General features: G+C 41.8%; 2 protein-coding genes and 1 pseudogene across 5 annotated transcripts; 1 reads left to right on the top strand and 2 right to left on the bottom strand.

The window, feature by feature from the left end:
* Window positions 1-29,984: 29,984 nt before the first annotated feature.
* LOC147445416 (dihydroorotate dehydrogenase) lies at window positions 29,985-33,662 on the top strand. Of its 4 annotated transcripts, XR_015189773.1 has the most exons (5): window positions 30,001-30,218; window positions 30,307-30,378; window positions 30,462-30,637; window positions 32,956-33,089; window positions 33,213-33,662. XR_015189773.1 is itself a non-coding variant. In XM_086524922.1 (4 exons), coding segments are annotated over exons 1-4 (375 nt in total). In that variant the 5' UTR covers window positions 30,001-30,092; the 3' UTR covers window positions 30,801-31,215. The 4 variants fall into 4 exon arrangements, 3 of the variants coding, with proteins under 3 accessions (XP_086381049.1, XP_086381048.1, XP_086381047.1); XM_086524922.1 differs by lacking the exons at window positions 32,956-33,089; window positions 33,213-33,662 and adding an exon at window positions 30,800-31,215; XM_086524921.1 differs by lacking the exons at window positions 32,956-33,089; window positions 33,213-33,662 and having other exon boundaries at window positions 30,007-30,218; window positions 30,462-31,215.
* Window positions 33,663-68,351: 34,689 nt separating this feature from the next.
* On the bottom strand, window positions 68,352-118,285 carry LOC147445415 (protein CNGC15b-like). Its single transcript, XM_086524920.1, has 8 exons — window positions 118,084-118,285; window positions 117,830-117,989; window positions 94,840-95,386; window positions 94,557-94,757; window positions 93,276-93,565; window positions 69,963-70,074; window positions 69,435-69,671; window positions 68,352-69,183 (listed from the first exon to the last, which is right to left on the bottom strand). Exons 2-8 carry the CDS (start codon window positions 117,883-117,885, stop codon window positions 68,479-68,481), a joined length of 2,148 nt encoding a protein of 715 aa, XP_086381046.1. The 5' UTR covers window positions 117,886-117,989; window positions 118,084-118,285; the 3' UTR covers window positions 68,352-68,478.
* A 22,638-nt stretch (window positions 118,286-140,923) lies between these two features.
* Window positions 140,924-144,179, bottom strand: part of LOC147445414 (uncharacterized) — a 3,321-nt pseudogene continuing 65 nt past the window's right edge.

The raw sequence follows: 144,179 nt of genomic DNA, 5'->3' as shown, positions 1-144,179 counted from the left end.
GTCTTGTATAGAGATAGAGAAAAATCTAAAGAAAGTGCCAGATGATAGAGTATATTGTGAAGAGAAATAGATAGAGATCCACAAGTAGAAGTGTTAGATACATAGAGTTAGGGTGGAAAATAATGAGTGGTATAAGAAAATAATAGACATAGTGAGGGAGATAGATAGAGAGAAACTAAAGGATGGTTGAAGTAGAAGGAGGATAGTTAATGAGTGTCAGATTGAGATAAAATTTAGGGAGATTGAGGTTAATAGAGTCGAAAGGAGGGAGATAAGTTAATATATATGTGGGGCTAGACTAACTTGTATGTATAGAGGAGGTATTGATACCAATATGGTCTCTGATTTCCACATCTAATTTTTGTTATGATAGATTGAGCTTCCCAATCTTTGTTTGAGTAACTCAAATGCCTATAAATATATGCTAAGGGGAAAGTTTGGACGTTCACATAAATCCATTTGCATCTGCTAGATTTGTTGAGCAATGGCTTCATCCTCGTCAAGCAAGGTGAGTTTGTTTTTGAATAATGTTGAGGATGTCCCATTGTTGCTTGATTGCCCATCAAGATATTTGTTGGTGAATCCTGGGGACTATGGGGGTTGTGATGAGAGTAAAATTTTTGCTATCATTTCAACTCCGAATGGTGACATTTAGAAAGAGGTGAAAGATGGTGTACAAGTAGGTCAACAATTTCAATTTGTGTTAGATTCAACCTTGTCTTCAAAGTTTTCGTTGGTCACGCACGACAGTATAAGAATGACATCAACATCAAAGGTGACAATAGTTGAGTTGTATGACAGCTCCATTGAAGAACAAGGTGAAAGGTCTGCCAAAATTTCATCCGATAAGACTAAAGATTCCTTGTATGCCTGTAATGAAGGCATGACACGCAAATTAAGAGAGGAAGATAGCAAAAAAAAGAAGAAAAAAGGACAGATTTTGAGCACGTGGAAAAAACACAGAGTACATTAGAGTATATTGAATTAAATAGCCACAAGTACCTCAAGTTAAGCCAAATGATCTTTAGATGTTCAATTAAGAAGCGTGTTGATGAACTTCCTCAAATATACAATGGGGATTGCGTTTATGACCTCGACGCCATGCCAGATGGCTGTCCCAAAATGTTGGGGATAGATTAGAAGTATGATGGTCATTGTTGAGTTAAGCTTGTCCATTCTAGAATGAGGTATCCAGCTTTGATCAAGAGAAGTAAATGTGGTGGACACCTCATTTGTAAGAATGTCTCGTGCTTGATAAATGCAATGAACGGGTTGCCAAATGAGACTTCTTGGATGGGGAAATTGCTAACATCAATTGCTTTGGTAGGTATGTTTAGCTCAGAGAATGGAACACTGTGTTGCTTTCATTGTGGTAATTGTCCAATTCTACTTCGGGAGTGTCCATGTACTGTCTATTACATATAGCTGATTACAACTGGACCCGGTTATTTATCCACCTTGGAAGGCATAATCATCCCGTGGCAAAGGGAGTTTTGCGATCAATGATCAAACAGACTAGAGAGCTTGTGTTACATGTGTTGTCTAGGCATTTGCAATTAAATCTTGCAAAGTAGATGGTTATGGGGGCAGTGGTGCATGAAGATTGGGAGCAACTGAATAGCAATGAGCTCCTCTCTGTACTAGAGGAGATGTAGCCCTTTGATTCATACACAGAGGTATTGAATTGCGGTCTAATATATGTATCAACTTTGCTCCCTCCGTGAGTTCTTATGAGCGTCTTTGTTGTTTGTAACTCAGATTCAAACATTGGATACGAGAAGCTACAACTACACAGATTGGTGTTGGTGCAGAGTCCCAATTGATTCGGTTGAAAAATAGTTGTGGCTACAAGTATTTCCACGATTTTCTTTGTCCAAGACAATCCACATATCATAGCAAAAGATGTCATGTGTTCAAAATGGCAGTCAATGGCCCATGATCCGGTGTCGAGCTTGTAAATAGAATGTGACAAGACAGTAGTGGAGACCTCAAAAAAGCTAGGTTTTCTTTGATCACGTGCATAGAGTGGTAGGGTGGACAACAATGGCAACCCATGTCTACGACCCTGCGTAAGACCTGCTGACTTCTTCTTTTGCTTTTGTGTGTAACAATGGTTAATCAATGCACTTTGTAGGATCCAAGAAATGCAGACAATAGCCATCTGCAAGATGAAAGAAGAAGACACACAGGCGCAAACCATGTTTTAGGAAATGATGAATTTTGTACTTTTGGAAAGCGGGCATCGACTAGTTGATTTTAGAGGATTCATTGGCAGATGAAGCTGGGGAAAATTGAAGAGCTATTCGAACTGTATTCAATGGGGCCCCTGACAATATTATGGAGGGAAGAGAACGTTCTTGTTTGTTTCATTGGTAGAAAAGTTTCATTCACATAATGCAATACGTGCATAAAAATTTTCAGGATGAACACAAGCGTTTGTGTGAACTTTGGTGATGTGCAAGGAGCGAGGAGGAGGCAACAAGTTTGTACACGACTATTCAAGCTTGGTGGGAAACTGGCAAAATATTCGTAACTTGTCGCAGATCGATCCTTGGCTCAGTTGGTGGCACGTGCGTTACCCTCACTAGAGAAAGCACTTTGTTGGGGTAAAACTATGTGGGATGCCATCTTAGTGGCATGTATAATTATTTGCTTCAATGCATTTACATGATTTCTTTATGTTGCAAGAAGGAGATGATTTGTCATACATTCCAACTACAAACCTTGAGAAACAAAGCACGCAAGTTGGCTTGCTGGCGAGGGAAACAAAGAATGTTGAGCTTGTACGATGCATGCATTTTTTATCTATCAAACACATTGTTTCAAAGTGTGAAGATGCTTACTTTTGTCTGTTACCATATACATGTGGTCGTGATGTGTGTGAACACACTTATGATCGTCGAGGCATTTTTTCCCTCTTTAGGAGGTTTTTTCCCCCGTGCATTGTATATATGCCCATTCATTCTAGGGATATCTATCTTTCCATTGCACACTAAGTAATATACTCTCAGTTGTGTGCCTTGAGCTTCCTTCATCTTCTCCAAGCTATGTACATTTCTCTGCAACCCTAATTCCAACAATTGGTATCAGAGCAAGTTTCATCCTCTCGGGCTTAGTCGCCAGTAGCTCCAGCACACATCTACTCACTTTCTTCGATTTTAGTGAGCTGTGGCGAGCATTCGCAGGTCGACATATTTTTTGAGAAAGCTCATAATGCTTAGTCTGCTCAGATTTTTGATTTGGGCTCGTTTCAACCTCCGTTTTCACTACAGGCTACTAGTAATGCACATGCTATTTCGCCATTTTGTGCAAAATTTTTATCAGTGCCGTTTTCTGCATAACAGGTCCATTACAGTCTTCTACGGTCTGTGCTATATAGCACGTGTTGTTCCCGCTTCATTTCTCCTCTATTCGGACAATTTTCACATCAGGGGCAACATTTACCATGGCTGACAACAACACAGACGTGTTCAAGATGTTTGCTGCTGAGGATAGGTTGGGTGGGGACAATTACCCTATGTGGGCTTACATGATGCAACATGTTCTTGTGTCAAAGGGCGTCTGGAATATTGTGCAGGGCATTGATGTACGTCCTGGTTCTAAGGATGTAGGCAATGTTGAGGATGTTGCAGGTCTTGCTGTAAGGATTGCTGTTGTTGGAGTTGTTTTGCCTACATCAACAAAAAGCTCGTTGGGATATAAAGGATGCGCAGGCTCATGCATTGATTGCGTTGTCTGTTAAGCGCACCATTACTCCTCACATTCGTTCAACAAAATCTGCAAAACAGGCTTGGGATATTCTAACTGGTCTTTATGCAAGCCGCAATGAGGCAAAAATTACATTTTTGCGTAAAGACCTGGAGTCAAAGATTATGCATGAGGAAGATGATATGGACACTTTCCTTGCTGGTGTCAAGGATATCAATGAGCAACTTATTTCTGTAGGTGAAGTCATTTCATACAGTTCCCTTGTGCATACAAGAATTAAAGCCTTACCAAATTCTTACTAGACTTTTGCTAGTCCTTTGGAGACTTATGACCCAAGAAAATCTTGAAGTTGTCAAGTTTGATGCATTATGCACATTGTTGTTGCAAGAGTAACTTTCCAGAAAAAACAGGACTAGACAGCGTGCAGTTGAACAGGCTTTTATTGCTGCTCAAAGAAAGGGTGGTAACAACAATGCAGCCACTTCTTATGGTTCTTCTGCGAGTGGAAAATCACCCGTCCCTAATGCTTCTGTTGGTAGCAATTTTTCTGGAAATTTTGGTAATAAGGGCAAAAAGAAAATGCGTTGCCAATACTATAAAGCTACCGATCACTTGATCAAGCAATGTCCTAAGTTAAAGGCCAAAGAGGCCAAGAAGAAAGAGGGTGGTTCCACTGAAAATGTTAGTTCCACTACAAATGTAGCCATTGTCGAGTCTTCTGTCAAAGGAGACTGTGATGCTGATGTTGATGTTGAATGGGCTTTTAGTGCAGAGTGCATTTACAATCCTACTGCCCATGATGCATGCATGTCAGCTGCTGCAGATTCACATGTGTGGTATTTTGACAATGGTGCTACAAAGCACATTACCTCACATTGTGAATTGGTTACCTCTCTCGAGTCTGTCCCTCATGGGAATTCAGTCACTTGTGCCAACAATGCCTCTTATCCGGTTCAAGGAGTTGGAAAGATTGTGCTTATTGCTGCAAATGGCAGTTCCTTCACACTTGTTGATGCACTTTATGTATCTGGGATCAAGAAGAATCTTTTGCCTGTATCTGCACTTGCTATACTTGGACTTGTAGTCAAATTCGTGGATGATAGATGTACAGTTCATGATCTCAGTTTTGGTGATGAAATTGTTACATCTGGCCTTATGTCGTGGGTTGTATAAGCTCACTTTGTATGACAAGTGTGGACAAAATTTTGCAAATGCAGTTGCAGATTCAAGGGCTGTTTCAGATGCAAAACTGTGGCATGCACATTTTAGGCATCTGAATTTTGCCAATTTGCTGCATTTGCAGAAATCTAATATGGTTGCTTCTTTGCCGCCTCTTGAAGCACTTGTCAAACATGTTTGTGAAGGTTGTATTTTGGGTAAAATGCAGCGTTCTAAGTTTCCAAAGGATGGTTTAGTTAGGGCCACATGCAGGTTGCAGCTTGTGCAAATTGATGTTTGTGGGCCCATGCAAACTCTGTCCTTGGGAAATTATCTTTACTTCGTGACTTTCATTGATGATTACTCCAGGCATGCATGGGTATTTTTGCTTAAAGCGAAGTTCGAAGTTTTTATGTGCTTTGGCTATGGCTGAAAATGTCTTAAAATGTACTATGGGCACCCTCCGTTCCCATCGAGGGGGGGAGTATATGTCTCATGAATTTAATGCATTTTTGGCTAGTCGTGGGATAAAACACAAATGTATAGTGCCTTATACACCTCATCAAAATGGTGTTGCTGAGAGGAAAAATAGGTCACTTACCAAAATGGCACGATGTATGGTCAAAAGTCAAGCTTTGCCGCATTCTTTTTGGCTTGAGGCCATCATGTGTACCCCTTATGTACTAAACAACGTCCTACAAAAGCCTTTCAGTCTATTACTCCTTATGAAGCATGGCATGATAGAAAGCCTTCTATTGAGCACATGTGTGTTTTTGGTTGTTTGGCATATGCTTTGGTGCCACAAACACAGCGCAAAAAATTGGATGATAAAGCTGTCAAATGTATTTTTGTTGGTTATAATGCTGAAAGCAAAGGTGACAGGTTGTATCATCCACAAATGAAATGTATTATGGTTTCACGGGATGTTGTGTTTGTGGAAGATCTGTTCAACCGTGTTGTTGTTATGTACTAGAGACAGTAATGTAAGCTCACAAGATATTTATGACAGTTTGTTGCCTCTTTTCAGCGGTGGAAATACGAATGTAAATTCCAATGAGGCAAATGTACAGCCTATGGGGGTTTCTGAAAATGTTACAGATCAGCCTATTACTGATGCAGATGTACATGATGTACTTGATGAGGAAATGATTGAAAATGATCAGGCTAGAGGTATGCCAAAATGGACAGTGCATACTTTGCGTGACAGTAAATTGGATGCACCTTTGTCTACTCGTACTCGTTCAAGTTCTTCTTGTCATGCATCAGATTGTTATGCTTTGGCTGCAAAATTGGATGGCTGCCATGAAATCAAAATATGATGCACTTATAGAAAATGACTGATGGACTTTATGTGATTTGCCTCCTGGCAAAAAGGCCATTGGTACAAAGTGGGTTTACAAGTTGAAATGCAAGTCTGATGGTGAGGTTGATTGCCATAAGGCTCGACTTGTTGCAAAAGGCTATGAGCATTAAAAAATCATAGATTATGAAGAAACTTTTGCTCCCACTTTTCGTACGACTACTGTTCGTTTTCTATGTGCATTGGCAGCTCATTTTGGTTGGGATATAAATCAGTCAGACATTGTTATTGCTTTCTTGAATGGTGATATATTTGAGGAGATTTATGTAATGCAACCTCGCGGTTTTGTCAAGAAACAACAAGAGGACAAAGTGTGTAGATGTAAGAAGGCTTTGTATGGGTTGAAGCAATCTCCTCGTGCTTGGTATGAGAAAGCTGACACTCATTTGGTCAAACAAGGCTTTTGTAATAGTCCAACAGAAAGCACATTGTATGTCAAGCGTGAGGGTGATGTACTTCTCATTGTTGTTCTTTATGTGGATGATTTGCTGATCACTGGTCCCAAGGCACATATTGTTGAATTTAAGGCTGATTTGAATACTACTTTCAAGATGAAAGATTTGGGGCTGTTGCATTATTACTTGGGCATACAGTTTAAGCAGTGTGATGGTGGTATTGCCTTGTGTCAGAAAAGCTACATATAGACATTGCTATGTAAGTTTAGACTTGAGGATTGCAAACCTATTGCCACTCCCATGGAAACCGGTTTGAAGTTAAGTCTACATGATGTTGGTGATCCTGCTAATGTCACTCTTTATCAAACTATTGTTGTTCGCCTCATTTATGTATGCAACACGAGGCCAGATATTCAGTTTGCAGTCTCACAGGTCAGCAGATTTATGCATAGCCGAGGGTCTAAGCATTGGCAGGCTGTCAAGAGGATTTTTCGCTACTTGAAAGGAACTTTACATCTTGGCTTGTTTTATCCCAAGGGCGGATCATTGCCTCTAGACTTACATGCTTTTTTGGACATAGATTGGGCTGGTTGTTTTGACACGTGAGTGTCCACAAGTGGTTTTTGTTTCATGCTTGGCAGTTCATGTATATCATGGTTGAGCAAGAAGCAACCTACTGTGGCCACTTCTAGTTGTCACGCTGAGTATAGGGCAGTCTTCACAGTTACGATTGAGTGTCTATGGCTCAAATGCCTTACTACTAATTTGGGTGTTGGACAGGACACTGCCAACACTATCTACACTGACAGTCAGAGCACATTGGCAATTGCAAGGAACCCAGTTTTTCATGCTCGCACAAAGCACATTGAGGTGCATAACCACTATGTCAGGGAGAGGCTCTCAGTAGGAGAGATCAGCTTGGCTTATGTGCCAACACATGACAACCTTGCATATATTTTCACAAAGGCATTGTCCCGTTTGCATTTGGCCGGATCTGTGTACTTTACTATAGTTGGAGAAAGGACTACTAGAGATGTATGGGATAAGTTGTGTTCTAGTTATGAGAACAAAAGTGCCACTAATAAGGTTTCTTGATGAAGAAGATGTTTGACCTTCGTATGAAGGAAGAGGGCACTATTTCTACTCACATTAATGAGTCCAATATCATTTTCACTCAGTTGACCACTCAGGGTTTGGTCTTCGATGAGGAAATCAATGTATCTTCTTGCTATGCAGTTTACCCTCATCTTTGGATACATTCTATACTGCGATTAGCAACTCAACCCCTGGTACTGGTCTTGTGTACAATGATGTCCTTGGGAGTCTGTTTATCGAGGAGATTCACAAGGACTCTCTCGAAGGCAAGAAGGATGGTGATGTGTATGTTGCTAGTGATAGACATAGGGGGTCGCACTCAAAGTCGTGCCAAAAGCAAAGAACATGGGGGAGAGCTTGATCCTTATGTTTCAAAGGATATGCCCATACCTTTTGAGTAGAGTCATCTATGAATGTCACAAATAGCTGCCCCCCCCTAGAGATTTGGTTGACATAGGACCACAAGCATCTCTATGTACTAAATCTAGAGGTTCAGCTCACTTTTGACCCAATGGTAAATGGACAGACCTAGTTTGTTTGCCATGATACAGTGTTCAAAAACAAGAAAGTCAACATAAGACAAGACAGGTAAGTAGCCAAAACGAGTTAGAGTTCTCATTCCTTTTTGGCTAATATGACCTAGCCAGCAACGCCACAACTCAGTAGACGGCAGCTCGACTATAGATATGTAATCATGACCAACATCTGACACATGCATGGAATACAAGGTACCATGCTTCTGACCTCTGAGTACACAAGAAAGCTAGATGATGGCTTGATGATCATTCTAGTTCTGTATGTTGATGACATGCTTATAGCTGGGAAATCCATTGCGGAGATTGCCAACTTGAAGAAAACACTTAGCAACAATTTTGCAATGAAAGATTTGGGGGATGCTACACACTTTCTTGGCATGCGAATCAAAAGAGATCGCAAACGTCGTATTCTCGAGTTATCTCAGAAAACATACATTCAGAAAGTTTTGCTGCATTTTAATATGTAGGGGGAAAGCATTGAGTACCCCAATGCAGGCATTCTTGAAACTCCGTAAGGACGATGCACCCAAACTGATGCTGAGTAAGCAGAATTGGCTAAGGTACAATATTCTTCAGCAGTGGGCAGTCTCATGTATGCTATGGTGGCCACAAGACCAGACATTGCTTTTGTAGTGGGAGTGGTGAGTTGATATATGGAAAATCCTTGTAGCAAGCATTGGGAAGCAGTGAAGCACATTCTTAGGTACCTCAAAGGTACGGTCAGTAGGTGTTTACGCTTCGAGAATAGTGATGCATCCATCGTGGGTTATGGGGATGCAGACTATGCGAGTTGTGTCGACAATAGGAGATCGACATCTGGCTATGTCTTCATATTTGCTGGAGCAGTAGTATCTTGGAGGTCATGTATTCAAGATTGTATGTCGTCTTCCACTACGGAAGCAGAGGGCGTTGCATTGTCGGATGCAAGTAAAGAGGCTGTATGGTTATCTTGCTTGGTCAGAAATCTTGGCATTGATGAGACTCTAGTGATATATTGTGATAGTTAGAGTGCTCTTGCATTGGCAAGGAATCCCGTGTTTCACTCCAAATCGAAACACATTGAAGTCAGGTATCAACTTCGTGAGAGATTTCTTGGCCAAAAAGCTCATTGATTTGGTCAAGGTACACACTGACAACAACCCAGCAGATGCTTTGACGAAAGGCTTAGCTTTGGAGCGGTTTACATCTCGTGAGAGATTTCTTGGCCAAAAAGCTCATTGATTTGGTCAAGGTACACACTGACGACAACCCAGCAGATGCTTTGACAAAAGGCTTAGCTTTGGAGCAGTTTACACATTGTAGTGAGTTTATGGGTATAGGTTGAATCCACTAGATTGCTTCACGATTGTACATACCAGGTCACTTGGGTTGCGTTGGTGGGAGTTTGTTGGGATTCGGGCCAACTGGCCGAACATCCCACTTACTACTAACCCATCTACTAACTTAACTATACATACACTTATTCTTTAATACATAAAGAATAAGGAGCTGCAACAGGATAACATTGTTGTGCGCTCCACCCAACAACAGGTCTCTCTCTCTCTCTCTCTCTCTCTCTCTCTCTCTCTCTGTGTGTGCACTCGCACACGCTTTTCATGGCACCTTCAAGAGATCCATGGAATCATCTTCACATAAACCTACTTATGTGATGGAGTCTAAACAAAGAAAAGATTGCGGTCATCCTAGGAGGATTTCTTTTGAGATATAGAGGGGCAAATGTTTGATGTTAGTGCAATATCCACAGATGAGTACCTCATTGAGAAAAATACAATGAATAGATAGAAGTGACCACTTGCCGAACCATATTGAGGTGTCCCTACCAAAGAGTGCTTGGGAAATAAGAAGAATGCCAAAAAAAAATGTGCTCAAAAGTGCTTTGGTATGGTGCAAAGGGCAAGATGTGTCAATATTGTGCAGAGTAGAATACCAGGATTGGTGGATCCTTGTTTTTGGTGAGAAAGAGCATATTGAGATCAAAATCAATACCAATGGTATGGTTTTGAGACATGATGTTACTCATTGTAGAAACATGGCCAAGCATGTAGTCACCCCACTAGATACACCAATAGCATGGTTGATAGAAAGTGGCACATATATCACAATGGTGGAACATGCTGCTTTACTTGGATATGGGTTTATATTAATTTGCAGATAGTCACGAGGACAACTTGCACAACATATATATTTCTAGAAGTTATGGCAAACGTAGCAAAAAATGGCAAACATGCATCAGTGAGAGAATGGGGTCTAGGAGGACCTTTTTATTTGGTAGTTTAAGGGAGTCAAACATTTAGTATTAAGAAATCAATCAAGGGATAAATTTTGAACTCAAACCAAAAAAATGGTTAGTTTATTTGAGTTCAAATTGTCTCCTCATAATGAAATTTAAAATATAGCGAGTAAAACCATATCATGTAGCATATCTATGGAAAGAGCTTGGCATGTAGATCACAAAACTATAATCTCCTTAGATCATATGTAGAGGTTATGGAAGGCCAAAAATCATAAAATATTCCACCTCCTTTCTAGAGGGAAGAGTGCATCCTTTGACAATTCTTACACCTCTCATGCACACCCACCATTCTTGCACATGGCATGCACCTACTCATCAAGATGTTAATCACCTCCATAATCTCATGGTGGCAAATATAGAGCCCCTCCTAGACCCCATCCTCTTCTTGTGTCTAAGGAGACAGGTAAGTGCTTGGAGAGGGATGCACAGATGGAGGCTCATCTCATGGAAGAGGTGAACATGATGCCTAATCAATATGTTATCTTCACATCACAAGCACAAGATGTCTATGAGGTGCATGTGAAGGATAAGCTCTTTTGCACATGTCCTCATTTTCAATGATGAGAGAAAGGGAAGAAACCATATTTAGCATGTGAGCATGTGTATTTTGTGCACATACAGAGTTTGGAATTGGATCACAAGCACCACTTGATTATCCATCAACCATCATTGAGTGACAAAGATCTCACTTTCAATTTAATTCAAGCCCGATGCATTCATCCTATTCAAAAGTAGGAAAAAAGTGGACTCCCAATAAATCACTATAGTTTGAATGTTTTTACAAGAAACTCTGGATAATTTTGTAGATGTGTTTATAATATGGTTTTTTTTTTGGGCAGACAAATGAATATTGTTAAAGGTGTTCTTATTCTATGCTCCATTGAACATTATCATTATTTGGTGCCGAAATTATTTTACATATGTGTGTTCCCTTCACAATCTGCCCAAGAAGTCTTTTAGCATTCTATAAATCTATATCTAAAAAAAACTTCCAATGCATTGTGCCAAAGCACACAAACCTAAAAGACCTAAAAAATGTGAAAAATCTCTAAATAAGAAGCTCTCAAAAAATTAACACTCGCGGAGTGATTGAGGCCTCTTTCCCTTTGAAATCTCCATCTGCTTGTACCACATCTCCCATCTTGAAGTCATGAATTCCTAGCTTGTTAGCTAGCTCAGCAAAAGTTGTGAGTAGAACCAAGGTCAAACAATATGAATGCCTCATGCTCTCTTACATTTCCCCAAGCATAAGAGAGCGGTGCTCCTTTGCAATTACCTCCTCTTTTAGAGATTCCACAATGGTGGCTCTAGGAGGGCATTACGTTCATTTCTCTATAGATGACCTTGATCTCTACACTCGAATCACTTGTTATCTTTACAAGATAACGTGAAACCTCTTCAGGATAAAGTTTATTTTTACCTTTGTAGCCCTTTTCTTTTTCCTTTCCCTTGTAGTTGTTGTTGTTGTTAGCTTTGGGAGAATTCCACGTTGCATTATTCTTCCCCTTTGGCTCAATTGACTCCTTGTCTTCTGTTGGCTTTGAGCCCTTCTTGGTCCCTTGTTGGGAATGAATCCTCAAAGCAACCATAGTATGATGTATGAACTCCGTAATAGTTTTAGGTCTTTGGGAGTTGACAAACTCACTCATCTCCTCAGGTAGGCCAACACAAAATTGTTACTTTTGTTCTGCAAAGTCTATCAGTGGCTTTGAGATGTAGCAGAACTTATCCACATATTTTCGGATAGACTCGTATGGGGCCATCTTCAAGATTCACCATTCCGTGAGGACTTTGTCTTTGGCATCACTTGCAAGGAATTTCTTTGTAGAAGCCCTCAAACCTTTCCAGGTCTTTGGAGCTTCACCTTGACTATGTAGGCTTGCCCGCCATTGACAGTTTGACTTTTGTAAATGCATAGAAACATTTTGGAGCTTTGAAGATTCCGAGAAATCTTCATTTTCCAAAATCCGCATCAAATTGTTGGATAAAGGCCAATAATTTATCAGTTGCTTCGAAGGTTCCATGATAGGTAAGAAAGTTGATGTTCTTTCGTCCCTCTTTGAATCTCTTCAACTTACATGACCTCTTCCATGCGCATAACTCCTTAGTTTACCTCTTCTCTTCTCTCTCTTGGTGGCAAGTTGTTTTCCTTCGACTCAGAAGACGGTGATGATGATGAAGAGGCAGAGGAGGAAGAAAGCAAAGATGGTGACCGCTTTCTTCACTTCCTCTTGCTTGGATTTCTTTGTCCCTTCTTTGGATTAGCATGGAAGGGAGTATTTGAGGACTTCCTCTTCTTTTTGGGAGGAGTAGGTTACCATTTTTCCTGCCATCTTCTTGGAGCATCATCACTTTCAGTGGTAGGAGGTGTGTCACTTTCATAACTCTCCCTTGAAAGTCCAGGATGCACTTCTCCTTCTCAAACTGTTTGCCTGAGAGGTCCTTCTCGTATGTTCTCTTCATTACCCAAAGAGATTCCTCTTTTGGAGGTCTCACTAGGAGGCTCACAACATTTCCCTCTTCTTGGGTACTCGAGGGAACTTAGGCTTGAAGAGTTTGAATTTGACTTTGAACCTCCGCTTGCAAAATAGGGTTTCCCATTGCTTCTTGCAACTTGTCAACAAGGTAGTTGTTACAACTTTGCGACCATCATCAAATGTTATACCATGAACCAAATCTAAGTTGTATTAATTACATTCTCTTGATTATGTTGGGCCATGATTGAATCTCCTTGTATGTGTATACTAGCTCTTTCCTTGGCATTTGCAAAACTTTGGCTACCACTCCTCTTATCCCTTGAAAATTAGCACTCAAGTAACTACATCCCTAGGCACTAGTTCCTATTGGTGGGCGACTGATAGCTCAATAATGGTTAAGCCGTAGGCAAGTCTCGAAAGACTCCATCATTGAGACCATAGATCTCGATGGTGTCCCTCGTACTCTATAAATAGGCATACCAACCAAGTTAATAAATCCCGTTCCCACTAACTCTATTGTAATAAACAACTCCAACCTTTCATAGATTACTCAAGGACCTTTCGTCTTAGGCAAGAAAAGAGAAACCTCAACTCTGATACTGATGTCAAAGAATCTAGTACTTACTTTTAAATTCAACTGAATTTAACTATGAAAGGAGAGAGTTTTCCCTTAAGAGAAAGATAGAAAAGAGAATGTAGGTTGTGTTGGGTTGATTTCTCTACACAAGCACACATTAAAAACATTATAATCATGCACATAATTCAAGCAGAATACCCTATTAATATTGAAAACTCGATGAGGACTGGATTTGCTTGGAGCCGATCCCCCCCAAAAGAACTTGTATTATAATCTTCTCAAAAGAGAGCTTTGTTACAATACATGTTTGTGCTCTTACAAAGCCTTGCTTGAATAAAGAAGATGGTGTTCTTCAAGATTCCATGATATAAACCTCGTTTCCAAACCCTAAACACCTCAGCAGGGAGAAAGGAAATATGGGAAAAGAGGAAGATGAGGGTGAAAAGAAGTATTTTTCAAGCAAGAGAGTGGATTCTTTGTATAAGCTTGCTAGTGGGAAACTCTTAGCATATCTTAGTATAATAGAATAGCAAAGATGTAAAAGAAGAAACTTTCATTGGCTTGGATTTGCATCCATAGCCAAGAGCTTGAGCATAGAGTTTGTCTCTAGAGCTCCCATGAGAGCGAGAGAGAATTCCCCCCTTCTTGAAACTCATCTTGGCAAGTGGAGACACCAGAGACACTTGTTAAGTTCACTCAAAGCAAGGTGTGTGCTACTTTGGACATGTGGCTCAATCAAGCTTAAAAAACAAAGACTAGAGTCAACTTAAAAATGAGGAAGGGCTGATCCAAAATTAGTCTTTAGCTTTCCCCTTTCATTCAGTAAAAACCATAAACTTACCTTTTTATTAATTAGCTCGGGTGCAAGACCTTTGCGCAAACCTTGGAGGCTTATGAAGCTGACCCGGGGCTATAGCTTGCCTGCTAATTTAGGACCTCTTAAATTAGAATAAACTTTGGTAAAAATAAAACTCACCCTTTGGGCTTTAAAACTTTCACCACCTGCTCCCAAAACCTGCTAAATTTAGACAATTTGTGGCAAGTTAACATTTCACCTTAAGGCTTCCCAAACTTCATACTTGGAGTCTCAAGAGTTATTCTAATGACTCCTATAATTGCTCTTGGTAATCTCCTTTGTCATGTACCTTTGATCAAGGCTACCAAGGATGCATTTATCCTTCCTTAATGTGTACCTATGACTAAGATAATTAGTTAGCAATTACCCTTGCTCTTTTATGGACTTTTCCCCTTTTGGTTCCAAGCCTTGACCGAGTTGGTCCATCATTACTTAATCAATATCACGTTCTCTTTTTATTTTCCCTTGAGTGGCCAATTTAAGTTGGAAAATACTTTTAGAAGGTTAGAAATTAATATTCATGACATGTTCTAACCGACTATGCACTGTTACAGTTATGGCTCTTAACTTCTACTGGTAGTAGCTGTTAATCCAACTATCTACAAGGGCCTCTATAGAGACAATTTCCACTATCTACACCAAATAACCTCTCTACTCACAAAGTAATCAATCTAACCTCTTCTCAAATTTGTCAAAAATAGACATGATGTACCACTTTTAAATCATCTCAAAATCAATTTGAAATCACAAAATTGATGTGAAACAACAAAATAAGCTAGACAAAGTTACACATGTTCCTTGCCAACAAATAATTTATGAAAGTTACCAATTAGAAAATATATAAAGTTTGATAGAGGTAAACTACTCTACATAAGTGAAATTTTTAGTTTTAGTCATGATTAAAACAATGATTAGATCCTTAAGTTCTATTCTACATAGGTCTATTTTTGCAAAATAATTTGATTCGATCAATGGTTAAAACCCTAACTAAGCAAGATTTATTACATGTGGTTAATTACAAGTGAAGCATGAAATCACAACAAAAAAGAATATGTAAACATGCATGCCCATGGGTTTGATCTTGAAATTTTGATTGTTATAGGTGTTCTTTATCATAGTTTATGCCAAAGAGAGTGGATTAGCACAAAGTTGTGTATAGAAATGAAACCAAAATCATATATGACGAAGATATTAATCTCTAAAAGCATAATAGATAGCCATGCAAAGATCTATGGAAATAGAGATTAAAAATTGTTACATGTTTATTTTCTAATATGTTTATCCTCTGTGAAGCCTTAAATCAATTCCAAAGAGTAGCTACATATGAGAAAGCACTCACCACACATAGTAGAGATTGAGGAAAGCTCGAGAGATGATAGGAGACAATGGAGAAGGGCAACAACTATGCATAGAGCATACATGTACCTTATGGAAGCCTTTACAACAAGAGGAGGCCTCATGAAGAGAGGGCACGGCTTCTTTGTTTCTCACCTATATATATTATACTTTCAGTCCTAGGGCTCAAAATGGATAATCATACAACTGAAACTATTCTATTTAAACAAAAAACAGACATTTTATGGCATTTTTGGGTGAAATAAATTTAGTCTACAGAATTTCATATTGTGGGACATAATGTTATGTCTCCATAATTTATTGGTTTTCTTACATCACGGTTCTTGAAACACGTAAATTGGATATAATTTTTGCAATTTGATGAATTTTTTGAATAAACTAAAGAGTCTATTACTCCAACAAAATGATGGTCACACTTTTGCATAAAAGTAGCTCACTTTATCACCTTTTGAGTCAAAAACCTATCTTTTTTTTTGGTAAAACTGCCTAAATACATCTAGCTTTTGAAACGTTTAACCCTATGAACATAAAAAGCACAAAAAACAACTAAAAGTTCAAAAACCATTATCTAAAATTGAATCCCAACAGACTCTAAAAATAATTATTCATCTTATTTCTTAATACTTGTAAGATTGGGGATCTTACACCCTTGTCAAATTGGCTAATGGCTTGAAAAGATAGCCAAGGGTGTGAGGTTGGTCATCTCACGTGGCTTCGAGGCCCAAAATGCATTTGGCGAACAAAGGGGTGTTCGACACCTTTACATTTGTGATGTGTCTTCCTACTGTGACACCTATGTTGTAATGCTAGTAGCATATAGGGAATCCCCATAGGTCCTCTAGATTGGAGGGACTTTTAGCAAGGTGGAGGGTTCAACAAAAATACAAGGAAAACTCATAGGGTTCATGTAACAATATATAAAAAACGCATGATTGAGTGTGGGGCTCCTACTCTCCTATATGAGGGTGCTCCATAGGTGTTGCTAGCAGGCCTACGGGGGAGCCCTACGACATTAAACTTCTCATATTCTCTCTCTCACATCGTCGTCACATGAGCACTTTTGAGAGACCGTTCGAACAAAAAACCCCACCACACCTAGGTGTGGAATCGAATGCATCGTAATGACAACCCTCCCCCCCTGGCGCCCTCCAAAAAAAAAGCACAAAACAAACATACGGTAAATAAAATTGTTGTTGACCATTCATGAAGCATGAAAGAGGTTGAGGCTTGAGCCTCTTGCGCACATGTGAGTCGGATTAATCCTAGCCTTCGCTCTGACAATGTGCCCTTGAATATTGATGGCCGTGGTGTCTCAATGTTTAGCATGTGTGCAAAATGCCGTTGTTGTGGCATTTGTTCAACCTAGTGTTTGGGCTAGATTGCCATGTTTCCTCCTCTTGCAAATGAAAATAAAAAGTAGGATAAGCCGGTCAATTTAACAACCTTTAAGCTTTGCACGGGTAGTTCTTTTGCACTATTCACCATTTGAGAAAAAATAGGCGAAAACGGTAGCGCTAGAAGGCAGTTACCTGCATCTTTGGCGGCTTTGCACGCAACAATCCATTGGCAAAGATCGAGGGAAAACTTGATATTCTCGTGTTAAAAAAAGGGGTATTAGTTGCACGATAACAGGGATCCATTTTAAAACCAAAGCTGCTAGAAGCGTCGGACGGTGCAGATTTAACCTCGATTGAGATATCTACCACAGATATCGCTCACTGTTGACCTAGGTTTGGTGCCTTTTTATCATATTTTAAAGGGGTCGACGGGTCCTGAAAAAGGAACCCATCCCGTTATTTCTTTTCTCCCCAGTTGGTACCCCCTACTGGCAACTCTGGTGTGATATTTTATTCGGACTTTCAAGAGATTCCTGCCAAGCATCCTTACATCCCTCTGTTAGCTTTTGAACCCACTCTCTTTCTCTATATCAAATACAAACACACATAGATTGTGAATGCTACGCTCTGAGATGGCTATTGTAGCCAACCCACCACCAACCTGAGGCTGCTGCAGAGTGCAAGCCATACTATCTTGAGCATGATATGTGCCCTCGATAGCCAGTTCCAAGTTAAAATCATACACATATTGGCTCAGTGTAAATGTAATTCGTTTGTCAAGAAGATCCCATGGAACCTTCAAATGCTTCCTTACCCCCTCTGCCTTCCTCCCATCATGACCTCCCCTTTCCCCTCAGCGTTGTCATCCTCTCTCTCTCTCTCTTTCTCTCTCTCTCTCTCTCTCTCTCTCTCTCTCTCTCTCTCTCTCTCACACACACACACACACACACACACACACACACACACACACACACACACACACAAATGGCAAGGAGTATTAACTTAAAGTGGATAATTTTAGGCTCCCTTGTACAATGGCCCAACAGTATCACATTCACACCCTATTGAATTAGAGGGTATGATGGTGTTCTAATCCTTGAGATGGAGCATCCAAAGGACTTCAAGCACCATTGATTGGCAGCATACCTATAAACAACCCTCTATACATGCTAGGTGGTATTGTAAGAGCCTTTGATTTGAATAAATTAGGTGAGAGTCTCAGCGAGATCTAGGCAGCAAACATAACCTGCCTCGTGGGAAGCTGGTTTTAATAAAATCCCTTTAAAGGGATATTTTCACCTAAATAAGCATTACTAAAATTGGGGGCATACTCAGAGCGAGTAGAGAGAAATGGGGGATGCTCTACAGCGCGAGGATTCTGCCTGCGAAGTTGGGAACCGTTTGTGGCGATGGATGCTGACGAAGCACATGGGCCATTCAAGGCTACCCACCTCCACCGAGTGCATAGCTGGAGACGATCTACAAGACGCAGGAAATTCGGCATGATCCGAGCAACAACTGTATAAAAGGTGAGGGTCTCCCTCACTTCGCTGGCGAGTATGTGATTTTGGATTCTCTGTACACTCTGTGTGGGTAACCGAGGGTTAGTGCATAAGAAGTTGAGCTTGAAGTGTATTAAACTATGGCGAAAGGAAAGCAAGTCATTGGAAGTCCAACCGTTGGCTTCTGCTTCTTCTCAGGTCGAGTTCCTTGTCATAATATAATAGAAATGATGCTTGGTACTGTGGAACCCTTTCCTTGAGATGGAAAGTATTGTTCATTCGGATTTGTAGGTAGCAAAAGAATTTGGTTTTTTTACTTCATGCCTAATACTGACTGCACTCACACTTAGCTTTTTTTGGCATCAAATCTTGCATAGACATGGAGAATATTCTGGGTTTTGTTTACTGATGGTGAATATATGGCTGAAATCTGGGTGGTATTGCTGGTTATGCCGCCATAGAAAAAAAATGGGTTTCTTTACAAAGGATTCTGGTTTTCATGCTTCACAACTTGTTATATACATGCAAATTCTGGTTTTTATGCTTGACAGCTTGAGATTTGGTATTTCTAACCAGGTAAGGTATAGTGTTACTAGAGTTTTGGCTGATACTTCCCTAGCTTGTGATGTTACTTCTCGGAGCTGAGGATTGTTGATACCGTGGGATTTGATATTATGGCATAGGATGGTTGTGCTTTACATGAAATTTCGACCGGCTCTGGCTTGTGCTTTTCTGGCCTGAGCTAATACTTCTCGGAGGAAGTCGCATAGGATTTCCATTGGAAACTCTGGCTCTGGCTGTTACTCTTCTGGCCTGAGCTAATACTTCTCGGAGCTGATGGCTTTCTGATACGTTTACTAACTAAAAGTGGTATGGTACTATGGTATAGGGTAATTGCTCTTAACTTACAGAGAATCGGACCTTACTACTTGGATGTTTTGCTTGGTTATAGTTTTTTCATACACATACAATAACTATATTTGGTAAAAGCTCTAGTTATGCCGCCATGAAAAAAATCTGGTTTCTTTACAAAGGATTCTGGTTTTTATGCTTCAAAACCTGTTGTATACATGAAAATTTTGGTTTTTATGCTTCACAGCTTGAGATTTGGTATATACTTATTTCTAACTAGGTAAGGTATAGTGTTACTAGGGTTCTGGATGATACGTCCCTAGCTTGTGCTGTTACTTCTCGGAGCTGAGGATTTTTGATACAGTGGGATTTGATATTCCGACTGACTTTGGCTGGTACCCTTTTGGCCTGAGCTAATACTTCTCGGAGGAAGTCGCATAGGATTTCCAGGGTTTGGCTTGTACTCTTCTGGCCTGGTATAGTACTTCTCGGAGCTGATGGTTTCTTGATACGTTTACTAACTAAAAGAGGTATGGTATAGGGTGGTTGCTCTTAACTTACGGAGAATCGGACCTTACTACTTGGATGTTTTGCTTTGATATAGTTGTTTCATTCACATACAAGGTGTTATGAGCGCATATAGAGCTAGAAGAGAACAAGAGGAGGCACTCACAATGTACAAGAACTTGGACTTGATGACAAGCTTAATTTTGATTATAAGGCTTAATACTTTATTAGGAGAGCTAGATACAAGACTTGGAATACATGACTTGAGTACAAGACAAGGCTTGATTGCAAGGACAAGACTTGAACATAAGAACTAGAAGAGGGATTTCCTCATAGGAGCCTCACAACTGGTGTTGGCAAGACTGAGGGGCTTGTGGCCCAAGACCCCTATCTATACTAGTGCTTGAGGAGGTTACTTGAGGAGGTTAGGACTTTCTAGTTTCTTCTTGAGGAGGTTAGAATCTTCTAGAAACTTATTGATCCTTCTAGTTCTTCTAGAACCTTCTGGATCCTTCTTCAACTTTCTAGAGCTTTCCAGAACCTTCTAGATTCTTCCGAAATATTCTCCATGCTTCTAGAAAATTCTTGATCCTTCTAGTTCTTCTAGAAGGATCTAGATCCTTCTTCAACTTTCTAGAGCTTTCCAGAAACTTCTAGATTCTTCCGGAATCTTCTCCATGCTTCTAAAAACTTCTAGAATCTCCTTGATACTTTTAGAACTTCTAGAATTTTCTAGATTCTTCTAGAGCCTTCTAGCGATGATGTAGACGATGACATAGGCGATGATGTAGGCACCGACTGACTCTCAAGCATCCATGACATTACCCCCTCCTCTAGCAACAAGTTCCACGAGGAGCAGTGGTGTTCCTTGAGTTGTGCTTCCATGGATGTTGTTGATGGAACTCTTGGACTTTGAGAGATGCATGTTGTAGATTGTGTGCTGGTTCCCAGGTTCGTTCACTAACATCATAGCCTTTCCAATGCACCAAGTACTGTAACCTGCCACGCGAAACTCGAGAATCTAGGACTTTCTCGACCTCATATTCGTCATGTCCTTGAATCTCAACCGGAGGAGGTGGTTTTAGGGCTCTTCCTGGGATCTTAGATGTGTGACAAGGTTCTAGGACTGAGACATGAAAGACCAGATGGATTTTCATGGATGAGGGCAATCGGAGTCGATAGGTGACTGGATTGACTTGACGGATAATTTTAAACGGGCCAAGCCTTCGATAATCAAGCTTTTGACAGGGACGAGATGAACGCAGATCACGTCGGAGGAGCCACACTTTTTTCCCTTCTTTGTATTTTGGATGCTGCATGCGATGGAGATCTGCACTTTCCTTATACTTGGATTGAGCTTCTTTGATATGAATTGTAAGTTCTTTGTGAATTGCACATAATTGTTGTGTAAGATGAATAACAACTGGATTCTTGACTTGATAGTGTCTGTGGATATCCTGTTTGGTTTGTTGACCATAATTAGTAAAGAATGAAGTGTGACGGGTGGAGACATGAAAACTGTTATTATAGGAGAATTCTGCTAGCGGTAGGAGCTCGACCCAATTATCCTGGTGATAATTGATAGTACAACGGAGATACTGTCCAAAACTTGATTTACTCTCTCTGTTTGTCCATCACTTTGTGGGTGATTTGCTGAGGAGAGGTTGATTTGTACTCCGAGTAGCTTGAATAAGCTTTTCCAAAAGCTAGAGATGAATTGTGGTCCTCGATCAGAAACTATGTCATCCCGTAATCCGTGATAACGATAGATACGTTGTAGAAAGAGTTTGGCCGTACCTTCGCTGGTGATGGTTTTAGTGGTTGGAATGAAATGTGCCATTTTTGTAAACCGATCCACGACTACTAAAATGGAGTCAAATCCTTGTGACAAGGGTAGTTCTACAATGAAATCCATGGAGATGGACGACCATGGTTTGGTTGGAATGGGCAAGGGATGGAGTAACCCATGAGGACGATGACGAGGGGCCTTTGATCTATTGCAAGTGTCACAAGTGCCTACATACTCCTTGACAAGCTTCCACATTTGAGGCCACCGAAAGTCACGAGAGAGAAGCTCAATTGTTTTATTAACCCCAAAATGCCCTGCTGCTGATGGAAGATCATGTCGTTGCTGAAGTACCTCCAAGCGTGTTGGTCCTGGAAGAATATAGAGAAGACCCTTATAGTAAATTAGTCCATCAATTTCTTGAAAGTCCTCATTAACCTCTTGTCCTTGTAGTTGTTGTCTAATATTATGAGCAAGTGGGTCTTTGGCAATTTGCGTCTTCACCTTAGAAAGAAAAGTAGAATCTTCAGGAGCTTGGTTCATGGTGGCGTTTAGCTTAAGCTGCTCAGGTTTCAAAATCACTGACTCTTGTTGATCAAATGCTGCGTCGCCTTCTCTAGGTGCAAGGTAGGATCTTCTTGATAAGGCATCATGCTTAGCTTGTTGACGGCCAGGTCTATAAGAGATAAGAAAATCAAACCTTGATAGGATACCACTCCACCTGGCTTGGCGACGATTCAAGACGCGGGATGTCATGAAGTATTCCAAATTCTTGTGATCTGTATTGACATAGATCTTATGAGGAGCTCCTTCAAGTAGGTGACGCCAAGTGTCAAAGGAGTCGATGATTGCTAAGAGCTCTTTGTCATGGATTTCATAATTGATTTCTATAGGTGAGAACTTGCGGGAATGAAAAGCCACTGGATGTACTCGACCATCCTCTCCTACTTGGGATAGAATAGCGCCAAGGGCAAAATCTGAAGCGTCTGTTTCTATGATGAAAGGATTTGTAGGATCTGCGTGAATTAGAATGGGTGCGGTCGTGAAAGATTGCTCGAGAGTCTGAAATGCTCTCGCGGCCTCTGAGTCCAGACAAACTTATTATGGCCTGTCAACCTTGTGAGTGTTGTAACCACCTTGGAGTATCCCTGTATAAAGATACGATAAAAATTTGCAAATCCGAGGAAACATTGAACATCTCTTACCAAGGTGGGTCTCTCCCAATCAAGGATGGTTTGAACCTTCTTTGGATCCATGGAGATTCCCTTTGCAGAAATTACATAACCAAGAAATTCCACCTTAGATTGATGAAAAGAGCACTTCTCCAACTTTGCATGTAGTCCTAATGCACGAAGCTTTTCAAGCACTAATCGTACATGGTGCTCATGCTCTTCTTGATCATTGGAAAATATCAAGATATCATCCAAATATATTACCACAAAATAATCCAAATACTCTTGAAAGATATCGTTCATTAAATGTTGAAAAACAGCTGGGGCATTTGTGAGACCAAATGGCATGACGGTATATTCAAAGTGGCCATACCTTGTCCGAAAGGCTGTCTTCCATTCATCACCTTCTTTGATTTTGACTAGGTTATAAGCACCACGAAGATCTATTTTTGTAAATATTCTTGCCTTGCCAAGGCGCTCAAGAAGCTCTGGGATCAAGGGAAGGGGATGGCGATTCTTGACGGTGATCTTGTTTAGGCCCCTATAATCCACGCACATCCGGAGAGTTCCATCCTTCTTTTTTACAAAGAGTATTGGAGCTCCTGCTGGGGACTTTGAATGCCGTATGAACCTCTTAGCAAGATTCTCATCAATATTTTTCCGTAATTCTACCAATTCATCTTGAGATAGCTTGTATATTGGGTCAAAAGGGGGTTGGGTTCCCTCCTGAAGCTCTAGAGCACAATCATAGGGTCGATACTCCGGTAAGAGGTTTGCATTCTTGTTCTCAAAAACATCATTGTAATCTTGATATTGACGTGGCAATGCCTCCATGATTTTTGTTGTCGACGTGTCGGTTGGTGTTGCAAATATCAGGAAAGTTGGAAGACCTTGGCTCCAAGATATATAGGCCTATTATGCCTTCCCTTCTTCTTTTGGACTTTTCGTGGTTCAATTCTCCGAGCCCTCCAATCAATGTCAGGATTATGTAATTCAAGCCACGGTAGCCCAATAACAATTGGACTGCTTGGGCTTTGCATAATATTGAACACTATTCTTGAAACATGCTCCTGCAATTTTACTTCTATGGGGCGAGTTTCATACCTGACATCCCCTGAAGTGAGGGGACGACCATCAATGACTTCTACCGTTGCTGGATTAGACTTCTCCACAAGTGGTATGCCTTGTTCTTTTGCAAATTCTTTGTCCATGAAGCACGCCGTTGCGCCTGAATCTAGTAATGCTTCACAATCCACGTGCCTACCCGGCATATGGATCTTGACTGGTAGCATAAAACTTGAAGTGGAATCAGCGGGAAGAAAGAGACCTTTTTTTGCTTGTCTTTTGTCCAACAGGTCGGTCTCTGTTGGGGTTGGATGTCCATGTTTTCCGAACACGTTGAAGCCATTGTACCATGAACCTTCATCCTTCTCTTCCTTGGACACTGTTGAACTATGTGCCCCTGCTCTCCACAATACATACATAAGACATTAATGCGTCGCCTTTGCTTCTCCTGGGCTGAGAGAGGTCAAAACCATGATGAATCAATCTGCATGGGCTCAATGCTTGATTCATGGCCCTGTTGAGGTGTGTAGCCATTATGTGTCACTTCTGTTTGGGTTCGCAATGGTGCCCCAAGACGCCTCTCTTGTCTCCTCTCAAATAGTCGATTATCACATTCTATTGCTTGGGAGATGAACTCGCTTAGTGTGTGAACCTTTGGCATAGTCAATAAAAGATCTTTTACGTCATCCTTTAATCCCCACCGAAATTGGCTAATGAAATATTCCTCATGCCAAGTCAGATCACAAGTGAGCTGTTGAAATTCGGATGCATAGACGGATGCAGGTCTTGATCCTTGGCGGAGATTTCTAAGTTTGGTTTCAACAACCCTTGCTCTATCAGTATCCCACAAAGGTTGCAGAGAACTCCCGCACAAAAGCTTCAAAGTCATGAAGAAGAGGAGATTCTTTTTCAAGTAAGGGAGAAAACCAGGAGAGAGCCGTACCCGAGAGGAGGGTCCCAATAAGGCCTACTTGAGAGGCATCATCTGGATAACACTCTCATTTCATTCAAATGAAGAGATGCACTTGTTGGAGAAAACCTCTAAACTTTGATCTAGTCCCATCAAATTGTTCAGGCATGCTGACCTTCGGCTCCTTCTTATGTTGTTGAGAATAGCTAGATCTTGCAGCTTGTGCTTGATGTATGCTTGTCTCTTGAAGCTCTTGAATTTGACGTTGAAGATTTTGCAACGCCGGTCCCAAGATTAGGGGTTGTCCTGCTTGAAGTTGAGCGTTACTCTCGTGAAGTTCTTGTAATTGGGCTTGGATGCTTTGCAATGCGTTGATGACACCTTCCATCGTCGACTCCATGATGGCTTGAGAAGATTAAGACATGGTGGTCTTGCCAAATTGTTATGAGCGCGTATAGAGCTAGAAGAGAACAAGAGGAGGCGCTCACAATGTACAAGAACTTGGACTTGATGATAAGCTTAATATTGATTATAAGGCTTAATACTTTATTAGGAGAGCTAGATACAAGACTTGGAATACATGACTTGAGTACAAGACAAGGCTTGATTGCAAGGACAAGACTTGAACATAAGAACTAGAAGAGGGATTTCCTCATAGGAGCCTCACAACCGGTGTTGGCAAGACTGAGGGGCTTGTGGCCCAAGACCCCTATATTATACTAGTGCTTGAGGAGGTTACTTGAGGAGGTTAGGACTTTCTAGTTTCTTCTTGAGGAGGTTAGAATCTTCTAGAAACTTCTTGATCCTTCTAGTTCTTCTAGAACCTTCTAGATCCTTCTTCAACTTTCTAGAGCTTTCCAGAAACTTCTAGATTCTTTCGGAATCTTCTCCATGCTTCTAGAAACTTCTAGAATCTCCTTGATACTTTTAGAACTTCTAGAATCTTCTAGATCCTTCTAGATTCTTCTAGAGCCTTCTAGCGATGATGTAGGCGATGATGCAGGCGACGACTGACTCTCAAGCATCCATGACACAAGGGCTGTATCTTGTAAAAGCTTGAAGCAGCCTGGTTTATGGCTAGCTTTGACTCTGGTTCGGGCTCGAGCTATGGCTAATAACGTATCTGACCCTGGCAGTTACGTCTCTGAAAGGAGATCCTGTATGGTATCTGAGTAATGATGATTGCAAAACATCTAACCTTCATCAATTGCTTGGATATCTTGCAGAGATCTGGTTTTGTACATTCTTATTCCACTACATCAAGTAATGATGCTACCTTAAATATACTATGGTTTAGATACTTTTTTCTCAGACTTACAATAAAATCTGACCTTCTACTAGTTGCTTGGAGGCGTGGCTTAGATATGGCCCGTGCTGCCATATTCTGGTTCATTATTCTTTATGGTTGATTACTTGAGATTTGGCAAAATATAAGATTCGAACTAAGAAGGGTATAGTGTTACTTTGGCTTTGGCTGAGACTCCTCTGGCTTGGGCTGGTACTTCTTGGAGCTGATGGTTCGGCTTTTTTCTTTGGCTTCAAGGGAAACTCTTTATGGAATGTAGAGTAATGCTGGTAAACATGCATGACTGTGTAACTTCAAGTTCTTGAATTCTCGCGTAAAATTGGTCGAAAGATAACCCTAGTTGATTTTGGCCTTGAAGGGCTCGACCTTGAGGCACATGTTATAGAATGGGACATGGATAGGAGATAGACCGGCTAGTGGCAAATGGAATCTCATAGGTGTCCGCTAAACTCTCTGACTCGACATTTTACCCTAGTATGTACAGATCACTTCAGATTTAATCATTGTAACCGTACTCTGGTGTTTATGGAGTCCAGCCACTTGAGAGCGGAAGAGGTCGCTCAAAATGATGGCATAAGTTATCAGGGTTTCATAAAGTGTGTAAAATTTATTTGTTTACTGATAACAGGGTCTACCAAGATATAGGTTGACTGCTCGAATGAGTACTACTATTGATCCAATCAAGAGAGCACAGATCTCAAAAAAGCTTAAGGCAGCTAGGGCTGAATATATAGCAGCATTTGTGGCAAAGAACAGGGCATGGTCGAGGCAGAGAGCATATCTTAATCGAACCTGCAAGAATAAGGAGATAAATTATAAAGATACTTAAAAGAAAATCATTTGCAGTTTGTAAACTGATGAAGTTCAGTATGAAGATGTAACTAACTACCTAAGTCTTATTAAAGTTCGTTCATTTTTTTTAATAAAGTTTATTTGCAAAAAAAAAGTTGAAACTTTGTGACATGGATAACAACTAGGATGCCCATACATCACCTGCATACAGAGCCAATGCTAACAGAATGTTATGTTGTTCTATAGGTGAGGGCTACTCTCTTTGATTTAGCTTTTTGGTTGCTTTATTGTTGGGAGGAATGGCTGCTGGTTTGCAGTTTGTAAAAGAATTTCTACATTCGGATGGTGACTTGTACCAAACTGATAAGATTTATTTATACAAAATCATGCTGTCTAAAATTTGTTTTGTATAATAAACCTTGTATTTATCTGGGTACCTTTGTCTTTGAACATATGTATGTTTGTTTGTGGGTAATATAAGTAGATAACTAAAACACACACACACACACACACACACACACACACACACACACACACACACACACACACACACACACACACACACACACACACACACACACACACACACACACGCACGCACACACACACACACACACACACAAGAGGTGCCCTGCGATGATTGGAGCAGCATGTTTCTCGCCACAATCACACCCACAACAACAACCTAATCTTTCCCCAACTTAAACTCAGAGCCTGGCTCTAACTGCAAATCTGTCAATCTTTGGTTTTTTTATGCAGGTTTTCCCGTTGCTCAAACATTGGCCTGATGTCTAACATAAGGGAAATGTCTTCCCACAGTCGTGGAAGCTAGCATCTCAAAAGAAGAGGCCACGCATGGAGTTGCCACGAATGACACACACCCATACCTAATCACCCCCATTCAACACAATTACGCCACCCTTGTGTGCCATCTCAGCAACACCCTTGCACTACTCTCGATAAGTCCCGCCCTCTTAGCACCACCATCTCTACCCTCCAAGGCTGAGTGTTCTCCTCCACAACTATCCCAAATTTGCATAAAATTCTCCACCAATAATTTTGCATGGTCCGCTTTGCACTTTACGCACTTTTCCTATGCTCTACAACCTCATTGGAATCTCCCTTGATTCAGGAAAACAAATTTTTAAATATACAATGACACATTAGCATTTTCTGCAGTGTAGTTACGAAATCATTGCCAAATGGGTTTTGCATTTGAAGCCTCCAATACATCAGTGTGCGGTCAAAGATATTATTATGCGTCAAACAAATACGATTCTTTGTATCATCCACTCCGTACAAGCTGCACAATTCTATTCCTTTGCTTATCTCTTTCATGGGTTATGTTATGCTTCACTTTTTGAAAGTGAGGTTCACCATCGTCCTTCATGCAATACCCTACCATGCCTTCAAATGTGTGGAGGTTTTTCTATCGCAATGCTCGACAAAGTACATCCCCCCCTATCGGGTTAAGTTTATCTTAGCCTAAATAAGCTTTCACTTGCTTGTTACAGCAATGAGAGAACTAGCCATGATTCATATGACCATCTGGAAGTGCAAGTGGAAGACACTGTCCCCCCTCTCTACCGAGCACATACCAGCGACAATTTCTCTCCTTAAGGAATCGTGCATTTGGCCTAGCACCAACTTTCATCAACTTCTTAAGTTTGTTGGCATTCTTTCTTTGTTTTTCCTCGCTTTGTGATGCAAGTCGCCCCCTTTTTTTTGGTGCGCGTGTGGAATCGCTTGTTAGTCGTCTACCTCTTTTTTCAAAGGGCGAGCACACTCATCCACCGTTCCCTATGCTAGTTTCTTCAATTGCACCACCACACCTACAAACACATACATGTAGCTTGCAAACAAATCTTCTCTCTCTCTCTCTCTCTCTCTCTCTCTCTCTCTCTCTCTCTCTCTCTCTCTCTCTCTCTCTCTTTCTGTTCGCAGGTACAATCTCTAACATCACAATGATTAAATATAACACCTTATGTTAAATACCCTCCATCTCTTTCCGCTCGTTCCCTGGCCCCCTCTGCCATCCTCCCTCCCCTGTTGCGGAGCTACCGCCCTCTCCCCCCATCGCGCAGAGTTGCCTTGCTCCTCCCTGTCGTAGACCTGGTGCCATTTTTTCCCTCTTTCTCTCTCTCTCTCTCTCTCTCTCTCTCTCTCTCTCTCTCTCTCTCTCTCTCTCTCTCTCTCTCTCTCTCTCTCATAGAGTTGCCCCCCCCCCCCCCCCCCCCCCCCGCCACAGAGCTGTCGCCCTCTCCCCCTGTCGCCGTAGACCTGCCGCACGCTAGCTAGAATCCAGAGGGGCTACACGCAGCCTGAACACGCATGCACACAAACTGATCTATTGCGCCTCAACCTCGCCGCATGCTCGTGCTGTGCTAAGTGCTTGGCACCCATATTGCTAATGGCAATGGAGCTCTCCCACCTGCAGTAAGGTGTACACACCATTCCCTGTGACCTATTTACCACTCTCATAGCCAGACATACTCGCACACACCCTCTTCAAGATACACACAACGACCCTCCGATGCCCACATGCAATAGTAGACTGCTTGACAACGTCGTACCTGGTGCTTGCTTTCGCCGCCTCTAGAAAGTCTACTCTAAACAGAGCGCTAACGCATTATATATAGACTGTTGCGTCAATTGTTCATTTCGTCTCCTCTGCTGCCTGGTGGTCGTGCATGGAGGTTGTAGAGGTATCGTGTTGCCCAACGTTGACATCTCCAATCCACACGTAAGTCGGCACAACTCACCACATGTAAGTCGGCCAACGCCGCCTCCTCTGCCTTGCATTCACGAAATGCACAGTGCCCACCGTTGACATGATCATGCTACGTTCGTTTCTCCCGATAAAGAATCTTTGAGTATTCCTCTTTTTTGCCACACATACTACTACTAGTCCCTTGGTTTGACAACCTCATCGAACGTAGGGCCGAATGCTTGCATGTGCTCAATACATCAGCCTTGTGAGACCATCAACGATGGTAAATTTATAGTTTGCATCCACCACAAGCAAGGTGGGTACGGAATAGTCCGCTGAGAAATGGGAGAGATCCTGTACAGAATCAGCCCTCTTGACGAAGTAGAAGCTTTCAAACACACTGGTCTTCTCCACGGGGGCGAGCTCGACAGAAATTCTGGCTTCATTCACCTCAGCAAGGCTTCTCAGGTGTGCTCCCCACCCCTCAAGGTCTGTGTAAGTGCGTGCTATTTTGAGAGAGAGAGAGAGAAAGTTTTCTGACAAGCTTGCGCTGTAGGTGGCGTTTGTTCTAGACAATTTCTTGCCAGGACGTGAGGGCTTGTATCTCTTGTCAATTGATGCGTCCAAGGTCCAAAGGCTTGAGAAAATTTCTTATTGGATTTTGGTGACAAAGCCTCCTATCTTATCTTTGAGCCTCTGTTTTGTTGACAGCTTGGAGATGGGCTCAAGTATGAAAGAGTGGATGGGGTAATGGAGCAAAACGCACCAGACAATCATTTCCCTCACTTTTATGGACCTGCGGGAGAGCTTCGTCCACTGCCCATCGAGGCCCTTGTCCAAGTGCATAAGCTGGAGCTACTTGAGGGGAAGCACCTTCTGCCTTTCTAGTATTGTTGTCTTTCCTTTCTAAGAACATGCATTTTGTGATTGCAAAAGGTCAATTTCCAGCTTTCTTTAGACTTGAATGACCATTATTTACACTTAAACCACTGTGTATTTTGTGGTCTGCGTGTTGCATTAGCAATCTTATTTATCAGAGCATTTTGCAGGTGTGACTTTGGGGAATTCATGTCGTATATAGTCTTTCTCGTTCTAGACATGTACTTTTGACCTGTAGAGATTTTGGTGCCATTATGTTGCCAAAATTGGGTCAAAAGCTTGTAATTTCAGCCCTTTATGGCATGACAATGTCGTGAGTTTATCCAGGTGTGTGCTGTGATTAAAATTGTAAACATCTCAGGCAAAATGGCCTTGGAAGTTGGAATCTCAACTGATAGGTGTTTGGGAAGTCTTTCGCCTAGAATTATCACCTTTTGTCCTCTAAAGGGACCTTTGGGCTTTACTTAAAGCTGAAGGGTCAACTTGGAGCATGATTTGTTATTTGGAACTTCTTTGCAAGAGGTAGAATGAAGATGAGAACCCTTGAGCAAATTTGCGAAGGATCGTGTCAAGGATCTTCATTGTTTGCAGCGGTAGTCTCTTTTGCTGAAAATTTGGAAAAAAGTATGCAGTTGTCTGCATTGTGAATACCCTATGGATATATGTGGAGGATGCATCAAAGGCAAGGAAGCCTAAATTAGGGCCATGGTTCTGAGTATCTCTTGCAGAGTTGTGGGGAACGAAAGCGTGGAAATAAGAACACCAAATTTTTTGAGGGTTGCAATGGAAAAACACCATGTCAACAAGGGTTGGCTACTATCATTGTTTTACGTAACTTGAAAACTCATTCATCTAGAAAATCATACAATTTCCACGTATGTTTCAAAAAAAAAAGGATTATTCAGAAGAAATCAAGGGACCACAGGTTAGATTCCAATTTTCCTCACTCAAATGCATTATAACAAGAGATAGGACTTCAGAGTCAAGGAATCTTTTGGCTAAAAGCAGATAACAACATGAAGCTTACAACTAAGAAGAGATCTCTTCTACCTTATTACATAGATCACACAAGGCATGGGATTTGTTCTCAACTATTTATATTTTCTCGCCTTTGTTCTTGTAAATCCTCTTTTGTTGATCAGTTGTGCCATCTTAATTCTTTACTCGTTGAGAAAGGATATTCATTCAAAAAAATCATGAAAATTGTTAGTTCATTTTTGCCTCTTAGTAACTTTATTTTCAATGTTTCTTCCTATAGAATGTTCAAGATAATCAATAGTATATTTGATAAAAAGTGGAGAGTTAAAAGCCCACTTGGTAACACACTAATTTGTGCTAATTTGTTGTTTAAATTATTAAAGCTGAGTCGGCCCTTGATCTCCGGAGTCATGACAGAAACTCAGCACGCTGAACTTTGTGTTGATGTATGCTCATGTGTGTGTGCGTGTGGTGTGTGTTGTGTTGGGGAGCATATGTTAGTACCTAGTTCTACACCCACTATTGGGCACTGACGACGTTAGTGGGGATGTCGTGGTATTTAGTCAATACTATGCATGATGGAGCTGATGGTTATATTGTCTTGTGGGTGACTACCATGGGTCTATACCTTGCACTTTCCTTCAAGGGTGAATCTGGGCTTATCCTGGATTCATCTAGGTAAAAAGGTTTTAATGTTTTTGCTCTTACTCAACAATTGCTAGCTTTTATCGTGGCTAAGTATGCTTGTCACGTGCACATTGCACTTGAGCCATGGAAGCAAAGTACAATTCTCTTATCTCTAAAGGTACATGGATACTGACTGAATTGCCTCATGGCCGTTTCCTTGCTCGAAGCTTTCTATGATATTGTAGCTCTTCATATGAGGAGTCACTAGTAGGTTCACCCTCACAATCTGTAGCCATCCATTGACGTTTCAGTAATAGAAGAGGTCACCGCAATGGTTTGTTCAGAAGTCGTGGCTTGATCAGAGCTCTTTGGCAATTCAGTAGCAGCTTTGGTGAGGTGCTTGGCAACACAATTGCTTTGTCTGTTGAAGTTCTTGAGGCTCTACCAGTTATACTCACTCTGTGGTTTTTTGATCAGTTGATGTAGCAATATTTTGCTGGCTCCGGGCCTTGAGTTGATCTCAGAACTCCTTTGTCAGATTTTGTTTCTTGGTTGATGGTTCAAATGGTCCAACCTCTGTTTGTTTCAAATCTCTCTTGGTTCTAGTAGTTACTAGCGTTGTCTGTTTTGGTTGAGATTCTAGACCAGTGGTATGATCTTGTGGGGTTTTGATTCTACTAATCTTCAGCATGACCATTGATAGTGATTGTTTCTGTATCAGAGTCAAAAGTATCGGTCACTTGCTGAATGATTGTACCATCGAATGGTATCCTGGTGGCTTCAACGACCACCTCCATGCGCCATATCTTTAGCAATGCGTACTCGTTTTGTTAAAGTACATACTGTTCTGACGAGGTATATAACATTGGGCTTCTGTCGATATATAGCTTGTTGCAAATTCTTCAATTTCTTGAGCTTTCTCGTCGATGATGGTCTTCATGGCTTGAGAGCTCAATGTTCCTCTTTTTCTTATAGCAGAGATATGTGATAAGCTTTGTGTGGAAAATGAAAACTCGCTCGATGAAGACGGTGATGCAAACCTTGATTATGTAGGTGTGTCAAGATGTGCAACAGTAGAAGGCGAAGGTGATGCAAGGAGGGGGTTCGATACGCGCAAGAGGAGAAATATAATCGTGGGGTTGCGCACTCTCCTCATAGTAATCCTAATTCAAGCCATGATTGCTCCACTTTGTGCGCCTCGAAGTTATACCCACCGTTTTTGACGTGTCGTAGATACATTGTTTTGCACTCCTAATGATGATTATCGGGATACTAAAAAAGATTCAGTCTTTAATACACCGCCAATGATCGCTACTAGATTTAGATGTTGTTTGATCTTTGGTGCTTTGGTCTTTGATACTCGTCAGATCATCATATGCATCGTGTCCTTCAAATATCCCTACTCCTCCTGGTATGATTATAAACAAATCCAATGGTTGATTTTCAAAACAAGACTCTTCTTTAGCCTGCCTTTCTCGTGTTGGGGGTTTATTTGAACTATTACGTCTCCCCAATTTCAAGGAAAAAAAAACCTTTCAAAAAATCTTAAGCATTAAGTAAAGGGTGAGTTAAGGAAATGAAAAGCCCATGAAAGTGGAAAGTCAAAAGAGTCTAGACTTTTTGTGTCTATATAAAGAAGAGATGGTCGAGTGCACATTCATACATTATTCATACATTTACTTTTCTTTAGAGTTTTCTTATCTTTTAGAGTAGTGTAATTTGATATTCTCTCCATTATAGATCCTAGGGAGTAATAGTCCATATAAATCCTTTAGTTTCACTGTGCCATTCGGGAATATCCAATCTACTTCATATGGTCTTGACCATGCTATTTTTAGGATAGGTTTGTTTTGGGCCTAACTTCAATTTGTACAGTAAGACCAAGTCCCCTTTCTTAAACTCCCTAATTGTCATACTGATATTTTCTTCTCTGTTGGACCACTTCCTTTGTGGTTTTTCTCCTTCCTAGCCTATTGCTCCAACTTCAGAGCTCTTTATACTAGATCATTGAACTTCTTCGTTGATGTTGGTACTTCTCACTCCCTAAGCTTTTTCCTTTTAAGCCCACCCAGCATGCATTCTTTTTTGTGATGGCGATTCCTCCAATTGTCTGGTGAGTTCTTTTATCTTCTCCACATAACCCCACGATTGTCAATGTACTCTAGAAGGAATGCCGCCTTCTATGTGGGAAGTTGCATATTGGGCAACGATAGTACCATTTTTTAACAGCATTCTTTAGGGTTTGTAGAAAGTACTCTCCCCATTCATCTTCATCAATGTCCTTCAGCTCTGCATATTGCTCAAAAGCTTATATATGTACGTCGAGATATCTCTCTTTCCACTTTTGAACTTTGAAAAGGCAAATTTTGGACCATTTGATCGCTCCCTATGTTTGGACATGTGGCGATCCGAGTCCTGTTCCTTGTGCTAGGTTTCTCCTTATGCTCAAATTTCCTTTCGCTATGCTTGTGTTTATTGTAGTGGTCAGTGTCAATATCCCATCTATTATTATATTCAACATTTGTTTGGGTTACAGTGTCGGTGTCATTCTTCTTACCTGACTTCTGGTGTGTCCTTTTTTCGCTTTGTCTGCTACCATCACTAGCATCAACTTGAATCTTTGCTTTGCCTTCCTTATTCGATTTGTGAGACCCATGTGAATGAGAGCATCTTTCACTCCCTCTCTGAATGCCGCCTCCTTGATTGTGCAGAGTGCTAAGAGATCTTAAGCTCCTCGGTATCTCTCTGCTCAAGGTTGACATCTGTCGTCTTATTCTGAAAGTTAGGTCCATCATGAGAGCCTTGCTCCAATTCTTCGCCCATTGTGTTGATATGGTCCTTTTTCTCCATAATTACTTTTGTAGGTCTCCTTCCTCTTGCTAATCATCTCGTTGGTATTGCAAATGTTTAGGTAACCCCAAAATTTCAATTGGGAGATACGTTCATGTTGCTGAAGCTCACCATCGTGATTAGTCACTTTTGACAGCTATTCCAAGTTGCAAGTTGAGAGTTAGATATCAGATCAAAAAGACAAATTCAGATTCAAACTCCAGATGAGAATAGGAAATTAGATATGAATTGAGTTGAAAGTACAAAGTCAAAGACTGGACGCAAAGTGCTAGAACACCAAGTACTGATACAACAAAGCTAGATAATTAGGAGCAACTTCTCAACAAGTACAATGACTCAAGGGTAGTGATGCCAAAGACCTTGAAAATGGGAGTAGTGGGTCCTATTTATGGGTACTTGGACTAAGTTCTAACTAGTTGTACACTGTTACAACTACCATGGTAATTACCACTGATAAATACCAGATTCAACTATGTACAAGCACCTCTCTAAGGCCCATTCCCATCGTTTATATGAAGAAATAAACACAAATGTGTATTTTGTGATGCTGACAGACTTGCAAAAAACAAATTATTTTAATCATGAATGAGATTTTACATTCCACATAAAACGCCAAAATACTTAAAAAGCAACAAAAGAAGCTAAGAGCATACCATTGTCATACAAAGGATGCCTAAGTGAAGTTGCACTTGGTGACATGTAGTGGTTATAACAATACCCAAATTCCTTATAGGTATCATACATTGACCAATCTTTTGCAAGAGAGACCCTTTAAACTCCATAGAACATGGTTGATTGGAGTCGTGAGTTCTTTACAATGTATAACCCTTGTGGATGTACATCATCAATGCAAACTGCTTCATAGGAGTTTATAGAAGGAACTTAGCCATAGGAAAAACTTTTCCATTTTGGAAAGGACAAACCAACTTAAAACATTTTCAGCATCAATGTAATAAATTTCTTAGTTAAAATGGCTTACCGTGCATCATCCTTGTCTCAAGTTGTCTACAATGGTCATCACAAACTCATAGGGTCTAAAAGGTACAACCCAATTGTTTAGGGTTAGAAAAAGGTGAATAAATTCTACAGAGGTAAGATAGTTTCTATTGTAAACAAAAACATAGGACTCACAAAGAAGCTATGGTAACAAGAAATTTCTTGCATCATGTTGGGTCCCTGAGTATATTATCTCAATCCTAAAACTCACCTTTCTAAACAAAGTTATATCCTGTATCCCAAAACACAGTTACAATAAGTGACACTTCATTTTTTATGACATACATTCACGTTCCCAAGCCATGAAGAAACTACTCCAATTGTCTTGACAAAAAGATTATTTCAACCTCAAAACTTGCTTTTACTATACATATGGACAATATCAACAACAAGAATGGAACTATCTACAGATTAGAAGACTAAATCAAAACAAAAGAACATGCACATCAACCACTTAATCAACATAGGTTTATGCTTCAGTTTACGAAGGCAACTAATAAAATGAGCACCCGAAAACATGTGCTTCAATCATTAGGGTAAATTTGAGGTCACTTTTTCACTCTGTAAGAAATGCTAGAGAGAGAATGTTGGTATACATTTTATAAAATAAGAAGAGAATTTTTTTTTTCAAGAATATTGGGGTAAATCTTTAGTTTTTTATTTTGGTACTTTGACGGTCCTTGTGAAATGCACGAGACGCTTCATGATTGCTAAACATTATTGTTCTTGCTCTCTTTTGGAAATGTCACTTGTAAGAAAGTTTCTCCATCTTAGTCTTGTTTTAGTCTCATTCTCTTTGCAAACTGGTTCAATTTTGACATCTCCTTCTTCACTATATCCAAGCTCATTAACTTCTTCACCGTACTCATGATTATTATTTTTTTCTTAGTCATCAACATTGTTAAAAGATCTCTACAACCATTCAAGAATTTGATGCAAACATGTAAAATGAGGTTCTTAAACCCTTTTTTAGACTTGCCAACATTCTCTTCAAATTTACACCCAAGGACCAAATTTTTTCCTCAGGATTTTGTGCCTTGGCATTTTTAAAGTCATATCAACTTTTCCTCAAAGATAGGCGTGATTTATGTTTAAAAAATCATTTTTTCCCTTCCCACACTCCATGACCATTTTGGTGAGTATCCCAACAATTAGACAATCCACTCAATGTGTTCAAATGCTTTGTAGTTCACAAGTAACGTCGTATATGTTATGCATAGCCCTATCTAATTCTTCTAAACTCATGCAAGGTGAGAAACTTTTGGTTCTACGGTCTATGAAGGAAAAAAAAAAAGAATTCACAAGTAAAGCAAAAATAGTTTTCAAGAGGACCTCTCTAATGCTTTTGGTATTGTGCATGGTGTGAACTATACTACGTGGTTCGTACAAAAAGGTTTGAAGATGGCGTGCTCTCTCTTTAATTATGGGTTGTTGGAGTGCCATTGTCTTGATTTCCGTTGTTAGTGGCTTCTTTGGTACCCATTTGTATTATGTTGTTGGAGACGGTTGAGTCGGTTGTGGCGTTCATTGCTTCGGTCTCCATTGCCAGGTTCTTTTGGTTGGTCGGGGTTGGTCGGATTGTTTGTGCTTTTGAATCTAGTGATACTTGGGTTGGCTGGCTGTAGGCTTTTGTTGTTGTGGTTTTGGCTCTCACGTCCAAGTATAACTACGTTCAGGTTGTCAAGATTTTGTTGGTGGATGTTGTCGCTTTGCTTTGGTTCGTGCTTGTGAACTAGGTGGCTAGGCTATCCATGTTTGCTCAGGCTTGTTAGCCATGATGGATTTTTTCACCCATACTTGTCATGTGGTTTGTCCGTTCAATTGGTGTACAGGTTGAGGTGTCCTCACTGACTGTGGTTTCATAACACTTGTCCGTACCTCCCACATGCGATCACTTTGTGCCAAAGGAGTGACATAAGAGGTATCGTTAAGTTTCAAGTTTAAAGTATCCTCCTGCCATTCCGAAACTGCTTTGTAATTTCGCATCCAGGAACACCTAGGATGACTGCTTTGTTAAGATCGGTATCCATCATGATATAAAATTGATGTGGTTATTGACGGTCGTTGATGTTGATTGATAAATTTTGACCTAGACTGACTGTCTTCCCGCGGTTTGCATCAAACATACATATGATGTATTCATGTTCATGGAGTGCTTGACGACATTGGCTCGTGCTCGACTGTCTATAAGTGTTCGCTCTGTCGATCCATCTGCTGGAAGCTGTATCAAGATTCGTACATCCAAACCTCCAAGAATTTTTTCTCTGTTTCAATTGCGTCGATTTGAGGAGGTGGTGTTGCAAGTTGTGGTAGAATTTGTATGTTGTCTTGTTGTTCCTTACACTTTAAAATCCGCAACTTAGCTGCCTCCTAAGCCTGTGCTTGATTAACTTGTGCTTTGTCTCTTTTGAGTTGCTTCATTATGGATCTTTTCCAACATTGGCATAGTTAGTGGTAAATGATACTTCTTCAACTTGCATCCACTAATTCAATTAGGCATCTCAGTTCCCTCTAATGTTTCAAATTTTATGGCTCCAGTTGATGATATTTCCTAGATCATGAATGAGCCATTTTCTTGCCTTTTTAATTTCTTGGAGTGTTGTTTTAAGGTGTAGAACAATACATAGTCACCCTTTTTGAATTCCTTGTTATTACATGTTGATCATAAAACTCCTTCATGCATTGGTTTTGTGCATAGATATTGGCGACAGCTCGTAAGCATGTTTCGTCTAGCTTCTTTAGAATATCTAATCTTTCTAATAGCTCATGGCCTATCCACTTTAAGTCATTGGCTACTCGAAGTGTGGGAATCAAGAATTAGATGGGTAGTATGGCAGTAAGTCCAAACACCAAGTTGAAAGGTGTCGTTCCAACCACTAATTTGTAAGCTACTCGGTATGCTCAAAGAGCTGAATGTCTTTTTGGTCCCAATCTGCCCTTGATTCACTAACTATCTTTGTGAGCACTGTGCATAGGATTTTGTTCATGCTCTTTGCTTGTTTGTTAACTTGAGCGTGATAAGGTCTAATTTAGGATGAATAACCATTATAAGGTGCTAATTTGGGTTGAATTACCATAAATTCATCCATAAAAATTCAATCACTTCATTTTGGAAGTGAATCTCTCTGTCACTGAGTATTTCAATCGGTATCTCATATCTTGTAAACACATTCTCATACAAGAATCGCGTTGTCATTTTTACATCGCTTTTTTGTGTAGCTTTTGCTTTGACCCATTCGGTCAAGTAGTGTGTGGCCACTATAATATATTGAGCATGTGTACAATATGCGGGAGGTGCTATGGATCCTACAAAGTCTATGCCCCACTTGGCAAAAGTCCTTGCCTCCATCATTGGTTATAGAGACATTTCGTCTCTCTGCATAGGTGTTCATTGTCATGTGGCACACATCCACAATTGATTGTTCTTTCCTCTTTTGTAGAGGTGATCCTCAATCAACACGTAACTTTTAGCTTCAATTTGAATGAATTTTAGTTTTCTTTGCTCAACCCCTCTGGTAAGGATCCTTTTGTCAAGTAATCTACAATGTACAGGCTCCACTTAGGTGCTACCATTACTATGAACAATATCGCGTGTTTTACAAGTGTCTTTGTTGTACAAGTGTTGCATGAACTTATGTAGGTCATGAACTTTTCGATGCATTTTAGGCCAATATACACCTAGTATCATCAATCTTTGAAATGTTTACACTTTCCCATTGCGAATTTTTGTATTTTGTACACGAGCTTGACTCAAGTATATGTCACGATTGTGACTATGTTACAGTATTACATCTACTCCTAGTTGCAGATACGCAAAGTGCCATGCCCAAGGAGAACACCTACGCTTGCATGGTCATGACCTTTCGCTCAAGTGACATGCCCTCTTCGCCAAAAGCCACACTCCTTCGATGACTGGTCACACCCCTTCGCTCTACGATTTCCACTCTTTGTCCAATGTTTGCAACTCTTCGTCGAAAGGATGTGTCCTTACATCTAAAGTCGCGTCTCTTCACCATGACACCTGTTTTTTTCATTTGTGTCTCTTCGTCTCCTATAAAAGGAGCCTATTATACTCAGTTTTTAGGCATCCATTCAATCAATCAAACACACATACCATCTCTTGAGTTTCAATTTGATCTTAAGTATGAAGTTTTAAGTCTTAATTATAGGATTAGCACCACTAATCCTCAGAGTGTATCATAGCAAATTTTTTTCCCGGGACCCGAAGGTTATGAGCTCCTCACCGTCGTCGCTACCATCTACCCTCTTCCCGGAATTGTATGGAAGCAGAAGAAAGGTGGTACACACATGCATCATGCATACGAGCATATGAGGTAAACTTGAATTTTTGTGTTCTAATTCTATTAATAGAGACAGAACATAGGTATGTGTGCACGATATACCCGAACAATCCCTGCACAGGGTACCTGAAGAGTTGCATGCACCCGTTCATCTGGTGGCACCTCTTTGCTTAGAGTGCTCGCACCCTTCCGAGTGAAAAGGCACTCACTCGGCAACCGTTGATCCTTGTTGCACCCCTCTTGGCGTGTTGCACCTCTTTTGCGCATAGAAATCCCAAATAATGGAATCCTTTGCCAAAGTGCTGGCTCAAAATACTTCTTCACTGGTGTTTGTTTGTAACACATCTGCAACACCCAATTATTAAACCCACTAGCACACTATATTAAAAAAATTACGTCACACCAGCGTTGGAAAATTTGTTTTGGCCATTGTGAACCCCCTTTTTATCGTGCCTCTTAAAACGAACAACCAGCATAACAGCTAGCGAAATTTACTTACGCACGAACCATCCAACACTTTCTCTCGTGGTGATTCACACGTGGTGGCCTCGCACTCGTCATGGACAAGGAAGCCTATGGCGTGCCAGTTCCGTATTTGTCTTACGTAGGGGAATTTCTTGAAGACATCTTGCCCAAAAGTTCTAGAGCCCGAACCCGTTCCGAACATAGTTTCTGCTCCCGAAGTACCCATCCCAGAACCTGATCCTGCACATGTTCAAGATTTTCCTTTGAGGCGTAACCATGCCGAATTCTCGGGACGGAGGTGGTCAATCTGATGATGCCCTTACTCTTATCAAGGAGCAGATGGCCACACTTTCCACAAGCCTTGCATCACTTCACACTCGCTTGGATCAGATGCAGACACAAAACACTTTTCGAAGTCGTCCTATGACTTCTCGGACGACTAATGCTGCTTCTCCATCACCTTCTTCCGAAGCTTCTGTGTGGATGAACAAAACGAACAAGATCCAACTGATGAGGTAGACAATTGAAAACTTCAATTACTTTATAATTTTTTTAATGCTGCACAGAAGAAGAAACTTGATGTTAAACTGCCTGAGCCGTATAATGGTCACCGCGACAAGCTCATGCTGGACCAATGGCTGTTCAAAATGGAGGTCTACTTGTCCAACACGGACTTAGTAGGAAGTAAAAAAGTTACACTTGCTAGTTCTTTGCTCAAGGCCACAACTTTCGGCGTGCTATTCGCAAATTCCGGCGTGCTATTCGCAAGGCGTTCGAGCCCGCCAATGTAGATTTCATGTCCGATCCTCTCTTCACTGCCTGATCCAGACAGGTTCCTTAGCCGCATATATCACAGAGTATCAGAGATTAACTATGGAGATAGAGAATCTTAGCCCCTCTGATAAGTTACACAGTTTCATTGATGGGCTTGAACCAACCCTGAAAGACAATGTGAACCCTACCACTTTGGATGCTGCAATTGCCTATGTGAAACGTCTTGGCAATAATCAGCGTCCTAGACATAATTTTCTCTTTGGTGAAAGATCTTCAAATAGCGCTCGCTTTTCACAGTGCGATCGCAGAGAAAGTTATAGCCAAAGTCAACAGCAACAGTCTCAGTTCAGACAACAAGAACCGGAGCCTTATTCAACTTCAAGGTTCTATTCTCAAGATCGACAATCTCAAAGAAGACCTTCTTCAAATGCTCCACTTGATCGTGGTAAAGGACGTGATTTTTCTCAAGATTGGCGTTCCAATAATCAGCAAGGATCTTCCTCAAATACATCTTCGACTTCAAAGGATGGTTTATGTACAATTTGCGGTGGTGACCATAGATGGTATCAATGTCCAAAGAAACCAAATTTGTTTAATTTGAAAAGAAATTCCAATGCAGAAATATCATCCAATTTTGAACAACCAGCTTCTCCTCAAGATAAAGGAAAATATGTGGTCAATACAATTTGTGTCTCAGAGGATATGACTATTCTTATGAAGCATGATCGGTCAGATTCTTTAGCTTTGGAGCCTCTTTCAAAGCAAGTTTTGAGCCTTCTTTGGAACTATCAATGGTCGCTCCATCAATGTTTTGGTGGACAGCAGATGCTCGAATAATTTTGTCAACACTCCAATAGTTCAACAACTTGGCTTATCAACTCAGAAGGCATCTCACTTATATGATGTGGAGTTAGCAGATGGATCAATTTTAACTTGTGATGAGACAACTCGACATATTTTGAAGAATTTTAGGATTCATTATTGGAAGATGACTACAATCTCAAGCCAAAATCTCTCCAGTGATTCGTAAAGATGAAGTTACTCTCTTCGAAGAATGCCTTGAGAAGATTTCCTCTTCACCAAATATTTCAGAGTTATTGAAAGATTTTGAAGATCAATCTCTTCTTACAGTCAACCTGATTAAGCTAGCCTTCTTCTAAAAAATAATTGAACAATTGGGATTTAGCAGTCAAAGCAAAAAGGTTTCGCAAGAAGCAAGGTTTAAGACAAAGGTTTTAGATAACTCAAAGATTGAAGATTTTCGGAGATTCAATGCTTTTCTAGAGTTCTATCAACATCAAAAATTATTTCTTTGACATGGGCTCTCATTTTAAATGGGAGGGAATGTTAGGATTGTGACTATGCTACTTGTGACTATGTTACAGTATTACATCAACTTCTAATTGTACATACACAAAGTGCCATGCCAAGGAGAACCCCTATGCTTGGGTGGTCACGGCCTTTTGCTCAAGAGACATGCCAAAAGCCACACTCCGTCGACGAGTGGTCACACCCCTTTGCTCTACGGTTGTGATTCTTCGTCCAATAGTTGCAGCTCTTTGCCAAAAGGATGTGTCCTTATGTCTAAAGTTGCGTCTCTTCACCATGAGATGTGTCTCTTTGTCTCCTATATGAGGAGCCTATTGTACTCAATTTTCAGGCATTCATTCAATCAATCAAACACACATTCAGTTTCTTGAGTCTCAATTTGATCTTAAGTATGAAGTTTCACGTCTTCATTATATGATTAGCACCACTAATTCTACAGTATATGTTTCTCTTAGTTGGCTCTATACATAGCTTCAATATACCAACATTTCCTTGTTTGAATAGCTTTCGTAACACGAATGTTCGAGTTTTCTCAATGGTTAATGGTTGCCTTTCAATTTGTAGTGATCCAATGATGAGCAAAGGTATGACACATTCAGTCCACCTTGGCACTATCTCTCAATGTTGAATAGATAAGAGTCCAGAAAGTCATCATCGAATTTAGTGGGTGTCTCTTCATGAGTCAATCTAAACAGATGGTCAGCCCTATGATGTGTGCATTCCTTTTTTACCACTACAATGAAATCAAACTCAAGAAATATGATAAACCATCAAACAATACGTCTTGTATTGCAAGGCTTGTTCACCACATATAATGGTGATCCACAAAAATACACAAACTCGTTTGCAAGAAGGTAGTGTTTGAACTTTTTCACATCATAGGCCATTCCTAGCCCTTCTCTGTCATTGGTCATGTAATTCTTTTCTGCACTTTTCAATTGTCGATTGGAGTAACATATTAAAAAATTCATGTTGTTCTCTCCAAGTTACGCTAAAATGCATCCTATGGCATAAATAGATGCATCGACGTGGACATGGAAGATCTTCGTCCAATCAAGAGCTTTCAATATTGGAGTAGAAATTAATCTATGCTTTAATAACTAGAATGTGTCTTCAGATTGGTCGGTCCACTTGAATTTTTTGATAAGAGAGTAGAGAGGTTTGGAAATAATTGCATCCATATAGATGAATCTTCTATAGTGACCACAATGGCCCATGAAGGCCTGTACCTCCCTAACTTTTGTTGGTCTTAGCAGAGAAACAATCACTTGAATCTTCTCCAAATCCGTGAAAATGTCGTTCTTGGACGCAATGTGCCCTATAACGTTACTTTGTCTTACTATGAAGAAATATTTTTTCTGGATTCAAGGGGATGCAATATATTCTGCATTTCTCAAAGGTCTTCTTCAAATGCTCTATGTGCTTGTTTCTCAAAAGATAGTACACGCATAAGTTGTCCATGTAAATCTCTAAGAATAGCCATAAATATTTCTTAAAGAGATGACTCATCAACTTCTGGAATCACTCTATAAGCAAATATGTCCCATTCTATGGCAAAAACTGTCTTATGCTAATCCTCTAGCTTTATAGCAAGCTTGTTGTATTTTGAAAAGCCATCAAGAAATCCATAAGCTTCCTTGCCTCCAACTTGCTCTATCACACGATCAATAATTGGTAGAGGATATTTATCTATAATAGTAGCCGCGTTTACCTGTTTGAGTTTCAGACATATATATAATTTCTCGTTCTTCTTGGGGACTACCACAATCGGTGAAACCCAATCTATGTGCTCAATCTCATAGATAAAATCCGCTTCCTTAAACTTATATATCTCCTCCTTGATCTTCTTTGCAAAGGTTTTGTTGTATGTATAGGGACGTTATCTGCGATGCATCACTCTTAAGGGGTATGGTTTGTTGACAAATGCTTGAATCTACACCGTTAAGGTCCTTATATGACCATGCAAATACATCTCTATACTCCTTGAGCGTAGCTATTAATACACGCCCTTCCTCCTCTATGAGGTGAGTGGCAATGCATGTCGGATTTGGTTCCTCTCTTGGTTCATCTAAGCCAATGCTCTTGGCTTTATCACGTCCATCATCAAATGTCCCTAGTTTCTTAAGTTCTTGCATCGGTTTTTGAACTTTGACCTTTCCATCCTGGATTGTGTACTTTTTGTAGTGGAGGGTACCTCAAATTTGTCCAAACCTCTTTCAAGGTTTTCTTCAATTTTTAATATTCTTGTTTTCGCTCCATTTTTATCGTCCTAGATGATGGTTCACTTGTGTCTTTGGTTTTTACCTTATTTCGCTTCTTGAAATTTGTTTTTGTTGAAGCAGGTGTTGCATACCCTCGTGTAATTTTATCTTTGACATAATTATTTTCTCCTATGAGCATAGTTTTGTTCTTCATCATAGACATAGGTTTTTCGCGTATGTTTTTGTCTTCTCACTCGTTTTGCACGATACCTTTCTTGTCTTTTGGATTTCTAGCTTGGAAATCATAGAAGATTGCCTCTTTCTCGTTTGGTTTCATTTCATTTTCAGAGCTACTTGATGGCTCATCCTTAGCATCTATCTCAGGAACATTGTCTCGCGAATCTTGGAAGTCTTCCTCACTTTCCTCACTCAGATTTCTGATCGAAATCTTGTCGATTATGCGTTTGCACTCAATCGTTTTTTGATCATCTAGGTACTTGGTCTTTGATCATGATTCCAAGATAACACTCACCATTTGGAAGGGTGCTATGTTATAGCCCTCTTCGTCGTAGAATCGCGTTGGAGTTGATTTATGCATGCATACATCTAGAGTATCTTGTATCTGATCCTAGCCAAAAGATTCAAACAATTCTTCTGAAAATGGCTCTGGAATATAATCTTTATCTTGTATAGGTTTTTGGTATCTCACTCATACCTCTCTTTGTCTCTCAAGAATAGATCTAGTCGGTCCCTCGACTCTAGACTCTATCAAGCACTAAACCCACATCTAGCTGCTTAACTGCTAAAGTGTGAACAAATGGATAAAAAAACTTTGGAAAAGAAGGCTCTAAATACAAACTAGGTCACTCACCACCTAAGGTTCTTTCCCCAACAACAAAGCCAATGTTAGCGGGTCGTCGCGCGATGAACGTCTGTAGCATAGCTATCTTGCACTAACATAATATATCAATACTTAGGGAAATGACTTGAATGGGACACAGAGGCTCTTTGACGTTGTCAGCCCTCAAGAAGTGTACCTACAATCTAAACTTTTAAAACACGTTATTAAATGGATCATAAACATGGTGGACCTATTGACATTGTAGTCATAACAATGGTCTCAAAGTCTAAAGTTTCCATAACATGTCTCACAGTAAGTAAATACAATTCATGGTCTTTATCATGCACGTTGAAATTTCCTTAGATTTTTTCCATCTCTAATTCAAGGGTCATTTTCCATTCCAATGCCAATGTCCTTCTCATTCAACAAACCAAGAATTGGAAGAGGAAGAAATTTTTCTAAAGAATACACTTGAGGGACCAAATCAAGCACTTTAAACTAATTAATTTTTGCAATCACGTATGGAACTACCAACTATGCAAATTGCCAAAGCAAATATAATAGTAGTTGCATTGAGCTCAAAGAACCTAAAATATTGAAGATACACTTTAAACTAATCAATTTTGTAGTCACGTATGGAACTACCAACTATACAAATTATCAAGGCAAATAGAGTAGTAGATACATTGAGCTCAAAGAACTATAATATTGAAGATACACCCAATCATTTGGAATGGAGTATATTTTAGATCTTGCGAACCACTAAGTATTATCTTGTGGTTGGAAAGACACGCTCTTTTAGTGGATCACTTCGATGAATGTTTATAGCATAGCTATCTGGGATTAACATACTCTACTGTCAATACTCAGGGAAGTGATTGGATGGGGCACGGAGATGCATTGTGTTTCCAATATCAATGGATTAATATGGTTAGAATATGCACTGAACAACACTCACAAATCAACATTCAACAGTCAATCAACATGTGAATGGTCAATCCTCACTCCAACTAACTACTTAATGGTTTCTCAGCTAAACAAGCTTGAAACACTTCAAAAATCTGAGACACTATGGGTAGTGACTTTTAGAACCTATCTGGACTATACATTCCCAATTTTGAGAGGTACATGAATCATAATCCATCATTTTATAGGTCATCAAAACATGATTAGAAGTGGTCTAATAACATCTCCTAAGACCTAGGAACAATCTTCTATCTCAAAATATCACTTGAAAATTTATCAAAATAGTATTGTGTTGCCAATATCAATGGATTAATATGGTTAGAATATGCACTCAACAACAGTCACAAATCAACATGCGAATGGTCAATCCTCACTCCAACTAACTACTTAATGGTTTCTCAGCTAAACAAGCCTGAAACACTTCAAAAATCTGAGAGACTATGGGTAGTGACTTTTAGAACCTATCTGGACTATACATTCCCAATTTTGAGAGGTACATGAATCATAATCCATCATTTTATAGGTCATCAAAACATGAATAGAAATGGTCTAATAACATCTCCTAAGACGTAGGAACAATCTTCTATCTCAAAATATCACTTGAAAATATTATCAAAATAGTAGATTTACACTCACATAGCATAGACATGAACCTTCATCAAACTAAAAATAAATACACTCAATAGACAGAGCAAGATAAGAGGAACTCAATGTGCTCGTCGAGTTATGGCGATTAAAAATAGCTCTATGATAGTAGCTTCACCCGTGATGTTGTGCAGTTCCGCTCCCATGCTAAGAAATATACCAAAAAGATGTACATTGAGCTTAATTGAAGCTTACCCGATCCTTGATTAGTGTTCAGGGCTTGTTAACAAGCTATCTGTACGGTTAATGTATGCCATATGCGACTTTAAAGGGCCAACAGATGTCTTGATAATGCTAAAAAGGAGTATGCTTCAGGTGATCACAGATGCCAGTTTATGATCTAGAGCTGCAGTGCTCTACCAGCCTATCTTTATGGCTCGTCGATTGGAGCTACGATGAAGAAGTTATGGCAGTTTGAAATTTGAGTCAATTGCAGAACCGTACCGGATTGGGCAAGTGCAGCCGAGGGATAAAACTGAAGTGAATTTATGGACCTAAAGTGCTCACTTTGTGGAGCATGTCGGTCTTTTCAAATCAGCAAATCAGAGTTACGGTTACCAAGATATTGCCAGATTAAATTTCCTCGAGGCCAATTTTGTGCAAGGTCGGTTGCCTTGATTGGTGTGCCATCTAGTGTTTTTTGGAACTTGTCACGATTCGAGAGGATAGTACTCAGTATATGGGGTTAGCAAGAAGTGACTGTGCATCAACCGAAACCCGGGTCAAAAAGATATAACAAGTTAAAGTGTGTGCCATTTGTCGATTGTGTGTTAGCATATGATTTTGTGCCAATCTGTTGCTCGTCGTTCAAGGCCATGTTGGTGTCTTTAACCGAATGCAAAGGGAAGGCCATTCCTCAAATGAAATCACTTATACTTGCATCATGAAGGCATGTGGTACTATCCGAGAAACTGAAATGGCAGCATAATTCACGACGATATTGTTAGTCAAGGACTGTTGGAGGAAGATTTAGTGTTTGGCAGTACCTTGATTGATTGTGCAATGCAAGAGGGCTCTTGGCTAACCATGCTGTGCTCAACAATGTCTTGGTCGAAGTGCATGCTAAATGTGGAGCTAGGCAATGCTTGGTTAGTATATATGTCCAATTTGGTGTACCTCAAGGGAGGTCGGCCATTAACAAGCAAGGGAGGCCGCCCGTTAGTGAGCAAGGTTGTCCGTCCATTGAATAAAGAAAAAGCATATAGTGTGTAAAAGGGAAGAAAACAGGAGATGACGTACATGCAGATGACATGAGAGCAGGGGAGAGAGAATGCGCTCAACGCGCGCAGTAGAGACCTTCGATGAGCACCGTGAAGAAGGGAAAATCTCCCAGCTTGCCATGGTTTGGCCCTGGTCCCGGTGCATTTGGTGAAGCCCAAGATCCTCCATGCCATATCATCAGTAGGGCTTCATACGCCTTGTCACAGTGGCATGACAACCCAAGTGTGATAGAGCCTAAGAATAGTGAGAGTTGTGTTTTAAAGAGGAAACGAGGGCAAGAGAGGTGAAAAGTATGATTATTGCGTGAAGAGTGGAAGCGAAAAAAGAGCAGGAACGAAAGAAGAAAGGGAGCTCTCTCTCGTGCATGAGCAAGGGGAAGAAGAATCTTCCTCTCTCTCGCTCTCAGATACAAGCAAGAAGACTCTTTCTCTCTCGCTCTCGAATACAAGCAAGAAGACTCTTTCCCTCTCGCTCTCGGATACAAGCAAGAAGACTCTTCTCAAGCAAGGAGAGGAGCAAGAAGTCATTCTCTTTCTCACTCTCGTATAAGCAAGGAGATAACTCTATCTCTTAGTCTCAAGGTGCAAGGAATCAGAGAAGAGGGGGGCAAAGGGGATACTCTTTCTCTCGTCCTCAAAATTAAGCAGGGAATTCTCTCTCTCTCTCTCAATCTCACTTCCGGATCTAAGCAAGTAAAGAGCTAAAGAAGCAAATTGAAGGGAGCTCAGGGCTCAAGAAGAGCAAACGAAGTTAAGCGGGTTGAATCTGGAAGCCCAACAAAGAAGAAATTGACATTCATCAATGCCGACCATCAACGGATACTCGAAATCAATATAGGCTAAATTAATTTGGCCCCAGCTTTTGTAAAAGGAGCTTAAACTCCTTAATTTGGAATTAATTAAGTTAACGGTGTTGTTAACAACACTGCCTTGGCTATCGTGCGTCGGATTTTGACGGCATCATAAAATTCAGTTATTATGGCACTTTGTTCCCATTTCGAAGAGGTTACTTGACAATTGTGCGGTGTGGTGTATCTTTTCCCTCTCTCTTCTCCCACAACTAGTAGCCCGGTGCTGACCTGGCTTGCCTTCGAACCCCTTAGAATCCGACAACTTGGTGAACCCAATCTAAAATCGAGCCGGGGTGGGAGATTTAGACTGACGGATATGTCTATACCGCAGGAGGCAGCCATGCAGTAGATGATGCAACAATTTGCAGCGTACATGCAACAACAACAGGTTGCTGAACAACAGATAATTTGCAAGAGTGGATTTGTAAAGCTCGACAGGCGGTTACAGATAAATTGCAGCGGTTTTGAAGGTCCAAATATTTCAAAATTATGTAACTCTACGAGCAATCTATGGAAGATAATGGAATTGATAACCAAAGTGCAGTAGATGGGTTTCATTTGATAGTGGTACTTGAATTGATGGCCATGATTAAAGACCTTCAAACGGTTCACATGTCGGATTGGCAGGAGTTTAAGAAGGCATTGCAGGAGGAGTATTTCCTTGAAGATTCTCAGAGGGTGACCAGACAAAGCTTCATGAAGTGGGTGCAGAAAAAGATTAAGGACTTGTCTGCACGAGAGCTATTACGGGAATTTGAGAAGAAATTTGACCAGCTATCTACAACGGAGCAGCATTAGATGAAGGACCAAAAGGTGGAATTGTTTATTCAAGCTGCTGATCAATAGCTTCAAAAAGGTTTGGTACAATTGCTGGAGGATTCGACAGGTGAACTGGGATTAACGTCTAATTGGAACATAGTCACCGAAGCAGTAAACATGATAGTGAAACAACAGAAGAGAGTTGATAAGCTGATTGTGGCAGACGTCATGGATGTTGTGGAAGAAGAAACTAAGGAGAAGCCATCCTCTACAATACCCAAGATGGAGGAGCCAATTCTCGACGGACTGGTGAAAGGTATACAAGAGCTAAATTTGAATTTAAAGGTTGTTAAATTGGAAGGATTAGCTGCAAAGGGGTCTACTTCAGAGCCTAAGTAGCAACCACCTCGCAAAGGTTGGGATAAGCGATGCATGTGGTGTGATAGTGAAGACCATAGGTATTTGAAGGAGTGTACTGCATTTTATGAAGCTTACAAGAGAAATGTGGTTTTCTAAAGACATGAAGATTTATCTTAAGGCAACAGGTGAGATGCTCCGCTTAAACTTTGACAGGGGCAGTATGAAAAAGTTAGTGGAAGAGATGCAAAATAATGTTGCTCTTGTGGAAGCTGCTACATATGGACTGCAAGTCTACGAGAAGGGAGATGATTAAGGTGCAGGTGCAAAGGGTCAATTATGGCCTTATGCTTTGAAGATAGCATAGGCAGGAAACGTAACTTTAGAAAACTACGAGAAGTAGGAAATTCTATTCGAGAAACCATAGGGTGGATATATCCAGTAGATTCTCTCTCAGTATATGCATTTATTGCTAAGTCCCAAGCGAACGAGGCTATGGTGGAAGAGAAGATGTTGTTCGGACATGAAAAAGGGCAACGAGATCAAGCGACAAGAAAGAGAAAGGGCCTACTCCTAAGCCCGCTCCGGAAGTGGTTATGGAGGAGGCACCAAAGGACAAAAAGCAAGGTAAGACCAAGGGATCCTCATATAAGCTTAAATCTGATATTTAATTGGCTACAGATCTGAAGAAGGTATCAAAGAGCGTATCCTAAAAAGTAAAGTGGAGCTCACATTGGGTGATATTCTGGGAATTGCCAAGTGCAAGTTCCATGAGGAGATCATCGATATTATCAAAAGGAAGCAACAGATACTGAGTGAGCAAGAGCCAAAATCAGTTAAGAGCCAAGTGGTTCAACACATTGAAGCAATTCTGGATGATTATGAAGAATATTTGGCAGATCTTGAAGAAGAAGAGTCAACGTCTATGGTGGTTTCAAACCTGATTGTTTTTTAGGTAAGAAACATGCATTTTAATGACGGGAAGACGATGAAACTATACCCAAGGGTCATTTTTCAAGGACTCTTTGGGCAAGAGCAACGACTGAAAGGTCTTAGCCCTTATAGACCATGGTTCAAAAATCAATCTTATGGCAAAGAGTTTGCACCAGAAGGGGAAGTGGCCTATTGATGTGGACCACGGTTGGCGGATACGAGCTGCCAACATGCTTCCAGGCAATCTTTACGGTGCATGTGCAAACGTCAAGGTAACTATTGGGGATGTTTGTGATGAGCAAAACTTTTTTATACAAGAGCATTCCTCCTACCCACTGATTTTAGGACAGCCCTACATTACAGTTGTGCGAATGGAAACCAAGGTGCTAGATGATAGCTCGACCTAAGCCAGGGCTGCTCGAAACTGAGATGGTAAGGAAGCGGTTCAATTTTTGACTGTATGTGTTGACATGCCAGGAATAAAGACAATTTACGTGATCGTCCAATGCCAAAGATACGCAAATAGTTCAAAGAACACAGATTTTCTCAGGGTTTTCTTGGGTTGACACTATAAAGCGGGACTATGGTGGCACAAGTGAGAAGTCCTCGCAAAGAGAAACCTTCTCTTCAGGATTTTTGGGATTGACATATGAGGATTAAGTATCTTACAAAAAATTTAATGATTTACCTAAGTGGGGAAACAATATGTTTCAAGTATTCAAAGTGAATTGCAGGGATGTGATGTCTTGAACCAGATGATGTGATTTCACGAATCTTTGAAGAGATTTCTTATGTTGACACTATATCAAAACTTGAGGATATCATGCAAAACAGGTTACAAAGTAGAACTGAAGTTGTTAAAGTGCACTCAATGGACTTGTATGAAGAGCTGGACATATAGGAGGGCACTTATGTATATTGAGGATGACTTGGGTAAAGCAGTTTAAGCAAAAGTAAGGACAAAGTACAAGACTGTTGCAAAGAAAGTAAGACCAATGGCTACACCTCTACCAAAAGGAAGTGATGGGGTGATCAATGAAGCTTCTTGACAGCCTATGCTCAGGAATCCAAAGAACATTGGACATAGATTCACTAAGGAAACATTGCAGCAGCTGAAGATTGGAGAAGATGGTTTCCTTAACAAAGAGGAAATCAAGTGCTTTCAAGGTATGCTCAAAAAACACGATAAAGCTTTTGCTTTTAAGCCATGGATCTAAGTGTTGTTTCACCTATGGTTATATTCATTGTTCCTCACATGCCATGGAGCTTATGTCCTATTCCAGTTCTTAAAGCTCACTTGCCAAAGCTTATCGATTTGCTTAATAAGAAGATACAAATGGGAATTTCGGAATCATCATGTGCACCGTACTCCAATCTATGGTTCACTATTTCAAAGAAAAATGGTACTTTCAGGTTCATACAAGACATGAAGCCGGTTAACAAGGTAACAATCCGCAATGTGGGTACTGGCTCATCGTGGATGAATTTGTTGAGGCCTTTGCAGGTAGATCAATTTACTCTACGGGTGACCTTTACTCTGGACATGATCAATTTCAGTTATCTTTGGAAACCAGGGATCTTACTACAATTCACAAACCTCTGGAGTTGGTAAGGATGTACACTCTACCACAGGGTGTTACTAATTCTGTAGCTCATATGATGAACGGTATGAATAAGGTATCAAGGGACTTTATCCCTCATGTTACTATGCCTTTCATTGATGGTCTACCAATAAAAGGATGTGAAGAAGGATCCAAAGACGAGGTAAAGGATCAGAGGGGGTGCTGGTGGTTTGTTGTTCAATATATTGTTGATTGTGATGCTATTTTATCTAGGTTTGAAGAAGTTAACTTAACACTTTCAGGACAAAAATCAAATTTTGGTGCTAAAGAGGTTATAATTTTGTGGGGCATATGTGAAGTCCAAAAGGTAGAAGGCCGAGTCCAGCTAAAGTTGAAGCTATTCAAAAGATGAAGGAAACATGCTCTTCGGTCACTAAAGTTCGTCGGTTTTTGGGTGCATGTGTATTGTATCTTATTTGGCCCATACAAAGGCTATCAAAAAGCTAAAGCAAATGCTTCTTGAGGCTCCTGCCTTGAGGAAGGTTGATTACAAATGTGGAAGGCCAATAATATTAACAGTCAACACTAGCCCGACATGTACTGGGTGGGCTATAGGTCAAGATAATGATGAAGGACATAGGTATGCAGTTCGATTTGGAGCAAAGGTGCTCGATGCTCGTCAACGAGGTTACCTACAGGTTAAGAGAGAACTTTGGGGCGTTGCTACTGATCTAAGGTCTCGTAAAGAATATTTTATTGGAGCTTCAGTCGTGGTAGAGACATATTGCTTGCCATTGATAGGGATGCTTGCCAACTGCTCTACTCCGGACATTGCCATGCTACGATGGATAGATTATATTAAGTCTCTTAACCCTGAATTTTGTCATATTGTAGGTAGTGATCATCCTGTTGTAGATATGTTATTAAGGGCTAGATTTGAAGATGAAGAAGAGATGCTTACCACGAGTGATGACGTTGGCTTGAAGTTCTATACATTTTCTTATCTACATGCAAATTGCGTAATATTGCTCATATTTTTGAGGTATCTTTTGAGGAGTTCTATGTTGGAGAGTGGCTTTTGATCGGTCGCTACCTTAGCACTCTTACTAAGCATGAAGGGTGGACGGATCAAGAGTATAAAAGGATAACAAAGAACGGTCACGACTATTTTCTGAAGGATGGACATTTATTTATGGAAGGGTACCGCAACGGGTTGTTTGTGATAAAGTGACTCAATAGTAGGCTATCAAATAATTTCATGAAAGTTTATGGCTGGACATAGAGGAGTTTGGGAAACTTTTGTCAAGATTAAGGATTGTTACTAGTGGAAAGGTATGTATAAAGATGTGGCTCAGTTTGTGGAGACATGCTTAATCTGTCAACAATATTCTAATGTGCAACATCAAGATGGATTGCATCCCACTTATCCACTGGCTATGATACGAGAGAGAGAGAGAGAGAGAGAGAGAGAGAGAGAGAGAGAGAGAGAGAGAGAGAGAGAGAGAGAGAGAGAGAGAGAGATCTGCTAGTTCTACATGCCAAATGGTGCTCTCCCTCTGTGTTAGTGAAAGAAAGAGTGAGAATCTAGCATAGATTCTTCTCATTTTATTTCTCTCATGGGTGCTAAAACAATGTTAGACACAATATATTGGCTCCTTTCATATTTTATTGCACCCAAATCTAGGAAGATTGTTTTGTTCACTATCTCATAATGGTGCGAGAGCAACAAAAGCTGATCTCTTAAATCGGATTCAATTTCGTCCCGAGTAGAGCCAGAAATATTTGTGCTAAGCACCCCAACAACTGTTTTTGGTGATTATAGACCAATCCTTAAAAGGGAGAAAAAAGAAGCCACATCCCCCTCCGACCCCCTTGTCCACCTGCCAAAGTGTTGTAGAGAACGACAATTGGGCAGAGCAAGCCTGCTGAACTACTTTAGGTGAGCAAATTGATTAGTTCCATGTCGTTGCTCCCCCCACGTGTGTTGACATCAACTCTTTCTTTCATTTCAATAAAAAATGGCATCAACACCAGATTCCCATTGATGATTTAATTTCTTTGGATGGCAGGCAAATAATTTGTGACTTTAAAGAGGGACAAGTTTTGGGTGTGCCTCATTAGCTTGGTAAGCCCCTTGCAATCCTTTTATGTGCTCTTGCCTTGGCTCCTTCCCTGCACAGTCGAGTTTGTAGGTCATGTGTGGTAGGAGGAAAGGATTTTTTTGGCATTTGGATTGTGCGTTGACTTGCCAATATGTTTTGCATTTGGCCACTAATGGAGCGGGGATTGCACGATGGGTTGCAGCCTTGAAAGGGAGCATGGATTTGATATTTAATTTGGCTATACTTTTGGATATGATTCTTTAATTAAAATTATATTAAATTTCTGTTGAATATAGCCAATATTGTCAATGAAGCAACTCTAGTTGTTGTTCTCATGTGATGCTCGTGCCCTACATAATATATGAACTAGAGTGTTGAGATCAACACATATTATCTATTTCCTATTGGGAGAGGTTGGAGAGGAAATTAATAGTACATGGGAGGCACAATTTTAATGGTTTTTCAAATGAGTAGTACTGTGATTATGGATGCACGAGTGAGCTTGAATCAAACTTAAGAGCCTCAATAACAACATCATGTAAGGAATGGTATCACAAAAAATGGAAGTGGCCCAGCAATAGGGTGAGGGTGGGGATGCTTGTTTTTTATCATTTAAAATTGGGTCGGATAGAGAAACCATCAAATTACAAGGAAGTTGGAACCTATGTTTTGGTAGCTTATCAAACTAACATGACAAGATGATCATAAGTGGTAATTTTCTTGATAGCGATGACAAAAAGTAATTCAAATTGGGGAACCAATTGTGACCCACAAATTGTTGCTCAAATGCTTAGGGTGAGGAACCAAGGGAGCTTTGATCGTAACTAGCACCCTCATGCACATGACATGTGATTATTCCATGAATATAGCCAATAATGTCAATGACAAAGCTCTAAGTACTATCGTTAGACCTAAATATTCTCCCAGTGCCTTGATCATGCATGTTGATTATTATTATGAGCAGCACCACCCCAAACCATGAGGACACCCACCCACTTTGGAACCTGATATATTGGCCGACATTATACCAATTTTGAATTCCCAAGGTCTAGTATCATGGAGCAGCCTATTACTGACACCTACTTACTACCTTATGTTGGTAGTGAGATTGGTTTGACTAGTAACGACATGCTAGATACTTACCTATCCATTATAAGTCTAGCCGATTGGCCGAATGGGTTTGCCAATCATGCTCATCCTATGTGCAACCTAGGGTTGGTGATTGGCGATGATACCAATTAGGTAGTCCAACAGATAGTGCTCATACGGAAGGAGGTCAGAGCAGCATAGGAATTTCAAAGTACCACAAAGCTTGACAATTTGAACCTCCCCCTTGTGGATGTTTTATGGTGGGCGACCATGTATACATTTAGATAGAGCATGTTCTCACTTGATTGATTGAAGGTTGCCCAATTTTTTTTTGTTTCCTAGCACCCTTTTTTTTGTCTCTTTTGCGCTAGAATTAGCAAGCCTGCAAAAAGAACAACCCTCTAGCAAGATATTTGTAGCAATTTATTGCTCTTTTGGGCTAGAGTTAGCAAGCGTCTAAAAGGAAAAAATATTTGTAACAAGTTATTGCTCTTTGCTTGGATCTCAACTTAACTCATGGGACAAGAAGCATCCTAAACTAGGGTGAGGATATTTTTTGGACTCTTTTGTACCAAGAGACTAACATATTGGAAGAATTAGCAAGAACAAAATTAATTTGGATTGCACGGTCTAGCAAGCACCACTAGGATAGAAAAGATACAAAACCTTTCAAAAAAAGCTCAAAAATGAGAAGCTCACAAATTTATATCCCCCTCACTCCGCTATTTGGGAAGTTCCATGTGCAAAGTTATGTTGATAAAGAAGATTTCTTCATCTCTCCACTCAAGCATGAAGATGTTATGCTAGGGGCACCATGGTTTGATTTCATGGCTGCCACCATGAATTTTTTCGAGAGCAAAGTCCTCTTTTTCTACCAAGGCAAGGATGTTGCACTTGATGTTAATAGTGTGGGAAAAATTATACCTCTAATACATACTCAAACTTTAGACAAATTAATGAAAATCTCTCTTTCTTGTTACATGGTTTTTGTCACAGAGTCTAAGAAAGATACATGTGTTCCTAATGAAGTATTCACAATGACATTCAAGATGTTTTACAAATGACATTCCCAGGGAGCTACCGGGGAAGCTACCTCACAAAAGGGGACAAGATGATCATTCCATAAAACTTCTACCTGGTAGCTCACCTCCTAATAAGCCTCCTTATCCAGTCTCACCGGCTCAGCAAGAGGATATTATGAGGCAAGTGAATGAGCTTGTAGAAAAAGGGATGGTCAAGCCTAGTTCATCTCCATTTTGTTCCCCCGTTCTACTAGTTACAAAAGAGATATGGTACTTATAGGATGTGTGTGGACAATTGGGTGCTTAATCGGATAACCATAAAGAATAGATTTCATGTTCTCAGGATAGAAGACTTATTCAATGAGCTACAAGGCTCTACCTACTTTAGTAGAATAGATCTCAAAAGTGGCTATCATCAGATAAGGATAGTGCCTGAACATATTCATAAACCAACCTTTTGAGCAACCTTCGATTATATTTAAATAATGAGTTGATAGTCAAGGGTTAGATGCCTTGTACTAGTGTACTAGGCTGTTATTGGTCTGACAACAATGAGTGTGGCCTCATGCCATAATACGCCTCCATGGCATAGACTCATGATAGTGATATATGAGAATAAATAACTATTTACCATTCATTGAGACATCCATATACTTGGTGTCAACCTCATGCCCAACTATTTGGTCTTCTTTTCACATAAGTCTTGAAATCAGTATCTGTGTCCATGGCTGCTTTTTGATAGATGCATTTCACACCATCATAGGTTTTAATTGATGTACATTGTTTATCACTGCACAATATGAGAGCTATAATCCTTGATTGGGTGAAAATAGCTTTTAAATATTGAATTGAATGCATAATGGGGCTACAATCCTTGATTGGATAAAATAGTCCTCGATTGTGTAATTGTATTGAAGATTTCATAGTCTTGTTTTATGCCTTGGTTTAAATAGAGAGTGCATTGTGTATTGTGAAAGATTGTTGGTGCATGAGATTGAAATCATAAATATTATTGCTTTTGTTGTGTTTTGCAAATAATTATCATCGTTCCAATGTATAAGTTGATTATTCTTTGTTGCATATGAAAATAGTTGAGAAAATTAAAAAACCCTAAACCTCTAAATATATGAATTATGTGAAGTTTTTAGATGTGTCTTATTGTCTGCAAATCATAGGGGGTGTAAAACTAATCCTCATGTTTGTAATTGCATTGAAAAATTCATGGCTTTGTTGTATGCATAATGTCAGATAGAGAGTGCATTGCAATGTGTAAATGTGGTCACAACATATGTGGTCGATATGTGGATTGAAAAGAGTGCATTGCAGATCGCATAGTGTGTAAATTTGATTGCTTTATTAATGTATATTTTTAGTTTTAATATATATTGAAACGAAAAGTAGAGAATTGTTTTTAAAACTGAATATCTAGTTCTTATCCCTTCAAGATTAAATTCAAGCAATGGAGCAAACTGTCGGCACAAGTGATACAAAGTCAGGAAAGAAAAAAAAGCCCCTGAAAAAGAGTGGGAGTTTGCTCACAACATATGCGATCGATATTTAGAGTGGCAATGTAAAGGGCTCCATGTATTAGGGACCATTTTTTGGGTAGCCTCATACAGAATTGTTGAAAATGTGATCATCCTCAGGCACCTGCAGTTGCAAAGCATTTGAGAGAAGATCTTGCCAAAAAGAGTGGCAAGAGACAAAGGGTAGAGAAATCTGTTATGGATGCATGTCAAGAGCATCCAGAGTTAAATACCAAATTTATGATAATCATGTAGTGACACCAACCAACGCTACACAAAACAAACACAAGGAGATGAAATTCCAAAAAGTGTTTCTTTTAAGTACCACAATGAGGGTGGGTTTGAGCAAATGCGTCAAAGATCATTGCATCAAATATTTCGAGTGCAGATGCTAGAAGAAGCACCAAATACACTTGCAAAAGCAATTTTTTTCACTAGGAGTATATTTGTCATGGTTGACTGCCATCGTTGAAAACATGTATGGAAGAAAGTCGATGAGTTCGGTCCTGGATTTTTAGCCCTTCATATCACTTGATATGAAATGATCTCTTGGATAAATGTTACATCGAAGAAAACGAATGCGTTTCCAAAATAAATCTTGAGAATATATCGTTTTCAAGATACACAATAGTTAGTGATAGTTGGTCTAATGTCCAAAGAAGACCACTAATCAATGTTATGCTTGTTTCTCCAAGGGGAGAGACGTTCATAAAAGTTGTTGACAGTTTTGGTGCTATTAAAAGTGGCAAATATATTGTTGAGTTCTTGATTAATGTAAGTAAAGAAATTGGTGCTAAACAGATCGTTCAAGTAGTCATGACAATGCAAAGAATTATAAAAAATACTAGTAGTATAATAAAAAAGTTATTTCCACACGTTTACGCCAATGGTTGCAATATGCATAGTTTAAATTTGGTGCTAAAAGATTGGTATACTAGTAAAAAAACTACATGCTTTGCCAAAATAATTGACATAGCACGGCAAGTTGTGAAGTTTGTCTTGAAACGACAAAGAGTGCTTGATTTGTACAGGATGCGCATGTCGATTATGTTGAGATTAACTATAGATACTTGCTTTTGGATGCACTATTACACATTGGAATCACTCCTACGCAATAAGTGCGTTGTGACTGACAGTTTCAATTGCACGGCTTTTGACGAATGGCAGCTTGTCCAATCTGAAAGAGTGAAAGAGAAAATTATTTTCTGCTAAATCAGTCTACTACTTTGTGCATGTCTTGTGTCTAGTCTCTCTCATAACTCAACCCTAACCTAATCCCTAATGAAATTACCATGAATGGTAGCTTATCCAAGCCACCATGAGGGGTCGCTAACCCAAGCAATTGGTATCAGAGCACCTAGATCCATCCGAATCAGTGTAGAATTTAGGTAAGTGCACATTTCATAATCCCTACTAGATCAAGTGGATTTCCATCCATATTGATCAAATCAACTTAGTTTTTTTTTTAAAAGTTGTCACGTTTAAGTGAGCTTCTTTAATTCAATTGAGCCAATTCTGAGGAGGTTGCATGAATATCTATCTTTGGAGCGAAGGTTATTTGATGAGGCACTTTCATTAGAGTCAACAACTGGCACTTTGACCTCACCTAAAGAATCGGTGATTCGGCATAGACTTAGGCCGTGCATACATAGGAGGGTTTCACATTTGCAATCATTGCAAGTTGCAAACACACACTTAACCCTCATCAACATCTTTTGCGTTCATTGCTTCATACCCAACTTAGTCTATAGCTACTGCCACCTGCCCACTAAATCCACTCACGTTGTCGACTCCAACGTCACCGTTGCTTGTTGTGTACTATCTTGTAATTGGCCGCAGCTACAACATTCACACTCATAGTTGCGATGCTCAATGCCTATGTTGCTTTGATTTGACTTGAGCCAAATTTCTTGTTCCATTTTGTGCCTTATAATCGACCCGTGCTTCAATTCTTGACCCCACCATATAGCTCTCGAACTGAAGCTTGCATATTTGAATAAGGCCACCACAATCATTGGCTCAAGCTGCAGCCACCATTGACTGCCCATAAAGCTAAGGAAGCCATAGGGCACGGTTGCATGAATTCAAAATCCTGCCCGTCAGTTAGTTGCCAGAAGGTGAAGGTAGAGAGAGAAGGTTAAATCACTTCAATTTAATTTAGCCATTTACATCCAATCACATTCTTTTCTTTTGAAAATCAAACTATATCCATGTCTCATTAGCATCAAGGGGAGCCATCTCTATATCCATATCTTGATTTCACTTTAGATCTCCAACAACGTCCTCAAAGCAAGTAGGCTCTACATCTGGCATGATCTTTGTCATATATGCACAATGGCAAGGCATATAACTTCGCAAGTCAATCTTTTCACAAAATTCCTTACTCACCTAGTTTTTTTGGTCGAAGATCATTGCGAGGTGCCCTATTTTGTGTCTACATCCTTCTTGCACGTAGAGCCTTCACAAAGGGTATATCAAGCTCCTCAGAAAGACTTTCGTTTTGAGCCAATCAACTCACTACCATCGGGACTAACACTCAAATTTGTCATCCTTGGGGCATCATCAATCTTTTCTTTCCCAAACACATTTCGTGAACCAACCGGAATTACTCTCTCATGCAACATGCCACTCCATAGATTCTCAAGAAGATTTGAACCCTAAGGAATCCACCTCAAAATATGGAAGCGTAGCATGTGAGTTCACTTGGAGGGGCTCTTTATACTTCAATGAGTTCCATAATTATATGTACAATAGGGGTTCAAAAATGGAAAAGTGAAAAAAATTAAAGGTATATGAAGGAAGAGGGGTCTTTTAATTTATGGAGGTGTGTGTAGAGGGGTTTTATAAGTACCTCTTGAATGCACGTGCTATAGGTATTTTTGAAAGATGGATCTCCTAGGACTTGAATTGTGACATGAGATCCACTCAAACCTGCTACAAAATAAAACAGATTGGCATGGGGACATGTGTACATGTATATGCAGGGGTGGAGATCTATTTCTAATGGATGTGGAACTATATACATAAGGGAGTATGCAAAGGACTAGCTAGCTCCATACAATATCTAAGTGGGGGTGAGAGATTAAGAGAGGAGAATGACATGAATTCATGTTAGTGGGGCACTAGTCAAGTGAACAAGGTGTGTACTCTTTAGTATATTAGTGTCTCTATATAAGGAATCTTCTCAAATGGTTTGTAGTTCTCAAATTTTAAGGGTTTCACCCAACAATCTTCCATTGTGGGTGGGGGCAGTGTGACTAATTATAAAAGCCAAGCGTGCGAGTACTTCACATAAGCTTAAAGGGAGAGAAGGGATCCCACCAAGGAAAAAAGAGAGATTTTACTCAAACATGGCATCATGGCATTTGCCAACGCGTTTCGACTTATGGAGTCTCATTAGGGCATTCCATGAATACAAAAAATTCTCTCTTTAGGCTATTGGCTTTATAAGCACTTTTGGAGGGAAAAAATTTAAGAATTTTTGGAGGGAAATGTGGGTAGGTGGGCATTCATTGGGCTTGGGTACAACTTTAAGAGTTTCAGTGGTGATGGATGTAGACCAAGAAATAGATTGGCTTTGTTGGGCATTCATTGGGCTTGTGTACAACTTTAAGAGTTTAAAATGGTGATGGGTGTATACCAAGAAAAAGATTGGCTTTCTCTAGTTAAGCATTAAATGGGCTTGTGTACAACTTCATGGTGATGGATGAATACCAAGAAATAGATTGGCTTAGTTGAAAGTCAGTGTAATTCCTTGGGAGTGGAATTTTTTAAGGAGTTAATTTTTGGTGATCTTTAGAGAGATTGCATAAAAGTGGTACCAATGGCTAGGGGGTTTCATGAAGCACTAGAATCCTTGATAAGGGTCAAACCGTTAGATTTCTCCAAGAGATTTTGTCGCAACCTCTCCTTCATTATACAAGATTGAAGTCTTGAGCTATGCAACGATGAATTTGATGTAAATGGCTAGCTTAGGTTTAGGTTTGGGGCTAGAGTGTGGTGGAAGGTTAGGTTGAGGTTTGGGCCTGGGGCCAGAGTGTGGTGGAAGGTTAGGTTGAGGTTTGGGCAAAGAGTCTGGTGGAGGAAAACGTTTAGCTTAAAAGAAGCTTGGGGTTATGGGGGCAAGGTTAAATTTGCTTAGGATTAAAGTTTTTATAAAGGCAAGGCTATCTTAGTACCAGTCACCAACTTGGCGAGGGAAAAAGCAATGACAAACTATAAAAATGGTGCAATTTACCATAGGCTAAACTGATAAATGAACTTGGAAGGGTTGCATCTCCATCGGATGTATGGGGACTTGGAAGGGTTGTATCTCCATCGGATGTATGCGGAGACTTACAATTACAATTTAGTACAATTGTAAGGTGGGGTGCAAGTCTATGTCAGTAGGTTATTAATGGTGTCCAGCGAGTGGATAGTAAAGTAAACAGAGGTTGGTTATGATAATAACACTGTATCCAATAAAAAGCTGGTAGAGGAATTATTAAGTTAAGGTATTCCAGGTCTTAAGACAACCAAAAGAAAGGGGCAAGGTTTAGTATGGTTTAGCATTAGAGTTTTATGAGGTCGGGTTCAACTTGGTTCTAGGTCACCAACTAGGCGAGGCAAAGACCGAGGAATGTACAAGGTGGAAAAATGGAATTAACTTTCAAGGTGGAAAAAGGGAATTAACTTTCAAGGTAAGGTCAAGGATGATTAAAGTTGTAGGTTATAACATATAACAAAATAAGCCAAGCGTGCGAAACTTTCTAAGGAAATAGAGTGAAAAAATAAGGGAAGAGGGAAAAGTTCACAAATTGATTAAAGAGATTGCATTTGACATGGCCAACGCGTTTCGACCATTATAGGTCTCATCAGGGCAAACAATACAATCTCTTGGTAGGTTTATATAGAATGGGGCAAGGGGGGGGGGGGGGGCTACTCCAATTTCCATATTATTTTTCCTCCACACTTACTCTTCCTTAAGTTGTTTTGAAACTTTCGCACGTCTTGAGTTTATGTTTTACATACCCAACTTAGTCTATAGCTACCGCCACCTGCCCACTAAATCCACTCACGTCGTCGACTCCAACGTCACCGTTGCTTGTTGTCTACTATCTTGTAATTGGCCGCAGCTACAACGTTCACACTCATAGTTGCAATGCTCAATGCCTATGTTGCTTTGATTTGACTTGAGCCAAATTTCTTGTTTCATTTTGTGCCTTATAATCGACCCGTGCTTCAATTCTTGACCCCACCATATAGCTCTCGAACTGAAGCTTGCATATTTGAATAAGGCCACCACAATCATTGGCTCAAGCTGCAGCCACCATTGACTGCCCATAAAGCTAAGGAAGCCATAGGGCACGGTTGCATGAATTCAAAATCCTACCCGTTAGTTAGTTGCCAGAAGGTGAAGGTAGAGAGAGAAGGTTAAATCACGTCAATTTAATTTAGCCATTTACATCCAATCACATTCTTTTCTTTTGAAAATCAAACTATATCCATGTCTCATTAGCATCAAGGGGAGCCATCTCTACATCCATATCTTGATTTCACTTTAGATCTCCAACAACGTCCTCAAAGCAAGTAGGCTCTACATCTGGCATGATCTTTGTCATATATGCACAATGGCAAGGCATATAACTTCGCAAGTCAATCTTTTCACAAAATTCCTTACTCACCTAGTTTTTTTGGTCGAAGATCATTGCGAGGTGCCCTATTTTGTGTCTACATCCTTCTTGCACGTAGAGCCTTCACAAAGGGTATACCAAGCTCCTCAGAAAGACTTTCGTTTTGAGCCAATCAACTCACTACCAACGGGACTAACACTCAAATTTGTCATCCTTGGGGCATCATCAATCTTTTCTTTCCCAAACACATTTCGTGAACCAACCGGAATTACTCTCTCATGCAACATGCCACTCCATAGATTCTCAAGAAGATTTGAACCCTAAGGAATCCACCTCAAAATATGGAAGCGTAGCATGTGAGTTCACTTGGAGGGGCTCTTTATACTTCAATGAGTTCCATAATTATATGTACAATAGGGGTTCAAAAATGGAAAAGTGAAAAAAATTAAAGGTATATGAAGGAAGAGGGGTCTTTTAATTTATGGAGGTTTGTGTAGAGGGGTTTTATAAGTACCTCTTGAATGCACGTGCTATAGGTATTTTTGAAAGATGGATCTCCTAGGACTTGAATTGTGACATGAGATCCACTCAAACCTGCTACAAAATAAAACAGATTGGCATGGGGACATGTGTACATGTATATGCGGGGGTGGAGATCTATTTCTAATGGATGTGGAACTATATACATAAGGGAGTATGCAAAGGACTAGCTAGCTCCATACAATATCTAAGTGGGGGTGCGAGATTAAGAGAGGAGAATGACATGAATTCATGTTAGTGGGGCACTAGTCAAGTGAACAAGGTGTGTACTCTTTAGTATATTAGTGTCTCTATATAAGGAATCTTCTCAAATGGTTTGTAGTTCTCAAATTTTAAGGGTTTCACCCAACAATCTTCCATTGTGGGTGGGGGAAGTGTGACTTTAACACTGGTCTTGTACCCCCAACAAAATAGTTGAGTGCCCTTTTTGTGTTAAGAAAATACAACATAAAATTGGAACAAGTTCTATGAGATATACATAGTGCACAAAGTGGAGGCATTCATAATCAGCAAGTTTGAAGCAACATATTACAGAACATAAGGGAATGTGCAAATATCATTATATATCTAAAGGTTTTACAAGTGCAAAATCTTACGTTTTTAGCCATTAAAAGCTTTTATTATTTAAAATTAAATCCATAAAAACAAGTTTGATTATTCTATGGACATTGAATTTGGTAATTAAAGAAAAAGGACTATAAGATACTATGTTCACAATATTCAATATTTAAATTGAATCACCTCAATTTTAACATGGAAAGCCAACTTACAAATACTCGTGCTGTATTTTCATCCCCCAAAGCATGATTTCAAAATGAGCAGTATAGATATTAAGATATGAGTGTGCGCTTCATAATGTAAATAATTTTTAGTACTTTGTCCACAACAATATTAGGAGTGTGCTTGTACCGATAAATTTATATCTAGAAATTTGTAATACAAATGCATTTATTTGTATTTTTATGTCTACTTACACATTTTATTTTTTTTAATGAAAACGTACACCTCCCAAAAATTTCCTCTTCTACTCAAGTCACTTGAATCTCTAAGGTGCTTCTTGTTATTGCTTTATGGACCCCTTAAAATATACATTTGTTGCTAGAAGGTACATCGCTCCCTCGTATTGTGCATTTTGATGGGACATATTCCACAAAATTTGCAACCGAAAAAATTACTCTACCAACTATTCCAAGCATAGTTCCAACTACACTTACATTAGCCTCATACACAACCATCAACCTCAACAAATTATGATGATACATAAACACCTGGAAGGTCTTTTTGATCAGGTGGGGCAAAATTGGTGGTTTCTTATAGCTCTCCCATGCAAACTATAAACATTTTGTAATAAGTGATGAGTTAAATAATTTGGGAATGCTAAAATTCTAGCTTTGCAATAGAGACATCAAAAGCTAAGAAGCAAATAATTAACTTTGCTTTGCATCCACCAACTGGGCAAGCAACAAGATCTGAAAGGAACCCTTTACATTAAGAGAATGGTTCTGCTAAAGTTTTACCTTCACTATGATACTATCAAGCCTTAAAAACAAAAGCCCAAGGCTCCTTTGCCATTTTCTCTCTTTCAAATTCAAATATAGTTAACTGCCTTAGAGTTATGGTATATGCGCTTACTTGTGAACTGGCTAATCGTGAATTGATTAAGACCACCAAAAGATGCAACTATTGTATTAGGTCCATACATTTTTGGAAAATAAAGAATCCTTTCAAAACATATCAAATGCATAAGTGAAGGGTGAGTCTAAAAATGAAAAGCCTCATGAAAGTGGAAAATTGAAAGACTTTGCATCTCCACATAAAGAGGTGCTTGATTGTGCATACAATGGGGTATTGGTTTGAATGCATATGTAAAGCATTAAAAAAGACAGGCTAGATTATACTGGGCTCTCATTCGAGACTCGATGCAATGTGGTTTTATGACGTTACAATGCCTTTAGTGCGAATAAGTTTTTTTAATAAAAGCTTAATATATTAGTTGTGAAATTTATGTCCTTTAATTGAACCCTTGGTATGGTCCAAAAAATGTGTGACTTGATTGAATCAATTTATGTTCTATTATGAAACTTTTGTAGCCCTGAATTAAGAAGACTGTGGTGGGTTTTGCTTGAACAATGTGTTCAATTGAGTAGATTACTCGGTGTTTGATAGCCCTCTCAGAAAAAATGCTCAATATACCAGAGAAAGGGCCACTCATAATATGCTAAGAGAACTTGAAAAACACCCAAAAATTCACCACACATTTATCAGGTAAGGGTAGGCACGATAAACAGCGTTACAATAACCTTCCCACTTTTTTGTCCAGGATATCCACAAAACACACCATGTATAATTACGTACAATTGAATCATCCACCTAGAAAATGACCGTCAAGGCACTGGTGTGATTTGGAAATAAGTAGGGACTCTTTAGATGAGATACCATGACAAAACAAAAAACCCACACCTCATAACTCGGCATAATAAAACCTACCAACAAATTCAGCACAAGAACTTATGTCCATCAAGAAGTATCTAAACAATTCTAGGCATAATTTTTTTCATGCTCATATGTTAAATTTTACCCTTCTGTCATGATATTTGGCATATGATATGTATGTTATAGGATCTAACATACTTACCCTGCGTCATTTATACGGTCAATTGAAAGACGTCAGATTTTAGCCAAAATCAACAGCCAATGGCATGTGCAAGGTCCGAAAGTAGTGGCTATCAAACTTTTCCAGTGCAATGAATATATAATTGCCATAAGTATGTTGCTTTCTTTCGACCCCATGCGGTATGCAACATGTACATGTGAATTTCTTTCTCCATACTTTCATACCCGTATGCATTTGCCGTATGGTTGCCATATGAAAACTATGATTCCACAGAGGGATGGGCACCTAATAAGGTATAAAATAAAACCCAGCAGGGTATACAAAGCAAGACGTCCTTTCAACAGTCACGAATATCCGATGCTCAATGAGAACAGAACAGGACCTCAATAATCTGCTTCTTTCTTGCTTAGCAGTTGCATCCAGAGCATGTCACAACATTGCTCTAGGTATCTATTTCTCGGACACCCCCAACAACACTCGGGTAACTCGTCTCAATCAATGCTTGCGCCTATCCTAACCTTGTATGAAATTACGAATAGGGCCACATAGATTGAGCCATGTGTGACAAGTACAACATAAAATTTGGCATTCACACAAACACATTTCACTTTCAGAGTAACTTTACAAGAAACATACAAGAACTATCAGGGATAAATTATTTGATTTTGGGAGCTTTAAGGGCATCACCTTTAGTCACCGTCTTCAACCGAGAAATCAGGCTCAGAGGGTTTGCGCAGCTTCAGGCTGGAAAGGCCCTCTTCTGCAGCGTGCATGCTTCGTAGCCTGTGAACCCCACGCATTGCATTTGCAGCAAAGCGAGATGCAAATAGGGCAGTCCCAAGGCTGGCACTAACAAGAGGACTATTCTCTTGCATTACATTCTGCAAATTCTGCTCCTCTTCTTGCCTTCGGAGCTCTGCAAGTTTGCGGCTCTTGTACCTTCGCCAAGCTGCCTGTATCGAGCATGCCGCCCATGTCTGCCACTGTTGAGAATAGTGGCGAAATGTTTGTTGTACTTGCTTGCTGTGTAAACGCCGGAACTGAGATGCAACAAATTTGAGATCTTCTGCTGTCAAAGCGAATGCTTCCACTTCACTCTTGGCTGCGACAGATCGAGTTGAAGAAGGAAGGTTTCCACCTGCTTTGGGATCCAATGCCCAAGTCAAAAGCTCATCGCCGCAGAAATCACCTGGCTTCAGTTTACCAATATTTAAAAACCCTGTACGCCCTCCATTTGTGGTCTCACTCTGCAAGTGCCCTCGTATGATAAAGAGCATCTCATTGACTGGATCTCCTTCTTGTACAACTGTCGTTCCAGAAGTGAAAAGTGTGGGCTGAAGACGCTCACATATGGCATCCAGAAGACGGTCATCCATGCTCGCAAACAGAGGAACCTGCACAAGGAAACCATTCTGTTGCCAATTGCAAAAACAAAAATGACTTGATAATAGAAAAGGCGGATGCCTCATTAAAAGCATGCCCGGCCCCTTCCATGACTGGTGAAACAATACATAAGCTATAGAAACATGTTATCATAGAACTCGATTCTTGAAGCTGAATTAAACTCAGCAGCCCAATGCAAAATAACCAGCTATTATAACTTGAGATCGAGCTTAGAGATGCACAATACAGGAAAGAATCGTACCCCTTTCACAAGATTCAAGCAAAGGTGTCGCTTTATATCTCGTCGCAGATCCTTTGGCAAGGTCTCTACCAGATCCTTCTCTTTAACACCCCTGGTTTCCAGCCACTTATACTGTTCATACTTGTGAACGCGCTCACGAATTTCTTGAGGTAATTGACGATGCTGCATCCATTGCTCCATGTCACGCCTCTGAAGCCTCATTTCCTCCAATCTGACAGTCAATGATTGCAAATATGTCTGCAAAAATTCTAGAATTTCTGTCTGAGTGGCTCAAACTTGGAAAAATAAAAGACTGTATTACAATGACATACACAACTTATAGAGAGGTGCTCAAGAGAACCCTGCCTCAAATGTGACGACCGCAAGCTAAGGCCAATCCATAGCCTTAATGGACTAGCCATGTCCATTTTTACAAAAAGAAAACCAAGCAGCTCATGACACGTACATTTGGTCACCCGTGCAAAATTGATGAAGCAATGGAACAAAAGGACCTGTGACATCTGTCAATTCTTGACATGAAAGAATTACCTGCATGTTACCAATTAGCCGTGCAAATAGAGTGAGCCCGATGATCGCAATGCTTATTGAGAATACTACTTCCCCAACGTATGAGCTTGTTTCCAGACCTTGTCCTAGGGTGCTGCAGGCAAGTTAGATCAGGTGACACTCCACTTTAATATGACACTCAGTACAGCCCCTTTGACAAACAGGAACTTGAATGGGTTAGAGAGAGAGAGAGAGAGAGAGAGAGAGAGAGAGAGAGAGAGAGAGAGAGAGAGAGAGAGATGAAATATTAACAGCTTCAAAAGGCCAAAATGACCAATGAGACCAAAAGATTACATCCATGTGTGACTCCAATAGTATGTAGGGACATTAAGATAAAAACAAATGAGGGTACCTAGAGTGGGTAAGTATGTAAGCCTAACCTACATCCTCATCACATAATACATCAACTCAAAACATATGGGGAGGGGTACAATCACGTGAGGGCTAATGAGGTGCACAATGGAGAAAGTAGACAATCCTCTCGTAGAGAAAGGAGGTCCATTGAATACAACACCAAGATGTGCATGAGAGTTTACATACTCTACTATTTCCTCTCCATATGTGAAAATAGGTGTTGTAGTATTGAATACCAACACCTTGGTTTTGCCAAGGTTGATGGAGAGCCCATTGTCATGTGCATATTACTGCATAAGCATTTAATGCATCTAGATGTCTGTGTAATAGACTTGGACACTCCAAGCCAAAGATGTACAGCAACACAGGTAAGAAAACTTCAAACAGCTAAACCGAACTTGAATAGACAAAGAGAAAGAGAAGAGGAGAGTTGACACGAAGCAGGGAAGTTCCGCTTCCAAATGCACTCGCCCCAAAGACTGGCGCCACTTCCGTTATTTCTTTCTTATTGCTTCACAAGAGTACAATGTCCGAGGGTCCTCTCTCTTGTAGTGCTCCCAAGCCAATCTGAAGAGAGAGAGAGAGAGAGAGAGAGAGAGAGAGAGAGAGGCCATCGCTCTGTATTTATATGTACAAGGGACCCCAAAAGTAAGGCACCCCCAAAAGCTGCCAAGTCTAAAAGCTCTATCTCTAAAAGCTAATGCCCAGAGGGCTGCCTGTATTTTGCAAAAAACCGTACGCTATGCCCACTGCCACGTCACCAATCCCGCATTTTGCGTTGCAATCCGCACGTTGTGCCATGTCAGCATTTTTTAGGTTAGGGCCCCTTGGCCATGCTTCATTAGGGTTTTTAAATCCTAACCCTTTGATTGTCGCCTCCACCAAACTCTTTAAGATGGGCATGCCACGTCACAAGGTTGTGACATAACCCCCTCTTGAAAGAATTATGCCTACAAAATAGACATAGGGCAAAAACTAGCTCACTAGACATGGACTCTAGGTACTCATGTACTAGACTGTGCACATTCGGTACTTGCACAAAGACGACAAGCACTAAACATTCACATCTTTATCCCTGCCAAAACCTCATATGAAAATCATGACCATTGTAAATTATTTAGCAATCACATCCAGACCGCACTCATCTTTTCACAGATGTCTTGATCTACTAAATTTCGCTACTATCATATTCACATCACTTGTCAAATGACTGAATACAGAATTGAACAGACATACTAGATAAAATGTAATCGACGTTTCATCGTTTTCGACACGTATTCAAACAAAAGTTAAAACACACATGAGACAGGACATGTAACAAATTCATTTTAAGAACTCCCATTTCAAATGTACATCTTTTCATAAAGTCATTCAACAGAACACCGTCAGCTTGTCAATATCCCTGCAATCTCAAAGAGAAATTAGTTAATTTATTCCCTTTGAGGTAACCTGTGAAAAAGAAGTGGAGTAGCTAGAATCAACCTGTTGATTCATCAATAACTTTCGGATAGTCGGAGCTAAACCAAAAGCTTTAAGATAAAGTTCTAATATCTTAGGAGAATTTGCCGAGTCCTCCTCCTCCACTCGGCATCAAGAGCGAGATAATTCATAAACTTGACCAAATATCTGTGGATCAACTTTACCTTTCACTTTCCTTGTGTGCTAGTACCTGTTCTGGAATGAGAATCTCTTCCGTCTCTTCCACTTCTAGTTTCCCGTCGAGCTCCTTGTCTACTAGCTTTTCACCTTTGAAAGTTCTCAAGAGACTCACATGGAACACATTGTGAATCTTCCAAGTACCTAGTAACTTCAATCGGAAGGATACATCATTTATCTTTTCTTGTACTTGGAAGGGCCCATAGTACGGCATACTAAGCTATGGAAAAAGCCTCTCCTTACCCTTCCGCTTTCATAGGTCTGCTTTCTCAAATAGGAGTAGCACCCAATCATTTTCCTGCAACTGCAAGTCACGTCGATGCTTGTCCGCTGCATTCTTATGTGGTGCTTTAGAATTTTGCAAAGCATCCCTTACCTTGGCAAAAACAGTGTCTAGATCCTGTGAACTATGTTATTGTAAGCAAATTCTGTAAGGTGCAGCGGATGTGAATGTTGAACTTTGCTCAAGATGAGTGCTCTGAACTGTGCTCAAGGGTTCCTTTTACTTACGGAAGGGAGAGCCTTCCGTTCGTTTAGTGATAGAGTGCTGTCACAAAGTGATGACGTGGCGGACAGCAGAAACCCTAATTTCTGCCAGAAACCCTAAAATTCCTGCAAACCCTAATTTCTGCCAAAAACCCTAATTTCCGAAAATCGCGGAGGTGCAAATCCTGAGCCACTCTCTTGTACTTTGAACTGATTAATACAAAAAGAAATACTGAAAGGGGCGCCAGTCTTTGGGGCCAATATCTCTAGGCACGGAACTTCGCCGGGCGAGTGCAAATCTATTGTGATCTGTGAATTGTTTTGAAGTGGTTATTTCGTGGTGTCGTGATTGATTCTTGACTTGGAGTGTCCAAGTCTGTTACAGTGGTATCAGAGCACGGCCGATTTCTCTTCTACGAGAAATCCGATCCCCAATTTTTTTCCGCGGCACCTATGGCTTCACGCAAGGATCAATGGACTCCCTGTGCATCTGGAGATGCGGCAGGGATCACAACGAAGATTCCGGCAGAGAGTATGGCCCGCCTCGGCCTACTCAGGCGGAGCGGCGAGAGATGGAGCGTCGCCAGTTGATCGGCGATGCAACGAAGATGATGCTCAATTTTGCGAAGGACCCAAAATTTGCAAAATATATGAGCGAGACTTCTTTTCAAGAAGTGCATGAGCAGTGGCAGAAAACCACTACACCCACTCTCAAGAAACCTTCTGCTCACAAGAAATATTCAGAGAAGGAATTAGAAGAGGTGGTTGATGCACGGATTGCTCAGCTTTTTGACGCGCAAAAGAAAGCCAAAAAGCACGGCAAAAAGCAGAAGAAAAGCATTGACTTCCCGGGATATTTGGGTCATCAGTCGACTTTTGACAAGGCAAAGAAACGGACGAAGCGTGTTCGATTTGAAGGAGTACCCAGTTCTTCTTCTTCTTCTTCATCTGACAGTTCTTCTAGCTCTTCAGATTCGAGCGTAGAAGACAAAAAAGGTAAAAAGCGAAGCAAGAAACAAAGCTTCGGAAAGGACAAGAAAAAGGCAAAGAAGGCTACATCTGGCCCATAGACTGACAGTTCTACTGAGGACTCGTCTACAGACAGCTCAGATTCCGATGACGGCAACTTTTATGCGAAGAAGAAGAATTTTTACAAAGCTAACTAGTATGACTTTCTCGAAGATAAAAGCAAGAAAGTTCGAGAGTTTAAGGAAGGTGGCCACTCGATCAAGTTTGTTTTCAGGATACTCAGATGCTTCGAAGGCTTTGTCTTTTATACAGCAGTTTGACATCGCTTTCGCGGGAGGACGCTATTCAGAGCACTCCAAGATTCGGAGAGCTACCTCTTACCTTTAGGGGAATGCTCGAGCAAAACCAATTTTTTGTGCCCCACGTATGAACAGAACCCCTCTTGGTGTACCCCACTCATAGGCAAAACCCTTTTTCTTTGCAACTTTTTTGTACCCCACAAACGGGCAAAATCTTCTTTGGTCACGACTCTAAACCTCCTCTGACACTACTCTGAACCTCCATTGTCAATACTTTACCATAAATCTGTACCGCTAAATTAATTTTTTGTTTTTTCTCCCTACCAAAATAAGTACCGCGCATGTCCCTTACTGATCTACCCAAAGCTCTATCAAACCCAAACCAATCTCTAGAATCCTTCCATAAGTATTACCTAATTTTTGGTAAGACTCCTTCGCTCTAAATTTCTGCTTAAACCCTCCCAACTCAACTATTGAGTCTCCTTTTTCCCTCTTAAAACCTATGTCTAAAAAGGCTCACCCTTAGCATTCATCTCATGTCACTTTCACACACAACTAGACTTAAGTCTTTTTGAATTCAAATTTCAAAATTCAAAACCTACTTCCCCCTTTATTTCAAACACCTTCCCTCCTAACTCACCCTACTTAAACAAATCCCTACTCCCTTCCCAAAATTTCTTTACAATCTCCAAACTCCCTGAAAACACCACTGATGAGCTCTCTAAAGAGCGAAACGCGTTTGGTTTCTTCCTCCCCCAACTTTTCCCAAAACCACCCCCCCCCCCCCCCCCCCCCCCCCCCCCCCATGAAGCTAGAGTGTTCCGCACACTTGGTCTTTCTTGATTTATCTATTTATGGAAATGCTTGGATACGAAAATATAAGCGTTGCACACTCTTTAATCTCATCCCCTTCAATCGAATCCGCCATAACCTAGCTTTCCTCCTATATCCCTTCCAAACGGATCCATCGCATCCTATCCTCTTCCCTGCAAACATTAATGGATCGACATGGAGTTTAAGCGTCGTCTTTTACGCTTACGAACAATAGCGTAACGCTCTCTAACACTAAGGGTTTAAAAACCTTCGATTATGGTCCCCCTAACCCTCCTTTACTTTGGAGGTTTTCACTTATTACTATACATCCCATCGCGAGCTCCATGCAGGAATCGGTCCTCTTAATCCTCCACTCGAGTACAAAAAACCTTCAATTATGGCCCCCTAACCCCCCTAACCCTCCTTTACTGTGGAGGTTTTCACTTAGTACAACACATCCCATCACGAGGCAGCTCCATGCAGGAATCGGCCCTCCCCTCGAGTACAAACGGCCTCTTAAAACCACGTTACTTGGCCTTACTCTGACGCGCGTCCTACCTTGCCAACACTGACTGTTGGTCTCTTTCAAACCTTCTCCCCACAATACACTTAGCGCTGCTAACCAGCTCGGCAAACTCGCCCTCGCGCTGCTTTGTCTAACACCTCACATTTCTGCTCGCACGTTATACACAATCACAGGCGACACACTACTTCACCTCATCTCTTGCTTCTCTCGCCAGTGCCACTCACCATCGCATGATACCCATAACCTATAGCGCACAGTGCGAATCTGCTGCATTAATCCACAGGTCGCTGCATAGCTGCTATAAGCATTAGCATCTCTCTGTTATCTACCTAGCCTCATACTCATGCTCACCTAACCCCTCCAGAGCACGCTACGGCTACAGCTCCTCGCACTGAGTGCAGCTCCTGCGCAGAGTCGAAGCTCATAATATCCTCGAACTGAGCAGCAAAGCGTCTGCATCCTCAACATCTCCGGGTTCCTCGGCATCTCCGGGTTGCATGGCGCTAACCATAGTACCTAGGGTAATACCACCTCTGCACCTCCAAGCACCATTGCAGCTCCGGGCGGCTCTGCATCAACCCACGTCTCGACTCGACATCAACCCTTGTCTCGGTTGCCAAATCCGCGCTACGGCTTTAATTTTACAGGCAACTGCACATGCGCCGGGTCACACTACACAAAACTCAAACCTCCCGCCAACCCGAAAGTTAACCACCCGCAAGCTTGTAACCTCAACCTTGCAACTCAACGACTGCAGCGACTCGGAGTAAAACAACTCCAACCTCGGGCCTTTCTCAACATCTCAACAACTCACAAACTTCCCAACTACACTGCCAGGAGCACTCGCCATGGAGGACTATGGTTTTGAAGACTTCGCAAGCAACGCGCAACATCAAGATTCACCCTTGGCTGCCAACTTGGAGATCACCTCGCCAATGGAGAGCCAACAAAGCTCCCAATCCTTTAATAAGAACCCGGAGCTTACCCTTAATGCCTCCAATACCTTTGACCACGGCCTGGTGGACAATTACAAAATGATCACAGAGGAGCTCGAACACCTCCATGAAGAAGCTTTTAACTTTTCTCTCAACCCACAACAAACTAGGATTCAAGAAGATGGTGAAGAAGAAGAAGAAGGAGAAGCTAACTCCCCCGTCCGACTCAACCTTAGCCCGGAGGATAACTTCACCCCACCCGCCCCCACAAAACCTTACAAACGACCTCAATCTAATCTCCGAATATTCCTCAACACCACTAAACCAAACCTACCTAACCCAAAGCCCTTACCTTCCACCTCTAAACTTGAACCCCCTCTCAACCTTGGCCATGTTTCTCCCCCTCCTTATATAGAACCCCCCTCCCTTCCCCTTGACAAACCGAAAGAGTTTGAAGAAATCCTTTCATTCTCCCTCGTCGAATTTCAAAAGTTACACAAAAAGAAGTGCAAAGCTACAACTTTCACCACCCACTTAGAAGAGCTACACAAGCAACAATTGGCCCCTAATAGTCTCAACATGAAGCCACCCCGTTTACAAATTGAAGACACACAAGCTCAAGCCCTTCTCAATGCTAAATTTACCGCCCTCACCATCCAATACCAATTGGATTATACCCAAGCCCTTATTGTAGCCAACAAACTTCGCCTCCAAAACCTCAACAACGAATTAAACAACTACCACACTAGTGTTGCCAACCGTCTCTCTAGCCTCACAACAAAACTCTCACTCATCGCTCTACCTTTGGCTCTATCTCCGATTGGCAACGTCACTTGGAAAAATGAAAGGACTCTACTCTACAACAATTTCTCTCTCTCATGTAAACACATATAGTTAACACCCACCTAACCACCGTCAAGGATAAAGAAGCTAGGAAAGCTAGAAAGCGAACCATCACCTCTACCCTTGAGAAAATAACCCTTCTCCCCAAAGAAGAATCAATAAAGGAACTTGTTGAGCGGGAAGTATGCAAACAAATGAAACACCTTCCCTCCTCTAAAAATATCCCTAACAATAACCTTTCAATCTCCAACTCCCATCTCACCCTATCCAAATCACCCCTTGTCCATCCCTCTTCTAAAGCTCCCTTTCTTCCACCTAGAGCCTCTCTCCCAAACAAGCAAACTAAGCCCGGTCCAACCATCAAACCTAACAAAACTCTCTCTCATCACCCCTTCTCCCAAAACAAAGCTACTAAGACTAACTCTCCCCCAAGCTCTCCCCCTTTCAAAAAACGTAAACTCCCTTCCCCACACTACTCCAAAGAACGTACCTTACCACCTAAATACCCTCTCAATCGCATCCATAATCTCTTTTCCCCTAAGCCTCCTCCACCTCTTCCACCTACCTCAAACCCCCAATCTATGTCACGTAACAACCTTCAATCTACTTCCCGTAATAACCATGTGCTTCATCTCAACCATATCTCTTCGGTTTCGGGAAAAGGAAAAGGGAGGAGGGACTAGGGCAAACCCACCCAACCTCATGGGTGCATCTACTTTTTGACAAGCCCCCCCTCCTCCCTACACTATGGATGCTTAATACCTCTCCTTCAACTCCCTCTCCTTCCAGTCCCTCGACTACGACTTTGCCTAACTCGATGAACCTCCAATGCGACGCGACCTCGACATGCAAAAACTCAAGAAAAAGGAATAGATTTTGGCTCCCTCTTACCAACCCACACGAGTACAAACTCAAAATTTTTGGTAAGCAACCGGCCTACTCTTTTGATAACGCCGTCTCTATAAACTTTGTACATAACCTCACCACACGTCCCCTCACTTTTAATGAAAATAAATGCTTGAACTTGGGTCTCAAGTACATCCCACCTCCTCCCAATCCTACACCCAAACACCTCCTAGAAGCACATGAAACCTTAGGAAGAAGCTTACAACTTAAAGATTTCTTCAAAACCAAAGAAGCCCCCTCCTTTTCTCCATTTAAATTACCCAACCCCCATTGGAAACCACCCAAAGAGAATCCCTCTCTAGAAATTATCACAGAACTTAACAAACCGCATCTTAAACATAAATTGGATAGCTACTATACTTCCTTCTCTAAACCTCCAAAGTTTGTACATCTATCTCTCAAATCTCTCTCACACGATAACTCCATTGTTATTAAACCCGCCGACAAAAACCTTGGTCTTACTATCCTCTCAAAGGAATGGTATGAGAATGAGGCACTTACACAACTCAATGACCCCATCACCTATCAACCAATCACCCCACCTCCTCACAACTACCTAGCCTCTCTCCTCTCTACCATCATCCATAGATACACCCTCCTCCCCATGGAACAACGTATCTTCATCCTTGCACCCCTCTCTAAACCTTTCAAACCCTGCCGAATCTACTCCCTCCCCAAATTACATAAACCATCCCTTGTTGCTAGACCTATTTGTGCTTACAATGGCTATTTTTTGGAAAATGCATCAAAATGGCTACACATAGAGCTATACCCTATCCTTTTGAGTTACAAACAACATCTAAAAGATTCCCTGTCCCTCATCAAAGACCTACACCATACCCATTTTCCACCAAATTCTCTCCTTTTTACCTTTGATATAAACTCCCTCTATCCTAGCATCCCAATAGACCAAGGACTCCTTGCTCTTAAAGCAACCATTTGTAAACACTTCGATCCTCCAAAAACCAACTTCATAATCTCTCTTTCTACCCTCATCCTTACACAACACTACATCAGTTTCAAAAACAGAACTTTCAAGCAAATCAAAGGCACAGCGATGGGATCCAATTTTGCCGTGGTCTATGCTTGTCTTTTCCTTTGCCACCTAGAATCCCAATCCCCACTTCTTAATGACCCAAACCTAGCATACTTCAAAAGATTCATTGATGATGCCTTTGGAATATGGACTAGCCCCATTGAATCTTTAACAGTCGCCCTCAACACCTATGCAGGAACTTTGCTTGAACACATTAAAATCACCCCCACCATTTCTACCAATCAAGCCACAATCCTAAACATCCACTTCTTCAAGGGACCCAAATTTTTAACCCACGGGATCCTAGACTCTAATTGCTTCCAAAAACCTCTAAACTCTTTCCACTATATACCATGGATCTCTTGACACCCTACCCACCAGAAAATAGCCTTCATCAAGTCAGAACTTAGGAGGTACATTATGAGAGAAAGCTTCTTCGAACACTACCTTAGCACAAGGAATCTCTTTTTTATCAGACTCAAGAAAAGAGGCTATCCTAGGCAAGTGCTTCTCAAAGTATTCAGCTCCATCTCTTATTTAGAAAGGGAAAACCTCTTGATTAAACCTTCCTCAACAAAAAACCACCACTCCCCAACCATCTCTAAAATACCTTTTACCCCCGAAACTAGAAAACATAAACCCTCCTTAGCAATTGGTAAACCTATCCATCAAGCTTGCCTACATTCTCCAAACCTCTCCCACTTAGATAAACCCATCACATGCTGGACCATAGGACCCAATTTACATACACTCCTCAAAAACAAACCTTATGCACCATAATGACATTCAACCCATAGTTACAGGGGAGGGAGGGGACGGACCCTAGGAACGGGGGACGCCCATTTTCAGGACGGGGACGGATGGGGACGGACGGAAAAATGGCTGCCAAGTGGGAACGCGGGCAAAACGTCCCGGGGACGGCAGGGGACGGCAGGGGATGGGAGGGGACTTTTTTTAAAATTTGAAAACCTAATCATTTCTAGAGGCTAGTTTCTCTCTAATAGCCCTATGTTTGAACTTTGAAGCACCCCAATGGCTATAAAAGCCACCCTTTGGGTCTTCATTTCTCGATGTTTTATTAGCACATTTGCGTCTATATGACTCATGTTCTTTGGTCTATTTAGTGTAAATTTGTGGTCAAAGTGATGCTCTATGTGTGTGGCATGTGTATAGGTCAAAAAATGCCAAAAAAACTCTAAATTTTTTTTTGCCGTCCCGACCCCCGTCCCCGTTTCTTGACTTTTGCCGTCCCGTCCCCGACCCGCCGTCCCATGTAACTATGATTCAACCTACCCAAACAAATTTTTGTACCCAACTTATGAACAAAACCATCTTTTGTACCCCACTCATGAGCAAAATCACCTTTGAACCCCACTTACGAGCAAAACCAATTTTTTGTGCCCCACGTATGAACAGAACCCCTCTTGGTGTACCCCACTTATAGGCAAAACCCTTTTTCTTTCTAACTTTTTTGTACCCCACAAACGGGCAAAATCTTTTTTGGTCACGACTCTAAACCTCCTCTCACACTACTCTGAACCTCCATTGTCAATACTTTACCATAAATCTCTACCGCTAAATTAATTTTTTGTTTTTTCTCCCTACCAAAACAAGTACCGCGCATGTCCCTTACTGATCTACCCAAAGCTCTATCAAACCCAAACCAATCTCTGGAATCCTTCCATAAGTATTACCTAATTTTTGGTAAGACTCCTTCGCTCTAAATTTCTGCTTAAACCCTCCCAACTCAACTAACTCACCCTAGTTGAATCTCCTTTTTCCCTCTTAAAACCTATGTCTAAAAAGGCTCACCCTTAGCATTCATTCTCATGTCACTTTCACACACAACTAGACATAAGTCTTTTTGAATTCGAATTTCAAAATTCAAAACCTACTCCCCCCTTTATTTCAAACACCTTCCCTCCTAAACTCACCCTACTTAAACAAACCCCTACTCCCTTCCCAAAACTTCTTTACAATCTCCAAACTCCCTGGAAACACCACTGATGAGCTCTCTAAAGGGCGAAACGCATTTGGTTTCTTCCTCCCCCAACTTTTCCCAAAACCATACACCCCCCCCCCCCCCCATAAGCTAGAGTGTTCCGCACGCTTGGTCTTTCTTGGTTTATCTATTTATGAAAATGCCAGTGCAAATCTATTGTGATCTGTGAATTGTTTTGAAGTGGTTATTTGGTACTGTCGTGATTGATTCTTGACTTGGAGTGTCCAAGTCTGTTACAGTGGTATCAGAGCACGGCCGATTTCTCTTCTACGAGAAATCCGATCCCCACTTTTTTTTCCGCGGCACCTATGGCTTCACGCAAGGATTAGTCGACTCCCTCTGCATCTGGAGATGCGGCAGGGATCACAACGAAGATTCCGGCAGAGAGTATGGCCCGCCTCGGCCTACTCAGGCGGAGCGGCGAGAGATGGAGCGTCGCCAATTGATCGGCGATGCAACGAAGATGATGCTCAATTTTGCGAAGGACCCAAAATTTGCAAAATATATGAGCGAGACTTCTTTTCAAGAAGTGCATGAGCAGTGGCAGAAAACCACTACACCCACTCTCAAGAAACCTTTTGCTCACAAGAAATATTCAGAGAAGGAATTAGAAGAGGTGGTTGATGCACGGAAAGCCAAAAAGCACGGCAAAAAGAAAAAGAAAAGCACTGACTTCCCGGGATATTTGGATCGTCAGTTGACTTTTGACAAGGCAAAGAAACGGAAGAAGCGTGTTCGATTTGAAGGAGTACTCAGTTCTTCTTCTTCTTTATCTGACAGTTCTTCTAGCTCTTTAGATTCGAGCGAAGAAGACAGAAAAGGTAAAAAGCGAAGTAAGAAATAAAGCTTCGGAAAGGACAAGAAAAAGGCAAAGAAGGCTACATCTGGCCCAGAGACTGACAGTTCTACTGAGGACTCGTCTACAGACAGCTCAGATTCCGATGACGGAAACTTTTATGCGAACAAGAAGAATTTTTACAAAGCTAACCAATATGACTTTCTCGAAGATAAAAGCAAGAAAGTCCGAGAGTTTAAGGAAGGTGGCCACTCCATCAAGTTTGATACTTTTTCAGGATACTCAGATGCTTCGAAGGCTTTGTCTTTTATACAGCAGTTTGACATCGCTTTCGCGGGAGGACGCTATTCAGAGCACTCCAAGATTCAGAGAGCTACCTCTTACCTTAAGGGGAATGCTCGTACTTGGTGGTCCACGCTTCTTTTAAACAAGACTGTGCCGGTTAAATGGCTGAAATTCAAAAAGCTTTTTATTTCTTCTTGGTTGACGCAAGAATATGAACGAGATATACGAGCTACTTGGAACCATCTTCGGATGACCAAGAAAGATGCAATCAATGCTTACTGTGAAAGATTCTGGAGCTCTTTTCTACCCGCCTGTTCATTCAAGAAGATCTCGTTCAGAGAACAGATTGAGCGGTTTACCTTGGGTCTACCTACAGAGATCCAAGATCACTACTTGGAACAGAAGTCAGTTTCTATTCAGGAGTTGATGAGTCATGCGAAGCGGGGCTTTGCCATTCACTCTGGCAGTCTGACCTACCCCACAGATGAGGCCATGACACAACGAGCCGAACAGACTTCTGGGAATGAAAGTAGAAAGAAAAAGAGCAACCCAGAGAAAAAGGATGCACGACCCAAGCTTACTGCTGAGGAGAGAGCTCCCTTCATCAGAGAGGGAAAGTACTTTGGATGCGGGGAACATGGACATATCTCCGCGAAGTGCCCTAAAAAGTCACAGAAAGAACAAAATGATAAAGACGACGACAAGCCTGAGAGTTCGAGAGCAGCTGAGGAACGTGGCAGAAAAGGTAGATAGAAAAGCAGAACTGGCACCACATGGCGTGGGACCTGCACCGAATCTAATGAATAAAAGTACAAACTTTGCAGCGTTTGGGGCAAAGTGAAGGATCAGGAAGCTCTTTTGAAGGAGCCACGGCCAACTTCTTTTCACTTGGAATTGGCGGCTCGATTTGGAATTACGCCCGACAGACTGACGCCACAGGCGGAGGTAGTTCGGCTGGCACCAGGATGGGATGTTGCCATTACACCGAGCATTGGCAAACTTCGTTTGCAATGACAGGGGTGTTCAAGGCATGCGAGTGACGTTCTACTCAGGATCCCTTGGTACCACAAGAACTACGCCGTGGTTGACTATCGGGCCGAGAAAGCGACTTTGATAAATGAAGGGCTTAGAGATTGTACTTGATGAACTTCAGTTTCTTACTCATTCTTTTGGGAGAGAACTGAACGATGGATAAAGGTTGAATATGTTTTGACCTGATCAAAAGAACGCCAAGATTCTTCTCCATACTCATGCCGATTGCTTTTCAGAGGGCCTAAGATCAAACCATTGATCTGATACCTGGAAGCACGCCACCGAACCGGCCACCTTACCGTGTGAGCCGAGTACAGAATGAAAAGATTATGAACCCAATGAAAGACCTCTTGGAAAAGGGTCTTGTCCAACATAGTACTTCACCATATTGCTCTCCACTGTTGTTGGATTTGAAGAAAGATGGATCTTGAAGAATGTGCATCGATTATAGCACTCTCAACAAAATCACCATCAAGAACAGTTTTCCGATTCCTAGGATCGATGATATACTCGACAAGTTACAGGGATCCTCATGCTTTAGCACGATTGACTTGAAGAGTGGATATCATCAGATCCGAATCGCGCCGGGAGACGTCTCTAAGACAACCTTTCGGACGACTTTGGGTTATTTGAGATTTTGGTGATGCCTTTTGGCTTAACCAATGCTCCTGCGACATTTAACCGGATGATGGACAAGATTCTTCAAGAGTACAAGCTATTTGTTGGCACTTTCTTTGATGATATCATTGTTTTCTCCAAGAATGAAGCAGAACACAAAGATCATATGCTTCAGAGATACATTTTTTTTTGGGACACTTTGTCTCAGCAACAGGAGTGCAAATGGATCCGGCCAAGATAGACACTCTCCGTGATTGGCCCGATTTGAAGAATGTCCATGAAGTTGAAAGCTTCTTGGGACTGTGTTCGTACTACAGACGGTTCATTCGAAAGTTTGCAGAGGTTGCTTCCCCTTTGCATATCTTGATACAGAAAGGAGTCCCTTTCTTGTGGGGATCCACAGAGGTGACTGCCTTTCAGACATTGAAAGAGAAATTGACTACATGACCAGATTTCAATTTGCCGGACTTGCAGAAGTCATTTGAAGTATTTTGTGATGCTTATGGTCGTACTCTAGGTGCGGTCTTGATGCAAGAAGGCCATGTCATTGCTTACGAGAGCCGATTGTTCTCTAGGCCGGAGATAACAGCACAGATTTATGAGAAAGAGCTTTTGGTGGTTATCCATGCTCTTACTCAGTGGCGGCATTACCTACTCGGAGAGGATTTTACTGTCTTTACAGACCATCAGAGTTTGCGCTACTTCTTGCCACATGTAAGGTGTAGCGGAATGAATGTTGTATTTTCTCAAGATTAGTGATCTTTATTGCTCAAGGTTCCTTTTAGTTCTTAGGGAAAGAGAGAGCTTTCCGTCTTATGGAGAGTGCTATGATCACGAACAAAGTGAGTGGATATTGTGCGTGCAAGTGAATGAGACTGAGAGAAGGAGAGAGAAGAGATACGACACCCGAGAGGTTGTAAAACCGTCCTCCGAAGGCCCCACTCTCGTCGGCGAGAGTGGTCTACTTTGATTGCACAAAGGTGTACAATGCGAATGCAATGGACTGATGCAATGGGACTATGCCGATGACGACGACGGTGATGACGACGGCGACTTGGGCTGAAATCTGAGATCTTCTAGATGCTGAATTTCTTGGACTGTTTCAAGGCTGAAAATGGACTGTTTTGGCTGCGTTTTCTTGGGCTAAACTTGGGAGATCATCTGCAACCTAATTGGGGCTGATCTGCTAATGTTATAGCTGCTGGAAAACTGCGTTTTTCCAAAGGCTGAAATCAGCGTTTTTGTTCTTGCTAAAAAACGCTGGGAAATCTGAGATCATGCTGGCGTTTTTGCATGAGAAAACGCTGGCTGAAGTGGGTGGGGGATCGCTAGGCAATGGCTGATCTGGCGATGGCTGAGGAAAGCAAAAACGCTAATGCTGTTGGGTTTTGTCGCGGGAAAACACCGGGGGGTGATGGGAGGTATGTCGATGGGTCATGAAGGGGGGGTACTGCTGAGACGTTGCCTGTTGAGCGGGAAGCTCCTGCTGCCTCTTCTGCCATTTAGTGTTAACTTGGGTTTGCTTATATAGAAACTTAGCAAAATTGCCCTACCTACTTTTGTTGGAAAGTCACTTAAAAATAATAAGTGAAAATAACCAATAAATAGGAAAATAGGCTAAATGCACTGAAAAATTCCCCTATCTGATGCTAATGGATTCTGATGGGAATTCCGATGATCATGCTGTGTGCAACCGGAGGATATGCATCTATGCTAAGTGACTGGGCATGCACGGTCTACGAATAGACTCACAAAAGTGTAGATCACTGCTAATCTAGACTTGACTGAACTGACTGAACCCTGCTGTGGTGTAGCTTGTCCACGGACACATAGGGTTGGGATGTGTCACGTGACATCCCCTCCGTTTCAAAGTGAGGTACTGGTACCGAACTGTATGGCGTCGAGAGAGATCGCCAACAGCATCCGGAATCCTGGAAGGGACTCTTCGCCGGCCCACTCTGCTATGTGGGTCGAGCGGTACTTGAACTTCATAAAGGTCTGCAACGCTTGCTTCTTTGGGCCGCGCCGAAAGCGACACAAAGTCTTCTGAATCTCCTTTCTTGTGTCAACTTCGTCTAGAGTCCTGCTTCTTTCGTCTTCAAGAATCTCCATGGCTGAAAATTCCTGAAACCATCTCCAACACAAAACCATGAACATACCCATTCCATGTAAAGTGAAGGAAAAAAAATCGTGTCTTCTCTAAAGACTGTGTATGCAATGTCGATGAACATAGAGACGGAGTGACAACCCGTTCATCAAACACATGCAAACAATGCGATCGAATCTTTTCTGTTTGATTGAAATCAATCAACAGTGGCAAATCACAATGGAAATGCCCATGCTTGGTGCTCACACAATCATGTGCTCGTTCGGAAACTGTGTCATGCCAAGAAAGAGACATAGAATGTGACTTCCTGACATACAGACTTGTCAACTTTTCATGAAGAACCGCATACATTCGTGCTTATCCATGAGAGAAATGTGCTCAACATACAATATGTCGTGCCTAGGAAAAGGGATCACATAACGATGCTGACTAAAATACAGGAAACCTTCACGAATGAAACACTCGAACAATGCGTGCGTATCAATCATGCGAACACATAATACTTCCTGTGAGGGTTCTTTGGACCAAGGCTCGAGAGCCAAGATCGGTTCGTCCTGAATGATCGAATAATCCTGTGGGGGTTCTTTGGACCTCAACTCGAAAGCAAAGATCGAATCTTCGTGATTGATCGAATCTACAACTAGGTTAGCTTCGCTAGAAAAAGCATCAACTAACACATCATCCTTGTAAACAATCACATCTTCTTCATGCAACTCATCATGCTTGTGAGAAATCACATCTTGATCATGCAAATCATCATGCTTGTCATTGTCATCCAAATCATTATGCAAATCATTGGCATCCAAATCATCATGCTTATCATTGTGCTTCAAATCATCAGGCAAGTCATTATCATTCAATTCATCATGCTTCTCATCATGCAATTCCTCTGTGTCATGCTGTGGAGAAGAAGAGACTAAGAGAGTCTCCTTTTTCCGATTCTGTTGCATCTGTGCCTGAGCTTCAAAAAAGAGTCGCAACAAGGCGGCTTTCCTTTCTTTGTACTTATGCTTTATGGCTGCCATTCTTTCTTCGTGTTCACGCTCTCTTTCTGCTTTTCTTTCTGCATTTCTTGCTTCTCGTTCTAACTTCTGTTTAAGAAAAAATTGTTGCAAAGCCTCCATAGGAGTTAGTGCAATCTTTGTTGTAGATGGGAAAGGGGGAGGGTCGGAAAAACCTCCTGGTGGGGAAAATTCTTCTTCGAATCTCTCATGCTCATCACCTTCAAGCGAAGTATCCATTCCGCTTCGAGTGATGATCATCCTGCAATCGTGGGTTCTTGTGGGTTCTTGTGTTCTTAAGTCCACGAGGGACTTGGGTTCTTGAGGGTCTTGAGGTTTTTGAGTCTTGAGGGTCTTGGGTTCTTGGGGTTCTTGAGGTTCTTGAGGTTTTCTTTCGCTTGCAAATCGCGTTGAGAAGGATCTTCTCTTCACCCGAGTTCTACCCTTTTCTGCGGGCACACCCCTTGGCGGCCTTGCGCTCACACCAAGGTTGCTTTTTCCCACCTCACGTCGATTGGCCAGCCGCTAAGTGCACGGTCCGCTCTCAATGAGTGAAAAGAGACACAAGGGGAGGCTGGACAAGCCCTTCTTTCTTGGGATTCCTGTCACTCTTCAACAAAACACGATTAGGAATCGCCACGCCCAAGTAAACTTGGGTTCGTGCGATCACAACAAGCAAAAAAATTCTTGTGGTTCTAGTGGTTCTTTCCTTGAGTAATGCAAAACACTTCCAAAGCTCTGATACCAATGTAAGGTGCAGCGGAATGAATGTTGTATTTTCTCAAGATTAGTGATCTTTATTGCTCAAGGTTCCTTTTAGTTCTTAGGGAAAGAGAGCTTTCCGTCTTATGGAGAGTGCTATGATCACGAACAAAGTGAGTGGATATTGTTCGTGCAAGTGAATGAGACTGAGAGAAGGAGAGAGAAGAGATACGACACCCGAGAGGTTGTAAAACCCTCCTCCGAAGGCCCCACTCTCGTCGGCGAGAGTGGTCTACTTTGATTGCACAAATGTGTACAATGCGAATGCAATGGACTGATGCAATGGGACTATGCCAATGACGATGACGGTGATGACGACGGCGACGACGACTTGGGCTGAAATCTGAGATCTTCTAGATGCTGAATTTCTTGGACTGTCTCAAGGCTGAAAATGGACTGTTTTGGCTGCGTTTTCTTGGGCTAAACTTGGGGGATCATCTGCAAACTGATTGGGGCTGATCTGCTAATGTTATAACTGCTGGAAAACTGCGTTTTTCCAAAGGCTGAAATCAAAACGCTGGGAAATCTGAGATCATGCTGGCGTTTTTGCATGAGAAAACGCTGGCTGAAGTGGGTGGGGGATCGCTAGGCAATGGCTGATCTGGCGATGGCTGAGGAAAGCAAAAACGCTAATGCTGCTGGGTTCTATCGTGGGAAAACACCGGGGGGTGATGGGAGGTATGTCGATGGGTCATGAGGGGGGGGGTACTGCTGAGAAGTTGCCTGTTGAGCGGGAAGCTCCTGCTGCCTCTTCTGCCATTTAGTGCTAACTTGGGTTTGCTTATATAGAAACTTAACAAAATTGCCCTACCTACTTTTGTTGGAAATAATAAGTGAAAATAACCAATAAATAGGAAAAAAGGCTAAATGCACTGAAAAATTCCCCTATTTGATGCTAATGGATTCTGATGGGAATTCCGATGATCATGCTGTGTGCAACCGGAGGATATGCATCTATGCTAAGTGAATGGGCATGCACGGTCTACGAATAGACTCACAAAAGGGCTATGGTTAAATATCGGCCTGCTAGTATACGTGCCGGTGGAGGTGACTACCACAGCCGGTCACGGCGCTTTTTGGGGGGGCACCAGTTGTTCACAGCATAAGATGGGCAGGCCTACCTTTCCCTACAAGTGCACGCATGTAGCGTAGTGGTACGTGCAGTGCATCAACTCCAGACGTCGCAGTTTCAACCACACCGCGTGCAGACCGTGTTGACTTTTTGGTCAAAGTCTTCCAGCCCGTCGCTTTCGACCGGCAACCGGGAAGGCTTGCTTTGCCACGAGGGCAAGCAGGCCAATATTTAACGAAAACCCTCACAAAAGTGCCAGATCATTGCTAATCTAGACTTGACTGAACTGACTGAACCCTGCTGTGGTGTAGCTTGTCCACGGACACATAGGGTTGGGATGTGTCACGTGACACCACAGAAGCAGCTTTTGGAAAAGCAGATACGGTGGGCGAACATCTTGTCACTCTTTCACTTTCAGATTGTCCATGTGCACGGACAGAAGAATGTGGTGGCAGATGCTTTGTCTCGGAAGCCGTTGGTTCTCGCTATTTCCGCGATACATCATAGGAGCTTCGAGGATATGGTCGATCGGTATGCCACAGATAAAGATTTTGCAGATATTTTCACACGGATACGGGATGGGGAGACGATAGCTGGATACTCCCTTCGCAAAGGCTACTTGATGAGAAAGACTATGTTGTGCGTTACACAACCGTTGCGGGAAAAGGTTATGACTGAATGCCATTGTCCACCTTTTACGGATCACCGCGGCATTGCTACCACCCTGAAGGGGTAGAGAGATACTTCTTTTGGTCGAGACTCAAAAAGGATGTGGAAGAGTTTGTGGGCAGTATGCCAGAAGGTCAAGTTTGACAGGCATAAGGCACAGGAATTGTTACAGCCTTTACCCATACCCACCCGCCCCTGGGAAAATATTAAAATGGATTTCATTTTTGATCTCCCGAGAGCACAGAATGATCACGATGATTTTCCGATTACATGGCACGTCTGAGACGATTGTCTCCGACAGAGACCCTAGATTTATGAGTTTGTTTTGGAAGGCAATTTGGGAGAACATTGGCACGTGGTTGCAGTTCTCCTCATCGTTCCACTTGCAGACTGATGGGCAATCTGAGATTGCCAATTCAGTGGTTTTAGATTTATTGATGTCTTGTATCTCGGATCAGAAGACTCAATGGGAAAAGAACTTACCTTTGGTGGAATTTGACTACAATAACAAGATACACTCTTCGACGGGGAAGACGCCATTTGAGATTGTTGAAAGTGTTGCGAAGGTTCCATCCTTCCTGAGCACGAAAGATTAGATATTTGAGCGAATGAATATTCACGGGATTTGGATACGGCTTTTGCCAAGGTTTGCGAGACTCTGCAGGAGTCTCAAGAATGACAGAAAAAGGTAGCGGATCGCCATCGTCGCGACTTGAAATTGAAGGAGGATGATTGGGTGCTCTTACGTTTTGAGAAGGCACGCCTAAGAAAGAAAAAGAGAAAGGAGAGGCTTTTTCCAAAGCTTAGTATGCGATACTACGGACCTTTCCAGATTACTAAAAAGATCTCCTTCCGATTGAAACTACCAAATACTTGGAGGATTCACAATACATTGCATGTGAGTCTCTTGAAACCTGTTAAGGGTGATGTACCTGATGATGGGGAGCCTGATGAGCAACCCGAAGTGGAAAAAAACGAGGAGATCCTTGTTCCTGAACAGATTTGGCACATAAGGATACGAAGACTGAAGGTAAAGTCCGAAGGCGGTTCTTGGTTAAGTTCAAGAACTTTTCTGCATTTGATGCGAAGTAGATGGAGGAGGAGGACCTAGCAGATACTCCTCGGATTGTGAAACTTTACCTCGATGTTTTGGTTTAGCATAGTCTACTCCAAACGGAACCCAGAAATTCAGCTTGGCCGAAGATCTGGTGCAATGGGATGCACAAGAGGGGAGTTACTCCGCTCCTCTGTCAACAGATGCCTTGATTTTGATACTAAAGTCACTGATGTCTCTTTGAGCTTCAGGGATACTGAGAGCTGACAGTATTCTGCTGGATGACTTTATGAAATGGAATTCCTAATTATGATACTGATTTGTTCTTGACTTCTTTTAAGTGCAGGAACTGATAGACGAAATGACTGCAGCATTTTGGTCTACTTGATCTCGAATAGACATGGTTGCAATACGGGTTAGTCAATCGGACATCGATGAGGTCCCGATTGGACATAGATGTGATTGCTAGCTACATTGCCGATAAATCATAGTCTAAGATTCGAATGAATGTTGAATGTCATGTGATGTCCTGTGATGTCGTGTAATGTGACTGTAGATTTTGTACATGTGCTAGATGTGTGTTCCTAGTACGTAGGTACTAACAGTCAGTGTCTGCTAAGACGGTTTGTGGCTTTTGTCGGTTTTGCAGGCGTAATCGCGGTCGATTACAATGCTTTCAAGAGGGGGGGTATGTCACAAAGTGATGACGTGGCAGACAACAGAAACCCTAATTTCTGCCACAAACCCTAAAATTCCTGCAAACCCTAAAATCTGCCAAAAACCCTAATTTTCAAAAATCGCGGAGGTGAAAATTTAAATATTTTTATTAAAAAAATGGATATTTTGAGCGACGCAATCTCAGCTTTCTCTACGCAATGAGAAAGAGAGAGAGAGAATTTGCTTTTGCTTTCAGAAGCTCTCTGTGAGAGAGGGAAAAGAGCTTTTGCTTTCAAGCTTTTGGGGCTCTGCTTTTGGCATCCCTTGTAAACATTTAAATAAGTGGTTTGGGCCTTCACTTCTCAGAGCATCTGGATGCAGAGTCTGAGAGTGAATCCCGAGCCACTCTCTTGTACTTTGAATTGATTAATACAAAAAGAAATACCGAAAGGGGCGCCAGTCTTTGGGGCCAATATCTCTAGGCACGGAACTCCGCCGGGCCAGTGCAAATCTATTGTGATGTGTGAATTATTTTGAAGTGGTTATTTGGTGCTGTCGCGATTGATTCTTGACTTGGAGTGTCCAAGCCTGTTACAACTGCAAATGATCACAAACAAAGTGGAAAACACTATGAATGAAGGAGTTGAGATTGAGAGAGAGAGAGAGAAGAATACGACACTAGAATGTTGTCAAACCCTCCTCCAAGCGTCCCACATCTATGGCGAGAGAGGTCTATGCTATTAATTGCACAAATCTGGTACAATGGTCTAGATGCAATGGACTTGCCGACGATGTCGACGACAATGATGAAGGCGACGAGACGGGCTGAACACTGAAAACGCTAGGGACTGAAATCTGCAAATCTGGTGAATTCTGACACTGTGTCGGCGAGGACGGCGATGGCGATGACGCAATGACGATGCGTTGAAAACGCAGACGCTGAAATCTGCGAATAGCGGGCTGAAACTAAAAACGTTGGCTGATCTGACCGTGCGGCGAGGATCTGCTGCGGGAAGGTGAGATCTGCGAGGTTTGGGGCTGTTATTGCAGAGTCAAGTGCTGAAAATAGGAAACGCTAATGCTAGGGCTGATTTTGTCGCCGGGAATCTGCAAAATGCTAGAGTGATCTGCAAACTGCAAAAACACCAAGCTAATTCTGTGATCTACTAACGCCAAGGCAGATCTGCTACAAGAAATGTTGGAAGTCTTGATGGCTGAAAAACGCTAGGTAGTCTTGCCGGTAGTCCTGCCGGTCTTGTTGAGAAGGTGCACTGCCAGATGCTTGGATCTCTGCTGCCTCTTCTGCCAGTAAGTGCTAACGCTAGCTTTCTTATATATAAACTTATCAAAAATGCCCTACCCAATTTCCCAACAAAGTCACTTATTAATAATAAGTGAAAAAATGGCTAAAATAACCCTAGCCCTGAAGTAGCTTGTCCACATGCACATAGGGTTAGATGTGCACGTGACATCCCCTCCTTTTCAAAGTGAGGTATTGGTACCGAACTGTATGGTGTCGAGGGAGATCGCCAACAACGTCTGGAATCCTAGAAAGGACTCTTCGCTTGCCCACTCTGATGCGTGGGTCATGCGATACTTGAACTTCATGAAGGACTATAACACTTGCTTCTTTGGACCGCGCCGAAAGCCACACAAAGGGATTTGTGGCTGCTTCAATGGTGTAACTGCGTCTATGGACGTAGGTCCACCTTTATCAAGAATCTCCGAAGAGGAAAATTCTTGAAACCACTTCCAACACAAAATCATGAACATACCCATTCCATGTAGAGTGACTAGAAAAATACTATGCTTCCTAACTGACTGTGCATGCAATTGAGATGAACCAAGTGACGGAGTGCCAAACCATTCATCAAACACACGCAAAAAGCGAGATCGAATCTTGATCTAACCTATCAACTGTAGAAAATCACAATGGAAATGCCGATGCTTGATGGACAATCTTCTTTCTAAGACCGTGTCATGCCAAGGAAGAGACATGGAATGTGAATTCCTTGAATGCAAACTTTTTTTCTTTTCGAGAGAGATCTGCATACATTCGTGCTCATCCATAAGTGAATCATGTGCATTGTACAATACGGCATGCCTATGAAAAGTAAACACGTAAAGACAACTGTTACCAATGCTTGTATAAATAATGTTGTCCCTTTACTGCTAGGTATTTTTCCCCATGTTATTTATGTACTAATGACATTTAAATTTCTCCTTACTAACCTTGTAGTTTGACAATTGCTCGCTGTTATAGAAATGTAGAGGGTTAAGGCATTGGAAGGAAGGGAGCAGGCGGGAGGGAGGGAGGAAAGGGAGAAAAGGGGGGTTGGGGGGTTTGTGGGGGGGGGGGGGGGTTGTGGGGGTTCACGTACATGAATACACGTCACATGAGAGGAGCAACCTTTCACCTCAAGTTTCGTAGTCCCCACCATAAGCAGTAAAAGTACTTAATCACAAATTTCTTGGTAGACACAATGCCTTGATCCAAAGCATCCTGGTAAATTCCATAATTGAAAAAGCCTCCATCAATACTGCACAAACTCTGGGCAGCTGTACTGTTCCAGCTTCCTCTTTCACTGTTGCCCAAGGAACTGCAATCGAGAAACTCCCTATGAAAATTTGTGTCATTTTTTACTGCAGAACGCCAGCAGGTGTCTTTGCGCTCAACTGCCAGAAGGTACCAACAGGCACCAAAAAACTGAAAAGAAAAACAACACCATCATGAGATTAATCTGTTCTCAAAGATCTCAGTAAGTATCACTAGCTTATCATAACTTGGGCCAGTCTTATTCTTCCTTCACATATTATCATTCACCCAAATAACATTATGCATTCACAGTGCTAACTTCCACTGCAGAAGGAGCTCAAATGAAACACAGCTTTTCGACACTGCGGTGGTTGAAATCTTTTACTCACTTTATCCAATATTAAGATGCATGTAAACAGGTATTGTGAGTCCCCCCAAGAAACAAAAACCGGTCTGCATGCCCTGCAATAAGGTAATTACAGAGAGCTATAGATTGGTAACCTCATAAACAATGGCTCATGTGTAAGGACATGATCATTCATGTTTGAGAAGTGGGACCTACATGATTTAGCGCCCCGAACACGTACATGAAGAATGTGAGACCCAATTCATAGGGTGCATTAAAATTAGCAGCTCAATTGTCAACTGGACTCAATGTTGGGCTCAAGACCATATGCCATCAGGGTTCTGCAACTATCCTGTGCACCGATTCGATTATCAACCATATAGGGGGTCCCTCCCCAATTTAGAAAGAAGTATAATCACACAAGTCACCACTTGCAGCATAAACCCGCTAAATGCAAAATAGAAAGTTGGCTTCTCAAGCCAGCAGCTATCATAAAAGTGTAGGTGTGGGCCGTGGCATGAACACCAGACACGCTAGAGTAAGAGAGAAGACTACATAGAGATGTGTGGAGCTGCTGATGTAATGTCATCCAGAGTGTATGTGTTGCTCGTTATTGTACAAGACAAGAAGAATGGTGATATGCTAGTGTGTTATTAGGGCACCAGCTGGGCCATCGGCCTTTACCTCAACAGAAATAGCCTGGTGGTCAAGAATGCACAGCTTGTGAAACAAGCAAGCAAATATCAAAGCATGTTTGTACACAATATACAGGCATGGTTCAAAAAGAGGGATTATTGACACACTTCAAAAACTCACATGACTTATCAGCATGTACAAAAGTAAGTTGTATGCAGCACCAGCCCAGGCTGTCTCAGGAACCAAGCCCACCGATTTTCCAAATTGAGTCAGAGGGTACATTCTGGGTATGAGCTGGATTAGTATAATAAGTCTCAATGCATTCTTTGTATTGTCAGCTGTTGTTCCCGCTAGTGCTGGAATTACAGCCCAAATTATAATCTGCATTCCAACCAGAATTTATCTTATTGTCAGCTGCCCAACTCCAAAGACTACAGAAGCACATTTTGAAAAATCGGTATACCTGAGGAAGAGGTAGCACTGCTACTAAATCAACAAAAAATCGCCCTTTCAGATACCGTTTAGCTATAAGCACTGGATTTTTGACAAGTTCACCTCTTCCAAGGACACGAGATGATGAAACAATGTAACCTGTTCGGAACTGGATACCCATGTGGATTAAGTAAAAAATATCTGTTATGCTTCGAAGTATTGTGATTACAATTGCCAAGTATTTATCGATCTCCAGGCACACATTATTGTTTACGATTGGTAAATAATAAAATAAGGGGTCTATAAAGAGTGCAGCTAAGCATGAAAGAACAAACAACCCGTTCCATCGATGCAAATTCTTATTGTCCCTTGGATCCCATATCCTGCTTTTTTTAGACTCGTAGCCTTCTGAATGAACCCTTGCAACTCCAAAACGCAAAAACTTGCCAAAGCCACTAGAGCCTTCAGAGGCTCTTCCAAACCCTTTCTTTGCTCTTGGCCCTTGTAACAAATTTTTTTCGACTTCCAGGGCAAAATTACCATAACCATCGGTGCTTGCTACTGCATTATTGTGAAACCTGAAAAATGTAAAAGATTTTTTCATTAATAAGCATGTTGCGAAGACTCAGCAATACAGATGAACATATCAATCACTTAAACAACAACAATAAGATGAACTGCTCCCCCCTCCCCCCCCCCCCCCCCCCCCCCCCCCCCCCCCCCCCCCCCCCCCCCCCTCAATCCCCCAACACACACACAATGGAAGCTCATGAAGCTAGACTGTTGAAAACGTCAAAAATGAACGAAAACTTCCAGCCATTGAAAGGGGGAAATTAGAAGCATACAAGCAGTTGGTGAGAATTATTCAAGCTCTACATAGAAACCTAGCACATCACGAGCCTCCTCCCATGCCCATGACTCCACCAAAAGGACAACAAGAAAAATGGGCCTAGTCTTCTTTTTATCGCAGGTCACCAAAAGGGGCCTTTTTTTTTTGAAGTATCGACTAACCCGAATATTCCCTCCAACAACAAGAGCTGGGCTTGGCATTTTTGTTTCGAGGAGCTTTGGTAAGAAAAGCCGGCTCTAGAATCATCTTGATAAAAAGGAAACTAGCTTATGCAAACTACGATATTAATGTGTGGCGTAACCCAAGAACTCCTCAAAAGCACAAGAGATGAGTGCCTAAATAGGGCTCTCGAATAGAGGAGATGGAGCACAAAAATCACACATCAATCACTACAACCCAGAAGATGACCACCTTCACACACAAAATAAACAAATTTCAGCAACAAAAGATACTAAGATAACATCTTCCGCCATAGTAAAGAAAATGTTGCTTGAATTGAAGGAGAAGAAAAAGAGTGCAGCTCTTGCAAAGACTACAGTTACATCAGGACAGGGGAACTCCAAAAGGATGGGAGAAAGTGGAGCTAGAAATTAAAGAATATGTCGCTCAAAACAGACGGAGTGGTGAGTTTAAAAACTGAGTAATGGGAAAGGGGCAGGGTACAAATGTAATCGGCACGTCACTAACAAGTGGTGAATCGACAAGACGTATCTTCACGCTCAATTCCTAAACAAACCACCATACCAGTCGAGATAAAATTGGCCTGGGCTCCGGTGTCAAAGAAAATGAGCGATTCTTGGTTCTCTTGTCACAAATTGTGATGACATGGCACATCTATTGGCCGCCTATTGGCTGGCATCTTAAAGATGGAGATGTGGCAGTTCTAATACACAATGCTGATGTGGCGATTCCCAAAAATGACTCCACAAAATGCGGAGGTTTGTACAAACGCGGGGCGGACGCTTTTCGGAGTCCTGTTTTTGTTAGATTTACACCACTCTACTGCTTCACACAGGTCTAGGGCACTTACTTGTATGGCTAGTGCCTCCAAGCTGGGCACCCATAACATAGGTTGTACCTTGTCCGGCCGCCCGAGTTTCGGGCCGGCCGCCCACTTGAGTTGGGCGCCCACCTTGGGCACTCATATGTATGGGGCCAGGGGGGTACACATTTCATTATAATCTGATCATGCTCTAGTAGTCGAGGGGCTGATCGCCCCCTCTTCCCCACACCAGCATTTGTGTCTACTCTCTCTCTCTCTCTCTCTCTCTCTCTCTCTCTCTCTCTCTCTCTCTCTCACTAGACTCATTCGTCAGGACCTGATCCAGCTCGACACCAGGAGGACATGGATAGAGCCGCCTCAGGAGTTGAGCACGAAGATGGCTTTCTATAGAGAGCATCTTCTCCACCTCACAGGAGATGGGTTTGTGATTCGACCCAGCTACATGGACACACATATGTCTCATGGTTTGCGTTGTGCCATTGGTCAGATACGCACATCCTCACATCAGCTCGAGATTGAGACCGGTAGATTCAGAGGGATACCAGCAGACAGCAGGATATGCCGATTATGCCAGAGAGAGCCAGAGACAGAGTTGCACTACATATGTCATTGCACAGTGTTCTATGAGATACGGGGGCGTTTCCACTGCTTATTCAGAGAGGGTTTTGGTCCTCTATCTAGGGTCATGAGTTATGAGGATCAGAGATGTCTTGGACTATATCTACTTGAGTTACACAGGTATAGAGACACTTTACTGGGGAGAGCTAGAGAGAGGCAGTCCCAGAGACACATTACAGATTTCTTTTCACTAGATATGGGACAGCCAGAGGAGCAGCCACCACTGCAGAGCTCGTCCCACACTCATTCGACCACTACTGGCACTCTCATCGACCGAGCATTGGAGCTACAGAGATACAGACGACCGCGACTGAGGAGAGGAGCTACACAGCATCGACGGAGACTACAACAGAAGATTCGAGCCATACTCTCTCGACATCCAGAGTGCAGATGAGGATGGATCCTCACCATTTCTTCCATCTTTGTTTCACACACTGTTACATCCAGTTTACCGGGTACCTATTGTATCAGCTGCTACACCCACGTAGTTTTAGATTGTAGTAGTAGTAGTAGTATTTTGTTCCACTTCTAGTTCTTTTCTAGTTCTTTTGTACCCAGACATGGTATTAGATTCACTATTTTGTAACTGATTGGTCTCATAGGTCATTTTGGCCTTTTGAAGACGTTAATATAACATTTCATTTCATTTCATTTCATTTCTCACACACACAATTCCACACACACGCACTCACATGGTATCAGTAGCTTCAAGCTCTCCATGGTCTGGGTGCTTCCGCATCAGGTACTCCTCCCAAGAAGAAGGCCAACTAGCATTTATGCACATCTGCCAGCGTTTGCAAAAGCCAAGCAAGCGATGGAACTTAATGAGTTTTCATTGCGGAGGACTGTAACAGACTTGGACACTCCAAGTCAAGAATCAATCACGACAGCACCAACAAAACAATTCACAGATCACAATAGATTTGCACTGGCCCGGCGGAGTTCCGTGCCTAGAGATATTGGCCCCAAAGACTGGCGCCCCTTTCGGTATTTCTTTTTGTATTAATCAGTTCAAAGTACAAGAGAGTGGCTTGGGTTTTACTCTCAGACTCTGCGTCCAGATGCTCTGAGGAATGAAGGCCCAAGCCACTTATTTAAAGGTTTACAAGGGATGCCCAAAAGCAGAGCCCCAAAAAGCTTCAAAATCAAAAGCATCTGCTCTCTCTCTCTCTCTTAGAGAGTAATTGAAAACAAAAAGCAATTTCTCTCTCTTTCTCATTGCATGGATGCTAAAAAGCAAGTTGCCGTAAAACCCGCCACAAAACGCGCCACAAATCACGGGCTGCTGCCACGTGGCACACTGGCAGATTTTAGGGTTTGCTGAAATTAGGGTTTCAGCCAGAAATTAGGGTTTCCTGCAAATTAGGGTTTCTGGCAGATTTTAGGGTTTGCAAGAATTTTAGGGCTTCAGCCAGAAATTAGGGTTTTTGCTGTCCGCCATGTCATCACTTTGTGACTACCCCCCTCTTGAAAGCATTGTAATCGACCACGATTACGCCTGCAAAACCGTTAGCAAACACTGACTGTTAGTACCTACGTACTAGGAACACACATCTAGCACATGTACCAAATCGACAGTCACAGGACATCACATGACATTGAACATTCATTCGGATCTTAGAGCATGATTTATCGGCAATGTAGTTAGCAATCACATTTAGGTCCAATCGGGAACTCATCGATGTCCGATTGACTAACCCCTATTGCAACCATGTCTATTCGAGATCAAGTAGACCAAAATGCTGCAATCATTTCGTCTATCAGTTCCTGCACTCAAAAGAAGTGAAGAAACAAATCAGTATCATTATCAGGAATTCCATTTCATATAGTCATACAGCAGAATACTGTCAGCTCTCAGTATCCCTGAAGCTCAAAGAGACATCAGTGCCTCTAGTATCTAAATCAAGGCATATGTTGACAAAGGAGCGGAGTAACTCCCCTCTTGTGCATCCTACTGCATTAAATCTCCCGCCAAGCTGAAATTCTGGGTTCCATTTGGAGTAGACTATGCTAAACCAAAAGCATCGAGATAAAGTTTCACAATTTGAGGAGTATCTGCTAGGTCCTCCTCCTCCATCCACTTCGTCTAGTGCAAGATAATTCTTGAACTTAACCAAGAACCGCCTTCGGACTTTACCTTTATTCTTCGTATCCTTATGTGCCAAAATCTGTTCAAGAACAAGGATCTCCTTGTTTTCTTCCACTTCGGGTTGCTCATCAGGCTCCCCATCATCAGGCACATCACCTTTAAAAGGTTTCAAGAGACTCACATGGAATGCATTGTGAATCCTCCAAGTATCTGGCAGTTTCAATCGGAAGGAGACATCATTTATCTTTTCACTGATCTAGAAAGGTCCGTAGTATCGCATACTAAGCTTTGGAAAAAGCCTCTCCTTTCCCTTTTTCTTTCATAGGCGTGCCTTCTCAAAACGTAAGAGCACCCAATCATCCTCCTTCAGTTTCAACTCGCGACGATGGCGATCTGCTGCCTTTTTCTGTCGTTCTTGAGACTTCTACAAAGTCTCGCGAACCTTCGCAAAAGCCGTATCCAAATCTCGCGAATATTCATCCGCTTCAAATATCTAATCGTTCGTGTTCAGGAAGGATGGAACCTTCGCAACACTTCCAAAAATCTCAAATGGCGTCTTCCCCGTCGAAGAGATACAAGACTTCAATAAATCTAAAACCACTGAATTGGCAATCTCAGATTGCCAGTCACTCTGCAAGTGGAACGATGATGAGAACTGCAAGCACGTGCCAATGTTCTCCCAAATTGCCTTCCAAAACAAACTCATAAATCTGGGGTCTCTGTCGGAGACAATCGTCTCAGACGTGCCATGTAATCGGAAAATCATCGTGATCATTCTGTGTTCTCGAGAGATAAAAAATGAAATCCATTTCAATATTTTCCCAGGGGCGGGTGGGTATGGGTAAAGGCTGTAACAATTCCTGTGCCTTATGCCTGTCAAACTTGACCTTTTGGCATACTGCGCACAAACTCTTCCACATCCTTTTTGAGTCTCGACCAAAAGAAGTATCTCTCTACCCCTTCATGGTGGTAGCAATGCCGCGGTGACCCGTAAAAGGTGGACAGTGGCATTCAGTCATAACCTTTTCCCGCAACGGCTGGGTAACGCACAACATGGTTTTTCTCATCAAGTAGCCTTTGCGAAGGGAGTATCCTGCTACTGTCTCCCCATCTCGTATCCGTGTGAAAATATCTGCAAAATTTGTATCTGTGGCATACTAATCGACCATATCCTCGAAGCTCCTATGATGTATCGCGAAAATAGCCAGAACCAACGGCTTTCGAGACAAAGCATCTGCCACCACATTCTTTTGTCCCTGCACATGGACAATCTGGAAGTGAAACTGTGACAAGATGTTCGCCCACCGCATCTGCTTTTCCGAAAGCTGCTTCTGTGACAAGAAGTAGCGCAAACTCTGATGGTCTGTAAAGACAGTCAAATCCGCTCCGAGTAGGTAATGCCGCCACTGATGAAGAGCATGGATAACCGCCAAAAGCTCTTTCTCATATATCTGTGCTGTCATTTCCGGCCTAGAGAACGATCGGCTCTCGTAAGCAATAACATGGCCCTCTTGCATCAAGACCGCACCCAGACTACGACCATAAGCATCACAAAATACTTCAAATGACTTCTGCAAGTCCAGCAAAATCAAATCTGGTCCTGTAGTCAATTTCTCTTTCAATGTCTGAAAGGCAATCACCTCTGTGAATCCCCACGAGAAAAGGGGACTCCTTTCTGTATCAAGATATGCAAAGAGGAAGCAACCTCTGCAAACTTTCGAATGAACCGTCTGTAGTACGAACACAGTCCCAAGAAGCTTTCAACTTCATGGACATTCTTCAAATCGGGCCAATCACGGATAGTGTCTATCTTGGCCGGATCCATTTGCACTCCTACTGCTGAGACAAAGTGTCCGAAAAAAAATGTATCTCTGAAGCATTTGATCTCTGTGTTCTGCTTCATTCTTGGAGAAAACAATGATATCATCAAAGAAAGTGCCAACAAATAGCCTGTACTCTTGAAAAATCATGTCCATCATCCAGTTAAATGTCGCAGGAGCATTGGTTAAGCCAAAAGGCATCACCAAAAACTCAAATAACCCAAAAGTCGTCTTATAGACGTCTCCCGGCGCGATTCGGATCTGATGATATCCACTCTTCAAGTCAATCCTGCTAAAGCACGAGGATCCCTGTAACTTGTCGAGTATATCATCGATCCTAGGAATCGGAAATCTATTCTTGATGGTGATTTTGTTGAGAGTGCTATAATCGATGCACATTCTCCAAGATCCGTCTTTCTTCAAATCCAACAACAATGGAGAGCAATACGGTGAAGTACTATGCTGGACAACACCCTTTTCCAAGAGGTCTTTCAATGGGTTCATAATCTTTTCATTCCGTACTCGGCTCACACGGTTCGGTGGCCGGTTCGGTGGCGTGCTTCCAGGTATCAGATCAATGGTTTGATCTTCAGGCCCTCAGAAAAGCAATCAGCATGAGTGTGGAGAAAAATCTTGGCGTTCTTTTGATCAGGTCAAAACATATTCAACCTTTATCCATCGTTCAGTTCTCTCCCAAAAGAATGAGTAAAGAAACTGAAGTTCATCAAGTACAATCTCTGAGCCCTTCTGTCACGTGACACATCCCAACCCTATGTGTCCGTGGACAAGCTACAACATGATCAGGGTTCAGTCAGTCCAGCCAGTCTAGACTAGCAGTGATCTGGCACTTTTGTGAGTCTATTCGTAGACCGTGCATGCCCAGTCACTTAGTATAGATGCATATCCTCTGGTTGCACACAGCATGATCATCAGTATTCCCTTCAGGATCCATCAGATTCAATCAGGGAAATTTTCCAGTGCATTTAGCCTATTTTCCCTATTTTTGGTATTTTCACTTATTATTTTTAAGTGACTTTCCAACAAAAGTAGGTAGGGCAATTTTGCTAAGTTAATATATAAACAAACCCAAGTTAGCACTTTCTGGCAGAAGAGGCAGCAGGAGCTTCCCGCTCAACAGGCAACTTCTCAGCAGGAACCCCTCAGCACCCCTAGCGTTTTCTGTCTTGACACTTTCCGCATCGGCAGCAGTACCCAAATCCGTGGCGTTTCCATCCTTTGCATGCAGCATCCGAGTGTTTGCAAATTCCCATGATCGCCATCAAATCCCAGTTTGGCTAGCGTTTTCCATTTCAGCCCATCAGCGTTTTTGGACTTCATCAAGCTAGCGTTTTTGCTAAGGACCTAAGTCAGCCAGCGTTAGTGGTTTTCAGCCATTGCCGCGTCAGAGAGGCAGCGTTTTCAGCCCTATGGAGCAGCAGTAGAATCAGCCCAAGTTGGTTGTAGAAGAACCCCCACTTTCAGCCATAAAAACGCAGCCAAAACAGTCATTTTCAGCCACCGAAATCCAGCAGATAGCAGACCACAGATTTCAGCCATCAAGTCGTCGTCGTCATCACCGTCGTCATCGGCACAGTCACAGATTGCAGCAGTCCATTGCATCGTCATTGTACCACTTTGTGCAATCATAAGTAGACCACTCTCGCCGACGAGAGTGGGGCCTTCGGAGGAGGGTTTTACAACGTCTCTGGTGTCGTATCTCTCTTCTCTCTCTATCTCTCAGTCTCAGTCACTTGCACGCACAGTGTCCATTCACTTTGTTTGTGATCATAGCCCTTTCCATGAAGAACGGAAGGCTCTCCCTTCCATAAGAACTAAAAGGAACCTTGAGCACAGTTCGGAGCACTCATCTTGAGCAAAGCGCAAACAATCATTCCGCTGCACCTAACATTGGTATCAGAGCTTTGGTAGTGTTCTGTATCACTCAAGGAAAGAACCACAAGAACCACAGATTTTTTTTTTTGCTTGTTGAGGTCGCACGAACCCAAGTTCGCTTGGCGTGTCGATTCTTAATCGTGTTTTGTTGAAGAGTGACAGGAATCCCAAGAAAGAAGGGCTTGTCCAGCCTCCCCTTGTGCCTCTTTTCACTCATTGAGAACGGACCGTGCACTTAGCGGCCGGCCAATCGACGTGAGGGGGGAAAAAGCAACCTTGGTGTGAGCGCTAGGCCGCCAGGGGGTGCGCCCGCGGAAAAGAGTAGAACTCGGGTGAACAGAAGATCCTTCTCAAACGCGGTTTGCAAGCGAAAGAAAACCTCAAGAACCTCAAGAACCCAAGAACCAAGACCCCCAAGAACCCAAGTTCCTCGTGAACTTAAGAACCCAAGACCACAAGAACCCACGACTTCAGAATGGTCATCACTCGAAGCGGAATGGATACTTCGCTTGGAGGTGATGGGCATGAGAGAGGCGAAGAAGAATTTTCCCCACCATGAGGTTTTTCCGACCCTTCCCTTTTTCCATCTACTACAACAAGGATTGCACTCACTCCTATGGAGGCTTTCGACAAGAGGATGATGGACAAGAAGTTAGAAGAAAAAGCAAGAGATGCCGAACAAGAAGCAGAAAGAAAAGCCTACGAAGAAGACATGGCAGCCATAGAGCGCCAGTACCAAGAAAGAATGGCAGTCATAGCGCGTGAGAGCGAGCAAGCACGCTTGGAAGCCAAAGCAAGACAAGCAGAATATGACCGCGAGACCACAGCAAGAATGCAAGCGATGTTGCGACTCTTTTCTCAAATGCAGGCACAGATTCAACAAGATCGGGAAAAGGAGACTCTCTCAGTCTCTTCTTCTCCAAAGCATGACACACAAGATTTGCATGATTGTGTGAAGCATGATGATGATTTGATTGACAACGATTTGCATGATGATTTGAATGATAAGCATGATGATTTGAATGACAATGATAAGCATGATGATTTGGATGCCAATGATTTGCATAATGATTTGGATGATAAAGACAAACATGATGATTTGCATGATCAAGATGTGATTTCTCACAAGCATGATAAGTTGCATGAAGAAGATGTGATTGTTCACCAGGATGAGGTGTTAGTGGATGCTTTTTCTAGCAAAGCTAACCTCGTTGCAGATTCGATCAATCACGAAGAAGCAATCTTGGCTCTCGAGCCTAGGTCCAAAGAACCCCCTCAAGAAGAAGCGATCTTGGCTCTCGAGCCTAGGCCCAAAGAACCCTCACAGGAAGTATTAGGTGTTCGCATGATTGATACGCACGCATTGTTCGAATGTTTCATTCGTGATCGGTTCCTGTATTTTAGTCAGCATCGTTATGTGATCCCTTTTCTTAGGCATGAAATATTCTATGTTGAGCACGTTTCTCTCATGGATGAGCACAAATGTATGCGGTTTTTTTATGAAAAGCTAAAAAGTATGTATGTAAGGAAGTCACATTCCATGTCTCTTCCTTGGCATGACACAGTTTCCGAACGAGCACATGAAAGTATGAGCATTAAGCATGGGCATTTCCGTTATGAATTGCCACAGTTGATTGCTTTAGATCATAGGAGAAAGTTCGATCTCATTGTTTGCATGTGTTTGATGAACGAGTTGTCACTCCGTTTCTATGTTCATCTACATTGCATACACAGTCTTTAGCGAAGACAAGATTTTTTCCATTCACTTTACATGGAATGGGTATGTTCATGGTTTTGTGTTGGAAATGGTTGAATTTTCAGCCATGGAGATTCTTGAAGACGAAAGAAGCAGGTCTCTAGACGAAGTTGAAGCAAGGAAGGAGCCACAGAAGACTGTGTCACTTTCAGCGCGGCCCAAAGAAGCAAGCGTTGCAGACCTTTATGAAGTTCAAGTACCGCACGACCCACACTTCAGAGTGGGCCGGCGTAGAGTCCCTTCCAGGATTCCGGATGCTGTTGGCGATCTCCCTCGACGCCATACAATTCGGTACCAGTACCTCACTTTGGAAAAGAGGGGATGTCACGTGACACATCCCAACCCTATGTGTCCGTGGACAAGCTACAACATGATCAGGGTTCAATCAGTCCAGTCAGTCTAGATTAGCAGTGATCTGGCACTTTTGTGAGTCTATTCGTAGACCGTGCATGCCCAGTCACTTAGTATAGATGCATATCCTCTGGTTGCACACAACATGATCATCAGTATTTCCTTCAATATCCATCAGATTCAGTCAGGGGAATTTTCCAGTGCATTTAGCCTATTTTCCTTATTTTTGGTATTTTCACTTATTATTTTTAAGTGACTTTCCAACAAAAGTAGGTAGGGCAATTTTGCTAAGTTAATATATAAGCAAACCCAAGTTAGCACTTTCTGGCAGAAGAGGCAGTAGGAGCTTCCCGCTCAACAGGCAACTTCTCAGCAAGAACCCCTCAACACCCCTAGCGTTTTCTGTCTTGACACTTTCCGCATCGGCAGCAGTACCCAGATCCATGGCATTTCCATCCTTTGCATGCAGCATCCCAGCGTTTGCAGATTCCCATGATCGCCATCAAATCCCAGTTTGGCTAGCGTTTTCCATTTCAGCCCATCAGCGTTTTTGGACTTCATCAAGCTAGCGTTTTTGCTAAGGACCTAAGTCAGCCAGCGTTAGTGGTTTTCAACCATTGCCGCGTCAAAGAGGTAGTGTTTTCAGCCCTATGGAACAGCAGTAGAATCAGCCCAAGTTGGTTGCAGAAGAACCCCCATTTTCAGCCATAAAAACGCAGCCAAAACAGTCATTTTCAGCCACCGAAACAGTCCCGAAATTCAACACATAGAAGACCACAAATTTCAGCCATCAAGTCGTCGTCGTCGTCATCGGCACAGTCACAGATTGCAACAGTCCATTGCATCGTCATTGTACCACTTTGTGCAATCATAAGTAGACCACTCTCGTCGGCCGACGAGAGTGGGGCCTTCGGAGGAGGGTTTTACAACGTCTCTGGTGTCGTTATCTCTCTTCTCTCTCTATCTCTTAGTCTCAGCCACTTGCACGCACAGTGTTCATTCACTTTGTTTGTGATCACTTTCCATGAAGAACGGAAGGATCTCCCTTCCATAAGAACTAAAAGGAACCTTGAGCACAGTTCGGAGCACTCATCTTGAGCAAAGCGCAAACAATCATTCCGCTGCACCTAACACCTTCATTTGTCAAAGTCGCTTTCTCAGCCCGGTAGTCAACCACGGCGTAGTTCTTGTGGTACCAAGGGATCCTGAGTAGAACGTCACTCGCGTGCCCTGAACACCCCTATCATTGCAAACAAAGTTTTCCAATGCTCGGTGTACTGGCAACATCCCATCCGGGTGCCAGTCGAACTACCTCCGCCTGTGGTGTCAGTCTGTCGGGCGTAATTTCCAAATCGAGCCGCCAATTCCAAGTGAAAAGAAGTTGGCCTTGGCTCCTTCAAAAGAGCTTCCTGATCCTGCACTTTGCCCCAAAAGCGGCAAACTTTGTACTTTCATTCATTAGATTCGATGCGTCCCACGCCATGTGGTACCAGTTCTGCTTTTCTATCTGCCTTTTCGGCCACGTTCCTCGGCTGCTCTCGAACTCTCACGCTTGTCGTCGTCTTTATCATTATGTTCTTTCTGTGCCTTTTTAGGGCACTTCGCGGAGATATGTCCCTATTCCCCGCATCCAAAGCACTTCCTCTCTCTGATGAAGCGAGCTCTCTCCTCAGGAGTAAGCTTGGGTCGTGCATCCTTTTTCTCTGGGTTGCTCTTTTTCTTTCTACTTTCATTCCCAGAAGTCTGTTCGGCTAGTTGTGTCATGGCCTCATATGTGGGGTAGGTTAGACTACCAGAGTGAATGGCAAAGCCCCGCTTCGCATGACTCATCAAATCCTGAATAGAAGCTGACTTCTGCTCCAAGCAGTGATCTCGGATCTCTGTAGGTAGACCCAAGGTGAATCGCTCAATCTGTTCTCTGAACAAATCTTCTTGAATAAAGAGGCGGGTAGAAAAGAGCTCCAGAATCTTTCACAATAAGCATTGATTGTATCTTTCTTGGTCATCCGAAGATGGTTCCAAGCAGCTCGTATATCTCGTTCATATTCTTGCGTCAACAAAGAAGAAATAAAAATCTTTTTGAATTTCAGCCATTTAACTGGCATAGTCTTGTTTAAAAGAAGCGTGGACCACCAAGTACGAGCATTCCCCTTTAGGTAAGAGGTAGCTCTCCGAATCTTGGAGTGCTCTGAATAGCGTCCTCCCGCGAAAGCAATGTCAAACTGCTATATAAAAGACAAAGCCTTCGAAGCATCTGAGTATCCTGAAAAAGTATCAAACTTGATCGAGTGGCGACTTTCTTGCTTTTATCTTCGAGAAAGTCATACTGGTTGGCTTTGTAAAAATTCTTCTTGTTCGCATAGAAGTTTCCATCATCAGAGTCTGAGCTGTCTGTAGACGAGTCCTCAGTAGAATTGTCAGTCTCTGGGCGAGATTTAGTCTTCTTTGCCTTTTTCTTGCCCTTTCCGAAGCTTTGTTTCTTGCTTCGCTTTTTACCTTTTCTGTCTTCTTCGCTCGAATCTGAAGAGCTAGAACAACTGTTAGAAGAAGAAGAAGAAGAAGAAGAACTGGGTACTTCTTCAAATCGAACACGCTTCTTCTGTTTCTTTGCCTTGTCAAATGTCGACTGACGACCCAAATATCCCCGGAAGTCGGTGCTTTTTTTCTGCTTTTTGCAGTGCTTTTTGACTTTCTTTTGCGCGTCAAAAAGCTGAGCAATCCGTGCATCAACCACCTCTTGTAATTTCTTCTCTGAATACTGTTTGTGATCAGAAAGTTTCTTGAGAGCGGGTTTCAGTGGTGGTGTAGTGACTTCCTGAAAAGAAGTCTCGCTCATATATTTTGCCAATTTCGGATCCTTCGCAAAACTGAGCATCATCTTTGTTGCATCGCCGATCAATTGACGACACTTCATCTCTCTTTGCTCCGCCTGAGTAGGCCGAGGCGGGCCATACTCTCTTTCAGAATCTTCGTTGTGATCCCTGCCCGCATCTCCAGATGCAGAGGGAGTCGACAGATCCTTGCGTGAAGCCATAGGTGCCGCGGAAAAAAAAATTTGGGGATCGGATTTCCCGTAGAAGAGAAATCGGCCGTGCTCTGATACCACTGTAGCAGACTTGGACACTCCAAGTCAAGAATCAATCGCGACAGCACCAAATAACCACTTCAAAACAATTCACAGATCACAATAGATTTGCACTGGCCCGGCGGAGTTCCATGCCTAGAGATATTGGCCCCAAAGACTGGCGCCCCTTTCAGTATTTCTTAAATCTTTTTGTATTAATCAGTTCAAAGTACAAGAGAGTGGCTCGGGTTTTACTCTCAGAATCTGCGTCCAGATGCTCTGAGGAGTGAAGACCCAAGCCACTTATTTAAAGGTTTACAAGGGATGCCCAAAAGCAGAGCCCAAAAAAGCTTCAAAATCAAAAGCATCTGCTCTCTCTCTCTCTCTTAGAGAGTCTAATTAAAAACAAAAAGCAATTTCTCTTTCTCTTGTGTGGATGCTAAAAAGCAAGCTGCCGTAAAACCCGCCGCAAAACGCGCCGCAAATCACGGGCTGCTGCCACGTGGCACCCTGGCAGATTTTAGGGTTTGCTGAAATTAGGGTTTCAGCCAGAAATTAGGGTTTCCTGCAAATTAGGGTTTCTGGCAGATTTTAGGGTTTGCAGGAATTTTAGGGTTTCAGCCAGAAATTAGGGTTTCTACTGTCCGCCACGTCATCACTTTGTGACAAGGACCTTCTCCACCCGCGTTTTTTGCTCCTACACCTGGCAATCACTTCCTGGCTGCCAGCACTACACTTTTGGCCTTTTTCGTCGCGGAAAACCCCCTCCCTATGTCAGCGTTTTTGCACCAGATGCACAGCAGATCTGCGTTTTTTTGGACACCAACACCTGCGTTTTTGGGGCTAATGAAGCAGCGTTTTTGCAGCAGAGGGGGCAGTGTTGGGCCTTGCCCATTGGATCTTGCTATTCCTACATGGCTCAACATCCGGTGCCTCGCCGACAAGAATCCTCTTCATCTGCTACAGATTTCGGCCATACATACCTGTTGTTTTTTCTCTGTTTTCAGCCCTCCGACGGCTGTGCACATAGAGATAAACCGTCCCCACACCCTCTGCACCGCTCCGGACCATGCCGGGAGCGTACGAGCACGCTGAAAATCGCTGGACAGCAGCGTTTTCATCACCTCGCCGTTGCTAAATTGGCTTTATCTTACAAAAAAATAATTCTAAATGAATTATTGGATTTATAAGTGAGAGGGTTTTCTCGCTTGGAACACCAAGGAAAAAATAATTCTAAATGAATTATTGGAATTTTAAGTGAGAGGGTTTTTCTCACTGGAGACATCCGAGTACAGAGTATTCCTAGTGCGTCATTTAAAGTAATGACGGGAACACTGAGAACGGGAATATCTGTAAGGCCACCAGGAACGGGTACTTTTGATGCGTCACATCGGATGGGTGACAGGGAGCATCAGAAAGAAGTATCCGACCATCCGGGAACGGACATCTCTGATGCGTCATAGGATGGGTGACATAGAGCATCGTGAAGGAGATTGTATCATAAGTTTGGTAGGAAAGGACTAGGTGATGGGTATTCCTGATGCGTCACAAGGTGGGCGACGGGTGCATCGGAAAGGGAATATCCATAGTCGGGAGGAAATTCCGAACTGTGTTAGAATTGTGCACAAGGAAAAAGCAAGCACTTGAATGAAGATGGGTTCGGAGGAAACTTTGAGGAAAAACAGATGCTTTTTGAGAAAGCGGGATTGCTTTTCGGGAAAGCAGATGCTTTCCCGCGAGGAAGTCTATGTCTGCATTGCAACTGTGCATGTGATTGCATCCAGGGACTCCTGGGAAGTGCTGTGAAAGAATTGTTTTTAACTTATAAGGTTTTATTGAGTTTTTGGGCAGGTTCAGACTATTTTTAAAATACGCCGACCGCCCACTTAATAAGTGGGCAGCCATCTGATAAATAAGGCAATAGATCAGCCAGCGTTTTCTCTCTCTTTTTCTGGCAGAACAAAAAGAAAAATTGGAAAAAAAAAAAAAAAAACGGCTGCGATCTCGACGCGAGCAGCTATTCGTGCCCGTGGCTAGGAGCTATAAAAGCATCACATGCCCTCACTCAGAGAGGAGGACCAATCTTTGCAAGGAGGAGATGCTGCTGCAGATTTCAACCGTAAAGAAGACGTTGCCGATGATGCCCATGGCTGCCCCAAGTGTACCAGATGTCGCCAAGACCCAGTGCGCGAGTTCCCTCGCGAAGAAGTGCCTACGAAGCGTGTTTCCATCGCGACAAGTTGGGAAGATACGGGAAGAAGCCATGACAAGCCAAGAGAGAAGTAAGCAGGCGGAACCCTAAGTCCTGCAAGGAAAAGCTCGCAGAGTTGGAAATTTTTTTCTCTCTGCAAGAAGTCGACACAAGGCTTGGGATTCTCTGAGAAGGCGACAAGAGCATAATGCTCAAGAACCTAGAGAATCCAAGGAGCGGAATGCTCGAGATTCTTCAGAATCCAGAAAATATCCATGAACGTCAATCCAGAACTATAGCCATGAAATCCCGTCATTCCGGGAAGGATATGAAGAAGGTCTCTAGACCTAGGAACACTTCCAGTCAAGTTTGATACTTTTGATAAAAGAGAAGATGCCCCGAAAGCTACCGCATTGATTCGACAAGTTTGAAGTTGCCTTTGCAAACGGCAGTTTCTGAAAAAGCGTCGAAGATGAGGCATGTGATTAAACACCTCAAGGGGATTGCAAGTACTTGGTGGTATACCAAAGCTCTGCAAGGAACTTACAACAAGACTTGGATTCAATTCAAGGCTGAATTTTGACAAATTTTTTTCCTCTATGCTTTGAAGAAGGCATCCAAGAAGATTGGGATCGGTTTGCCCAATAGGAACACGAGTGAGTCAAAGCAAGTAGTAGTTCACTCTTGCCAAGGTAGCTCCATTCTTGATCCTCTCTGAGGAAGGAAAGATGAACAAATTTAACGAAGGACTTTTGCCCGAATTTGTAAACCCATCTGCAAGATACTTTGCAGCAGATGGTGGAGTCAGCAATACAAAGCTGAAAGTGTACACCTTAGTGTACATAGAATCCAATCCCCGTGGTGGGCCGGGAAACATTGAACACAGAAAGTTTGGAGTAAGGGAATTAAATCTAACTCCTGAGTTCTTGAATAGAAGACCCTTGAACTTTAAGTGAGAGGGCAGGTTTTTAATCAAAGTTACATCTTTGAGGAAATCATGAAGTGCATTATGCTTGTTTGCTTTTTTGCACGAGGTATGGTTGTGTCTAACCAGGACAATCACTCTCGAGTGTTTATGAGAGTAAGGTTGAGTCAGAACATTGTTTATACGATGAACTGCTTTGCTTAACCATCCGGAAGGTCCATGATTGATCTGGTATCCGGTAGTTCTCCAACAAATTACCTGCTATTGCGGGTAGGAAATTATGAAAGAACCATTCTGAGTTTTCAAGCAAAGAAAAGCTTTCATGAAGCTTGAGTACTCTTTAAGCCCACACCCCCTACCCGGTAAGGGAAGATATGGTAGTGCTTTTTGCACAAGTGAATGAACACTCTCTTTACGAGGGAAGGAACAAGCGACGACTACAGCCTGTGCTTGAGGAATCCAAGGATTAAAATCCTAGATTATTTGATGAGCGGGTTTTGCTCTAAGATCGAGCCAAGTGATCGTCAAGTTGAGCGTCTTCGCTCTAAGGATCTTACAAAGGGAAGGTAATTTCCCACGTTCACCAAAACTTTAACACAGCTTAAGAATTAAGTATGGCAGAACAGAAAAAAAAATTGAAAAAAAAAAAAAAAAAAAAAAACGGCTGCGATCTCGACGCGAGCAGCTATTCGTGCCCGTGGCTAGGAGCTATAAAAGCATCACATGCCCTCACTCAGAGAGGAGGACCAATCTTTGCAAGGAGGAGATGCTGCTGCAGATTTCAACCGTAAAGAAGACGTTGCCGATGATGCCCATGGCTGCCCCAAGTGTACCAGATGTCGCCAAGACCCAGTGCGCGAGTTCCCTCGCGAAGAAGTGCCTACGAAGCGTGTTTCCATCGCGACAAGTTGCTGTTTTTCTCTGTTTTCAGCCCATAAACGTCGTAGACAGGGCTGATTTACGAGAAGGAACCCGAGAACACACCTCTTTTGTGTGTAGGATTGGAAGAGAGGATTTTCTATGGAGAGATCTCTTCCGGGGAATTGCTTTTTCGAGAACGGAGTTGCGTTTCGAGCGTCGAGACTTTGAAGGTAACGATTTTCATGTTCTGATCTTTGAGTATTTGATTGCAGGTGTACTTCCTCTTCGTGAGGGAGTAGGAGCAGAGGAAGGCATGAGCCTCTGCAGGAGAAAAGCGCTCTGAGGAACTAGAGCCAGATTAGCCCAAGGGTTTCGTACCCGAGTTTGGGAAGTAGATCCACGGATCGGAGAGAGGTAGTCTCTCATTTTGTGATCCGGAAGTTGGGATTCCCAAGTAAGGACTTCGTGTCCGGGAAAGCAGAGTTGTTCTGTGGGAAGAGGACTCTGGAAAGAGAGTTGGAAAGGAGTTGCAGGGATGCCATGCCCTGAGTCTGGAAGGTGAGATCCAGAGGCGAGAACCTTGATTCTCGAGGAATTGGAATAAGGAACGAAAGTTCCTTGGAATAGGGTTTTGCCCTAGGAATCGGAAGCTGAGGCTTCCGGGAACCATCAAGTCTTATTCTAGAACGAACGTGGTAATACGTTCGGTTCAAGTGCTTGTATAGACTTCTCCTCAGTAATAAAGATACTATTACGGGGGGGGACCAGCCCATCTTCTGGTCCCAGTACTGTGTCGATCTTCTCACTCTCTATCTCTCTCTCTATTTATTTCTCTCTATATCCTCTGGCTTCAGTAATAAGTGATAAATCCTATTTATCCGAATGTATTTTATATTGTTATGCGCTCCCGTTTGTGACACTCGCAGTTGCGTTTTTTGGGTGACCACCACAGACAGATGACAATATATTCAGGACCCAGTTGGCTACTGTTGTGGCTATGTTCACACAAGTAATGCAAAACCCGAGGTTTTTAGCCTTTTTGCAACCTCCTGTTCACACCCTGGCTATTTTGGAGGTGGATCGGTATTCCAAAGCATGGCTGGTCATGCACCTGGAAATCAGTTTTACACGCCAGGAACAGTGTTTGGGAGTGCTCAAACGATGATGCCTAACCCCATGTATGGTGTCACGGGCATGCTACCAGGGTTTCAAAGCACTCAAGGCCAATTTGGGATGCCACAGGCAAATTTTGGTATGGCTGGAATTACAAATCAGCAGCCAAATATGGCATTTCCACGTCAAGTTAATAGCGGCCAAGGAACACAGATGAACCCTAATAGTGTTCCCATGTTTCAGTCACTTCCATATGACAATTTAACGCCGCTGGAGAGGCCAACTCCGTACAAAGGTGGCAAAGGTGTGACTTTCACGACCTTTACAGGGTTTGATGACAGGAAGAAGGCTCTCTCATTCCTGCAGCAGTTTGACAATGCCTATGCAGGGGGAAACTTTACAGAGGCTTCAAAGGTCCGCAAGGCAGCCACTTTCTTAACAGGGAATGCGGGACAATGGTGGACAACTTTATTGCTTCAAGGGCAAGCTCCGTCCACATAGATTTATTTCAAGCAGATTTTTGCAGTAGCATGGTTATCTGATGACTTTGAAGCAGATGTCATGACAGAATGGCACCAGCTTAATGCTGCCACTTGCAAAAATCTGGATGATTACAATCGAAAGTTTTGGAAAGCTCTACTTCCAGTAACTTCCTATAGGTTTGTGCCATTGACAGAACAGATTGAAAAATACTGTTGTGGCCTACCTAAAGGATTGAGAAAGTACTGTACGAAGACAAAAGTCACTACTTTGACGCAACTCATCGAGGTAGCAAACACTGGCAATGGTTTGCTTAAGGGAGAAGATTGTGAATTTAACACTGGCGTCAAGGCAGGATCAGGCAAGAAAAATTCAGCCAAGAAGCACGTTCCCAATGAGGCTCCTAAAGGGACTCAGGAGTCGGCCAACGCAGGGAAAGATAAAGCTACGGCTGAATTAGAAAAGGGACTAGCGAAGAAATGGAAAAGACGTTTTCCTCGCAAGTCTGAAGAGCAAAAGAAGGTCCTGAGGACAGAGAACAAATGCTTTATTTGTGAGCAGCCTGGCCACATTGCTTACAATTGTCCTACAAAGAAAAGGCCAGCTGATTCTGATGACAAGGAAGACAAGAAAGGAAAGAAGCCCATGGCTGGTCTAGTGCCAGATATGGTGGGCGACAAGCCAAATTCAGATGCAAGTGAGCTTTGCAGAGCATGGGGAAAGATCAAGGATCAAACGGTGCTTATCTTCTTTGATCCAGGTGCCAAAGCCAACTTTATCTCCCTAGAATTGGCTTCAAAGTTGGGAATCAGGCCTGAAGAGATGGGGTATACAGCAGAGGCAAGTTTGGCATGTCCTGGCCATATAGAGGCTGTGACGCCCATCATTGGAAAGTTGCGTCTACATATCCAGTCCTATGTAGATGCTGAAGAATTTTACATCATGCCACTGGACGGATGTGATGTGTTGTTAGGTATTCCTTGGTTGTTTCGTGTACAGGGAATCATGGATGCCTACAACAAAAAGATCATTGTACAGAGCAGGGGAAAGACTCACATTCTGGATGTAAAGCTTAAAGGGGAGTCTATTCCCACTGTATCAGCTTCTGCTATTACTTCTGTAATAAAAAAGCATCTTTCTGCGTACTTGGTTTTTGCACGTGAAGTGTCAGATTGTGATGAATCAAATTTATCTGTGCTAGATAAAGAAAGGTCAATGTTTTTACAACAGTATAGTGACTGCTTTTCCGATTCATTACCGTCTCAATTACCGCCAGAGAGACCCGAGGACCATGCGATAGATTTGGTGCTAGGCAGTAGCCCACCAAATAAGCCTCCGTACAGGGTTAGTGCGGCTCAGCAGAAAGAGATAATGGGCCAAGTACAGGAGCTGTTAGAAAAGGGGCTGATTCAGCCCAGTTCATCTCCATTCTGCTCTCCAGTGTTGTTGGTGCAGAAAAAGGATGGCTCATGGCGTATGTGCATCGACTACCGTGCACTAAACAAGAATACCATCAAGAATAGGTTCCCTATACCTAGAATTGATGATATTATGGACAAATTAGAAGGAGCATCTATGTTTAGCAGGATAGATCTAAAGAGTGGGTACCATCAGATCCGTATTAGATCAGAGGATGTGCACAAGACTGCTTTTAGAACAACGTTTGGCCTTTACGAATTTTTAGTGATGCCCTTTGGTCTTACAAATGCTCCTGCTACGTTCAATAGGATGATGGACAGAATTTTCCGTCCACACCAGCAGCTTGTTGGTACATTCTTTGATGACATGATAGTCTACTCAAAGAATGAAGAGGAGCATAGGCATCACTTGGCCATTGTGTTCAAAGAGCTACGCAGTCATAGGTTGCTCATCAATGCAAAGAAAAGTGAGTTTTTTCTGGAAGAGATTCACTTTCTGGGACACATTGTCTCAAAGGATGGTGTCAGAATGGATCCTGCAAAAGTTGAAGCGATCAAGTCATGGCCAAATTTGAAGACGGTGCATGATGTCCGAAGCTTCTTGGGACTATGCTCCTATTACAGAAGGTTTATCCGAAATTTCGCTGAGATTGCTTCACCTTTACATGCTCTTCAAAAGAAGGCAGTCACCTTTAGATGGACACAGAAAGAGATTTCAGCTTTTAATCTCTTAAAGGAAAAGATGACTTCAGATCCAGTCATTGTGTTGCCAGATCTTAGGAAGTCATTTGTGGTCCAGTGCGACGCCTGTGGTAGTAGCATTGGTGCAGTGCTAATGCAAGATGGCAGGGTAGTAGCCTATGAGAGCAGAATTTTGCAAGGGCCAAAGATGACCATGCAGGTCTATGAGAAAGAGTTACTGGCTGTGATTCATGCGCTCTTAAGTTGGAAACACTACCTGCTAGGTGCAGACTTTGTTGTCCAAACGGACCATCAGACCTTGCGATACTTCTTGACACAGACAAAGTTATCTGAGAAGCATATGCGATGGGCAAATATCTTGTCCATGTTCCATTTTCAGATTGTGCATGTGGAAGGCAAGAAGAACGTTGTGGCTGATGCCTTGTCAAGGAAGCCACAAATTTCAGCTGTGTCGATTCCTTATCATCATAAACTTGATGATATGAGAGAACAGTATGCAAATGATGAAGATTTTGCAAGGGTCTTCGAGCAGCTAATGGATGGACAACGTCATGAACACTATCTTCTCAAAGATGGGTTCATGATGATGCATGGCAGATTGTGTGTCACAAAGCCATTGCGACGCAAAGTGATGGAAGAGAGTCATGTCCCACCGTATGCAGGGCATCGTGGTATCGATGCTACAGTTAAAGCGGTTGAGACGCACTGTGGAAACACAAATTGGTGATCAGTGAGAAGAAGAGTGTCACAAGTTTGTGACGTGGCAACACCTGAAAGACAAGGGGGTTAGGGTTTTTAAACCTAACCCCTACCAACTTCTGGAGGAGCATGGCCAAAGGGCCTAAACCCTAATAACTCAAGGCGTCCAAATTGATGATGTACCTCGTTGTACTTATCAACGCGATTTGCAGCAGCCTGATGACATGGCATCCCCGCCCACCAAACACGGGAGGGTGTTGACGTGGCAGGGGCAGCTTTTGGGCATCAGTTTCTGGAGACCAGTGCTTTTGAATCTCATGCTTTTGGGGCTCTACTTTCAGCACCCCTTGTACACTTTATAGCAGCCCTTGGGGCCACTCTTTCGTAGAGCATCTGGACACAAAGCCGCAGAGAGTTAGACCGTCGAGAGTTGTACCTTTGTGATCGGTAATCAAGAAAGAAATACCGAAAGGGGTGCCACTCTTTGGGGCCATTGCATCTGGAAGCAAAACTCCTCCGCTTCGCATCGGCCCTCTCTAAGATAGAGTATGGGAGACATCTCACAGAGATGGCGACTACACATGGTCTTGCGATACTTAATGGCGTACAGTGTTTTCCTAGAGCGGCCGGTTTCATATTCTTTCCATACAGGCATGGGGCCAACACAGTGGACTATGTCATGGCACATCCGAGCTTCATCCCCTGCATTTAAGATTTCACAGTAGGACCCAGACCAGTGGGTGTAGCAGTGGATCATGATCTCTTGACACTTTCTGTCTCCTTTCAGTAGTACAGCCCAGGTGTCAAGAGGGAGGACACATACCCACTACACATTAACACCAGAGACTGACTCTATTTATATCGATAGTCGTCTATGTATGCAACTTGCTTGGCTCTTTCCCCATACTCATTTGTGTGCTTTATTCGATATGATACATTCTTAATTGTACCTTTGGAAATTTCACTCCAAAGCAGAGCAGCAACCTGCAGCTTCTTGACCAAGGAATGATCTTTTAGCATGAAAATCAATCTTTGATTTGCAGGCTTTTGAAACAAAATAAAACAACAGATTTTCTGTGTGGTCAAATACAGGAGGTACCAACCTTTGATCATTCAATCACTAACGATCCCACACTAATGATTATCGGAACAAATTGAATTTATCAACAACTTTTTGAATCACGATACCTGACAAATCGTTTGCTTTGCCCATCCATTTTCATGAACTTGCTATCAAGAAACATTGTGGGAATGCCTCAGGAAGATCATGGAAAAAGTCTCAAGCCTCTGGGACGTTGAACAATCTGGAGATTTCGAACTTGATTGTAGAAGCAGCAGAATCCGGAGACTGAAAGTCAAAAAAGCATGACAAGGATTCATTCAAAAGACCCAGTTTATAACCAGCACGGGAATATACTTTCATACAGATGTAATCTAGCCACCTATGTGTGCGAAGACCAGCTGATGGCACTTCTGGACAATCGAGGTAAATCTGAGCTCTCTCTCTCTCTCTCTCTCTCTCTCTCTCTCTCTCTGGCGCGCGCGCGCGCGCTGTGTGGGTGTGTGTGTTTGTATGTCTCTCAAGACTCTCTCTCTCTCTCTCTCTCTCTCTCTCTCTCTCTTTGCCCACAGGGCCAGTGTTCGGGAAAAATGTGTCTCAGCTTAATATCGTGCCGTTTTCAATTTCGAAAATGCCGGTTGAGGATGAGGGGAAAAGGAGAAATTCCGTCGCAAAAAAGAGAGAAATAGTGTAACAATCCAAAAAAACAGAGTAATTTTCTAAAATTTCCTCTTGGCAAATTCAAGGAAAGGAATTTTGTATGTGTGGAAAAATGATTTTTCCCGAACACTGCCCAGGGCCCAAGGGGCCAACCTTCGCAACTTGCAAGTACGCACACTTTCGTTGTTAAAACCTGCATTGACATGTGAGATCCGGGCATGGACTCGGCAACTTTAGACTCCTGTCACACGTGACCCTCAACATTTCATTTCATAACCCCAATGTGACGATTGGGCAATGCATTGTTTTTGGCCAAGGTCTATGCAATGCTTCCTTTTTTTTCTCTATCACCCAAGTGTGGTAAATTGTTTATGCCATTTCCCTCTTGAATAACATGTCTTGAGTTGAACTCTCCTCGTCGGCTAGATCTTCAAGGTCTCTTGGGATAGTTTTCTACGACGTCAAAACTCTCTTCTTCTCTCTCTCTCTCTCTCTCTCCCTCTCTCTCTCTCTCTCTAAAAGATCATCTCTATAAATCTGAGTACGAAAGAACCCTGGAGATGCTAGAAATAGCCTACCTCGCAGGATACACAGAGCTAAGAAAAACCAAGGGTGGATGTGGAAGAATCCCCAAAGGCAGCTCCTCAAGGTGGGGTATAAGAGGAGTGCAAAATGAACCACTGTGGTAGGTAGTAATGCCACTGAAACTGACCATTGACAAAACAAAAGAACATATGTGAGTGAGCCCATCGTTTAATGAAAACACATTATTGAATCCCCACACTCGCTATGTAAAGTGTGAATAATATCTACCTAAATGTTTGCGAGGATGTCCAAAGTAGAGGATAGTGCAGCACTAAGAACGTGGCAGCAACAAGCTCGCAAAATGTTCCACAATGTAATGGCAACTAGCATGCAGAACACCTCATCTCAAAACCGAGGAGCATCATGGTGAGGGTCCCCTCTAGGTATCATACTCAAGGTACTCATGAGATACCTTAAAGCTGTCAGCATAAAAACTCGATCCGTGGCAGCGCTCCCCACTTAAGAAAGCCAAATTGGGCCCCTACTTTGGAAAGAAGTAATGCAAGATCTCTCCAAACAAGGAGTGATGGGAATCATCTCCAAAGCAAGTGATTGGGAGTCTCCTTTAGAGCATATACATCTCTCTCTCTCTCTCTCTCTCTCTCTCTCTCTCTCTCTCTCTCTCTCTCTCTCTCTCTCTCACACACACACACACACACACACACACACACACACACACACACACACATAGAAAGAGGTTGATTTCTATCACTCAAAAAATCCCTTAGAATGCCCAAATGGTGTTGATTCTATTTTGCACACCCCAAGCCACTCAACTTTGGACCCGGTTCCCACCACAAGCTTGGGCCTTAAGCCCCTCAAGCTTGGGCCGGGTTCCTGCCTCAAGTACAACCCTAGCATCTCAAGCATGACAAGGACCTCAAGCATCTCAGTGATTAAGCACCTCAAGCATCTCAATCATCAAGCACCTTAGTCATCAAGCATGTCAAGCACCTCAAGCACCTTAAGCTTGGGTTGGGTTTCCATCTCAAGCTCAGCCCTAGCTTACCTAAGGTCAAAGGAATTTTACACTAACTATTGGAGGTCTTCAATGAAGCTAACACTAAGGTCTTTATGCTCCATTAGTTAGTCGATAGACCATCTCTCATTTGGGTCACTTTACCATTGACCCTGTGTTGAGATAGATCTATAAGCACATGTCTATATCTTAACCCTTGGTCCCGTTTATTCTCCCACATTAAATGATCAATTTAATATGAGAAAATCATTTGAGTCGGTTCGATATTAGATTTTATGACATTACCTCTCTCTTGAAATCATAGTCGTCCTCGACTATGAGATAGAAGAGATAAAGCCTTAGTCGTTAGTCAATCTTACTTAGCGGATAGAGGATCCCTTTTTACCCTACGACATCTTTCCAAGATGGATGACCAATCCATTTGGTGCTTGGGAGACATAGTTGCCGCAAGCATGTCTGCTCTTTAGTCCATTTCATTCTCCCAAATTAGAGTGACAAATTCTACTTGGTGTTTGAAAGACGTTGTCATCACAAACATGATTCCAAGTATGCATACTATTTGAATTTGTGCACAATTAAAAAGAGAACTAGTCTTATAAGACAAAAACATGGGTCATTTAAAAGAATTCTATACATTTGCTTACTCTAATGTAGTATTGCAAGCATTGACAAGGTTCATACTATCCTTAAGTTGTATTCCTTGCATCCATCTAGCATCTTCAAAAGGATAATTTTTGAATAAGATACCATGGGATAATCTTACCATGTTGTAGTACCTTGTCTTCATGCCGAAGAATAGCTTCAGGTTGTAGCACCTCTTTTTGGTCTTCAACTTCGGGAGGGTCTTCAATAATTGGTTCACTTGGTGGCTCTCCTTTGGAGGGCTTGAGTAGGCTCACATGAAAGCATTGTGTATGAGCCAATGGTTTGGCAACTTGAGTTGGTAAGCCATCTCATTGCTAGGTTTCAAGATTTGGAAAGGACCATACTATCTTTTTGCTAGCTTAGTATAATACTTTTGATGGCCCGTAGGATTTTTTCTCGTCGTTTGCCTTGATCGAGCCTTAGGAAACTTAAGTAAGACCCAATCATTTTATTTGAATGTTAAGGCCCTTCTGTGCTTGTCAACAACAACTTTTTGCCTTTGTTGAGAGATGGATATAGCCTCCTTAATCTTTTGAAAATATTCTTGTAGGTCACGACTATACTCATCAACAACAAAGATCTTCACATGTACTTTGAATAGCAAGGGACTTTTAGGTCTTCCTCAAAGGGTGCTTTTCCTGTAGAAGTATGTACATTATTATTGTAGGCATACTCTACAAGAGATAAGTACTTTTCCCATTGTGAGCATTGATCTACTTCGGTAACATAAATCTTGAGTAGATCGAGTATCGTAAGATTGGCTATCTCACTTTGGCCATCCGTTTGTGGGTGATAGGCCGAAGAGAAATTCAATCTTGTTCCTAGATTTTCAAAGAGACCTTTCTAGAAGTGACTAGTCATTCTAGGATCTCTATCTGATAGATGGATGTTGGTAATCCATGGTGTTTGAAAATCTGAGATATGAAGAGAGTTGCCGCCTTATAGTCTTTTTGACAGGAATAAAGTGTGCTTGCTTGCTAAACCTGTCGACTATTGTCCATATTTCCATGGATAGACTTGGGCAATCCAAAGATGAAATCCATGGATATACTCTTCCATGGTAAATTTAGGATAGGCAATGGTTGGAGTAATCCAGGTTGCTTCCCTCTATCATACTTGGTCTTTTGGCATACTGTAACACATTTTGAAACATACTCTTGTATGTCCACTTTCATGGTAGGCCAAGAGAAATACGTCTCTACTCCTCAAAGAGTAGGTTGAATACCTCTATGCCCCGCATAGGGAGGAGCATGGGATTCATACATAACTTTCTCACGAAGGGAATGGGTAACACATAGCCTATTGCCGTGGAGAAGATAACCATCCTGCAAGGTGAATGGTTCCTCTTTCTTCCCCAAAGCAAGGGCTGACATTATGTCTCTAAAGTCAGGGTCAGTAGCATACTCATCTATCATAGAAGATAGATCGTTGTGAGTAGCTATAGACACTGCATTAACTTTTGATCGTCGTGAAAGTGCATCGGCCACTTGATTGTGCTTACCAACAATGTGAGCAATATGGAAATTAAATTGCGAAAGAAAATTTGCCCACCTCATTTGTTTGTTGAAAAGCTTGGTTTGCGTCATGAAATACTTGAGACTTTGGTGGTCGGTTTGTAGAATAAATGCCCAAGACTTGCTCGTTGGTATTGAGCCTTCGGCTCTCATATGCTATGGGATGCCCTTCTTGAAGCAAAAGTGCTCCAAGGTAATCCCCACAAGCATCACATTGGACCTCAAATGGATTTGAGATATCCGGAACCATGAGGATTGGTTGGGAGGTAAGCTTTTCTTTGAGCTTATCAAAAGCATTTTGCTTCTTAGCAGTCCATACATACTTAACGTTCTTTTTAGTTAGGTCATGTAGTGGACCTACTATTTGAGAGAATTTTGCTATGAAGCGTCTATAGTATACGTAAATACCACTAAAGCTTCTTAGCTCATGTAGATTCCTTAGATTAGGCCATGCTTTTATTACGTCTAGCTTTGATGGATCCATACGGATACCATCTTGAGAGATAATATGACCTAGGTATTGAATCTCTTGAAGGAAAAAATCGCTTTTCTTTTGGTTGAGAAAAAGCTTGTTCTCCCTCAATGCTTGAAAAATCACTTGGAGATGTTGCTTATGTTCCTCCAAAGACTTGGAGTAGATGATGATATCATCAAAAGACACTCCAATGAATTTGCGGTAAGGTCTAAAAATTTTCTCCATTAGACGATTAAACATAGTTGGTGCACTAGTCAAGCCAAAAGGCATGACTAGATATTCATAAAGACCAAAGATTGTGCGAAACGCGGTCTTTAGGATATCTTCATCCACTATCTTTATTTAATGATAGCCACTTTTAAGGTCAATCCTACTAAAGTAGGTAGAGTTTTGTAGCTTATCAAACAATTCTTCTACCCAAGGCACACGAACTCTATTTTTGATAGTGGTATGGTTTAGTGGTTGATAGTCCACACATATACGGTATGTACTATCTTTCTTTTGCACTAAAAGGACTGGAGAACAAAAGGGAGAGGAGCTAGGCCTCATCATCCCTTTGTCTACCAATTCCTGTACTTGCCTCATGATCTCCTCTTGTTGAGCTTGAGAGACTCGATAAGGAGGCTTGTTAGAGGCGGTGAGCTTCCTAGAAGGAGCTCAATTCGATGGTCATTATCCCCTTGTTTGGGAGGTAAGTCCATAGGGATATTATCGATGAACACATCTCTGGAATCCTTTTAGAAAATTAGACAAATCTAACTCTTCCTAATTCCTACCATTTACCATTGATGAAACATTAGGATCTTTTAGAGACTCTTTGACAAAAATCATGTATGTAGAAACTGAGCTCTTCATCGATTTATCAAAAGCAAGAGGATTTACAAGTGGTATAGTGTGACCACATTCACTAGCATCTATATACATGTTCTTTCCCCTGTAGATGAAATAGATTCTCCTTTTAGGGAACTTCATATTGGCATCCATGCGATCAAACCATGGCGCCCCTAGGATAACATCCTCATGTTGGAGAGGAGAGATGAAAAAGTCTTCTTTGTCGACATGGCTTTGGACATGGAGCCTCAACTTCCCAATCAAGGGAGTAACAGAGGCTTGCTATCCCTTGAAAGCTGTGTCAGCCATTACAATACCTCCCATCTTGAAAGCTTGAATGCCCAACTTGGTGGCCAACTCCGTTGAGATGAAGTTGTGAGTAGAGCCAGGGTCAAACAAGATGAAGGCATCATGCTCTCTTACCTTTCCCCAAGCATAGGAAAGTGACGATCCTTTGCAATGAGTATCCTCTATTGGAGCTTTGATCATGGAATCCCTAGGAGTCTCATTGCAAGCATCCTTCTTGGGGCAAGAACGATAACCATGTCCATGCTCTCCACACATGAAACACTTATGGTCCTTGCAAAAAGCTTCAAGCTCTTCAGGAGAGAGTTTGTTTTTGCCTTTGTAAACTCCCTTCTCCTTGGACCGATTGTTGTTGTTGTTGTTGGAAGTGCCTTGGGAAGAACTTTGAGCATTGGTTTTCCCCTTTGCATCATTTTTATCTTTGTTTTCCATGGGCTTGACATTGCGTCTAGCCCCTTGTTGGAAATTGATGCGTTAAGCAACCATGGTGTGATGGATTACTTCGGTGATAGAACTAGTGTCATAATAACTAATATCTAATTCTCCTAAATAATTTTCTCATATTGAACTGATTATTTAATGTGGGAAAGTGCCACGGGAGAAAAAACTAGAATATTGGTTAAGCTCGTAGACCGGCCATAGTAGGGATCCAAAGGAGGGAAAACAGGGATCCAAAGGGGGGGCCATTTGCAAAAGAGCAATGTGCAACAATGGGATTTAAAGACCCTAAGGTTCAGCCCATTAAGACTTCCAAAATGCTAAGGTTCCAAAAATCAAAGGTTGTGTCCAATGGTCTAGGAAAATTGGATGCTTTGTGTATGTACAAAAAAGTCTTCATGATTCCTACATAGGAGGGGCGAGCCCTGTAAATAGGGGATGAGAGAGAAACATACACACACACACACTCACAAGCTTCCTTTACACAAAGGGAATGAGGGACACATAGCTCCCTAACCCAAATGCCCACAAGGTGCACTCAAATCCTATTGGATGGCCATGGAGGTGGACCAATGAGAATTAGGCTAGAGAAAATCTAGTTTAATTCATTTAAAAACACTTAATAAAAGAACCAATAAGTATTAAGCTCTCTAGAAGACTATTGGCCAGGAGACAAAGGGGTCCAATGAGAGTTTAGTTGCATTAATTAATTACCTAAAGCTCTCACAAATGCGGAAAGGGGGACACATGTCAGAAGGCTATCACTTATGCTTCTTAAATCCTATTGGCTAAGCCTGGAGAGGTCCAATGAGGTGCCATGGCAGTCTAGACAATCGCCCACTCCTCCCAAGAGGAAAAGATCAACACACAGTCCTTCTCCTCGTCATTCCGAAAGGGAAGAGAGGAAACAAAGGAATAAAAGGGCTAGAAAGAGGTCACCCTCTTCTCCTTCTTATTCACCTTCCTCCTCTTCTGACGAAAGCTATGGCTATTCTCCTAGAGAATACAAGAGGGGAGGACATCGCAAATCATTTCCTGCATGGTGAAGGTCACAAAAGCTAAAGAAGTTCGAGGAGGGAGGAAAGAGTATCTCTTTTCTCACCTATGATGGCACCTTTGGTGCTACTGACAAAGTGTTGACCTTCATCCAACAATTTGATGCGGCCTTTGGAGACGAGGGCTTCACGGAGTCCTCCAAGCTACGCCATGTAGCTGTGCACTTCCAAAAATCAGCTCGTCAATAGTGGGCTAGCCTTCGTGGCAACGACGGAGCCCCAAAGACATGGAACACTCTACAAATTTCCATCATGAAGCAATTCCTTGCAAGTGATGCAAAGGACAAAGTGCTTATAGAATGGCGCAGCTTGAAGCTTCTCTTCATGAGTCTATCCACAAGTATGTAGACAAGTTTTGGGATTTACATCTCAAGGCTACTGTCTTCCAAAAGATAGACTTTGCAAAGTGCTTATAGAATGGCGCAGCTTGAAGCTTCTCTTCATGAGTCTATCCACAACTATGTAGACAAGTTTTGGGATTTACATCTCAAGGCTACTATCTTCCAAAGGACAAAGTGCTTATAGAATGGCGCAGCTTGAAGCTTCTCTTCATGAGTCTATCCACAAGTATGTAGACAAGTTTTGGGATTTACATCTCAAGGCTACTGTCTTCCAAAAGATAGACTTTGCCGAGCAAAAGCAACAATTTTGTGCAGGATTACCTGAAGAGATGGCCGAATACGTCAACTCTCAATGGCCTGGTTGTAACATTTAATGGCCTAGTAACTTGTGTGTAGCGGAAAATAACATGAACATAGTGAGCATTTCATTAGAATAGGTTCCTAATGAGCATAACAAGAGTGCTTGGGTGGAGAGAGCAACAAAAAGCATAACACCTAGTTAGATAGGCATGAACAATACTTCAAAAGAGAGAGAAATTAAGCTATTGACAACAGTTGAGGACCGGATTTACATGGAGCCGGTCCCCCCTCCAAAAGGCTTTGTATTATAGGTTTCCCCCATCAAGGGAGACATTTTACAATACAATTCTTTGTGTTCCTTCAATCACTAGCTAGTGCAATGAAGATGGAAGCTTCAAGCACTCAGCAAACACTTATAAAACACAACATCAATTCCGTCACGATCTCAGACCCAAGACCTCACACACCTTCGAAGATGGTGAGAGCCAGCGGGGTATGAGAGTAGATTGAGAGGAAGAAGGAGTAGTCTTATGAGAAAGAAGTACATCTCCTCACATAATCACTCATATTAGCATAGCATAGCTTAGTAATTAGCATGGTAGAGGAGATGAGCATGCATTGAAGCTTGGATCTTGGTTGGATTTGCATCACAAAGCCCCAATAGTTGTTGGTGTAAACTTCCCTTCTCACAAGCTTGGAGTAGATGATAAGCTTTCCATTAAATCTTGAGAAGGAGAGAGAGAGTCTTCTTGCTTCACACATGAGCTAGTGTGAGTGTGTGTGGAATAATGCCTTTGAAAAATCAGCCCCCCTCTCTCTTGGTGGACCCCTCTTGCTAGTCTTCTTTTGGGGGTCTCTTCAAGAGGCTTCCTAATCTCTCTCTCCTCTTGGAGAGGAAGGGAAATCTCATAAGCATGAAGTTGTTGAGCAACTTCGCTTGCAAAGCAGGGTTGCCCATAGCTTGCTGCAACCTAGTTACGAGATATTCACAAACATGGGAGCATCTTCATTAGCACCTTCATGTGCAAAATCAAATCTATCAATGTTCATTCTACTCTCTTGGTTATTGTCAGCCATGTTAGCAAAATTTGTGTACGTATTTAGTGTATGCTTTGGCTATTCAAAACCTTAGTTGCCACTCCTCTTAGCCTTTGAAAATCGGCTCTGAAGTATCTACACCCAAGGCTCGAAGTGGTTAATTATAGAGAGCAGTGGAGTAGGTCTAACATAGCAGAGCTGGCAAGGGCTAGCTCCTTTTGGACTTCTTATGGCTCAATAATGGTAAAGTCGTAGGCAAGTCTAAAAAGACTCCATTATTAAGTCCAAAGCTCCCGAGGTGTGCACCATATCCCACATAGTGGGCTCAACAAAACCGATAATAGATCACAATTCCACTAACCCTAATATAATTAACAAAATCAACCATTTATAGGCTACTTAAGGACCTCTCTTCTTAAGCAAGAAAAGAGAAACCAAATGCTCTGATACAAATGTAATGGAATTGGCCTATTAACTTGAGAGTAGCGGAAATTAGAGAAAGTACTTTTGTGAAATTACTTTGTGAGCATAGTGGGTGAACATATTGATAGTAGCAACATAAACATAGCGTTTAGTTAACTTAACATGAACAATACTTTTGCAAGAGAGAAAGTTTAGAGAACATGACAACAATTGAGGACCGGATTTATGTGGAGCCGGTCCCCCCTCCAATAGGCATTTGTATTAAGATTTCTCCCATCAAGAGAGACTTGTTTCAATACAATCTTTGTGTTCCTTGTGACCTAGGTGATGCAATGAAGATGGAAAGCTTCATGCATCACAAATGTATATGGGAAGCTTCATGCATCACAAACATAACATAAAGTTTGAGGAAAACATTAACTATCCCAAGCCTCAGTCCCAAGACCCAAAACACCTTCGAAAGTGGAGAGAGCTAGCACGGAATGAGGGTAGGGAAGAGGAATAAGAAACATTTCCTAGGAGAAAGAACTAGTTCCTCACATATCATCACTCTTCTTGCTAGCATACATAATAGCATAGTAATGAACATGGAGAAGATGGCAAGCTTAAGCATTGAAGCATGGCTCTTGGTTGGATTTGCATTCCATAGCCAAGAGTGTTGGTGTAGGCTCTCAACCTCTCTACTTGCTTGGAGAAGGAGAGGGAGCTCTCGCACTTTGCACTTCACACAATGCGGGTGTGTGTGCGTGGGTGAGTATACCCCCAAGCATGCCCCTAGCTTCTGTTGGGGTTAAGGCCTATGTGCCTTGACTGGTCGCCCAGGTCATGGGCGCCCGCCCACTGTTACCCTATACTTATAGTGAGTATACTGTATAGGGGAAGCTGCCACTTCACAGTCTCCCCACCCACATCGTGTGTGTGTCTCCTTCTCTATCTCACTCTCCGTCTGTGGTGCTCCCCGATCCCCTTCAATTGGTATCAGAGCTTTGGCTTCGCGACAGATGGAGTGTTATAGAGGAGTGAGCTTTCGGCTATGGTGAGCTCGCTTTCGGTGGAAGCTTGAGATCGGTGAGCAACCACCAGATCTTTGCTCGTGGAAGCTTGAGGGGCATTCCCAAGTTTGAGGGAAGAGTGTATTGCAAGTGTGTATGGTTATTTGCAGCCATACTTGCAGGAAAAATGCAGATTTTCATTTCCGCAGGTCATTTTTCGGGCCCCAAAAACAGTGTTTTTTGCATAACTTTTGCATATGGAATGCGATTTATGCAAGGTTAAGGTGTAACTTGGGGTTTTGGCACGCTCCGGACGCAATGGTGATGTCTACTTGAGCTGATTTTGACCTCTGAAATTTTTGCAGCAGCAGCAAGTTTTTGCTGTATTTTTGGGCCGAAAACAACGTTTTTTGGCATAGCTTTCACACCCAGACTCGGATACATGTGATCCAGGAATCTACCTTGGGGTTTTGGCATGCTCCAGACGTGCTCGTCATATCAGAATTTTAAAATTCTGAACGCTGAATTTTTTGCAGCAGCAGTTGTTTATCGTGTGTCGAGGATTCCACACATGGTTTGCTCTCAGATGTGAGAGTGATATTTGCTGTAAGTTTCCTCACAGGTGGGAGGATACGATGTATGCCTTATGTGGTTTGATGCTCAGGGAGACTAGTGTGATTGCATTTTGAGCTCGGCAATGTATGCCTCGAGCATGTTTTTTGGCAGTCACAGGTAGAGCAGATATTTGTGTACTAGATTTGCAGATGTTTGCAATGATGTATGCAAAGTGTGGAGATTGGTGCATGCATTTGGAGTGCGGTTTGATGCGCTTTGGTTGCTCATGGTTTTGGGCGTGCAGTCAGTTTGGTTACTGGTTTTGTGGCCGTTTTACTGACGAAACTCTGGCGAAATTTTCCCAGGAGTTTTATGCGCATCATTTATGCGATCTAGGTAGAGATTGCGGGTTGCACTCAACATTTGCGTGCGGTGTTCTATGCAGGTGGGAGATTTGTGCGTGTGTCTGCATCGATACCACATAGTGTGGGCTTGGTGATTTGCTCACGGTTTGACAGGCGTACAGTTATCTTGGCACACTCACAGGAGTGAGTATTGTGATGTATGCTTGTGAGCTAGGTAGCCGGATTCGAGCACTAATGGCTTGAGGTTTTTCAGCAGGTTTCAGCTGCAGGTTTACAAAGGTGTCCATGTATGGCTCAGTTGTAGGCTGATTTGGGACACATTTGTGACTTGTTTATGTAGCTGTTTAAGAGCTGAATTTTGGGGCTGTTTTGGGACTGATTTACAACCATATTTGATGACTTTTGTTGATGCGATTCGAGCCAGTTTAGGGCTGATTTGGTTGACATTTGCTACTCATTGTTGGTTGCTCTTTTGCGAGCATTATGGCTGATTTTTCATTTGACTTCCAGCGTTATGGTCTGACATAGTTTGATGGTGCAGATTTTGTTGCTTGGAAGGAGCATATGCTTGTTGCATTGGCGGATTTGGGGCAGGATAAACCCTTGCGTGGTTTATCGGCGAAGCCCAAGTCTATGCGTGATGATGATTGGCAGGATCTTCATGAGTTAGCCATGTCTACGCGATTCATTTGCATTTGGTTGAGTCTGTTTACTGGCAGGTCTCGAGAGAGACTACAACTCATGCTTTATGGCAGAGTTTACATGCTATGTACGCGACATCCATGTCTACTGGGGAGTCTAGTCCCACTTCTATGTCCATGGGAGAGATTGGTCCCACACGCAAGTCTCGACGGCATAGAGACTTGACATGTTGGCATTGTGGACATAGAGGGCACATTAGGCGTCGATGTTTCAGGCGTTTGAGACAACGGAGGCGACAGATGCGTGATGCAGATTTGGGCATGACAGATGCTAGTGAGATCAATACGGTGGTTACTGAGTATGCTTGTGACGGCGATGTCACATTTACATCTAGCTTGTCTTCAAACAATCTTATGTCTACGGATTGCATATCGGATTGCACATTGTCTTCACATTGGTTACTAGATTCAGATGCTACTTTCCATGTCACGTCGCATCGTGAGTGGTTTAGCACATTTTCTAGTGGGAGACTTGGTTGTGTGCACATGGCTGATGGTTTTGTGTATGACATTGAGGGTGCAGGAGACATGTTTGTCCTTGCCCAGTGGTATGAGATTTACCATGCGCCATGTGCGTTATGTGCCAGATCTGAGACGGGATTTGATCTCAGTCAGACAGCTACACGATAGTGGATGTCAGATTTCGCTACGAGAGCGAGATTTTGTGATGCATTTGGGTTCGCTAGTGATTGCGAGAGGTGCCAGGAGTGGTACAGGTTACCCATTGCATGTGGATCACGGGAGAGACGGTGTTGTCTCTGTGATCATGCAGCCAGGTAGAGAGCGAGAGAGCAGGTGAGTCTCTTTTGCTTGTGGGTTGCAGGATGCTTTGCATGGAGTGCAGAGCAGTGACCTTATTGTGCAGGTTGCGTCTACGGATGCACAAGTAGAGCGGGACAACTCTAGTGAGTCACAATAGGATGAGTCATCAGAGGTGATGACAGAGATGCCTCACATGGATGCTGAGATGTCGACTATTGTGGAGTCATTTCTTGATATGCTTATGCCAGATCTTGATGCAGATTCAGGACAGATGGATACTCCTAGTACACATGTGATATGTGGTGGGCACGAGGAGTCACTCCAGAGCTCGGAGTCAAAGTGCCATGGTCTCTATGATAGGGGACACGATTGCCACGAGTTGAGTTCTGAGTTGGAGGTGGCAGAGGTTGCCAAGGTTGCGTCAACGTTCGGTGTCCTCATGTACAAGATGCTGATCTCGAGGCCCGACATAGCAGCTGCAGTGGGAGCATTTGCAGTAGGGTTGATTAGTTGTTCGATGACTGATCTCGGCATAGAGAATAGGGGAGGTTTGCAGGTATTGGACCGATACTTGCAGGAGTGCATGAGCTCTTGTAGACTATTTGCACAGCTTGGAGCTAGCTCTGTGTGGCTTCCGCAGCAGGATGTTTGTCTATCAGTAGAGCCGGATGCACTAGCTCATCGAGAGTCAGTGGGCATAGGTTGAGAGAATCTCTTACCTTCTATTAGTTGTACACTAGTAGATCTTGCTTAAAGGCACATTGGCCTTTAAGTGGGAGGTTGTTGGGGTTAAGGCCTATGTGCCTTGACTGGTTGCCCAGATCATGGGCGCCCGCCCACTGTTACCCTATACTTATAGTGAGTATACTGTATAGGGGGAGCTTCCACTTCACAGTCTCCCCACCCACATCGTGTGTGTGTCTCCTTCTCTCTCTCACTCTCCGTCTGTGGTGCTCCCCGATCCCCTTCAGCTTCCCCTTGGTCAACCCCTCCTTGTAGCTCATGCTTGAACGTCATTGAAACCCTCCAGGCCTAGCCAATCACAAGTAGAAGGTAAATCAAGTAAGAAGGGTAGCCTTGGGACAAGTGTCCCCCTTTCCCCTTTGAGAGAGAGGACTTGATAAATGTAAAAACAATTAATTAAATATTCTATATTATCATTGGACCCCTTAGGTGACCAACCAATAGGCTTTAGGCACACTATGAAGGCAACATGAGGAGGATCTTGACAAGTGTCCCTTTTGCTTTCTTTGTACCAAGCTTGCCTTGGATGAGTGTGTGTGTGTGTGTTCTCTCTCATTCCCCCTCTTGTAGGGCTCGCCCCTTCCTTGTAGGGATTAGTGTTGACTTTTGCACACCTCAAGCCACTCAACTTTGGATCCGGTTCCCACCACAAGCTTGGCCCTTAAGCCCCTCAAGCTTGGGCCGGGTTCCTACCTCAAGTACAACCCTAGCATCTCAAGCATGACAAGCACCTCAAGCACCTTAAGCTTCGGTCGGGTTCCCACCTCAAGCTCAGCCCTAACTTACCTAAGGTCAAAGGACTTTTACCCTAACTATTGGAGGTCTTCAATGAAGCTAACCCTAAGGTCTTTATGCTCCATTGGTTAGCCTTGCTCTTTGATAGACCATCTCTCATTTGGGTCACTTTACCATTGGCCCTGTGTTGAGATAGATCTATAAGCACATGTCTATATCTTAACCCTTGGTCCCATTTATTCTCCCACAATAAATGATCAATTTAATATGAGAAAATCATTTGGGTTGGTTAGATATTAGATTTTATGACATATTCTAGTGTCCCATACCACTAGAATGAGCAGTATATGTCATACCGTGATATATAAGGATATCATGGTCACATGACTCATCGTTCAGTAAATCAATTCTCATAAATCTCAACCCCACTATACATGCTGACAATGTAAAAGTAAAAAAGATGGTTTGTAAAGTGAGTATCGGCCATAAAATCATCTTGAATACTTTATCTTTAAGTACAATGCCAACATATCAAAGACCCTCCAAGTATAAAATTTCTCAATGCATTTTGATAATATACATCTAACAAGATCATTTCAATTATCTTTACTGAGTAAGCTCTCTCTACGTATCTTTACATCGAGATGCTATATATATGTGTGTGTGTATATATATATATATATATATATATATATATATATATATATATATATATATATATATATATATATATATATATATATATATATATATATATATATATATATATATAATACACCACCCAAGTGCTTATTTCATCTCTTTTCTTATTTTAAGCTCTCCAAATTCACCCTTTACAACATCTTTTGATATTGATTTGATAAATTAATGCTTATTATATTCTATTTCCTTTGACTATCTTTGCAGATATTTCCAAGAGGTTACCCTCAAGTAATTTTTGCGACCCATTGTATGTGTCTATTCTTCTCTCCTCTCCTCTCTTCTCTCTCGTCGTGCCGTTGTAGCAATCCGCTCTAGGAGGTGCATCTACGCGAGATTTCTTTCTCTATCTCGCTCTCTGTCTCTCTTTGCACGCATATGCTTCGATTATGCGTTTTTGCAACTTGTCAGGGACATAGATTTGTCGTTTATGGCATATGTAAAGTTATTTTCAATGTTTTGCAGAGATCTTCATGCTCCCGTTTGTAGCAGTAGTGTCAGAGTTGGAGAAATTCTCCTAAGGATGCGATAATCATGCCAACGACGACAATTGTGACGAATGAAAAGCTAAGTTTACCTTCTTCATTTATTTTATTTGCATAATACTTGCATAAAAACATGATTTTCTTGAGAAGTGCTTAGATTTGTCATACAAGTCCGTTAAAATAAGATTCTACTAGTTAGGAGTTCAGTGAAGATGAATTAGCATAGAGCAAAAAGATTTAGAGAACTAATCTACTTATGTCATTGACCATTTACATTGCATTTAGTCAACTTCCATTGCCCATTAATTGAGTAAGGAGCCTAGAATCCTCTTTACTTCTCTCAATGCAAGAGATACCACTCTTTTAGTGGAAAACATGGAGGCCTCTATGATTGCTATATAAGCCAATGCTTTGTACTCAAATTAGGAATTCAATTGAGTACAAAGAATTTCATTTTGAATTTGATTCAACTTCCCTTTTCCATTTGACCGTTGTATTATCTTGTGTCTAGTCATGTTTATCCACTATGAATGCTTTGTACTCAAATTAATTATTTTTATTGTTGATCATTTCATTTTGAAATTGATTCAACTTCCCTTTTCCATTTGAACATTGTACTATCTTGTGACTAGTCAGGTATGTCCTCCATGAATCCCCCTCTAATCTAGCCCCTTAAAGCCAACAACTTGTATCAAAGAGTGTACAACATACCTCTATGAATGCCCCTCTAATCTAGCCCCTTAAAGCCAACAGCTTGTATCAAAGAGTGTAAAATTGATACAATTATAATTGCATTAATCTTATGGATATCTATGCAAGATCATTGAAATCCTTGTTCTAGTCCTAATGATGTGGTGACTAATTTCCTTTTCATAGTATTTTTTAGTTATAACGGGATTAGCCTAAGTCAACTTTCTCATATGTATTCTCTCCCACATTGTAGGAAAAGTGGACATTTCTCATTTAGTTGGACTACCCAAATCAAACTATGGAAAATGTGTGCATTTACTCAAGGAAACATCTATTACACCTTCAGTTTCAAGGATTTAAGGTACATATACGCCAAGTTTGCTTAATTAGTGACTTTGAAGCATTTGGAGACCAGTGTGTAGATTGTTGAGCCATACTCTTAGCACACAAGGAAGTGGTACAAGGTCTCTAACCACATCTTGCTACCCTAATGACCCTAGTGTCCACCCAAAACTCACAACAGGTGGCTTAACATTATGCTCACATTAAATCCTGCATGTTTGGGTTTGCTAAGGTGTAGCGAATATAAGATGTTAAAAGCTACAAATGTCTAGTAATATCAATGATTACTATTAATTAGCGTTTTCTGACAAATTATGCAATGATATACATTCTTTATATGACAACATTGTGATTCTCTTGGGAAAGTGTTAGTAGACATTTCCTTGTCTAAGGTAAGACCTCCCTTCACCATGCATTAGGCATACTATATTTGTCAAAGAGGGTGGTAAGAAGCTTGTAAGAAGTTAAGGGTCTATATTCTACACATGGCACATGAAACCTAGAGGTTATCTCATGAAGAAGAACCTCTAGGGTGTGGTGAAGGCTGTGGCAACAAGGGAGACTATAAAAACAAGAGCCACTCAAAGATCAAGTCAAAAAAAGGGATGCAAAACATTGGCTATTATCCTTACAACTATGGATGAAAACTTTTTTCACGACTCGGATGATGCTTCATTAGCATGCGACGCTTGGGAATAGATGGAAAGAATCTTGGTTCAAACTATAGGAATCAGACTATTTCTTTAGATATGTCTTTAATTGGCTTGATGTTGTACGATGGAGAGAAGATAGCTGGCCTTGGAAATAAGCTAAGATCACTTTGCATGAAACTGGTCTATTTGGGAGTGTATTATTGATGAAGAGCACCCAATACCAATTCTAGTCTCAGCTAGCGGAACAAACCAAATTATTTACCATCCAAATGCTACCATAAAGACAATTAGAGAGGTAGCAAAGGCAATGGGGTAGTGGAGTGATGCCGTACCAGTGTTTTGTGTGTTTGTCAACTTAATGTTGTTCTAGCTTGTCCCTCATTGTTGTCTTGGATAGATTTGTTGTATTTTTGGTTGGTCCAAAGACCTAGGGGAGGCTAGAGAGAGAGAGAGAGAGAGAGAGAGGATACATAAAACTTAGTGGAGCTTATTTCTTTTCATTAAGAAAAATGTGCCTCTTGTATAGACTTTATAGGATTTCATTACATAGTTAATTCTACATGGCTCAAGATACATTCGCCTCATATGGAACTTCATGTAAAGATACTCTTTGGCAAATGGGTTGCACACACATAGAGCATAGGTGAGGCTTATTGTAAACAACCCTCAAGGGGGTCTAAAAATATGTAAGATAGCATGTGAGTTCAACATAAGGGTTAATTGTTTATGGTAGAAAAATAGAAAATTTAGATACATAAGGGGATTTTATTTGAAATATGAAAAAAATTGATACATAAGGGATCCTTTTATTATAAAATGTGTTACATCAAAGGTTTTAAAACACAAATATTTATAGGTAGGGTTATTTCAAATACCCCTTGAAAGCACGTGATATATAGGGTTTACATATAGGGACACCTCCCCCCCACAAAGAAAACGAAATAACCCTCCCCTAGAGCCAAGATAACTATTTGTTAACACTCTAGTGTATGTTATCATCTTGGGCTCTGTATTCCTCACTAGAGCATAGGTGTCCTTCCTTTGGGGTCTCATGGTCTCTAGCAAGAGTGAGAATATAAAATCTAGGTAGCCTCAGAGGACTGGTCTAGAACAATACATAACATCTTGTAATAAGTAAAGCCGAGGAGTAGGAGTGGTTTCTCTGCCAAGCAGATTACTTATAATCCTTTGACCCTCAAGGCTCGGTCTGAGCTTGAGCATTGGTGTATATTTCTGTTCTTAATACTATCCACTCACAATTGTGAGTTTTGCAAAAAAAAAAAGAAAACCAGAGATTGTGTACAAATAAGGTGATACATACAATGTATGCAACCGCTAGCAAATAAAGAGAAAAAAGGATACAAATGGTACAACCTTATCACACATTAAGTGAGGGTGAGTAGGGATGTGGTTTTTAATGAGTTGAAGGGTTGGTTTGTTGATGTAAAAGATGAATTTGGGGTTTATGTGAAGGAGAATGTGGTTGCCAAAAATCGTAGGTGCATAGTCATAGGTTTTGAGTGGAATTCAAGGGTCACCTAGTTCAACTCATGTAAACAATCTATGGAGTGAAATGCAAGGATGCCAATTTGAGTGAAGGTCATGCTGATGATGATTGAAGTGGGTTGGAGCAAAGTATTGACGAGGAGTCTGGTATACACTTCGTGAAGACTCTGGGTGCAAGAAGGATGCAAGAAAATAAATGATGCTTGGTAGTGATCTTGGACCACATGGATTTGGGAGAGTCAAAAAAATTTGTGTACAAATTCACTTTGTGGAAATTATGTGGCTTGCCATTGTGTTTATGCAACAAAGATTTTGCAAGATGTATAACCTACTTGTTTTGAGGAAACGTGGCCCCTTTTGGAAATAGGGGACAAGCCCCTAAAAGTAGTTTCCATGTGCTCCCATTTGTCCTATGATTTCAAATGCCCTTTGTTCTAGATCCAATTTGCCATGTGCTCCCTCTTGCAATGTGCTCACATTTTCTTCTATGCTTCCATGTGCATTGTGTCTACCTATCGCTGGGTAGATCTTCATGAGAAAAAAAAGACACCCATAGATCTTCATGCGTGCTTAAAAAACTATGCAAAAGGAAATCAACCTAGATTTAATCCTATACTAATGCTTGAAAAGGTGACTATTAAGCTACTATAACCAAAGCCAATTCCTGCTTAATGTGAGTGAGGTTTCACACCTTAATGTTAGATCTTTAAGCAAGCTGAGTGAACTTAACCATCTATTTAACAAATAAATGATTTGTGCACTCACATTTGTATTAGAGTTGTAGTGTTGTTGCGCTCTATTCTTTAACATGAGATTTATCTAAATAGTAGGATTTGAAGTGATGCTTGGTGGATTCTAAAGGTAACGAGAGAAGTTAGATGTGTGTCATGAGGGTGAACTTGAACAATTATTGCCTAACCACGTGAAGCTAATGCTAACTTTATTCCTAATTATTATTAAAAATTTGGGGTTTCAAGGATGTGCAAAGGTATGAGTTTTATTCAATTCATTTTTGTCAAATTACGAGGGGGAATCTTGCTCAAAAGAAATGGATTTTAAATGTCCAATGGCTGTTAGCATGTCAGCATTTCACAACGGGTGATGCAACATAGCTATCCAAGCCCTAACATAATCACGTCAATACTCCACGACTAATGTTAATCTTAAGTGGACCCCTCAGTGTGCCTATTACTATCATGCACTTTTGCTTCTTGCACCTCCACATTAATCTACAAACCAAATAGAAGAGAAGCATGGTAAGTACATAGGATAGTTATGCACATATTCCAAACATAAGGTGCAAGCACAAAAGTCACGGACACTCACACGATGACATTATGTCAATTTCAACATCAATGGGGGTGTTTTCATTGTGAGGAAACCCAAACCATCCAGTGTCTCTTTAAGCGTCTCTATCTTCACTTTGAGCTTTATTTCCCTCTTTACATACACATGTGGCTCTATAGTAAACTTTGCAATTCACTGTCAGCATCATGAAGATTTTATCTCATAACAGCCACAACTAGGCTAACCCTAGCATTGCTTTCTTTCAAAACCCTCGTAGCTTTGAACTCATATCTTGCATTGACGAGGTGTTGTTTAGCATCTTGCAGTTGTTTTGTGAGATGATCATCAACAACCTTAATGTGCTGCAAACCCTCAAGGCCAAAGTATGGTAGGATTTCTGCCCCTTGATGAGTGTTGTGGTGAGCCTAGGGGTGTCACCTTGGTAGCTTTGACAATATTTGTGGCTACTCGGCCTGAGTAGTCTTCCTTGATTTTCGTAGACCCCTCCTCAATGTTTTGACATGAACGATGGGAATTACGCATCCTCTACTTTTTGACATGGGATTTATAGTATCCTTTTTCTTGAAGGTCTTGCAAATGCTGGACATCAAACTCAGCCCAATTGAACTGCATGGCTAAATCGCTTGCAATTGCCGTTGGGCTGAATTCTTTTACAAACCCCGTTGAAAATATGCAGAGTTGATCTCCATGTTGGCTGGGGCATTTTGGTACACCCTATAGTGCATCTACATTACTTGGTCATACATATTGCTATGTATGAAACCATTTAATGCAATATCCAATGCAATCCTTCGACTCTCTGAATATACTGAACCACTCCACATTTGTGATTTTGTCCCGCTTCACTAGTTTGGGATTGGCACCATCCATCGAGAGGTCACGAACAACATTGAAATCTTTGGCTATAATACAAAATTTCTCTTGCACTGGGATGTTGAGCTTGGGAGCTTTCCATTGTCCTGCACACCCCCAGTGTCACAAGATATTACCATGCAAGGTTATCCATGGCAAAGGTAAAATTTTCTATTTATTGGTAAGTAATATGTATCTCACATTTCATGCATAGGGGAGATAGCCAAACATAGAGAAACAATTAACACCTTATAGAGCTTCTCTAAGCAACCCCACTAGTGCACAAGATTGAAATCTAACTGCTCAGTTCACACACACACACACACACACACACACATAGAGAGAGAGAGAGAGAGAGAGAGAGAGAGAGAGAGAGAGAGAGAGAGAGAGTACCTGAGTTATTCTTCTCCTTCCCTGCATGCATGTTATTTGGCAGTGGGGATCCTTAGGATTCAAACAGCTTTACCCTTTTGCGGGGTGGAGGAAAAGTAGCAGAATCTTTTTCCTTGGACTTCCTTCTTTGTGGAGTGTCAAGAGAGTCGTTGTTGGAGGTGGTTGACTGATGTGCGCTTCCCTCCATGCATCATGACTCCACCACACCTTCAAAGTAACGTCTCAACATAAATTTTTCAATCTCATTTGAACTTCGACCCAATATTTTTAAAAAGTATTTTTATAGTTCATGATGGAGGCCCACACACTTGAAGGACATCACTCTTCTTATGCTTACAACATATTTGGCACATGCTAACTAGCACAAAAAGCATGACATGTTAACGTGCTTCTACCCATGGCCATGTTGCCTTGCATACATGTCATCTTAACTTATTTATATTACATGCATAGTAGCACAAACACCATGTTTGGTAGCATTTATGCCATGATTAGTAGCATACATGCCATGGAAACTAGCATATAGACTATGCCACTATGAAAATCATAAAACATTTACCGCGCTCATTTACCACATTTTGTAGAGAGAGAGAGAGAGAGAGAGAGAGAGAGAGAGAGAGAGAGAGAGAGTCCAAATGGGCTGGGCAGGGACGAGAGAGGAAAACGGGGAGGTATTTTTTGTATTTCAAACGTTATCGCGGATATAACCACCAATATTACCGCGTTTATTGCCGCAATTATTATCGCTAAATGTACCATGTCTATTACCAAACACCGATTAGGCGCTTAGACATTCAAATTTTGGTGTGAAAAAATTTAAACAACATTATATAAAATTTGAAAAATTTTGAAAAAATGATATTAAAATATCAAACAATAGCTATGTGGGTAAACATGAAGCTACAAAGAGCCTGCTCCATCCTAAAGTTATGCATGTGCCTCCCTGTAAAGCAAGCACTATTAGAGATGAGAAGCCAAACATAGACGACATCTTTTGTTAAGGCATGGGGATGATAGAGTGAAGTGTTCCCACATTTTACCAAATGGTAGCACCTATGTTAGTTTCTTCAAGCACTATCTTGCAACAATGTGCATGTGGCCTTCATGTTTGCAAGAGTCTTTCTCACTCTCTTGCTTAACGAGAATATTTTTGCTTTTATAATTGCCTTTATTAATGCTTCAAATACTGCACACCGCATTTCACCCAAGCAACTGCATCCATGCACTCTTTGCATATTCTGAAAGGCTTTATGTAGTGGTGCCAAAGAGCTCTATTGGCATGAGAAGGTGTTGAACAAGGAGCGCAATAAAGAATCTCTTCTTCAGAGCACTTTCACACTACGCACAACACAAAGAGCTAGCTCCAGTTGCATCCATAACACTTTATAATATCAATGCTTCTTAGAAAAATGCAAATCATTTGTTATTTTACATAAATAATTGCTCCAAAAAATTATAGATATTTTGTTATCAATTAAATTATTCACTCCCACTTGATTAACATAATTTAGCATTTTTTACAAAATCAGAGAGAGAAAGAGGGGGGAGAGAGAGATCATGAATAGATGACACAAAAGAATTATCATAACTTAAAGTACACAAAATGTTTATGAACATCTTCCAAAAGATCTCTACAAGAAGAGTCATCCAATTCTAAGCCCATGGCTCCTACATCAATAAAGAGGGAAATATAATTTTCGTTTGTGGATGTGTTGGCTTCATCATCTTCGAATTCATGGCAATCATCCTCGCTAAAGCCTACGACCATGGGACATAAATCATTGATCTCTCTCTCTCTCCTCTGTCTCCCCCTCATCCAAAGTAGCAGATGGAAGAGGGTCGAAGATGGTCTAATGGTTCTCCCGTGAGGTGTTACAAGAACTACAAACCAAAGTTTTGGTTGGTGGATTACTGGGATGTGGATGACCTATAGAAGAGAATCTCAAAGTGAGTAACATTGGTATAATTAATGTTATAAGCAAATAAGGGGAAAGAAGGTAGTCACCCACCTGCTCACAATTGTGTGGAAAAACCAAATTGTCATACCTCCCTGTGTGATGCACACTAGAGTCCACCATGTAGAGGAAATTATCATGTTGTTTAAACACATTTGCAAACCACTTGCACTCGAAGATGAAGGTATGATAGGTTCTAAAATTAACCTTAGTATCCTTTCGATAGTCCCACAACACCTGGCTTCATCACCATATGTGTCAAAGTTTCCCATGATGTCACAATCCATGGTGGTCCACCGCTCATCAATATGGCGTGTACGAAAGTGTCGATCCTTGGACCACATAGAATTAAAGGGAAGGCACTACAAAATAATAAAATATATTTTATCAATTACAAAGGTAAAATCAAGAAAAAACTATACAATATGGTTTAAGTATATGAGTACTCTACCTTTGGTACGCAACCTCGTGGATACTCCCATTCTTTTTCGACGATATCTTCTCTGTGTGCTTTTGCTTGAGTCATTCTCTCATGAATCCACTCGGCACTAATGGGATCTAGGAAACATGCAAGGTTTCTAGGCACTGGGGGTGCCCTCCTTCCTACATGCGCTTGTTTCCATGCTTCCGTCTCCTACAAACACCTTGCCTTTGCCATTGTCCACAAGTCCACCCACTTGGTCATAACCTTTGCATTGAGGACACAAAAGTTATTGACCACTTGGGATAGATTCATGTCCATGATAAATAATTTTCCCTTTCCACTTGGCAAGTGTAAAGTCATCTTTGCATTCTCGTTGTCTGACCACATGTGAGACATTGAGGGATCAACTTGTGCCAAATACTCTGATATATAAACAAATGCCTCTTGCACAATCCCCCCTTTGGCCATACATGCCTTTGGCTGAGACCGTGGCCACATAAAATCTTTGAGAGTCTTTAAAAACCTCTCTAAAAAGAACATTTATCGTGCATGCACTACTCCACATATAGCAATCTCCTCAACCACGTGAACCAAGAGGTGGAGTTGGCTAGCAAGAATCAATTGAGAAAATGCATCCTCAATGGAACACACGGTTTCCACTGCAAGTGTTTGAGAAGTAGAGACGCCATCTATTTCAATTTCCTTGGAGCTCACAAATCTACAAGAAAACACACAAGAATACACTAAGTGATAGTTGAGGTTATTGTGTATATAGAAAAGCCTAGTTGAGTGGAGTCTTGTGGTATATCTTACTAGCTCTCGAAGTTTGCAAATAGCTTGCCTCACTTTCTTGTCCCGGCATATGCACATACTCACCAGAAAAATGAACTAGAATGTCAAAATAGTAAACAAGAAAGTGAGAGAATGTCATACACACAAAGCATATGTTCCCGAGAGAATAGAGAGAAAGACTTATATGTAGCATCTTGTGCCAATCATGGGACATCAACCCATACAATTGAACGGTGCCCTTCACTTGATCTACCTATTCTTTGGCTAGCATCCATGGCGCTTTGGAAAGAACAATCTTCCCATTGGGGGCTTGATGTGGGGTGGTGGAGTTGGGAAGACGTTTCAAGACCCTCAAATCCTCCCTCACCCCCAATGAGTCCTTTTTGCCAATAATGTGGTCCTAGAGGGTGTGAGCTACATCCTTGAATATGTGTATGTGATCCACTAGGTGTTGTATTTTTAAGTCCTTTAAATATGGAAACCTTAAAAATAAGGAATACCTTGAAATGTCTTTCGGTGGAGAGTCGAGGCCGGATCATTTTTGTTAGTGCCCTTCCCAAATAGTTGCCCAATTTGCTATCATGCGCTTTAGAGGAAGCTTTCTATTTGTTGGAGCCTTGTATTTGCTATGACCTTGGGGTAAGAAATGATGGTTGTTTGGATATATTACCTTGCGCAAGGCATTTGGCCCCTCTATCACCAATGATGGCCTGTAAGTAGGGCAGGCATTGTGGCTTGATGTGGACAACCCTGCACACATATCACATCATTAGAGAGAATCTTCAAACTACAAATGGTAACTAGAGAAAAGAATGAAAGGATTCATACCAAAAATCTCTCCAAGTCTAGGATAGTCGTGCATAGTCCACATAAGGGTTCCCCTCACATTGGCTTCTCTCCTCTCCTTTGGAATTGAGACATCTGCAACAACAGGGATGCCTCTCCATAACTCCTCCAACTCCTCAATGAGAGGCTCAACGTAGACATCCATAAATGCCACCTTGTACTTCCGAGGCACAAGCAAGGAAAGAAGGATATTTTACTTCTTGGTTTTCTCCCATGGTGGAATGTTGTAGTTAATGATCACCACAAGCCATGTGCTCCATGAAGTGGACTTGGTGCCAAAGGGATTGACATCGATTCTTGCCAGCCCACCAAGCCTCAAGTGTTGAGGCTCTATCCCAAACTCTGGCCACTGTGTCTCTATGTGCCTCTATGCAGGTGAATTGAGAGGGACACACATCATTCCATCATTTCAGCGGTGATTGACGTGCCATGTGAGTAGCTCCACGGTAGACATGCTTTTAAACATGTGTTGAATGCAAGGGATTAGTAGAAAATTTCTCAATACCTTATGGGGTAGGTGTGCCCCACTCACTCAAGTCTTGTAGCGTGGTTCCTTGCACACAAGACATGAGGTAGCATGTGCGTGCTCGTTGTGGTATAGTATGCAATCATTGATGCATGCATGTATGCGCTCATACTCCATGCAAGTGCAGTGACATACAATCTAGCTTGTTGGTGATCCAAAGGCATGTGGTGATCTTTAGGGAGAATTTTCTCCACCAAACTACAACAAAAAAATATTATTAATGAATATGCATATATATATATATATATAATAATAATAATTATTATTATTAATATTACTAACTACAACACAAAAAATACTATTATTAAAACTTACCCAAGGAGTGCATCTACACTTGCATTGCTCCAACCAAATTTTGACTGCAAGATGAGGACTTCCAACGATGCTTGGAGCACCGAGTACTGTGCACCATCGTAAAGAGATGTTCGGGCACTCATCAATAGTTTATCCTCCATTGCTACTGCCCGTCAAGTGCATGGTTGACAATCCTCCTTGCACTGTTGCTTTTATGAGATAGTAACTCGTCAACCATGTCAAACATGTGCTCATCCTCAAGATCAAAG

This window comes from Adiantum capillus-veneris, chromosome 12 (assembly GCF_014529385.1).
Source record: "Adiantum capillus-veneris isolate H3 chromosome 12, ASM1452938v2, whole genome shotgun sequence".
In the NCBI taxonomy this organism is placed as follows: Eukaryota; Viridiplantae; Streptophyta; class Polypodiopsida; order Polypodiales; family Pteridaceae; genus Adiantum; species Adiantum capillus-veneris.
Note: the sequence above shows the minus strand (reverse complement) of the source record. Positions and strands in the feature narration are given on the sequence as shown.

What these genes read in the sequence shown, in the direction of transcription:
- LOC147445416 (XM_086524922.1), top strand. Translation starts at nt 30,093, where the DNA reads ATGGGAGAGATCCTGTACAGAATCAGCCCTCTTGACGAAGTAGAAGCT. An exon ending in ACCTCAGCAAGGCTTCTCAG is followed by an intron (nt 30,219 to 30,306) that starts GTGTGCTCCCCA and finishes CTTGCGCTGTAG; the next exon opens with GTGGCGTTTGTTCTAGACAA. An exon ending in TGTCAATTGATGCGTCCAAG is followed by an intron (nt 30,379 to 30,461) that starts GTCCAAAGGCTT and finishes TTTTGTTGACAG; the next exon opens with CTTGGAGATGGGCTCAAGTA.
- LOC147445415 (XM_086524920.1), bottom strand. Translation starts at nt 117,885, where the DNA reads ATGTTTCTTGATAGCAAGTTCATGAAAATGGATGGGCAAAGCAAACGA. An exon ending in TGGGGACTACGAAACTTGAG is followed by an intron (nt 70,075 to 93,275) that starts GTGAAAGGTTGC and finishes ACTTGCCTGCAG; the next exon opens with CACCCTAGGACAAGGTCTGG. An exon ending in GGCTAATTGGTAACATGCAG is followed by an intron (nt 69,672 to 69,962) that starts GTAATTCTTTCA and finishes GAATTTTTGCAG; the next exon opens with ACATATTTGCAATCATTGAC.